The 144,179-nt window shown below is 39.3% G+C and overlaps 1 long non-coding RNA gene across 1 annotated transcript; it reads left to right on the top strand.

Annotated features, from left to right (window-relative positions):
- The first annotated feature begins 60,204 nt into the window (after window positions 1-60,204).
- Window positions 60,205-115,227, top strand: LOC148093503 (uncharacterized). Its single transcript, XR_015714220.1, has 3 exons — window positions 60,205-60,292; window positions 108,961-109,120; window positions 115,158-115,227. It is a non-coding gene; the product is annotated as an uncharacterized LOC148093503 (long non-coding RNA).
- The last annotated feature ends 28,952 nt before the right edge of the window (window positions 115,228-144,179 follow it).

Below are 144,179 nucleotides of genomic sequence, written 5' to 3'. Positions count from 1 at the left end.
TCATTTCATTTTGCCAGACAATATATATAAAACAACTCCAATATCCAAAGGATATTTCAAGATCAACAAGTAAAAAGTGCAAATGATATGCATAGATTGATTGATTATAAAAGAGAAAGAATATGTATGTAGGAGGACAGGTCATTGAATGGAGGAGGAGAGTACAAGCAATCAGCCAGGGCTAGCTCTGGGAAAAGTTGTAAAAATGACTTTCTCTGTCTGTATATTTCCCTACCCTCTCCAGGCTCACATCTTGCATTCCATTTCTACAAGTCTTGGCTCCCTCAGCCAATCTTATTTGAGTTGCCATTATTATAACCCATCTTTCTTCATCCACACTTTATCTTTATACATCAAAATAATTGAAAGATCTCAAGTTAACAACCTAAATAGGACCTAACTTTTTAGTTCTCAAGGAACTAGAGAAAGATGAACTAAGTCCAAAGTTAGTGAATAGAAGAAATAAGGTTTAGAGCAGAAATAAATGAAATAGAGAACAAGAAAACAATAGAAAAGATTAATAAAACTAAGAGTTGGTTCTTTGAAAAGATAAACAAAATTGACAAATCGTTAGCTTCTTATCCTGGGATTGAGTTGCCTACAGAGGCCTGAAAGGTAATGTAAATTAATGAAGCAGTGGAGAGCAAACTATGTTGCTTATTAGACTTGTAAAATATTTTTCACTTCCACAAAAAATGTACATTCTGTTTTAGTTCAGGCTGTCAAGACAGCTAACTGCTCTAACAAGCAACCCTTAAATCTCAGGAGCTTAAGATACTACATTTCTCTTATGTTACAGAACACAGTAGGAAGCTCTGCTCCATGCCGTCATTCAGGGATCCAGTCCACTGCAACTCTGTGGCCCCACCATTCCCTAGTCTTGCACTGGATCTTTTGCACTTGGCTAGAGGAAAAAGTATACATCCATTTTAGTCCTTTCAACCTATGTGACTGTGTCACTTGCTCATATTCTGTTGGTTTAGATCCAAAAGGGCTAGGAAATGTAGGGCCCAGGAAAAGCAGGAAAACACAGATGTTGGTGAACACTGGAAGTCTCTACCATACGGTTTATCCATATATATATATATTTAAATATATCTTTATTGATTTCAGAGAGAGGAAAGGAGAGGGAGAGAGAGAGAGAAACATCAATGATGAAAGAGTCATTGATCTAGACCACAACCCGGGCATGTGCCCTGACAGGGAATTGAACCCCGATCGCCTGGATCCTAGGTCGATGCTCAACCGCTGAGCCACACCCGGCCGTGCTATCCATATTTTGGAAATGCCCTACCTAGTCAGTATTTTCTTTCCCACTTTTAGATGCTGATATAATTATAAGGAATATTTCTTGATTATAGAAAAGCTCCAGTAAACACACAGTGATAAATAGTAACTGACATTCCTCATAGTGATAGGGACAACAATAGGTAGGATGCATACCCCATCTAATAGGAGGAGCCACTACTCAGTTCTGACTAATTATTATCATGAGAAAATGTAGACTCAGTGTTTCCATGTTATCTGATTTTTCAAATGAGTCTGGATTTTATGTGAAATATCTCATTTTCAATAGATAGTCTCATTTATAAAATAAAAATTGCCCATTTTGGTTTCCTATAATTTATGAAGTGATTCTTTAGGGAGGTGGCATATCAAAAATCTTTGTGTGTGTGTGTGTGTGTGTGTGTGTGTGTGTGTGTGTATTTAGAACCAACTGCACTGCAGGTTTTTATATAGTTTCTATTGCCTCTTTTTTTTTCTGTTTATTGCCCTTGACTCTTTTAAGGTATTAGCCAATACAAATATAAATGTAAGAGTTTGCTTATAGGTATTTGCATTATAACAAAAGACTCTTGAAAACGCAAAATCAAAACAATCTAAAGGAGTGAATTTCTATTTCAGATAGAATTGATAAGGATATTCTTTCAGTAGAAACATTATCCTATTACCTCTAATCACATCTTGTGGGTAGAATCCATTTTATCTGCTTATAAGGCTGTGTTGGTTGAAGAAAGTCTTTAGCTGTGTAAGCATTAAGGTGCTATATAGGATGCCTATCTGTATCATCATCTTCTGATGACATGACTGACTTTGTAGTTAGGGCTCTAAAATAACTCAGAACGTCCTCATCACTCTCCTCTGTCCAGTGTCCCCGCCAGTATTACTTGGCAAGTTTCAGTTCTGTGAGCAGTGATTGGCACTGTTATGGAGTAAACTGTTTCCCCAAAATGCACATGTTGAAGCCCTACACCTGATGCAATTGTATTTGAAGACAGGGTCTATAAGGAAGTAATAAAAGTTAAGTGAGTTCATAGGGTGCTAAACCTTATCTTATAGTGCTGCTACCCTTATAAGAAGAGGAAGAGACACCAGATCGCTCTCTCTCTCTCCTTCAATTCATGCACAGACAAAAGACAGAGAAGGTGGCTATCAATAAGCGAGGAAGAGAGGTTTCACCAGAGACCAACCATACTGGCTCCTTGATCTTGGACTTCCAACTTCCAGAACTGTGAGAAAATAAATTCCTATTGTTTCAATCACCCAGTCTGTGGAATTTTGTGTCAACCCAAGTAGAGTGCTGCAGGCACATATTACCTGTGACTTCAGAGTGCTAATGAGTGCCCATGAGAAAACCATGCAAAAATGTTAGAACTGAAGCACTGGCAATCATTCAGGTGTTGCAAAGTGAAAGTCTGCAGGATACGCTTGGCCTACAGGGGAGTTTTTCTCAGCCCAGTGCTTTTAAAATGTGAATTTGAGGTTTGTTTTTTTTTAACAGTCATGCATTCTCCCTTTTACCCCAATCCCCAGTGCTCCTTATTACTCATGTCCACCTCCACATATTTTATTTTGGCTTATTTACTAGAGATCTGGAATGAGTCCAGTGTTCCTATTTTACCAGTGATGAAGAGGCATTGGGGGGAAAAACCGAGTAGTGACTAAGGAGCCCTGAGGCAAGACAAGCAAGAGCCTGGGCCTGGAAGGAAAGAGTTTAAGTACGTAGGAAACTGGGCAGGAGTGTCATCTACAAGAAAAGGCGAGCAGATAGGTGGCAGAGCCTTCTATTTGCTGACTCAACAACCCTTGCCTTCTTTCTTGTTCGTTGATCCTAGAACTTAATATCCACAGCCAATACTATAAAGAAGTCAGATACTTGCTTTCCTAGCATCCCTTGCAGCTAGGGATGACCTTAAATCACACTTCCAATGAGACAAGAGGGTAAATAGGGCTGATTTCTTGCCTCATGTACAGAGAAAAGTGTACAAGAAGTGTTCCTGCCCCTTCTTCCTCACTTTGGGTGCCGTTGGGTGAGGGAGTACTGCACAATCATGGAGCAACAAGCTGGAGGATAAGAGCCAACATGCTGAGAAAGTAAGGCAGAAAGATGTAAAGAGGCTACATTTGTGATGATATTATTGAGCTACCAAATGAATACTAGGCCTGCCCAGCTTCATGCCTTCCTGTATGTGCAACAGAACAAAACCACCAAAAACCTTCATTTAGTCTACTTCCTGTTGGTTATTCTGCCAGTTGCATCTCAAGACATCCTAACTGGTACACTCACCAAGAACAGGGCCAGTCGTGTGGTGGGGACAGGAAGGGATGCTACTGTTGAGGTCTAATGAAACTGAATGTGAAGGACGGACACAATGGCTTGGCTCTGAAGAGAGTCTGAGAAAGAGGAGATTAAGCCTAGAACTCTCTTCTATAAGGCAGTATGTGTGGAGATTAAGGGTGTAAAGTCAGGATTCAGAAAGATATTGGCTCAGATCCCAAGTCTACCATTTGTCAGTTGTGAATGAGTTATTTAATCTCTCTAAACCTCTATTTTGTTATCTGTAAAATAGGGATTAAAATAGAGCATACTCAGGATTGTTGCAAGGCTTAAGTAAAGTCACGTAGGTGCAGCTCTTAGCACAGTGCCCAGCAAGTGTTTAATACATGTTAGCTATGATTTATACTCTTACTGATCTTTAAGCCTTTTATATTTGCTACTGCATACCTTCCTCTGGATTGCCCAAAGGTACCTCAAATTCCTGGTGCCTGCTCTCCCTCTCCCCCTCATCATATGCCCTTCATTTTTGCTAATTAGGAAAATGTCTTGGGTGTAGCAGAAAGACATGTGGTGTTCTGTGTAAAACTGGATGTTTGGGCACGAATAGATTTAATTCACAGAGTATGCTATGTGGTGTCTGGTTTTCCAAGGAACCCAATAAATTTGATCTCATCCTACTGATTGAATTTGCTGACACTCTTATCATTTCCTTTTACAATTTTTATGGTCCAGAATGACTCTGTTGGCAGCATCTTCTGATAGAAGGAATTACTTTTCCAGGCAGTGCAATCATGCTATTTATCAAAGGAAGCACTGGACAATCAGAATCGACTCCAGAGCTGTGTCCTAAGCATTGGCTGAGTCTCGGCAAGAAGCTTCTTTGTCCTTTAGCAATTGAGCTTTATCCCCAAGAGCTAATGTAATTGGAATGAAAGGGTTTGGAAGTTTTCAGCTTCTGTATGTGAAGAGCTGACTACTTATGCATAAGAAGGGTCATTTTTAAAGGAAGGAAGCACTTATAGGATGTTTAGTTCCTGCCTCACTGACCTCTCCAGGTTAACCTTACTCTTTACTTGGGGGATGTTTTTACTCTGTACTTATGAGTGCAAACACTTTATGTAATTCATTTATTTAGTATTTACTGAATGTCCACTATGATCCTGGGACTGTTTTAGGTGCTGGGATAAACGAGGTCCCTGCTTCTATCAAAGCTGAGCCCTGGTCTTGGGGTAGGTAGATGGTAGGACAAGTTTGGGCAGAAAGCACTTGGGTGAGGCGAAGAGGAATATTCCGGGAAACAAATGGCAAAATTGTTCTAAAGGGGACACTGGATGTACAATCTACATTTCTTAAAGTGTTAAGGAAGCCATAAAACAAATACCAATTTTCTACCTATATGCTTCTAACTATACCTTTTGCACTGTATGTGTGTTATGTGCTGTTGCGTAAACTCTGATTCCTGGTGACCCTCTGAATGAGTGATGTCCACAATGTCCTGTGTTCAACAGCCCTGCTTTGCTCCTGAAGACTTATACTGATGGCTTCCTTTATGAGTCAATCCATCTCATATTTGGTCTTCCGTTTTTCCTGCTGTCTTCTAATTTTTCCAGCATTATTGTCTTTTCCAAAGAACCCTACCTCTCATGATGTACCAGAAGTAGGACAAAGTTTCAGTTTTGTCATTTTTGCCTACAGTGGTGTTTCAGGCCTAATTTGCACTAAGATCCACTTGTTTGTCTTTCTGGCAGTCCAGAGTATCTCCAGAGTTCTCCTCTAACAGCATATTTCAAATGAATCATATATATTTTTTCTATCAGCCTCTTTACTGTCCAACTTTCACCTCTGTACATAATAATTAGAAATATAAGTGTGTGGATGATCTTAGCCTTGGTCTCTAGTGACACATCTTTGCTCTTGGTGATCTTTCCTAATTCTTCTATGGCTGCTCTCTGAGTCTCAGCCTTCTCTTGATTTCGTGGCTGCAGTCTCCGTTTGAATTGATGCCTGAACCAAGGTAAGCAAAATCTTTAACAATTTCAGTGTCTTCATTGTCTATGTTAAAGTTGTGTATTTCTCCTGCAGTCATGATTTTTGTCTACTTTTACTATGGAATTGAAATTGTCAGAGGTCCTATTTAAGTCAGGAGCTGTTATACAGTTTTTCTGAATGAAGGCAGTAATGATTTCTTATAATATGTAATCAGTAAAATCTTAGGCCTCAAAACATAATATACACCATAAAACACTGATACAATATAGTTAATTTATACTTTGAGGATTAGCTCAGTTCCCCTCAGTTATCATTATAAAAAGAAGTTATTCCAACTAGAAGAAAGAGCAGCTTAATTTGTAAAAGTCCTATGTTCTGCTACCTTTGTTAAACAAAGAGAAAAGCAGGGGGAAGGGATGTGGGTATGGTAACTGCTGGCATAGAATACAAAGCAGCAGGGAGTCCTTAAGATAAACGCATTTCATTCTAATAACTGCAGGTGAATTTAGCTATTTTGGGGAAAGAATAAGAGGAATGAACTCAATTCTATTTCAGGTTAGCATTTTGGTGTGAGGTTTTAACTATTTGTAATTCCAAGTTAAGAAGCGCAAAATGTGCCATTTTCATTTTTAGCATGAATTTCTATGCTTATGGATGTGGTTTCTATATGTAACACGTGTATATTTTCAGGATAACCATTTTCCTTCCAAACACTTTTTTTTTAGCACCACATCTCTTCCTAAACTACCCTGCATCCCTCGCCTTAATCCCTAGGTTTCCTGAAGGAGTCTCTACGTTAATCAACTGATCCTATACCCTAGCCAGTCAGTGTCTTTCTCGGGGATTTAGATATGGGAACGAAGACCATTGTCCTGTCTTGTTCTGAATAGCTGAGGCTGTAAGATGGAGGTGGGGGGGCATTAGTGTCCATGTTTCTCACCAAAGATGAAGCATAAGCCCAGAGGAGCAGAAAGACAGACAATAGTACTTGGTTCCAGTTGTTCCTGGGTTCAGTGCCAGATTCCTGTTCTTGGATTGTGCAAGACACTCTGCTATCCTGATTTCCCCTTTTGATTAAAGTAGTTCAAGTTGGGTTTCTATCACATGCAACCAAGCAATTCCTGACTAATGCAGGCATCCTCACTCTGCCCTGTGTGAGCCCTGCATTTTATTCAGGCCCTTCACTCTCACTCCTAAACCCCCTTGGTGTTCCTTCCTTCACACCTCTGCATTGGGACCTCCACCATTCTCTCCCTCATGGAAGTTTAATCCTTACTAGCATCCAGCCAAGTCCCACTTCCTTGCACACCTTTCCCCGACCACCTGGGCATTCTCTCTGTCCTCAAAACTCATGTAACCTTTGTTCTCCTTACACGCTCACCGGCACTTTCCTTTCCCCCAAACTAGGCTGTAAACTCCTTGAGCGCTGAGGCCGTACATCCTACCTTTGTGTCTCTCCTGTGCCTTAAACATTTTAGGTGCTTGCTATTGGTAAAGATGATGTTGCCAACTATTATCTTACAGATATATGATAATCTTGAAAATATAATTTAAATGGAAAATGAGCTTAAATGCAATGAACTCACGTTAGCTGAGTAATTATTTTAGGATTAGGTTAAATTAACTAGCAATAGTCCTTACAGTGATGAATTTTATATAGAGATGCTACTGTATAATATATATATATAGGGTGTGTTTGGGGAAATAAGACTGCTAACAATGTCACTCAAGGTTGTCAGGGCACAGCTGTCAAGATGACGCATTCTGCCCGGCCAGGCGTGGCTCAGCAGTTGAGCATCGACCTATGACCCAGGAGATGAGGTTCAGTTCCCGGTCAGGGCACATGCCTGGGTTGCGGGCTCCATCCCCAGGAGGGGGCGTGCAGGAGGCAGCCGATCAATGACTCTCTCATCATTGATGTTTCTCTCTCTCTCCCTCTCCCTTCCTCTCTCTGAAGTCAATAAAGGTATATTTAAAAAAAAGGACCACACATTCCTGACACTTCATATGGACAATTCTGCTTCCATTTTATTCAAAGCAGTAGAAGTCATTCTGGCTCGGTTTTCTTTTAGGTGTTTTTCAGACAATAGCAGGTCAATTATCCTAAGCTACTGAGATGTTTATGATGCCACTCTAATGTCACTTTTCCCCACCCATCCCTGAATTGTCTGCTTCACCCTGTGTTTCCACATCTATTTCTTTGAGGGCAACATCAGCTGCCTTACAACTTGTATGGATATAGCATCCTGCATGATATTTTCCTTGCTTTCTTTGAGGCAAGTCCAACTCTATTACTTTCAAATATTCTGTTATCTATTAAGAGCAAAAACTCTTGACCAGACCCAAAATAATTGGCAGAAATAAAGGCGGAGGGGGAAAGGCCTCCACACTGAGCGCGCTGGCTGTGGGAAAGCGGGGCAGCACACACGGAGAAGGCGAAGGCGCCTGCTGCGGCCCGGTCCCGGCGGCTGAGTGCCTGTAAGTGTGGGGCCCTCAGAGCCCGGGGGAGCGCTCAGTAATCGAGAGCGGAAAGGGAGGGTGTGCATACATCCATCTAGGGACATGTGATTTGGGAAAATATTTCAGAAACAAATCGCTTTATAACAAATTGAATGAACAGCGCTAAACCTGGTGACTTGGATAGAAAAAGGAGAAGATAACTGTAAACATACACTCAAAAACTTACGAATATACCTTTTACTACCAGACACAGGCACAGGGGTCAAAACTCAGGACTTGAGAAATAAAAGGAGAGAGGTCCTGAAAGACGGCAGACTGGATCACAAAAATAAGAGTCCGTGTCACAGTACCAAGGCAGTTACGGGACTGATCTGGAGTGACCGTTATTCAGGTTAATGAAGACACCAAGGTAGAGAGTGGCCTCCGGATGAGCAGCTTCAGGGAAAATATAAATGTTGTTTGGGACCCAGGGCTTGGCAGGCAGGTGAGAGACTTGTTAGAATTGCTGTCCCAGGGTACAAGTCACCGGCATGGATAAGGTGCTCTCCCGTGAACACCCTGACAAGCCTCCATCCTGGTCAAATGACTCTTGCCATATGTATTACTTAAAAACAGCTTTGGTTAACTCAGAAATGTGGAAGAACTATTTTTTTCTGCATAAAAGCTTATGCCTGCAATATTACATGTAGATAAGAGCTACTAGGCCATCACGGGTCCATCTGATTTCATCTTAATAAGAACAGAAGTTTCAACCATTAATTAAAAAACCGAGGTAGCACATTTGCCATGCAGGGAAAATTCTAACTTAAGGTTTCGGCTTCTGGCAGTGCAAGATCAGAAGAAGTGCTGAGAGCTGTATTTTTGGGAAACGAGTACAGTAAAATACAGAGGAAAGAAGTCTCTTTTGCTATCGTGCTACTGAGATGACAGCATAACATTGTCACATCCCATCTAATTTCTAGCAACTGCAAGGCTTCTTTCCCCAGCAGGGCCAGCCTCAGGGGTGTGCACCCTGTGCAGTGGCACAGGGCCCCGCTCCCCAAAGGGGGCCTTGAACTTGGTTTACTGCTCTGCTGTTGTCATTATAAAATTACTAATAATTTTATCTTTGAGCTTGTGTTTTGTAAGTGGAGTCCACTGCAACAAGGAACATGTGCGTGTGCAGAAGAGTTACTCCAGGGACGTTCACGGGTAGGCTCAGGCCCACAGACATCATGGGCAGTGGGTGGCCGTGTGCATCACCCTGCTGGCACACACATGCCGGGAGTGGTCCAGAATGCTGTGGGACCTCTGAGGGGCGGCTGTGGCCAAGACCTGAGTCTCTAGATTGTCACTAATACTGAGAGCTAAAACAGACCGAAACCGTCATTTTGACTTTGGTGTGCAAAGAGGACACTCATGTGTGCGGGCAGATAAATTTATTCTACTTGATGTCTGGGGAACACAAAATAAATTCAAATAAAAAAGTAAATTTAGAACACAAATTTTAGTTTTAAAGACCACAAAATTTATTTTACAATTTATGGTTAGGCTTTTACTTATTACACTTGAAAAATTACTCCTGGAAAATGCCTACCCAAACCTACATTTTACACTGGTTAGAAAAGAGATCTTGCAGAGCAGGTTTAGGGAGAGGAAACATTTTAAAGCTTTTATAAAACATAAATGGAAAGAGAATTTTCCCTGTCATCCTGTTATTAGGTTTAGTCCAGAATGAATACGGAAGGGCAAATCATCTCTATAAGGCTTTCTTCAGAGACGGCAAGAGTTTTGCTTCACAGTTCTTGAGGTTGGAGTAACTTTCACCAATCCTCATTTCTCGCAATCCACTACCCAATGACTCCAACTTTCTGGGTTATTCCAAATCATAGATACTCTAAGTTCAAAATACCTAACAGGAATTCATTCTGATCACCTCTTTGGGGCGTAAATCCAACCTACAGCCTGTGCAAAACTGGTTCAGTCTAGTAATGGAGGCCTTATTCTGTCCCATGACAATTTTCACTGTTAGGAAGAAAATCCTAATTTATCTATTCATATATTTTACTGAGGGCTGCTTCTACATGATATGTCTTTAAATATTTTAAGAGAACAATCAATCCACCTTCTTTCTTCAGGCTAACTATCCTCCGTTCCTTCACCATTTAGATTGTAGAGGACAGAGGAACATTTATCTCCTTTATTATAGCTACTGTATGTCTATTAATACATCCCAAGGTCATATTAGTTTCTTTTTTTGGAGAGAGAGTCACATGTTGACTCATATTAAGCTTGCAATTGGATAAAATATTTATGCCTTTTCCATAAATGGTTCTGCGGTATCACTCTCTCCCTGTCTTGTACTTGTATAGTCTGACTTGGGAATTGGTTGAATTTCGTCTTCTTTTGCTCCATCTGGTCTCCTAGCTTTTTGTCTCCTTTTGCTGCCATTCACTGTATTTGCTTTCATTCTCAGCATCTTGATCTGCAAATGTGATGAACATGAGTTCCATATTTTTAACCATGTGATTAGACAGGCAACATTCTGTGCTCCACCATAAAATATCTCTTTTTAGGCTGGCAATTCCCCATTAATCAGTATTCGATGGTCACTTATCTACTTATCAGTTTCCCCTAAATGGTTTCCATTTCTCTAACTTGACCACAAAGATCTTATGGGAGGCTGTTAAATTCCTTTATACAATCTGGCTGCATTGTATCTATAACATTTCCCTAAGTCAGTTCTTTAACAGAATTAAAAAAAGAAATAACAATAAATTTAAGAAATTTTACCTATTTTACATCAAATCTTTACTTATCCACGCAGGTTGGTGGTGAGCAGATTGTGAAGGGGTTATAACTTCGTTTTGCAGACATTAGGGGAGTCCTGCAATTGAAAAAAGAAGGAACATAATTGCATCTAAGTGTAATGTGTAGCTGGTGGCTGCCCAGATGCTGGGAGAAACTGCTCCAGAGGCTCTGAGAAACCGAAAATATGAGGTCATGGGACTGGCATGTGCAGTGTGCATAATTCATCAGGGAGGGAATTTTGAAGCCAAGGCCTACAGTTTTTAGTCAGGGAATATTTTCCTAACTGAAGTGATGGTTTTGAGACCTTGCTAAAGCTCCTTCAAAATCAGAGTGGTTGTAAGACTTTCTTATATTGAGCCAAACCTCACTACTTGCAATTGCCTTCTCCTTGCCCTCCTTTTCTCCTTGTAAGCAACTTTAGAAGTTTATTTATTCATCTTTCTGTATAACAACTTATTAAATATTTTAAAATAAGGCCCATATTTCTTTTATTTAGACCAAACATTTCCAATTTCTGTACTAGAAATGTTATTGAGTTAGCACTATCTGAAATAAGAGAGTAACTCTCTTATGCAATGGACTTTACTGGAAAAATGTAAATTTAATATTTCATTTTAATCTTATTTTTATGTCAATAGAGTTCAATATGTAACCTCCCCCTGAAGTATCTTTTTTAAGATTAAAATAAGCCTAGATTTTTTAAAAAGATGTGAACATCTCCCTAATTTTTCTTACTGCCAAACCAAGATTAATATGAAAGATAATCTCCATTAATTAGACCTTTTGGGAAACAGAAAAATTATGATTAGTTGAAATTTTTTGCTTGAAAATGTTTTTTGCTGAGGCCTTTAATGTTGAAAACAGTTTTCTGACATTGTGTATTAAAAGGAGAATAGTTAAATTCTTTTCAGTTCATGAATCTTGTGGTAGATTTTGTTATTGTCCCACTTATCCATGATGAAAGCATTTAAAAAGCAATCTGTTTTTTCAGGAATTATTCTTTACTAAAGCAGCAAGAGACAACCAGGAGGCAGGTTGAACCAGGTGAAGGAGTTGACAGGGAGAAAGATCTCTTGATGTCTTTGCTGGAGCAAAGGAGCTATGGGAATTTAAGGTGAGATTTAAACAAAAGTTTAGCCATTGATGGATGGTGAGCCTGGTGTTAGGATGAGGAGTTTAGCTTTGACATCACAGACAAAATAGAAACCACTGAAGTTCTTTAGGTGAGAGGGAGTGAATTACAATGTCAGCCTAATAATAATAATGATAATAATAATAATAACAATAATAATAAATCTGTGTGCTCATGAACTAAAGTGAGCCAGGAGATCTGTTGGGAGCTTGCAATAAACTAGGAGTGAGATGTTAAATATAGCATGTATTTTAATTTTGATGAAGGTAATGACAAGGAAAGAAAATCATAGAGAAAGAATTTAATGGACAAAGGAGAGAGAAGTCACTCCTTTTTTTTTTTTTTAAATATATCTTTATAGATTTCATAGAAAGGAAAGGAGAGGGATAGAGAGATAGAAACATCAATGATGAGAGAGTCATTGATCGGCTGCCTCCTGCAGGCGCCAGAGCCTGCAACCTGGGCATGTGCCCTGACCGGGAATCGAACCCCGATCGCCTAGGATCCTGGGTCGACACTCAACCACTGAGCCATGCCCAGCCGGGCGAGAGAAGTCACTCTTAATGGTGCATATTGGGCTAGTGCTTTGGAATAGCTCTGTGTCTTTATTCACTAGATCAGGGATTCTCACCCTGGCCCCATTGACATTTTTGGCTGGATAATTCTTTGTTGGGAGTGAGGAGTGGGGGCTTGTCCTGTGCATTGTAAGATATTTAGTAGCAGCTTGGCTTCTACCCACAAAAATGCCCCTAGACATTGCCATTTGCCCCCTGAGGGCAAAATTGCCCTAGTTGAGAACCATTGCCCTAGACCCTTCTCTGGGCGCGCCACCCTGCCATGTCCCTGGAGAACTGTGCTGGTAATCAACATTTTTTTTCCTGCTCATTGAACTACTACCTCTGACCTGTGACTGTTGGACAGAAAGAAGTAAGTTGGAAAAATGGAGAAAGAGGATAGAAACTTTAAAAAAGTGTTATTTTTAAAATAAAGTAAATGTGTTCTCTACACTAAAGTATGATTTACTTTATTGCAGTTATAAAGATTTTCTTGCCCCCATTTTCTGTTTGATTAGCTCCTTCCTTTAGCCCATGTTTCCTGCTTAATTATTCCCTTTCTTTCCTCCTCTCACTTTCTGAGTTTTGCCTTTTTACTCTACTTGGATGTTTTTCCACTTTTATCAAATCTATATGTTTTACTTTGTTACTGCCAATCATTTTTAGAAGCAGGAGAGGTATCGATAAACAACAGCAAAAAATTTTATTAGCACTATATCACTTCTGTTAGCATTTATCTTAACTCCACATTTAAAAAATCACGATTTCAAATTCAATGACAATCATTTCAAGTATTTACAACCTAATTTTAAAAAAGAAGTGCAGATTAAAAGCAAAATTGATCACAAAGAAGTGGTGAGTTGAAATTGTCTTTTGCACTTTTAAATTTTATTTTAATCAATAGGTATCATTCGCCAGGGAAACTATAACTTTCTGGTCTTTCACCATTTTTATTAAGCTCTTGCTAAAGGTTGATGTCTTAAAAACAAATTCCTCTGTAGTGGAATTAGCATTAATTCCCTGCTCTTCTTTACTCAGTTTTTAACAATCCTCTTTTCTTTGTGGTATGCTTTTGCTAAGAGACCTGAATCCTTAATATTTCTTGCCTGTTGAGGGCCAAAGATCGGCTAGATTGCAACCCAACTGCCCTGCTGCAGCATTTCCAGGTGTGGCCACAGAGCATCATCAGTGGGTCTTTTAGGAGGGTGGCCCACAGCCTGTTTGGGGCCTGTTAGCCTAGGGGCTCCAGGCTGTGGGAGGCATCTGCTCAACTGCCAGTCCTTCTCATTTACAGAACCCTGATTTTTTCTTAAACAATACCTGGTCCTACTTGGAAGACCAACTGCAATGTTTGAAACTGATTTTGATTTCCATTCAAGCAAACTCTTTAAACACACGCATATACATATTTATGAGATAACTGGAGATCTCTGAATACTAACAGGATATTTTTAGATATTAGGAAACTTATTTTTTTAAGATGTGATAACTGCATTGTGGTTTTGTTTTTCAAGAGTTTTTATCTTTTATAGATATATATACTGATATATTCACAGATGAAATGACATGACAGCTGTATTTACTTCAAAATAATCTGGAGTAGGGGGTAGGGAAGGGAAAGGGATATAGATGAGATGAGATGGGCCGTGAATTAATTGTGGAGCCAGAAGATGGGTACATGGTATGGGGTTCATCATTCAATTCATTATACTCTTCTCTCTACTTATGTACATATTTAAAATTTTAATTTACACATCACTATACTTAATGATGGCAAAAGTTAAGGGGAAAAGATGAAGGATACAGTTTCCTCCCCATGGCCAGGTACTTAGGGAAGGGGCCTCTCTCCAGCCTGTGAGGGTGTACAGTGAATATCTTGGTTGGCTTAGACAGGTTTTAGTTCCCTTTTCAGTGATTCATTTAGGCAGGACATGTTACGTAATTCTTACTCCTGAGGCGAGAGAAAGTTTGTTGGGGGCTTTAGCGAAAGGTTTTCTTATATCTCAGAGAAAAACATTGGAGAAGATGGCCTCATCTTCTTCTGGGTCTGGTTGTGATTGGGTAAGATATGATGTCTGGAACTGTTGCAGTTTTCTGGTGACTATGAGGGTCTAGCCTGAGAATGAAGTGAAAGGGACACTCAGGAGGACAGAGCAGAAAATGGAAATTTCCCAGATCCTTGATAACATTGTCGACATCACTGAATTTTCCTTATGTCTAGGTTTATTATCTAAAATAGTAAATGTTCTTATTGTTTAAGCCATTTTAAGTTAGAGTTACATTTTTCCTGCTAAAAGCAGTTAAGTAGGCTATGTTCACACTCTTCTACACAGAAGTTATACTCTGTCCACGTACATACCCTGAAGAAACTGTGGCACATGTAAGCCAGGAGACATGTTCAAGGATGTGTGTAACAGTATATTTGATAATCGCACCACACTGGATACATCCAGTTGTCTATCAACAGTCAAATGGATTAATGAAACATGATATATTCACACAGTGGACAATTACAAAGCAATAAAGTGAACAAACTACAGCTCTACACACCCATCTAGTGGAATCTCACAAATATGTGTGGAATGAAAAACGCCAGACATAAATGTTTACATATAATGATGTGATTCCACTAAATAAACAGAACTAAAAGTACATTTTTCAGGGATACATATCTAAGTAGTGAAATCTGAAGCAAAGTAGGTGAACAGTCATCACCTAAGTGGGAGTGGTTTCCTTTGGAGGGAGGAGGGGTGCAGTGAGGAGAGGGCAATGCAGAGGTGCCTGGGTGGGTTTCTAAGGAACCAGAAGTGTTCTAGATCTCTGCCTGGCCTGTAGTTTCATAAGTGCTTGCTTTAATATTTTAAAAAATATACATTTGTTTAATTTGCTTTTCTATATGTATCTATAATACTTCAATAGAATTTTTTTAAAAAAAGTCTTTATCAATGCAAGTAGTGTTATGTTGTAAAAAAAAGAACCAAATATGAAATTAAAAAAATTTAAAACCAAGATTGCTACTCACATTATTCTTGCTTTGAGTTTGTTGTTCTAAGAGCTCAGTTTCTGTTTCTGTAAAATGGGGGAGCTGAACCAATAGAGTCACTTCTTATTGTAATTTTCTGTTTTTCCACCAGATATCATCACTTCATTCTGCCTTTTCTTTCTTTTTCAAGCTTACTGGCTATTGACCTTGAGCACTACTATGTGAAACATGTGAATTTGAGCAGGGAGCCAGAAAAACTTCTGTAGTTAACACAACTATGAAAACAGCAGGGCTGTTAGCCCCGAAATACCTCTCTGGGCAGGGCCTCCTGAAAGAGGTTCAGTCTGGCTCATTGGCTGCCTTTAGTTCTCAATTGCTCTCTGTGTCTCTTCTCATTCTGAACTGGATTTTGATGGTCCATTTTAAAATCTCTTGTTCAGTACTTTCTTGGAATAATATTTTTACATAAGCTTATAGCTCATGCTTCAGAGTGTTTCTCTGAGACACTGTCACTTTCTGAGATGCTGTCACTCTGTGAGAAATTCATTGAGCATTAGAGAAACATCTATTCAAGGAGAAAGAACGTACTTGACAATGTCTTCTTTGATATTGATTTGTCTCCTCTTGCAATGGTGCATGTTCTTAAAAGATAAAATAACAGGATTTAGGATTGGAGAAGGTGAGGAATATTCTGAGTGCAGCAGCTTCATATATATATATATATATATTTAATCCTCACCAGAGGATATTTTTCCATTGATTTTAGATAGAGTGGAAGGGAGGGAGGGAGAGTGAAAGAGCGAGCGAGAGAGAAACATTGATTGATTGCCTCCCGAACCTTCCCTGACGGGGGCCGGGGATGGAACCTGCAACCCAGGTATGTGCCCTTGACTAGGAATTGAACCTGAGACCCTTTGGTGCATAGTCCAACACTCTAACCACTGAGCCACACCAGCCAGGGCCTGATAGCAGCAGTTTTCTTACATGAATTATTTTTCTTGGCTCATCTACCTCTATCAGTGATTTCTTTTTTTTAATGATGTAAGTTTAAGATAGGATTTTCTCGGGCAAAATAGAGTTAGGAAAAGAACTGTAGGTGGTTAAAAACAAAGTTTAGTCACCACTGGTCAAAGCCAGGACAAAAGAGTCATGGTGTTGGAATGAAAGGAGCACTGAGCTCTTGAGGGACCTGAGCTTTGTCCTTATGGAGCTGCTGTGGAGTGAATCATGCCACCTCCTCCGGGATTTGACGCCACACTTGAATGGAGCCCTAAGTTAAAGCAGACCTCTGTTTCTAAAGGGCCATCTCAGTTTCTCTTCCTTTCTTTTTTAGAACTTTAGCTAATTGCTCACTGATACTCTAACACTCCTGTTAGAATTCTACATGTGTTCAAAATCCACCTGGAACAAAACAAAGAAAGACGTGGACTCTCCTGTTCACCGAGTCCTCACCCCTCCAAACTGTCACTTCACATATTTATGTTATTGTTCAGTCCCTAAAAGCATTCAAATTTGGAACCTTTAGTTATAGAATTAGGGGAGATTAGGAATTAGCAGTATTTGATGATTCCTGATGTGCAGGATTTACAACCAGAAGAAATTGAATGAAGCAACAATAATAGGGCTACTTGAAAATCATTAATGTATAGTAAGTAAAAGCAAGCATTTTTCACTGTAGAAATATGATAGAGCTCATAATCCTAAAATACCACATAAAACCCTTTAAAGTGAAGTTAAATGAGCAGAAAATGTTATAGATGGAATTAGAATATTTTGAGCATGTTTTTACTATTTAAAGCAAGCCTCAGGGAGAATTGTCTCCCATCAAATGTTATTTTTCTACTGTCAGATGAAGAAAGCTCTTCTAGCACCACCACTTTCTTATGGACAAAAAGGCATTTAGCTCCTGGTTATTGACATTTTTTTCCTTTTTGAAGTTAAATCCAGTGTCTTTAGACCTTTACCCTCCTTTGATCCTTTACATCCTTGCCTATCCAGGGCACTTAGTCCTGCACTCATGTGCTGTCGTCTTCAAATAGAGAGGAGGTTTTTGACCCATCCCCTGGATTGCTTTTCGCAGTGAGGATGGATTTGCAATAATCCATCTCCCTCTAGTGTCATGCCCTTGTGAACAATGGCACACACTTTTAAAAGGCCTTACTGTGGAATTAAATCAAGCTAACTGATTTATATGCCTGAGTCCCCTCAACATTCATCCATTCAATATGTTCAAGAAAGAGTGAGTGATTAGTTCCGTAGTTACAGTATGAAAGCTTCAGTCTGCGACTTTCATGTGCTTGAAACAACTCAGGTAGGAAGCAGAATACTGATTCTCAGACTTTGGGATGTCAGAGATCAGTGAAATTTCAGAAAAATAGTAGGGATAAAAAAGTTGGGAATGCACACAGGCCGGTCAACCTTTGATTTTGGTAGGTGCAAATATTAAAAAAACCCACAGCCACCATTAACCTTAAGAGTCACCAACATTTATAATAGAATGAACCGTGGGTTTTTTGTTTTGCTTTTGTTTTTTGTCCTAAAAAGATTGTAAGAACAATCTAAGAATTTAAAATATTAAATGAACAGTTTTATAAAAACTTGACTCTTTTTGCTTCTGGATTTGGTCCAGAGAAGAGCATTTCTTAGACTAGTAGCTGTCCATGGATCATCATTTTGGTATTTTCCTAATCTAAACATTTTATTATTTTCTTTCATGAAAAAAAAAAAGGGGGGGTTATAATACATGAAGTTGATTTAAGAAACTTCTTGATTCACAACATCAATTTGGAAAACATTGCTCTATGGTATATATGCCAAAGTGCAATTGCTAAGTTGAAGGTATATGAACTTTCAGTTTTATAGAAATGATGTTAAATTGCTCTTCACGCATTTAAACTAGTTTATTTTTTTCACTGGTTTCATATGAGAATACAATTTTTCCTACTTCTTTACTAACTCTTAACATTTGAGGTTTTAAGAATTCTTGTCAATACTATAGGTAAAAAAAATGCTGTATTGTTTTAATTTGATTTTGTGAAGTTTTGCAAAAATATGTTTTTTGGATGCTAAGTTTTCTTTATATCTAATCCAATTACTCTCCAATGTTGTTTGCATTTTAATTATGTTTAAGTTATGTTTAGTTTACATTTATTTGATGTGCACATTGAAAAGTGCACATATATATATGTACAGCCTGATGATTTTCAAAAAGTGTATTCCTCACCCAGATCAGAAGAAAGAACTTCCCCAGCACTCACAGACCCCCTAACACCTTTCTCCAGTTACTACCCACCCAGCCCTTCCTCAAAGATAACCACTATTCTGAATTCAAACACCATAGACTAGTTTTGCCTGCTTTTAAAATTTACATAAAGGAACTTATAGAGTATATTTTGATATTCAACCTTTATATATTTTATTTGGTCAAATTTAGCTTTCCTTTATGCTTTTTTTTTTTTTTTTTTTTTTTGTAACTTGCTCAAGAAAACTTTTCCCATCTGAAACTCATATTATCTTTTAATAGATTTGTAGTTTTAATTTCCACATTTAGTTCCCTAGCTCATCTGATTTTTTTTTATTTGAAATAAGAATATAACTTTTTCTCTCTGAAAAGCAAAATGTAGCAAAAGTGCATTGAACAGTGTCTTCTAGAGATTTGTGACAAGCCATAGGACTGTCTGTTCTGTCTCATTACTTTATTTGTATATTCTTGTGAAAATAACATCATTTTAATTATTTTTAATGTTGATGTGTGTAGCAAAAACTTCTAACATTTTCCTTAAAAAAATTCTTGATATTCAAACAGCTTTCCAAAGAGAATTTTATAATCAGTTTGTCAAGTGCTTTGCCAATTCTTACAAGGATTTTTTATTGGAACTGTATTAAATTTATAAATTATTTAGAGAGGGAAATAATATTTTTTTAAATGTTGAATTTTATCCATGGACATGGTTTGTTTTTCTAATAACTTAATTCTTTTGTACTTTCAATAACAAGCTTAAAGATCTCTTTTATATTAGGCTTAATTCTATGTTTTTGAGGTTTGATACTATTATGAATGAGATTTTTTTTACCATAACATTTAATTGGTTATTAAGTATAAAAATAAATATGTTTGAATAAAAATTTTGAATCCAGATACTTTGCTGAAATACCTTAGTTTTAAAACATTGCATTTTGCTTTTCTTGAATTTTCTATGTACTACATTTTATCATCTATAAATAATGACAGTTTTGTTTCTTCTTTTCTAATCTTTATGTCTCATTTATTTTTCTTATTGCATTGGTTAAGATAGGTATCCAAAGTTTTATGGATAAAGAAAATTAGTTTTATGTAAATTAGAAATGTAGTATTAGAATTTGTCAAATGTTTTGATTCTGAAAAATTTGCAAGAGTATTTATATATAAAATGTAATAGAGTACATCACATTATTCTTGTTTGAGTAAAAATGTTTTTTCAATTCTGTACATAAATTTTACTACATAATGAAAAAATATCTCCTTATTTTTGCTTTCATGAGAATGCTTCTAAAGTTTGTCATGACAGAAGATGTTTGCTGTTAGTTTTTGAATGCTCTACTTAGTGAAATTCTCTTCTTTCACTACATTGCTGTTTTTTTTTCTTTGAATCAGGAATAAGTATTTTTGCATTTTTATCAGTTATGTTTTAATCATTAGCTGCTGGTTGAGTGAAGGAATGAAGAAGCTCTGAGAGAGAGTATGCCATTCACTATAACCCTTTACTTACTGTTCCCTTTCCCTCTGTGTGTCAGGAAGGCAGAGCATAAGTCTGATTGCAGAGGAGAATATCAGTGCATGTGGAGATGCATTCTCCTTTCTAGAACAAACAAACAAGCAAACAAACAAACAAAAAAATCCAGGCTTGCCGTCTAATTCATTGAGTCTTCTTCCGCATGTTTTTTCATTGCAAAATGGATTTCTTCGTTGTCATTTATTCAAAAAACCATTTTTTTAGAACATTATTACATACTCAAGCACTATTGTAGGCCTTGAGTACACAAATATGAACAAGACACAGTTCTTGTCTCAAGGATCTTCCAGTTTAGTGGGTGGAGGAACACATGCTGGCAGATATTTTAAACTACATTGAGAGTCTGGGTTGGCAGGTATGGCCTGCTCAGAAGCTCAAGAGTGGGCACAGATTGGTGACGCTGGGAGAGGAAGGCAGTCATACCCAACTCACTGCACAGGAGAGGGTCGAACCAGGGCAAGACCAAGACACTCTGCAAGGGGATGGAGTCTTCATGTGAGATACTGGTTGGCGCCAAGTCCTTGACTAGAGTTCAGAGTTCCAAAAGTAAGAGTTGAAAAGTTAAGTGATAAGAAGTAAATATAGTTATTTTAACAAGATTAAAAGGCAAAAGCAAGATGTCAGAGATCAGCCAGAAGTCACTGGGCATGCACGGTAGAGACTTTGGAATAGTAATGCAGGCACGGCTGTCTTTGATCTGGGCCTGCCCCTCTGTGTGTTCTATACTGTTAAGGACTGAATTGTGTCCCCACAAAATTCTTACATTGAAGCCTGACCCGTGATGTGACTGTACTGGGAGATGGGTCTTTAAGGAGGAAGTTAAGATGAACTGGATGGGACCCTAATCCAACAGGACTGGTGTCTTTAGGAGGAAGAGACACAGGGATGTGAGTGCAAACAGAGAAAAGGCCATGCGAAGACAGAGAAGGTGGCCGTCTGCAAGCCGAAGAGAAAGGCAAGAAACCAACCTTGCTGACACTTTGATCTTGGACTTCCAGCCTCCAGGACTGTGAGAAGATAAACTTCTATTGTTTAAGTCACCCAGTCTGTGGTATTTTGTTATGTCAGCCTCGGCAGACTAATACATATACTCTTTTCTTTTCTTCTTAAAAGAATTCTAATCTGCATCTGACTCTAGTCCTTATGTCATCTGGAACATTTGCACTTAGTCAAGCTTTCGTATGGTTACCAGTATTCATCAAAATGTATTTTTCAAAAAAGATATTGTACATTCTATTCTTGCCTTCTCTGCCCTCTCTGTGCTCCTTGCAGGAGGTAGGGACAGCATGGTCCGAGGTCAAGGCCCCAGGCAATCTGAGGGCCCAGCTTCTAGATTTGTGCAAACACTGGAAGGATTTAACTGCTTGTAGCTTTCCTGTAACATGAAGGGAACCTGCCACTTTCCATTTTACAAATTTATTTCTTGCTTTGCATTCCTGCTCTCTATCTTTCTTTATCCCTTAATTTTTTTCTTCCTTTGACCATCTCTCTCTGTCTCTGTCTCTGTCTCTCTGTCTCTTTATATATATGAGCTAAGGGGAAATGTCATTCTCCAATCTAGCAATGCATGCTTTGACGCATAGACAAGTTGTTGTAAGAGCATGTCACTAAAATTATACTAAACTGCATCCATTTGGGGTTTTAAAACAGTGCCATTCTTTGACAGTTTTGGGTGGTCAGAAAAATATTAAACTCAAACATATCACCACTAAAGCCTTGATAACATTGACAGCTTCTGCCAAACCAGGAACACATGCACAGTGAAACAGGTCCTCTCCCCATAGATATAGTTATTTCGCATTAATAGACTGTTAATAATGAATTAGGTAGGGCCTAGACATTTCTCCTTTTCTGACCCAGATCAGTAATCTGCATCCATGTAAGTTTCACGTATTAATTCTTGCTCTTCCTCTGGATCTGGGGAATGTGAAATCCTTCTTCCTCCTGACAGTTCTTCCAATATCTGCAGATGATCGCATGATATGTCAACTGTGCCTCTATGGAGCTCATATTTCCCCATCCCAGCCAAAAAATGTCATGAGAGACCTAATCATGTGCCCAGCTGAAAGTCAGATGTCAATTCACTTTAGTTAAATTCAAGTCAGCGAGATGTGCAGAGCCCTTGAGAATAATGTCACAATTCCTTAGTGGTGTATAGCTCACTCTCTGGCCCTAATCCATCCTAAATTTGCTGCTACTAATTCCAGCGGTGCTTGTGCTTAAGGACATGAGGCCGGACCTTCCCACCTCCTGGAGTGATTATTTCTGAATATTTCCCTTAAACGTGCCATGTGTTTCCGCATTGCTGCGCCTTTGCACATGTCGGTCCTTCTGCCTAGACCGTTCTCCCTTTTCATTGTTATTCTTCAGGACCCAGCTCAAATCTTCTGAAATATAGGGTGTCCTCCCAAAAATGTACACACATGCTATGAATAATTACAAAGGCAGTGTTTATTAAAATACATTTCATTTTCAAAATTGAGCCATCAGCTGTTAAAGTGCATACACTTTTTCGAGACACCGTTATATTCCTCAACTCCCTCTGCAGGACTTCATCGCTCTCTGCTCCCTGCTCAGGACCCTTGGTTCACCTCCTCCTTTCTACTCTGTGATGTGACATAAGTGTCTCTAAGGTTTTTGAGGGCAAGGACCATGTCTTTTTAAATGTTTATATTCCCAGTACTTAGACTCATTCATTGATTTGACCCTTAATAAATACTTTGGGACACATCACTTGGAGAGCGAAAGCACACTCAGCCAAAGCTCCAAAGCCCAAACACGTGGAAGACTACTGGTGTGAAAGAGAAAAGGCAATCATGGCGGAGGCTGTCAGTGATACAGGAGAAACTCTGGGAACAAAGCTACTGGCCTCAGGTGATTCTGTACCTGTGCACAGTGTTCAAAAGGAAACCGGCTGAATCTGTCCCGAAGAATATCATGGCCATGGTCATGTGTGCGCACAGAGGCCTCCAGCACACAAGCACCAGCATGTCCTCTGGGAAGTTGGTACCTGACAGGGTTTTGAGCTCTGCTGCCCTGAATCATTCACGCCTAGGCTGGAAAGTCAATGCCTCCTGTCCTGTGTCAGCACATGTACCTGTTTTATGATAGCCCAACTTGTACTTCACTATGGCTGAAATTAGGCTAGTTACTTATCTTTTATTAAATAGCCCTCTTCAACTTCTCTTCATGCTGGCTTTCTCTTTTTTCATCATGATTTCCTCTCTCCCTCCCCTTAAATGATTTTTCCCTCTTCTTTTTCATTCCCTTCTCCCCTCCTTAAATTCACTTAGGTCAACAGCCTTTGCTATAAAACCAAGGCACAATTTGGTGATTTCAGTGCTCTGGGTATATTCCAATAACTGCCACATATGACATTCTTCTTGACCATCTTTTGCTACCATCTTGCTTCATTTACCTACCCAAGTTATAGGATTATTCACAAGGAAGAGAATTTCCTTTACTATAGCCAACCAAATGAAATAACCAATACTAGTGTCCTAGAATAATATGTCAGGCCTTGAGAAGATAAAACAAATACAAAGGTGACTTTTTCCCATTAAAGAACATGATCAAAACCAGATAATCCCAGAGGTAGCCAGCCAGGAAGGATCGCCCTCAGAGCAGCCAGAGACACAGAGGAATCCTTCCTTCTTTCTCCATATCCTTGCTCCTGCCTCACTGGCAGGCCTTACGTGTAGGTGGTAAAGCTTCCTCTAGGTAATACAATGTGAAAACCAGGTGGTCCATACTGAAAACTAGGACTTCTCTTTTCTCTCCACTCAACAAAAGCTTCTGGGACTAGAATTAGTCTGTGAAGGGAAGGGGTGGGAAATGTGTTCAACAGGTAGCAAATTAAGAGCTACAGAAGAACTTGGTACACATGAGGGCCTTGGACCAACAGATCCTTACAGATAGTGTGCCTGGGGTAGAGGTATCGTGAAGAGAAGGGGACATAGAGTGTGGGGAGGAGAGCTCTGCATGGAACCAAATAGGGAGATGTCCTTTGGCACTTTTGTGCTTCATTCTGACCTTGGGATAAAGTTATACCTTTGCTCCACCATTTCATTTGTTACTCTGAAACATATGGTATACCTCACAAATAGAGATATGAATCATTATAGCAACTCTAGGATATTTGAACCGGAACCACAAAATAAATAGACACAATTTGAAAAATTTTGAGATTTCAGGGGCTGGTCAGGATGAGGGACAATGAGAATGAGGATATTTTTATATTTGAAGAGAGTCTAAATTAGTACATTACTTTAGAGAGCATTTGGCAACATTTGGTAAAATTAAATACTCATGTAGCCTTTGACCCAAACATGTCACTGCTAAATTTATACCCCAAAGTAGGGTTTGGCAAATTGAAAAGGTTTCAGAAAATGAACAAGGCCAAATAATAACTATTTTCAGCTTTACAAACCATACATTCTCTGTCACAACTATTGAACCCTGCCACCACAGTGAGAAAGCAACCGTGGACAATATCTAAATGAATGAGCATGGCTGTGTTTCAATAAAACTGTTTAACAGAAACAGATGGCAGCTCCAATTGGGCCAACAGGTACAGTTTGCTAACTCCTGCCCTAAAGAAACAATCTTATACACAAAGATAAATGTGCAAGAATGTTCATAATGGCATTGCTGCTAATAAAAGAATTAGAAACAGCCTAAAGTCCATCAGTAGAAGAATAAATTGTTATACATATGTGCAATAAAATGTGATCTTAGCATAAATAAATAAACAAGAATACTCTATATCATTGTGTCTAAATCTCACAAATGTGCTGTTGAAGCAAGAAGGGTGCATTCAATATAATACAATTTATTTAAAGTTTTAAAATATACACGACAATTATACATATTGCTTTGAGATATACACATATGTAGTAAAAGTATAAAGACATTTATGAGAAAGACAAACACCAGATTTAGGATTGTGATAACCCCTGGTGGAGAGTAAGGATAGTGGCCAAGGAGGGGTACATAGGGGACTTAAATTGTAATTTAATGTTTTATTTCTTAAGCTCATGGAGAATGAATAAAATAGTGGCTAAATGAGTGCTCATTGTAGTACTATATCCTAGTACAATGCCTCAAATATTTTAAGATTAAAAACATTGCTAGGGTTTTTAATTTTGAAAGTCTTTGTGTTGGGCTGCAGGTCTTGACCTCTTGTTGATACACAACTGCAATTACGTTGACTCTTACTGCGTCATTCAATGATGTGGCCCACATGGTTCGTAATGGGGCCTGTTTGATAGCACATTTTACATGGGAACACTTGTGCTGGATAATGAAAATGCTTTCAGTAGCCTTGGTCTTCCAGCAACACTCTGACTTGCGATAGGTGTGATAGGTTGCTCTGGAAAATCGCTTGTTGAGGGGAGAAAGGGTTATCAGGATTTTGTTTTGATCTGTTTTTCGCATTTATTTGTCTTTAGGTACTTTACCATTACTCTAGTTTCTTGTCCAGGTTCCATGGTTTCATTGTTGTTCTCTGTTTTATTTTAATCTCTTTGAACATCCTAGTAAGAGATTCAGCAATAATTGTTGTCTATTCCACATCTTAGCTGGATGAGTTTAGATCACCAAGTCTCCAAGCTAGGTGACTTTCTTGTTCTCCAGGGAGGATGAGGGAAATTGGAAATGCCTTCCACATGGGGAATTGATTAAGTTCACATTTTTCTCACACTGGAAAGATGCTGACTTGGATTCACAGTCATGATATGAGTCAGCCACAGCTGGGAACATATTGTTCACTTACAATGAGCTGTCCCATGCTTGGGAAAGGTGACAGACTGACAGGGTAGAAGAGAGAAGTGTTGGATCTGTTTTAGTGTTTAGGAAATTTGTCTGTGAAGACATGCATTGGACTACCACTCACTTTTGCGTGGCACTTAGGTACAGCTGTCTGGGAAGAACTCTTGTTTTTGTCTCCACTGGGCATATAAGACAAATGGTGTTGACCTTGACAGAACTGAACTATCCAGGATAGATCATAGCTGACTGATAGTTGACATACAAGCAAATAGCACCAGGACATCTCTCTCATTTGCAGACTGTGAGGGCAGAGCTGCTTGACAACAAAGACCGAAGGCATACAGTTTGCATTGGTTATTCTAAAATAGTGAGGATTCATTTCGCTGTGAATTGGCCAGCATTTGTCCTGCACATTGCATTCTATTTTCTCCACAGTTGTTCACTGTCATACATTTCTGATCCAAAATACAGAGTTGTCCAACAAATGTGGAACACATTGCTCTGATCTTCCCACTAGGGAAACAGCATTACAGGAAAGGTGAAATTATTAGATTAAGGCTTTGTGGGAAATCAAATATTTCTGGGTTTATAGGGAAGAGTAGTTTCCTACCTCTTTCAAAAGAAATTTATCTTCATTACTTAAAATTTGGGACTAACAAATGTATTTTTCCAACAAATGTAACTTTGATGTTCAAAGAATTTAATATGGTTCTATGATGACATTTTTATAATTTATATGTAAATGATAACTCTAAACACTCATTTTCAAAGTTGATAAATATCCCTATATAATGTAGTTCAATATCACCCATCATTTACCAAATCACATATTTTATTACTAATACTAAGGTAGACAATTTAGTTCTGCTCTTAAGTGAAAGAGCACAGAATCCGAAGTAAGGAGATCTGAACTAAAGAAGCTTTTCTCTAACAAGTTTGGCATTTAGGATCTCCAACAACAATGTTTTAATTATTTTAAGCAAGTATTTTTAGGTAGCTACTGTATGTAGACAACTATGAAATATTGTGGAAGAGGGAATACAGTAACAGGGACTTCCACAGCTATGTTTTTTTAAAATTTATCTTTTAAAATGTCAAAATTATTCTTCTAGAGGACATTTAAACTCTAAACTGTGCTTCTGAATCTTACAAATAGCTACTGCCTCCAGAAGAATTAAATTTTATTAGCTAAATTAGCTTGTAGAAAAAAACTTGGAGTAACAGTGAGGAGGCTAGCATTTTCTTACTTTTCTTTGTTATAAGAAATTTTATTTGTTTCTTGGTTGGTTGGTTTTGGTTTTGATTTCCCAACTGGTTGACCATAAAAGTCTAGAAGATGTGTGACTGCAAGGAGAAGCATAGATAATTTTGGAGGAAGTTGTGGCTGTTCTTGGGGTTGCAATGGGGTTAATGGGAATTTATTTTTTTAGCTGGGGTATGAAGTAAAGAGGCAAAACAGTGTCCTCTGGACAGCCCTTTAAAAAATGGGCCCTGGTAGAGGCAGTACGCCTTCTTCACAAGGGACATTACTGGAGAGAATGAGAGTAGGAGGAGAGAAAATGGCCAATTCTCTGTGACAACAGAACTTTTCAAGGGATTATCTTCTACTATGGCCTGAGAAACGAATGCATTATGTGTTAAATGAAAAACTGTATTTCACGATGCTGTTTTTCAGATCAAACAAGACAGCATGAAATTGCTTTAAAATCCAAAGCCCTGTACATGTATAAATTAACGTTGTGAAGCACTTCAGTAAGACCCATAGTTAACTCTACAAACATTTGCCATTTTTGATGTTGGCAGTACTTTGTCAGGGTTCACTTAAGGATCTTGTTCTTTGGGGGGAGCATCTGGTGGCATAAATTCTATGCCCATTTTCTTGTGAAAGAAACTAAAACATGAAATTGAATTAAATTTGACAAGATCTCACCAATGGATAATTAGCAGAATTGGCAATTCCAGATTGGTAGATTATTCTGGTCACAAGCTCTTACAAATTTAGTTTTATATAAATTTGTGTTATGTCGTATCAGAATCTCTTTGGAGAGTCTTCTCTCCTCCATTCTCCCTCCTGTTTGGTTCAGGTGGGGCTCACACTAGCTAGCTCTTTGGGTGGGGATGTATCTCAAATCTGCTTCATGAGTGTCCCACTTGGCCTTGGTCACAGTTATTGGTTGAGAGTCAGGCACAACGTGAATCAATCAGAGTTAATGATAGAAAAGCGTGGATACTATCCAAATGGGCTTGTTAAACTGGTTTAGATCTTACCATTTTTTTTACAGAGACCCTGACTGAGAATAAAGCAGATACTGAGGAAAACAGGGCTGTGAAATAAAGAGAGACAGTGTCCGAATGATATTATGTATGACCCTGGATCCAATTATTCTAAAGCCAGATTCAGTTCTTACATTTTTAATTATATGTGCCAACAATTTTATTTTTGTAGCTAATTTTTTTGAAATTTCCCCCTTTTTTTCATCTTCTTCCATTTCTTCTTCCACTTTGCATTTTCCTTTCCTTTTTTGCTTTTCTTTGTCTCCTTCCTTTAAAGGTCCTTCATAAGGAGCTATGACAAATAGACTCAGATCCTAAAGGGCCTTGAAAACTAGGATAAGAGCATTGAACTTTATCATTTATACCCTTAAGTTTTTTTAAACTCTGGAAATGAATGGCTTGATAAGAGATGTACATTAGGATGATTACTCCAGTAGAAATACATAATAAACGAAGAATGAAGAGAGAATATATATGAAGAGCAATGAGGGTGTTGTCCAAACTGACAAGGAAGAGATCTTGCCTTAGATTATTAATCTATTAGAATAGAGATGTAAGGATAGATGCAAATAATAAGTCTTTCGGAGAAACATGGGTGGAAATTGTTAACTAATCAAAGAAGAGGGACAAAGGAGAGTTGAATCTAAGGTTTTGCGGATGTATGACTGGGACTATGATGGAACACAGCATTATTATCAAGAAGTGGGGGAGGCCCTGGCTGGGTAGCTCAGTTGGTTAGAGTATTGTACCGATACACCAAGGTTGTGGGTTCGATCCCCAGTCAGGGCACATACAAGAATCAACCAATGAATGCATGAATGGGTGGGACAACAAATCAATGTTCTCTCTCTTTCTCTCTCAAAAATCAATAAATTAAAAAAATTAAAACATATTGCTGAACATATCAGGTTGGAAGTCATCCTAATGAAAGTGATCTTTAATGTTGTAGGCCAGAATTGAGTCAAGGAAAGCAGTCAAGATAAGAACAGATACTCAAGAATTCAGCTCTGAGAAACAAGTACAATTAGAAAGAGAAAAGAGAAAGAGGAATGAGAAGATAGGAGAGAGATGTCAGAGTTCAAAAGTATAGAAAGGAATCTAAAGATTGTACTGATAAACCAAGGACAATTCAAATTTCAAGGCAGAAAAACTGATGGTCTCAAATATTTCAGCAATAAAAGAGAATGCTGTCGTCAGGAATACCTCATCCAATCTATTAAGAACACTTCTGGAAATCTTCATGAATTAAAATTTACTGAAATCTCATTAAAATAAATTATAAGTGGAACAGAATTAAACATAAACAAATAGAAAAACTGAGAGACAAAATTGAATATTTATCAGAGCCTCTGATAGAGGAAACATTAGTAAGCTTAGAAGCGGTAGGGAAAAAATCATAAAGGAGAAGCTCATTAGATTTGATTACATAAAAGTAAATTTCTGAATGCAAAAAACACAAGTTACTGAATAGAAAAACATGGGCAGCCAAATATAACAGTTAATCAGTTTTAGAAAGAGCTACTGGAAAAATCCCAGGAAAAGAATACACAAGGGAGGAAATGAGGTGTGGCCTGTTTACTTATGCCCTGCAGTTAGAGTCTAAGCTCCACGAGGACAGAGCCTGTTTCTCTGTTGTTTACTTTGCACCCCAGCACTTAACGTATTCTGTCCTGGGAAGGGGTGAAAATGATGGTGCTGTTTTCTCAGATAGGAGCGGAAGGAGGGGAGGAAGAGGATTTGGTGTGAAGATGAGTTCAGATCGCCTGTGCAGGCACTGTGGTACTGGGGCACCCCCAAGTTGCGATGGTCAGTGAACATCTGTAATATAAGGTTCTAGAGCTCTGGGCAGTAGTTCAAGTGGGAGGTGTGGCTTTGAGAATAATAAACATGTAGTTGGTGATTGAAGAGGTGCATATCTTCACCATCCAGGCGAAAGTCTGTAGAGTGAGAAAAGACTGGGAAAGGAGGCCCAGGAAGCCCCGTGTTTAAGAGAAAGTCAGAGGACACAAGGAAAATCAGGACAATATGTTCCCATGAGAGCTGGGGAGGAGAGAGGTGTCTTTCACAAAAGGAAGCAGAACTGGCACATAGTATATGCTCAAATGTTAGCGATTATTATTCCTGAAGAGAGGTGAAGAGCAGGGAGCTTTATTAATGTGGTGTTGAATTTACCTGGGGACAGAATGGAGGTGCAAAAGGGGAACTAATTTTCAAAGCTCCATAAAAAGCTGAATGTGCATATTTGCTGTTATTTGATAGAACAAACTACTACACAATGAATACAAGGCACCTGCAATGCAATAAAATGCAGATGTAGTAACATGCAGCCAAGACACCGGGAAGAGCAACAGAGCCTATTTTAGAGACTGTTTTTCACCCGCACCAGGGACGTGAGCAATGACTCCATTACATGTGACCATGACTCTCACTTATTAGATAGGAATGCAAATCTCATGAGAGTTTATTAAGTGAGAAAATTTAGAAGACCCACAATTGAAGCAAATATGAATCATATTTTATTTACTGTTACTTAGTGTCATTCTCAAATAAAAAATTAGACGATAGTAAACATTTTATGGTAAGGATCAGAATTAAAATTTATTAAAATAGCTATTAAATACTGGCCAGCAGTTTTTCCTAAGATGATTACCATAAGAAAATAGAGAAAATGTCTTTTGTGAGGCTAAGTTAATATAATTATTTTTATGAGACTAAGATAATGCCTTATGAAATTGATCCCTGAGATAGTTGCTCTTATTACAAAAGCAAAAGAGTAAAAATTGGTTTTGCTCTTCTACAAAATGTTGGGCTAAAGGGTTAGAGATTCTGGCCCTGTTTCCTTTGGAATGATGGAGTAGGAAAAATTTAAGGAGCTCTCATTTCTTACAGAGACATGAACATTGTAACCAAAGTACCAATTACCTATTAAAGATATTTTAGAGTAATCAGCATTTTCCCCAGCTGATACAGTCGATCCTTATTTGTGGGTTCAGTTTTTGTGAATTTGCCTACTTGCTAAATTTTACTTGTAGTCCAAAATCAATACTCAGAGCACTTTTGCGGTTGTTAGTGGGCAAGCCCAGAGTGTAGAAAAGTTCCCAACTGAGGTCGAGCAAGGCAACGTTTGGCCTTCTTGTCTCAGCTCTCATACTGTAAACAAGAGTCCTTTTCATGATCTATTTAGTGCACATTTTCCACATTTTTATGCCTTTTGTTGGTGATTTCACTGTTTAAAATAGTTCCCAAGTGTAGGGCTGAAGGGCTATCTAGTGTCCTGTGTGCAAGAAGGTTGTGATGTGCCTTCAGGAGAAAATATGTGTGTTAGATAAGTTTCTCTCAGGGGTGAGCTGTAGAGCCTGGCTGCTTTGAATGCAAGGTAGGGGAGGGGCAGGTGGGGAATATTGGAGGGAAATGATCAGTTAGTTTTTAAAGATGCTGTACATCCACAGTTCCTTTTTGGAAAAATAATTACTTAAACTACACACACACAAAAATCCTACAGAGGTACTCTTTCTTTTCTAGGCTGCCCCCTCACTTTCATCCTACTGACCCACCTCCTGAAGGTTTGGGTCTCCGCCCAGAATGTGTTCCTGCAGGAGAGAAACTCCCACAGGCAGAACGTCATGTGACCATGTGGGGGCCACATTCTCCAGCCGCTCCAAAGTTGGGTAGGTAAGTCTGGCTGAGTTACTGCCCCCGTCACCTAGGGGTTGCTGCTTGTTCTCACAGGGGGTTCTCTGTCTCTGCAGGATGGTCTGATTGTCTCCAGGTTGCTCGGCCACCTGTGCTGGCAGAGCTTCCCACCTGGAATAAACCTCTATTGGGCCTCATAACTCATTACTTAAAGCAGTAGAGAGTGTGGGCTTCTGAGAGTCCAGAAGAAGTCTCTGAGCTGCTCATGTCAGGCTCAAGGAGGAGAACAGGCTGAGGCAGACTCGGTCTTTTCAGGTCCTGCATGGCTCCACTCAATGGACCCTCTCTGGTTTCTGAGACCATCTAAGTCCTCACTAGCTTCTACACTGGTAGCTTTATGTGTACTGACTACCACGTAATGTCCGTCTTTCTCTTATGCCAGGGGTGGGGAACCTTTTTTCTGCCAAGGGCCACTTGGATATTTATAACATCATTCAGGGGCCATACAAAATTATCAACTTAAAAATTAGCTATGAAAAAAAGTTCCTAGATTTACTGAATTTTGAGTCCTGCTTGCACTTGCCTTGGCACGGGCCAGACCAAATGACCATATATGGCCCATGGGCCGGACATTTCTCACCCCTGCTAAGCAAAACAAAAAGAATGGTCAAGTGCCCTTAATTTATTAGAAGTTCTGGGACTGAGCAATACCCTTTATGGGTTGGCTGGCCAGTTGGATATGAGATGTTAGAAAAGCTGCAGATGAGAATCACTCACATTAGAGAAAAAAAGGGAACTTGAACAATTTGGGGGTGATGGGTTTGGGTAAGAAAGAATGTAGTCATTCTATCCTTGGCCCAGGTGGTAATATTCTCTCTTAAGAAAGGATTACGGGCAATGGTTTAAGCAGTTAATGGGTTAACTAATAGGAGAAGCCAGGAAGGAGTCCAAACAGATTTACTGGCCATTAAGGCCAAGGTATTTTGTTGTAGCATCAGGATCCTGTCCTTTCGAAACCTGACCACTCCAAGATTGCTTCATAATTACTCCATTTCTTTTCTTTTGGGGTCTCCTTTTTCAGATACCAGATATTTTATCTCATTTGTACTAAGGGAACTAAGAAAGCACATTTGTGGCCTCACTTAAACCAGAGTTAAACACACACACACACACACACACACACACACACACACACACACACACACACACACCCAGGCTTCCTTCCCTCATGGTGAGCATGGTGATAGCAGTAGGAATGAATCAAAGAGAGAGGGGATGGGCTGGAGGGGAGATTGGGGTTCCTTATATACCCACTTCATATTTTTGTTTCTGACCCCATTGCTGCTGAAGACTTAAAGGGTTGGTAGTTTGACTTTAAGAGGCAAAGAAATTACTTCCAAGTTATAATACTAAGGAGAAGTCAGAGGTGTTCTGGGCATGTGAGAACTGGCCCAGCCCCAGGGCAGAAGCATTTACCTTAAGGGACCTTGTCTGGTTAGGGCAAGTCCTAATCAGCTGCTGCGAGGGATCTTTCTCCTCACTCAGGAGTGTGGGACTTAGCTCACTTGGCTTTGGGGCTTAACAGAAGGACAGAATCCGGGCCTGGCACTGCCAGTCAAGAAGGCTTGGCTTTCTTGGCAGAACTGGCTGCACGGTTGGTGAACTATTTGCCCTTTTAACTGGCATGGGCATGCTGGTCTGGGATTTCACATACCCGATATCAAGGTTTCAGAAATCTTCCCTATGCCAAATATTTGAGAGGAAACATTCTCCTGAAATATTAAAATAAAAATTTTAAAAAGGGGGGGATTTTATTTTTTGGTGGGAAAGAAGAAACTAATCTGAAAGTTTGGATTTTGGAGAAAAGTGCTAATCATTTTGAGTACACGTGCATGGATCCTATTTTGCTGCTAACTGGGCATGTCCAAGTGTATGCTCAGACACTTTGGATTACTCAGATAATGGATGTGACATATCTCCGTGGGATGGCTGTGTTATTTTCAGTATGGTGTTGGATTGTTTTGATCATCCAAGCTAGTGCATTCATTCAGTGTGTCGTAATGAGCTCTTTCTCATCCACACTCATGCTTCCCTGTGTTCTGAGTAATATTTATGTCCCAAGAAAGCCTCATAGATATCCTGTGTTTGGGGGAAAGAGCATGGAAGGGATAGACCATAGTCACCCTAAATTTGAGAAATTCTAGGTTAAACAAAAATAAAACAAATTTCTTTTCAGAAAGAGTTCTCCAAAGTCTTTAATATACTCTCTCTCCATTTTAATCACTTCTTCTCCCTAACCCTTTTTGGGTAAATATCTTTTAATATGATTTCGGATACCTTTCCTGTAAGAAAGTTTGGGAAACACCAGTTGATTCTAAGGAGACAATGAGCTGTAATTGATTTAATCATAACCAGAGGGATGTAAGCCTCTCACCGGATGGCTGTGAAAGTGAAGCTCTGGAACAACCGTTACCTCCTTCCTCAGAAGGTCTGTGAGGAAGACATTTATTTGCCTCAGATAACATTATATAACCTTTTAAAGAGGGAGGAAAGTGAACCAGGGGACCCTGGAATTCTCTGGTTTTAGGATGCAGTTTTTTTAGAACATTTCATCCATTGATATACCTTTGTCTGAAAAGGTTAGAGGACCAAATCTTAGGAATTGTCTTTGTTATCTACTGTTGAGTAACAATTTCACCAACATGTAGTCAGTTAAAACAATAAATATGTATTACCTCACAGTTTCCACGAGTCAGGAATTCAGGAGTGACATAGTTGAATTGTCCTGGCTCTTTCATGAAGTTGCAGTCAGGATCTAGGCTGCAGTATTCTTAAGGCCTGGCTGGGTAGAAGGCCTGCTTCCAGTATGGCTCACCTGCCTGTATGTTGGCAGGTGGTCTCAGGTCCTCACCACTTGGGCCTCTCCTTAGGCAGAGTGGGTGTCCTCATGACATGACATCTGGCTTTACCTACCATGAGTGGTCTGAGTGAGTAAGTGAAGAGGAAGCCATAGTACCTTTTGAGACCTAGTCTCTTAAGTTGTATACTGTCACTTCTGCTTTATTTTGTTTGATAGAAAGGAGTCACTAAGTCCAGCTTACACTCAAGGGAGCAGATTTGGCATCACCTCTTATAAGGAACAGAACCAAAGAACTGTTGACAAATTTTAAAGCCACCACAGGAAGTTTAAATATAAGGAGATGAAAAGAAGGGGCAAGATAGGGCAGTGGCCTGGATTATTTAGTTTAGTATCTTATTTCCATCATCAAGGATCTGAGTTCTTTCCATCTTCTATTCTGCCATGCTGGCTACCTTGGCTTTGTGCTCAGGTGAGCTCCCAACATAACTGTAAAATGACTGCACAAACACTACTATCCTGTCCAGTCACAATATCCAGCAAGACTTATGGATGTGTTTTCCTTGTGACATGATTTTTGAGTAAGGAAACCTTTCCTGGAGACGGTCAGTGGCTTCCTGTCTTGACCACTTTATCAGAACTGCATTACATATTCAAGACGAAACCAATCCCAAGCGAGAGGAGTGGGATTGCCATGAGTGACTTCCATTGATCGAGATGTATCCCTTAGCTAGGGATCAGGACACCTGTTCTGGGGTGGACACCAGAACAAATTAGAGTTCCCTTCACAAGGAAGAGAGAGAAATGGCTACTGGGTTGACAATAAACAGGTAGCTGGCTGTGTGGATCCTTGAACTCCTTCCATAATGGTTCTCCAGTCACCATGCCCTGTGTACAGGGCGATGTCACCTCTTGTACAACATGAAAGTTTACACTTCAGTCAGAAGATTAAGTCTAGAAAGAGCCCTTCAGTAGCTCTTGATAGAAAAGTCATTATAGTTAAAACATGAAAAAAACTTCAGAAAATGTAATCTCAAAAAATCACATCTTTAACAATATTCAGTTTTGGTGGAGGAGAGGGTTTAGAGATTCAACTGAATTCACTACTTATACAGGAATTATTGTAACACTTGGGGTGAGGTGAAAGGGACTGAGTTTCTTCTCATTTGGTGTTAATAACACATAGGCTGAAATTTGTCATTTGTCCTTAAAAGAGCCTAAGATTTAAAAAGAAGTCTTGAGCTGTGTACTAAATGGGCTAGGAATGAATTGGTTGTCTTATATTTTATTTCCCCTCGGTGTCCCACCCTCCATGCCCTCAGTGCTCTTGCTCCATCGGAGCCCTGCACAAGGCAGGTGGCTGAGGGCTACAGGCCTCATGGCTCTCCCTTCTCTATGCTCCTGAGACCTGCAGAGCTATGCAGGGTGAGTTCAGCATTGCTTGCCCAGAGTCTATCTCCACAGCAGTGTGTCACGTCTCAGCTTTACTCTGTTTTAGTCATTTCCTGGAGTTTTTACAATTGCCAGATAATTGCCTGAAGACAAATTCAGGGAAATACAAGAGAGAGGAAAAAGCAGAATTATCTGCCTATTTTAGGAGGAAAGCTAAACTTGCTTAGTCCAAAGAAATTTGGTTAGGTGCTTTGCACTTAATAGGTTTCATTCATTCATTCATTCATTCATTCATTCATTCATTCATTCATTCATTCATTCATTCATCACTTATTTAGCTTTGAATCTATCTGAGGGCTTCAGTTTCCCATCATTCAGGGGGCAAGTGAGTTATTGGGAGTGGAAAACACTGTTTGTCACACAGGAATTGCTTTGACAAATTGAGTAACATAGACATTCCAGTACACAGAATTCACTCCCTAAGGATCTTGCCTGCCCTGAAAATGTGTAAAGGTTACTGTGCAGATTGCTCATTTCCTATAGAATTCTGTGTCAGTCATGCACATGTTAAGAGAAAGAAAGGAAGATTTCTTTTGAAAATCAATTTGACAATAATGTGGAAATCTAGCTTAAAAGCATCTAAATATTTGTAGCCAGCACAAGCTCCATAGAGCATGTGGTAAGGAGAAGCACTTACCTGGAGCCAGACCTCTGCAGGTGGCTTGCAGGTGTTGGCTTCAGGGGCCCAGAGACTGACTGGGGGGGTAGGTGAAGGACTGACTCAGTGACTGCCCAACCTATTGGCTCTTCCATTTGAAATGCTTTGGCAAAATCCCTTAGTATCTTAATTCTGCCTCTTTTTGGATTATATATTTACTCGAAGTAGCATAGCACTTCAAAAGATATCCATATCATTTCACAATTAAATGCAATATTTTGCCAAGATTAATTTGGAACTAAAGTCATTATAGGGCCCCTTAAAACGTTAAGTAGAAATAAATGGGGGTGGGAAGAAGAATGTTACCCACTGTATCATATTGGTCCTGATTGGCTCGAATTCTAGATATACAACATATATAATTATATATATATGTCTGCTAATGGAAAATATACATACAATGATGCAAATAGTGCAAAGTTTAGATATGCTTTGGAATAGGGTGGTTGTTTTTTTTTTTGTTTTTTTTTTTAAACTGGGATATATCCCCCCCCCCCCCCCCCACATATGTACATGCACACACATCCTAGGGGGTACAGGAAGATTTTCCAGTGAGTATGTAAGCTGAGATCATTTTAAGGAATAAACTTTCATTGTTTAACTTATAAATGTATTTTGTTTCCTAAATTGGTCAACTAAGAATGTGTCTGTGGTCCATGGGTTCTCTCTTCCCATCTCCCCTTTTATAACTGCCTTCCTTCCACTTTACTCGTCCTAAATTTGACTCTGATGCATTGTTCAGGACTGAATCATCAAAGTACCAAAAGGGCAGTTTGAAACTTCATAGCTCATAAGGGTGTGATCTTTTAAACTATTTAAAATTATGATAAAAATTCTAGAAGTTAAAAATCTGTGGAATGTAAGTAGTTTCCAAATTCTTCTAGGAATATATGAGCAAAAATATTTGAAGACTACTGCTCTAGAACAACATTATCTCAGGGTGGGGAGGAACAGAACTAGTCCCTAGTAAAATTCTCATGTGAGGAAGCTTCTGGCACTCATGCCTCTCGTCTCTCCACTCTGCCTTCCCCTCTGGAGTTCTCATGGAGATTTCTGGCAGCCAGGCTTTCCCAGTCCAGGGTCCCCAAATCTCCAGTCCTTTTCTCAGTTCCTGCTGTCTATCCCTTTCATTCCCTTGGAGTCCTGACCTCCAAGAGTAGGAATCAAATCATTCAACTCATATTTTAAAGATTCCACTGCCTTTATGATGGACATTGATCTTTCTTTTTTGGCTGCCCATCATATGGTTTGGAGATGTGGGGTCTTGATTGGATGCTGAACCCATCTCCCATGATAAAATCCGAAAGCCCCAGATCTTCCCTTCACTAACTCCTCCTACTAATAGATTTCACTTCTAAGCACTTAACAGGTAGTCACTCATTTAATCCTCAAACAACCCTGGGAGGTAGATACTGTTATCAAACTGATGCAGTTGAGGAAACTGAAGCACACACAGAAAGAAAGTAACTTGCTTACTGTCACACAGCAAGTGATTGGAAGAGCCAAGATTTGAACCCAAGGAGCCTGACTCCAGAGTCTAAGCTGTAAGTCACCAAGCAAAGGCATATGGCTCATGTTCAAAGAGTCAGAAACAATCACTGCAGACATTTATTCAAGAGCTGGTACTTCAGGGAAGCTGTGGTGGGAGACTCCATCTAGGACTGGGAGGGCCACTGTGGATGCCACACAGACTTTCCCAGGGCAACAATGGCAGTGATGGCCAGTGATAGTGACTGGGGTTCAAGGCTGGCTTGGGGTGCAGGCCATATACAATACAGTTTGGAGTGCCAGCAGGGGCAGCTGCAGACCACTGCTGGGGTGTGACTATCATTGTGGCTCTGGACGTGCAGCTCTCTGCTTGATTCTCTCTCCCTCCTGGTATCCTGAGAAAGAATCTTATCTGTCTATCTATTATCTGCCTATCTATCTATCTATCTATCTATCTATCTATCTATCTATCTATCTATCTATCTATCTATCTATCATCTATCTATCTATCTATCTATCTATCTATCTATCTATCTATCTATCTATCTATCATCATTATCTATCTATCTATCTATCTATCTATCTATCTATCTATCTATCTATCTATCTATCATCTATCATCTATCTATCTATCATCTATCATCTATCTATCATCATCTATCTATCTATCTAATCTGTCTTTCATCTATCATCTATCTATCTATCTATCTATCTATCTATCTATCTATCTATCTATCTATCTATCTATCTATCTATCTCTATCATCTATCTATCATCTATCTATCTACCTATCATCTAATTGATATAACTACAAAAACTCTATATTATAACTATATACTATATATAATATATGGCTCCTATATATCATATCCGCCAAAACAGGCTCCTGTTGCTTGCAACTAAGGACCCTGAGGGTAAGCTTTTAAAGGTAAGGACGGGTGCTTCTTTATGTTTGTATCTTTCTTGGCTCCCAGCAAAAGAACCCTGCATGGAGCAGGTGATCAAAACACATTTGTTACATGAATAATGAGCTGATGCCCAACAAAGTGTTAGTGGGTGATAATGACTTAAGGGGCAATGTTTCTAGTAACATCAGCATTTAGATGCAAGCCCTTAATGTGCCAAGGCACTGGTTGTAACCCTTAATGGGCCCAGAAATCAATTTAGTTGCTTGCTGCTAGCATTAAAAAAAAGAAATAAAATCAATTATAATAGAAAACAATGGAAAATAGAATGCATCACAGGTAAAAAGAGCAAGTACTATTTCACAAAATATTTGTTTTGATTGTGTTTATGCATTTTGCACGTGTGTGCACGTGTGGGCACATACTGGGTTGTGGTGTTACTATGGGCCAAAAATGTTTGGAAACTATGGCCATAGGGTAGATGTGACTAATGGTCAGTGTGTCAAACCTCTTGGCAGAAAAGCAGAGGGAGGGGTTGGGAGACAGGGTTCTGAATTGTCTCAGTGACTGCCTCACCACAAAACATGAGGCAGGCCCCAAATTTGCACTGTTGTTAAATGGAAAGAAAGGCTGCAATTCACATTAACCCTCTCACTCACTTCACTCTGCACACATATCTTTTTTAGATTTTTTCTGAATCATCCATTCAAGAATATAAGGTAGCTACACCTGTGTGAAAAGTTAGTTAAAGTTATTAGTTCGTGTACCTAAGTGTTCTGTTTTAGGCAAATTTTCCATATTCAATACTTAGCAGTGTATTATTTTTAATGAAACAGGTTATTATTATTACTATTATTAGGTTTTTAAATCCTCACCTGAGGATATTTTTTTCATTGCTTTTCAGAGACAGTGGAAGGGAGAGAGAGAGAGAGAAACATTGATGTGAGAGAGATACATTGATTGGTTGCCTCCCACTCATGCGCTGACTGGGCCTGAGGATTCAGCCTGCAACCTAAGTATGTGTCTTTGGCTGGAATTGAACCCTTCAGTCTGCAGGCTGATGCTCTAACCACTGAGCCAAGCCAGCTAGGGCACTAGTGTATTTTTAAGTATAAAAGATTTACAGTAATACGCCAATGTATCTGTATTTCACAAACATGTCTTTCTTCTATTTTCCCTTATCTTCATTCACATGTGCACTTTACAACTTAAACATGTCGTGTGTGTGTGCACCTCTGATGAAAGGGAGCACTAGGTGACCAGTCTTACATATCCGACCTGAGCATCCTTGGACATGGCTGCCTGAAGTGTGAAAAGGCCACCTGCAGTGAGGGAAATGGGGTAGATGCCAAGAGAAACACACATACGCAAAACACTAAACCCCTACCTGTGAGCCACAGGAGGTGCTGTGGGGAGAGAAACAGCAGGACCCAAATGCTCTCAAACTCCAGGTCCCCAGACAGTGCTGTCCTCTCTTTCTCTGTCTGGGATTGCCTCTTCTAGCCTTACCTGAACCTCCGGCCATTTTTTATTTAGGCTAGTGACTTAGGTCAGGTTCCCTAGAGGCTGACTTTGAGATGGGTATCTCTGTGCAAGTAATTTATTAAGGAAGTACTCCCAGGAGAAGTTGGAGGAAGTGGAGAAAGCACTGTAAGAAAGTGATGTGGGATCTCAGGCAGTCTACAGATTCAGAGCTCTCTTGACCTGAGACCCAAAAGCTGGACTTTAATTGTTCTGCACCATCAGTTATTGGCTAAAGGCCACCCGGAGGGAATGCAATCTCCCAGGCAGGCCCAGTTTCCCGTGCATGCAGCCCAGTAGCCTGAGGGAGTCCTCAAAAGAAAAGTGGGTGATGAGACCCCAGGAAGCAATAACACTACAACACCAGCATAAGGGCACCTAGAAATGGTCAGAGGGATCTGAAGGCGTCGGGCTGGATTTATAGCATCTGCTATTGCTGGTTTGAGTGGCTATCTGTGCCTACAATGAAAAGGACTTTTATTGATGAGTTGACATAGCTCAAGAGAAGGAATGAAAGAGACAAGCAAGATTCTTACAAAAATGGACAGGCATCCCCCTGAGAGCGACTTTGGGGCCCATCCCTAAGTTCATGTCAGAGAGAGTTGCGCATTTAAGCTTCACAAACTTCTCTAACTGTCAATGTTGGAAATGTTGGATATATTCTGGATGCTTTCTTTAAGCAGAAGGAGAGGGGCTGAGAACCTCTTTTTGCAGTAAGTACTTCAGCTAAAGGCCTACTGGTCATCATGCTTGGATGGTTCTTTATGGCAATTCTTGGTTCTGAAGTGAGATATGTCCCTTAGCCTAGTATCCCTTAGCCTAGTACCTACTTTTGCACTTGTCATTTCCATTTCCTTTTTTTTTAATCAATGGACTAAAATCTAAGCGTACTAGTGACCACCAAACAAACTTGCTTTTGAACCCTAAGGATGGTTGCATTTTCTTTATTCCTTAATTCAGGCTGGGCATGCTTTAGTTCAAAGTACATTTGTGGCTTGACTTAAATTTAAGATGCCCTCATCCATCATTACGTGATTTTAAAAGCTGATGCTATTTCTGTGTGGAATCTCTTTTACTTGTCTTATCTTCTCCTACCCTGTTAGTCTTCTGGAGTAATAGCACCACCCCTATAATCAGAGCCAGAGGTAGGAAAAAAGGTAGAACTGGAAAACTGTCCCTTTTCCCTTGTGAGGTAAGTAAACCTATTTCAGGGCCCATCCCTTCTCCCACAGTCTATTCTTCTATTAGTTCCTCCTTTCGGCTACTGGTTTGATGTCTCTCTGGTTGTTTAGTGTCTTCATCTTAGTCTGTGGTCATATAAGGCCCTGAACTATAGATTTACCCCCCTGTTGACCTGAGAAGATGCCTATTTGGGCCTTCTTAAACTTCCTTTACTCCCATAAAAATGTATCACTTACCTATCTTGCACACTATTTTTACAAGGTCATTCTTTCTGCTGAGATAGCTTGATGCTATTGTTAACTAGTCTGTGATACTGGATTAAAGACAGTGTGCTAGTTTTCTATGTCCTGAAAACTTCTGCCAACTCTAAGAGAAATATTTTTACAAGACTCCCTCTATAATGAGGCAGTGCAGTGTAACAGAGCGAAGTCCTAGATTTGGAATTAGTGACATTGGACCAAATCCATCTCTCCTTCTTATTTCCTGAAAGATCATGCACAGTTACTTAACCTCTCTGAACCTGTCTAACCTGCCTTTACACAACTGTAAAAAGGGCATACTAGCACTTACCTTCCATATTTTGTGGGCTAATTAATTAAAAATTATAAAGAGTACATAGGTGAATGTCTTATATACAGTAGGTGTCTTATGTGTTGTAGCTAATACATGAACAATATTGTAAACCAAATCAGTGACTCAAAGTAATGCTGGCAATTTCAATGAACAAATATTTCTTAGACACTCTGGGCAGCAGGAAAGAAATACAAATGTCACCTTTTAAACTAGATTCGACTTCCCCTATGCCCTACACCAGGTCTTCCCTAGTCTCTCCACTCACTAGCCAGCTATCCATTCATTTATACACTGACTTATTTGTCTACTTATTAGGTATGAAAGGCTGGGCTGGGTACTCTGAAGGATACAAAGATATATGGTATACAGTCCCATGTTGGCTTATAATTGAGTATGATAAGTAAAGCCTTCACATATTTTGGATGCTAGAAAGGCAGAAAAGAGAAAATATCTCGATTCTCTATGAAGTTTGTCCATGAAAGTTCAGAGGCAAAGAAGAGAAACAAATCTGTATCTTTCGGAGAAGCTGAGGAAGGGATCATTTACAGATACATAGAAAGAATAGGTTATGAGTCAAGCTCAATGGTAGGGTCAATATGTGGACACAATAGATATGCAGCAGGCCCTAGTCACGGGCATCAGGAGAACAGGAGGAACGAGGTGCTGAATGGAGGAAGTGGGGAGGTTCAACAGGTAAACCCATGTCCATTGAAATGTGGCCAGGTAGGCACTAGCCCGTGTAGCCAGGGTGAGCTCAGCCACTCATGGGAACCACACCAGGCTGGACGGGGAAGTCGGCGAGAAGAGGATGAGGAACGAAGAGTAGAAGGAAGGGTCTGGAATGTGTTGCCATAACAACTTGTACCAATTCATAAACTGGGGAGAAACATTCAAGTGGCCAAAAAAAGAACAAGGAATACTGTAGTTTAAATATTAGATATTCTAGCATAAAATTTGTAATCTCAGAGAAGCTGAAGATCTTTACAAGGCAAATGGAGCAGTGCTTACCATCTGAACTCTAGAGGCAGAGAGACAGGAGATTACATTTTCTCCTTGGCGCGTATCAGCTGTGTACCTTTGAACAAATTATTTAGCCTCCCCACAATTTGGCTGTGCCATCCGTAAGATGGGGCCAAGGTAGTGTTTGCTCATGGGATGGTTCTGGACTGTGTGTACATGGCTCAGCACAGTGCTTGGCACATGGTGGGTAGGCAATGGGTATAAGTTATTTGGGGTTTAGATTCTACATGTCTGTCTAGAGGTTTCCTCAAGCTTATGCAATCTGTCATATGGTTGTGCCTATTTTTGTGCCTTTAGCTGGTCATAAAAATAACTTTTAGACCCTATGACCAAAGTGAAAAGAAGTCAAGTTGAGCCCAAAGAATAGTATCATACTTATGAGTCATTTAATCTATTTGGCATCTCCTTTTCTCTCCTATTTGTGAATTATTTGTGGGATCTGTGCTTTTGGGAAAAAGCCCAAACACATGTCTAGCTCTCTCAGGCTCCTGGAGCATCCCTGTAAGGACCCTAAGGATTTTGGCTACATAGTAGGCGTTTAGTCAGAGCTTGTCTTGATAAATGGCGTTAGAAATATGGCTGTTGCCAATGCAGATATTTGGTATTTGTTGGATTGAATTAGAAAATAGGTAGTGTTTCTGAGAAAATGTATAAGTAAAAAAATACAAAATAAACAAAGTAAAGAGGTCATTTATTAATCAATGTACTCAGAAAATTTACTGAACAACTATTATGTGGCGGACACTGCTCCGTGCACTGGAAGTATGCAGAACAGTGGATTCAGGGGTGATTTCCAGGATATTTAACAGGCAGTGTCATTTGAGTAATTATCAGAGCTGACACTGGTGGTGGTAAAGCAGTGTCCTGGAGGCAGCCTTCTCTGCTAGGTATTATGCCTCTGCCAGATGATCCCCCTCTGAAGCAGCCAGGACCAAGAAGGGGCTGGGGTGGTAGGAGACCATTTCAGGGATGCACAACATATATAGACTAGTCAAAAATAATAATTTAATATTTGGAAACCTGTGTTTTAAAAAGCTAGACATACTAGTGCATCTGGCAGGGAGCAAGACAGACCAGGCCCCTTCCTCGTGGGCCTTTCTTTTTTGGGAGTTACTCCAATGGCACCAGAAGGCTTATCTCCTGGGAGAGCTTGGAGTCTCTTTTAGTCACAGAGGCCAAGTTCCTTAGCTCCACAGCCTGGGGCCTTGATAGTGTCAAATAACATTGTGCCTAAAACCATACTTGGCAAGCATTTTTATCCTCAGCATTTTTCATATTCTTTCAAATCTTATCTTAGATTCAATTTGTCATTTACTATAAGTTTCTTCTCATGGAGAAAGCCAATTATGATAGGTATGTGGGTCCTTTGAGTTCATCTCTTAAATTCTTTTCGGTTGTGAAGATACGCTATCCACTGCCCATCACAAAGACAGCAGTCAATTGATTCCCACAGGATGACCTTCTATGATGATCCTAGTGAGAATTCTCATTATAGGGAAAAAAGGATGATTTAAATTACCCTTTAGGAGAAGTAAGTGGAAAATTCATTATTCAATCTATATTTATAAAAATTCGAAATGATTCCATTTCAGAAACTAAAATGAATGCTATCCTTCTTTGGCACCCACAGAGAAAATTCAGGGAGGTGTATGGACAATCAGAAGTGCAACTGGCTTAACCAGGGTATAATCAGGATAAATTTGGCTACGTGAGGATAATTGAATTTAAGGAAATGAAAAAGATAACATCACTCTAGTCTACACCAAATTCAGTAATTTATATTCTCTTGGAAATGAGCATTGTATGATAACAGAAAATTATATGGTGCCCGCCTGAGATGTACTAATCAAGTCAGTCTTATATGTGGGAAGAAAGATATCACAAAAATAAAACGTGGCCCAGGCATTTAATCAAAATTGCCTATTTAACCTACAAAGGAGGATTTTATGGTTATAATCGCAGGGATGATAACACAGTGATGGCAGAGTGACCTGTATCCATCTGTGCCTCCCATGTTCATCACAGAACTGTCAGATGGGTTGTTACCGCTAGATCTATTGTCTGGCATTGATAGGAAAGGCTAAGAGAACACAGCTTGTTGTGGAGGCTCTGGGTAGAATTGTATAGAAATGAAAACTTTGATGTAGATGGGATACATTTGATGTGCAAGCTTTTATGAAAGGATGAAATAGGGATTCACACAAAAATACTTTCCTGTTTAACCTCAAGCATCTCTGTTCTCTGTTTGGTAGTTTTAGACCATGAAGATGTAGAAGCCACTTGGGCTAGAATTAGGTTTGCTTCCAGGAGAGCAAATTCACCTCTCCAGTCCATTTCCCAATGGTATCCTAAGCTACTAAATGCGGGGATAGAGAAGCTGATTGTAACTCATTTTGTAAGTGCATAGAGTAGCTCTCCCTTTAATATACAGAACTTCCTCAACTAATGATGGGGTTATGTCCCAATAAATGCATCGTAAGGTGAAAATATCGTAAGTTGAAAATGCATTTAATACACCTCACCTACCAAATGTCATAGCTTAGCCCAGCCTAACTTACACATGCTCAGAACACTTACATTAGCCTAGGGTGGGCAAAGACCTTGTTTCATTTCAAGAGTAATTGCCTTCCTCTTACTAGAAGCAGAAGACACAGATGGGCATTTTGCAGACATGATGAGATGGGAAAACACAAACATAGTATCCAAAAAACGCTGGCAGCACAGTGCCCTGTAGAGTGTCTACCGTTTACCCTCCTGATCCGGTGGCTGGTTGAAGTCTGCAGCTGCGAGCTGCTACCCAGCCTCATGGAGAGAGTGTCCTACCCATGTATTAGTAGCCCAGGGAAAGAGCAAAATTCCAAATTCAAAGTACGGTTTCTACTGAATGCATATCGTTTTTGCATCATTTTAAAGTAAAGGAAAATCATAAATAGAACAATTATAAGTCAGGGACTGTATGTATTATACTAAATACTTTAATCATCAATATAAAAATTGATGTTGTTTAAAATGTTGATAACAAAACCAAGCCCAGATGTGCAAATTAGCACTTGATTTATGGGTTTGCTTTGGTTAAGGGAAGAAACTCAGCAGTATGTACATCTTCCTTTACCATCCTAGTTTTCACAGGAATTTCTCTTTCTCTGTGTATGTATGTGAGAGGGGTTGGGGGTTAGTAATAAAAAAATCCATATTACTGAGAAAGACAGGGCAAGAAAATACTTTACAGACAAGAGCAGACACTTATACGTTCACAACGTTTTTAAGAGCAGTCTTAAAAAATAAAAGATTTTTCAGTTTTTTGTTTTTAAAGTGAAGGCTCATCCTATTATATATTCTCTAAATATTAAGAGATTAAATAGTAGATGTATTAGCCTAATAATTTGCCCTAAACAGTATAAGTATTTCCTTATTTATAGATGTTGCTATACTAAATAATATATCTGTCCTCTCCCTCCCTCCTTTCCCTCCCTCCACCTTCGGTCTCTCCCTCCCTTCCTCTCTTTTCTTCTTCTTTTTAATCCACCAAGTATTTATTAAATAGTCATTATTTAAGATTCAGTATTCTAGATATTATAGAAATAAAACACTAGGATCAGATAAAAATATAATAACAAATATTTACTTGTTTATTCTACTTCTGTTATTGCAGTTATAAAGAATAAAACATGTTTCTGTTAAATCACAGGGATCATAACCTAGACAGAGAAGGCTCAATTGCATATTAATTTTCTTAGACATCTTTGTCCTTCTGTAGCATTTTAACTTTGCAATTTAATTGATCCTTTAAGTAAAATTATGTTACTACTCTGCCTAAAACTCTCCAGGGGTTCTCTATTTCACTCCAATAAAAACCAAAGTTTTCACAATGGCCCACATGTGAAAGGAACTGTCCTGTTGCCTGTCTGAATTCATGTTCTGTCACTCTCCCTCAAGGCTATGGAATGCGGCTAAAACTGTACTTTGAGTAAAATTCATAGACTTGAATTCCTTCGCTATTAACAAGAATTTTAAATTGTGAATTAAGCAGGCAATTTAAGAAACAGCAAAAGTAATCAAGTAACCTAATTTTACTGATATTCCATTAATGGAAATGTGGCTAGTTTATATTTTCTTCTTTGCACATTTGTATCATTTTCTACAATATCATATATGAGTTTTGAAATCAGTAAAAAAGTTGTCAGTGCAGAATGAAAATTTTAGGTTAGAAAAAAGGGGAACGATTAACAGTGGACAAAGTTAGAGTAAACCCACTATGCCTGGAAAAGGAGAATATAATTCAAGTTTTATTGTCAGTTCTACTGTTTTAGTCATAATAGGATTGAACTAATCAGGGGAAAGTTAGAATGCCAGCAAAGAAGTCTCAGGAAAATGTTTGCTAGAATAGAAACAAGCCAAGAAACAGAAGGAAAAACAGCATGTTTAACACAGAAGGTAGCCACGTGGATTGATCAAACATGGGAAATTAGATCACAGAGAAGGAACGTAGGAAAAGATGCCTGGGTCGAGAAGGATCTCAGATCCTTCTCATGAAGAAGTCGAACAAGAGTTCACTTTCGGTGTCATGTAGCCTGAGTCACACTGTAGGACGCACTGGTGCAGCACTTTCTGCTCTTTCAGTACTAAATTAGTTGTCAAAACACTTATGTTTCAATTATTTCCTAACATTTATCAACTGTAGGACCACGGGCAAATCACTTAATCTAGTTGAATAAAAATTTCCTTATTTTAAGATAAGTATATGAATATCTGCCTTTCTTATGTCACAAAATTGTGGTAAAAATGAAATATTGTGCTTTGAAAACCATAACATGTTATTTAAAGATTTTATTTATTATTAAAAGTAGTGTATGCTGAAGTCTGTTAGAACCCGGCTTGAATCTAATGGAATGACACCTGTCCTCCAAAACCAATAGGACAATCAGCAATTTAATAATACTAAATTAAACATCTGATGAGAAAATGTATCAAGTATTAGGATAAATGCTATTTAATTGTGGGTTTCTGGACTATCTGGGACTGAGAATAAGGACTCATATTGTGACCCAAACATCTTCTATGTTTCTCTCCCTGTCCTGCCCCACCCCTGTTCCTAATAGATTTGCATTTAATTTTGCATTATCAGGAAAACCTTGAAAAGTGCACAGTGGTATTTGCTTAAGATTTTTCAGTAGAAAACAAAGTACAAAGGTCAGACTACATGTTAACTGAAATTAAATGAGGCTGATCTTTGTCAAATGTAAGGAGGAAATCAGAGGTTACGGGAGGCAGGTCATGAAATATATTCCCCAGAAAATGAGAAGATATTCTGGTTTAAATGATTGGTGTCCTCTCTTGTATTGATTAGCTATGTAAATAGATTTCTGGATATTAGTTGTTTCTATATCGTATATGCTGGTGATTATCAAATTTGTACAAACCTCTAGACTCAAGTACCCAACTGGTACTGGTACCAGTTGAATAACTTCCTTTAGATATTTCATAGGCATCTGAAACTCAACATACTTAAAACAGAATTCTTGATTTTCCCTCTAAAGATCTGTTCTTCTCTAGCCTTCCCATCCTAGTAAATGACTACCATCCACTCAATTGTTAAGCCAAAACTTAGTTATAAACCTTGGTTCTTCAGTTGCCCTCCACCTATAGAATGTATTGTGACCTCCACTACTGTGACTCTAGTTCAGGTCACTACCATCTTGCACGTAGATCTCTTCAGTTGTCTTCTACTAGTCTCCCTGCTTTCTCTCATGGTGTCCTGCCCAAACATCTATTTTCTGCTTAGAAGCTAAGGTTGTCTTTTTGAAATCATAGAAGATATCAGTCACTCTCTTTCTTAAAACAGCACTATAGGTTTCTATCACAATCATAATAAAATCTAAACTACTTACCATGAGCTATATAAAGCAGGGCTGATATTTATCCAGGATGCACTGGTACAGCCTGATGGGCTATTCACAGGGAGAGCCCAGTCTGATTGGCTGGTGCTCATGCCACATGAGTTATGGGTTATAAATACTTAGCCCATTACTTCTGCTTCTAAGGCCCTTCATGAGCTAGTGGTTCTTAACTGGAGATTCTTAAATGTTCTAGGGGACATTTGGCCATATCTGGAGACATCTTTGGTTGCCACATGAGGGCCTGCTATGGCTGTCTATGGGGAAGAGGCCAGGAACAATGCAAAACAACCTACAGGACACAACAGCCCCTGAAACACAGAATTATCTGGCCCCAAATGACAATAATGCCCAAATTGAAACACCCCGAGATAACCACCTTTCCCCTGCCTGCCTTGCCTGCACCACTCTCTCCCTCACCCACTATGCTCCACTGCCTTCTCACTGTGCCTCACGGCTCTCCATCATATCATCTGTTTGATTTTTTCATAGCATTTACACTGTCTGATATTGCCTTGTTCAGTAACTTGTTTCTTTTCTGCCACTCTCACCTAGAATGTAAGCTTCATTGAGAGAAGAAAGCGTTTCTCCACCCTAGCAAGGAGGCAGTGCCTTAATATTTGCTGGGTGTTTGTTCATTTCCTCCCTACCTCTTTCCTCCCCCATCCCCAGCTTCACTTATTTTTCACTACAGGCCATTCCTGAGTCCCACTCTATCCTCAATCTCAAGAGAGTGTAGTGAGGTTTAAGGACCAAATGAGCATACCTGTTTCAGACATCAATGGGTAATAAAAAAAATATTAATTGGCTTTTAGTCCCCATCAGATTGTCTGTGGATTAAAATGACTGCTTCATCAACATCCCTAACATCAGCAGCAGAAAGCAGCATCTAAAGGCAGGATAGCTAAAGCCATTCCCTAGAGCAGGGGTAGGGAACATCCAGCCCGCGGGCCGTATCTGACCCACGAAATCATTTGGGTCCTGCCAAGGCGACCGCTGGTGGGACTCAAAATTCAATAAATCTAGAAGCTTTTTTCACAGCTAATTTTTAAGTTGATAGTTTTGTATGACGCATGAATGATGTTATAAATATCCAAATGGCCTTTGGCAGAAAAAATGTTCCCCACCCCTGCCTAGAGCCTTCCACTCTGATGGTATTCTAAGAGCTGTTCACACAGATTGTTTGCCTAGACATCCTCTGCTTAACTCGAGTTATGACTTTGCTGGTGACTAAACGTCTTACAATGTTGTTGCAGAAGATCTGATTTCAGTTTATTGTGATAACTATATAAATATTGTGGTAACTATTCTCTTCATGTGAACAGTCTTCCCATCCTGGCCTTGAGATGACAACACTCTGGCCATAATCTAAAGGCCCGCATCCACAGGGCTGCCTGCTGCTGGTTATCAACAATTACGGTCCCACTAAAAATAAGTCATTCAGGAAGCCTGGATCATCAGTACAGTAAAGAGCTGGGACAAGATCTGAGTTGCTTTGAATCAGTAATTTTACTAAGTTAGTGTGTCTTTGGAATTGGGGAATCGTGCTTCAACACAGAAGTGTCTGTGATTTTGGAAAGCTGCTGCCTTTCCATTTGGTTTGACTCTGAAAGATCAAATTTCAAGGAAAAAAATCCCACCTGAATCCATAAATCCCACCATATTCAATTTTGTTCTAGCAGCACCTCAAACCAAAAAATAAAAAAAGAAAAAAAGAAAAAAAAGAAAATCCTTCAAGGTTATGCTGACAGAAAACCTGATTAGAATGAATCCATTCTTTTGCTTTAATTACAGAAATGTCTGTTCAAAGAAACCAATTTTTCCCTCGAAACAAAGTGTTCATCATAAACACAGGTATTTAAATGGATTCTCTTTAATGTGCTACACTTGAACTAAGACAAACCAAGAGTTTTTATATGGAAAATATATTATTATATTGTTATTTACAAAAACTAAAGCAATTCATAGGTCGAAGTCATATTTTTTAGACCTCCCTGTAAAATTCTGCTCTCATCCCTTTCTACCTCATGACAGTTATAAGACTGCATAATAAATCGTGAATGCTAAGACCCTCGCCCCCCAATTAAGTCAGTTTAGGTTTAACCCTTAAGATCGCAATATTTGAATACATTGTTTTATTTGTCCTTAATTTTCTATTTTTTATGTTCTAAACTGAGTGTATAGTTCTCTTGTTGTAAATAGTCTTATTTTTTTTGGAAATATGGAATAAAGTTTTACTAGAAACTTTTAAAAATGATGCTTGAATGCCACCGTTTCTTACCACTCGGGGATAACCTAAAGAAAGAAAAGATTTAAGGATTTACCCATTTTATCTTTGATCAGTGAAACAACTGTAGTTTTCTTAAAAGTCATTTATTACTTTTCTTACTCAACTTACAGTGTACATAGAATCTACCAACTGTCTGAGAATTAGCCAAGTTGATGTTTTGGTTTTATTTCCCTAGTTAGTTCTGAACGTTGGTATAGTAATTGCAATTAAAGCAGAAAGTTGTCCTCATGACTGGACAGAAATTATTTGCAGCTACTGGGCTTTTTACCCTTTGTTTTGTTTTCCTGGGATTTGGATGGTATCTTCATCCAGACAGGAAGATCTGGCTGCAACTGTCATACAACAAAGCAAACCGTCTGGCTGAGCTGGGCTTCCTGTAATATCATGAGACCTGCTGCTGGTGTGTCACTGGCAAGCATGGGGAATCAATAGAGCTGTTTTTCCACTGGACATAGACTAAAATGAAAAACTGCATTTAATTAAAGGTGTTGGCAGTCATCATTGTTTTACAATTCAGAGGGCACCAGACTGCCTTTCAACCCAAAAGCATAACAGCATTTCTGGGACCAAAGACTGCCTTAGCTCACCCTCGCTCTAGGCCTCGGGCCATTGAATTCCCATTTCAAGGTTACTATTTCTCTTCAGTTTTACAACAAACTGTGCTATGTAAGTTTTGCGAAATACAACCATTTCAATAGTTCATTTGACAGGAGTTTCCCTTCGATTTCAGACTGTTCTGTGATTATTCTAACAGGACATCTCTGGGAATACAGTTATGAACTAATCAGAATTGTGTTTTCTGGGCCAGTCAACTTGGTGGCTGTGAGAGGGCTGAATCCAATTTGTATTTGGAAAAAGCTGGAGCAAGACTTTATAAAAAGGTGAATGTATTGCTCTCAGGTCTGCTTTACATCGCAAGCATTGCCCATGGTCATGCCAAGCACTTTTTAAAATTAGACTTTTCTGGATAAAACCTGTCAGGGATGTCCTTGGTTAGATTTGAACAGTCTCTGAGAAATAGGCCAGCAAACCCAGATAACAAGGCATTCAGCTACATTTCAAGGCACCTAATCTCCCTTTTTTCATTCTTTATACCCATTAAATTGTCCAAAGTACAGGTTACTGTTTTACGTTGTTCAAAGTGGCTGTCCCACTGCAGTTCTTTTTCTTGCCCAAATTGGACCTTGGCAGCTTATAATTGTATCTCATCGAGACCAGTGGAAATGACAGCTTTTAGAGGTATTGTGATCTTGGGGCTCAAATAGTTGATTTGCAGTCACCATCCTGCCTATTGTTACCCGCTGTTTTCTTATCTGTGTACTGAAGATAATGGTAATATATGTCCTGCTATATTAAAAGTTACTATGAAGACCAAATAAAATAACGTACCTAAGGGTTTAAAAGGTTTTCGTTCCTGGTGTTAATGGGCTGAATTGCGTCAACAGTATCACCCTCCCCCGATGCATATGCTAAAGTTCTAAATCCCAGGACCTCAGAATGTGACTGTAATAGGAAATAAGGATTTTAAAGAGTTGAGTGAAAATGAGGTCTTTAGGGTTGGGTCCTAATCCAATATGACCGGTATCCTTACATGGAGAGGAAATTGGGACACAGAAAGAGAGACACCAGAAACATGCTCAGACAGAGGGATGATCACGTGAGGACACGGCAAGAAAGTAGCCATCTGCAAGCCAAGGAGAGAGCCTGAGAAGAAATCAGATTTGTTGATCTTAGACTTCTAGTCGCCAGACTCCCGAGAAACTAAACTGTTGTTTACGCCATTCAATCTATGATATTTTGTTATGGTAGCCTAAGTAGATTAATACTAGTGCCCGCTAATGCATTGGGATTAGTCACTTTCAAGTTATTCTCTTTAACCTTCACAGCTCCAACAAAATTTATGTGGCATCTGCCACACTGCACTAGTCACGATGTGTAGTGGGAACAAACAGGTGTCATGCCTGACCTCAAAGTACTTTCAGTTTAAGAGGGAGGACACCCAGTAAGTATACAGACAAATATTTTCTAATAATGCCACCCATTCTACGCTTTGAATTTATTCTTTTTATTGATTACTTTTTAACATATTATAGCATATTTATTTTGTTCATTAACTATTTTCTGAATGTGAGCTCCATGGGGGCAGAGATGTTTGTTTTCTTCAATACTATATCCAAGGTACTAGAACAGTATCTGGCACACAGTGGGGGATCAAATATATATTGCTAATTAAGTAATTACAGCTTAAACTAAACAACATAGAATGCATTATTAGGGTGTTATTATAAAAAATAATGTATAGGCTATCTAAGGCTCAGAGACAGTCAGAAACTTCTATATGGTCGGAAGAGACCATGCATAATAGAGGTGCTCTGGGAAGACAGGCCTGTTGGATTCTAAACCTCTTACTGTTTTCTGTATCAGTTTGCTCTCTTCTGAAAGGTTTCTTTACTTAGACCTTTAAAAAGATGACACAAGGATTAGTTAAAAACTGAAACTGCTCTAAGAAACAAATTTACTATTGAGCATATTAATATTTAACTTTAGCAGACATAGCAGCAAATGATAAATAATATACAGATAGCCATGGACTTAGTGACCTCCTCACTGCTTGTAGTAGAGGCCTTCACTGGGGGGGATTTTGGCTCTGTCTCTGGCTGAGTGCTGGCCTGGGACTTCTTGTTCCATTGTCCCCATTCCATATCTCCAATGCAAGTTACCCGTAATTTAAACTATGCTCTTTGCTTCTGATATGTATGAAATTATTCTCTGTGGTGGACACCTAAGGAGTTGTCCACTCCACTTCTCTCTCCCTTCACACAGCTGTAGCCAGCGCACCATAGTCCTAGGAGGCTCTGCTGGTACCTCTGATCACACGGAATTGTTTGGGGGGACCTTGATCATTGACTCAACTGGGTCACTGGGCTGTTTTCCTAGAGTTCAGTCAGGCTGTTTTAAGGGTCTACAACTGTGAGATCCAAGACTAAGGAGACATATCAGTTATGCTTTCCATCAAGAGTGATGAATGGAATAAAGCTGAGGAGTGAAGAGATTCCCAAAAGTGTTTTTGAGTGTCTGGGTCAAATTGTTCCTCCTCTCCAGCTGCATTCTTAAGCCTGAGTTTTATAAAATACTCTGGTATTGTTACAAAGAATTTCCTTTTCCCATAGCTAGTTCAAGTTGGTTTCTGTCCTGTGTTTACAAAAGCGGCCTAATTCATGCAGCTTCTGGACTCCCTGCCTTCGGTGGCTCAGTGTTTCTAAAGAGCAGGCTTTCTATGCTGACTACACAGACTTAGATTTCAAATATTACTTCAATTTCTGTCTAAAATTTTTACTGCATGGAAAAAGAACCTGCGATAAACACAGCTTTGCCAAGAATGTTCGCCTTGACTGACCCCTGAGGGCGGCAGTGGGGAAGCTTCTATGGGCCTTTTTGGCTTTAGGCAGGAAAAGGACAACCTGAATGTGATCTGTGATATTGCTCCATTTTTTGACACAAATGGCCCTCTAAGGATACCCACTCCTGCTGCTCTGTCCTGGGGTGGAGTTGTTCATTTCATGGAACTTTGCAAACTTGAGGGCATTCTTTCAGCAAAGACTGGCCAGGCTCTGTAGTAGGAGTGTAGGTAAAATCTGAAAAAGGCAGGTTTTACCCCTATGGAGTTCACAGAGTAGCAGGAGAGGCAGACAGGTAAACAAATAGGTAGAGTGCCATCTGGAAGGCGTCATTGTGGGGTGGGGCGAAGGGAGAAAGGAGGAGATGATCCGTTGGCTTAGCATGGTGGATTCAAGGAAGGCCTCATGGAACAGGCTATACAGGAGATGAGCCTCAGAAGATGGCCAGAGCTCACAAGGCAGGGCAGACAGGAAGCCACATTGCAAAAGGAGTTTGAATGCCACAGCTGAGTGTTTCTGGAGAGCAGAATGACAGAGCCAGCAGAAGAAGAGCCTGGAGAATACTCAAGGACCGAATCCTGGGAGACCTGCGATAGAAGCTGGAGTTTATTCAGTAGATCTATGATTTTTCCATCTTTAGTGCATATAAAAATCTCCTGAAGAGTTTATTAAAATTCAGCTCCCCAGGCCCCATCTCCAGAAATTCTGATTCAATAGGGCCAGGATGGCAGCCACAAAACTTAATTTTTTAAAGATCCTTAGAATGACTAATATGTTGGCGGTTCATGGAGAAACACTTTGAGAGTCACTAGTATAAAAATGGGAAATCATGGGAGGCTCTTTATCAGTCAGAGTACCATAATTAAGCTGTATTTTAGAATAATTGAAGAAAGAATGAATAAGGGATGCGAAAGAGGTGGCAAAAATGATGGAGGAGGTTGTCACATGGGCCCAGGGAGGGCTGACGGGACTGCAGCAGAAGCAGTAGAGAAGAGAGGACAGGCCGAGAGATGCGTAGGAAATAGAATGAATAGATGACAGCGGCAGATTTGCTTTAGGCAATTAAGAAGGGGTACCTGGCTTAGGTTAGATGGGCTACGCCAGGAACTAGAACCAGCAGCGTCAGAGTACAAGCAGGTTTTGAGAAAAGATGGTGAGCTCAGTAATTTGCGTTATACAAAATACGCCACTATGTTGTTATTAGAGAATGAGAACAAACTTAGTATAATAGTTAAGAGCACAGACTACTTAGGTTTACATCCTGGTTCTATCGCTTACCAGCTTTGTCACTTTGAAAAAATTATTTAACTTTTCCATGTCTCAGTCGCTTCATCCGTAAAACGAATTTAATAATGTTTCCTCCTTCGTGGGGATTAACTGAGTTAACGTTTATAAAACACTTAGAACAGTGCCTGGCAGGTAGTAAGTACTCTATGATGAATACATAAACAATCAAGTCTGATTAATATTATAAATATGAACAGTCACACTGGACAGACTCAGCTGTGCTTCATGCCTTACTGGCGCAAGCCTTGTTAGGACCACAGTTTTGTAGCTGGAGGTATATTTTATTATTTTATTTATTTTTTCAAATATGTTTTTATTGATTTCAGAGAGAAGAAGGGAGAGGGAGAGAGAGATACAAACATCAATAATGAGAGAGAGTCATTGGTTGGCTGCCTCTTGCACGCCCCTCACTGGGGATCGTGCCCACACCCGGGCAGGTGCCCTGACCGGGAATCGAACCTTGATCTCCTGGTTCACAGGTCAGTGCCCAACCACTGAGCCATGCCTGCTGGGCTGGAGGTATATTTAAATAAAAGACTGATATTTCTCTTGATGTTGGTGCATTGTGTTTTCTTTATTTTGCTTTGGGAAATGGAGGGGTTTGGTACTCATGGTCTGAGAACACCAATCTCCCTCCTGGAACTGTATGTGGGAACTGAACTTCATTGGAGACCAATCCCTTTCCCCTATGGAGTACTTTGGGATTCATAGTCAAGGGAAGGAGAGTGACAGACTGTACCCAGGCTTCACTCTTCGCTCCATTGCAGCTGATGGCCAATGAAATCCAGGTATGGTTTCCACGCCTGAAAGAGGAAGAAAGGCATTCCTTCCACCAGTTAGCAATTACCTCTATCAGTAAAGAAGTATAATACAAGTTAAGCTGAATGTTCCAGAAGTGATAGGTTAATTTGATTATTTCTGGATGCTGTTTTTGAATTATAATATTGTTTTATCTATACTGTAAGGAGATATACTGAGGAAAAAAAAAGAAAGACTGAGAGTAAACTTCTGGTCTAAGAAAGAGCTTGGCATCCAAGAGCTATTATGTAAATTGCTGTGGAATATTCTGAGTGATAGAAATCACAATTAGCTTACCATGTTATCTACATTTTATTTTTTTCTGATACATTTATGAGAAGTTATTTTCTCAGCAAAATTGTAGTGAGGGCAGGCGTAGTCATTGGTCCACCACTCAAAAATCTTACACTTTCAAGATGCTAGATCCGTAGGAATAGCACCCATCATTCATTTTGAGTATGGAAAGCTCAAGATTGCAGTAAAAAAAAGTTGGATGGTGCTTCAAGTTTGTCTGCCATTTAGATGGCTTTGTGCTTGAAATATGGTTAGAAGAATGTGCCTCTGCAGTCTCTCTGCAGAGTCTGTTCTGTAACAAGAGAAGCAAATTCAAGTGCCATCGGGGGCCAGGCAGCTAACACAAGAGGGAAATGGAACAGATGGGGCTGTAGTGAACCTGGATCTGCATGATCCTTCCAGAAACAGCAGTTATCTCTTGTCTCCACCCTATAAGGGCCTGAAGTTGCCACTTAACCCAGTATTTTAATGTAAAGCTAGAAACCTATATATTCTGTGTAAAATTTACAGATATTATATTGTTGGTTTAGCTTCTTTGAAAAGTAAAATCCATCTGTGATTTCGGTCCATTTGTTGTAACAACCTACCAGGTTGCAACTGGTCGTCTACAGTGATAATTAAAACAAAACACAAGACCTCCCTGCTGGTGCTGTATTCATCCTCTTTGCTTAGCAAAGAGATCAGTTACAGTTTAACTCAGAATTTCCAAAGTGCATTTGAACAAAAAATCCATTTCTTTGTTGAGGGGGATGTTTGAGGACATGCTGTCTATAGTATTTTTAGCTGGCATTGCATATTTGGAGATATGCCGGAAACTGAGATCCTCTGTGTGATCTCTAATTCCATGTTTCTAAGAAGTGGTCCTTTCCATGATGAAATAACACAAAGACTCAATTCTCTATGCTAATCTCTGAGTTAGATTTTTAAACAGCACCATTTTTTTCTTCTTCTTCTCAGTGGACAGAACAAGTATACCTTCATAGATTTCTTTCCTAAGCTTTAAAAGACCAATGCTGGGGGCCGGGGATAGAGGGAATGGAGAGTGACTACTTAACAAGAATGGGGTTTCTTTTTGGAGTGATAAGAATGTTCTGGAATTAGATAGGGTTGATGGTTGCACAAAACTGTGAATGTACTGGAAGTCACTGAATTACACACTTTGAATTGGTTAAAATGGTGACTCTTACCTATGTGAATTTTGTGAAGAGATGGCTCCATTCTCAAGCACTTCTTATGTGATTATTAACTTTCCTAATATTCAAACTAAAATTTCCTTGATAATATTTAAATATGTCTTATTTATTTTTATAGTGCTATGGACTAAATTGTGACATCCTTCATTCCCCCAAATTCATATATTGAAGCCTTTTAACCCTTAATGTGACTGTATTTAGAGACAGGGCTTTTAGGAAGTAATTAAGGTTAAATGAGATCATAAGGGGGGGGAGTCCCAATCCAATAGCATTGGTGGACTTATAAGAGAAGATCTCTCTCCCTCCCCCTACCCCACCTCTCTGTGCATGCATTAAGAAAGTGCCAGGCCATGTGAGCACACAGTGAGAAGGCAGCCATGGGAAGCCAGGAGAGGGCTTTCACCGGAAGCCGGCCATGCTGGCACCCTGATCTCAGACTTCCAGCCCCCAGAACTGTGAGGAAATAAATTTCTGTTGTTTAAGCACCCAGTATGTGGCATTTTGTTATGGCAGCCTGAGCTGACTAAGACAATAGGTAGTGAGAATAAACCGCCTTTCTCTTTCTAACAACTCCTAGCTGAGTGCCCATAGAGAAACCCACAAGAGAGCTCTATATCTCAAGGCAATGGAGTGCATCAAAAGCTGGCAGGGAGTGGCTGTGTATCCCCATGGTGCTTTTTAGCATTAGCTTTTATGCATTGCTGAACAGAACTTACGGTTTAGGCTGTACCGCATGTATTCACAATCTTTCCAAAAGGGCAGCTGTGATCACAGTTGCACGTGATGTGACCTGGGAATAAATCTGGGAAATGATGGATTTAAAGTGGACTTTTAAAATTATTTTTAAAGTGCTTTGTATCCATGTAGTCTCTGTGGAATTTCTATGCAATTAAGTCGGCTGCATCAGTATCATTCGGGATCGTTGGAAGGAAATAGGAACTCTGATGACACAATAGCCACTGTTTGGCAAGGCCAGCAGTAGACTGAGCCATCACTGTTCACTGCTTTCGAGTCTTCCTTATCTTTTCAGGTTTTCCCGTATCAGTCATGGTGGCAATATGGTACCAGGTGGCCTGTGCCACTGGCTGCTGCTTGTAACAAGGGCAACACTGATTCCCTCTCTAGGATGTGATCTAGCTCCCAGGGTTACATGCTGTGGTTCTCATACCAGGGTCAAGTCTAATTCCCTGGTGACTTCAGTAGTCAAAGAACTACAGCCCTACTATGGATTGTCAATGTTAAGGAGCCAGGATTACAGCAAGGACATGTTTACTTTGTCAGTTTTCCATATGGGCGGGCCCAACTGCAAGAAGACTGCCAAGTGTTTACATGGCTACATTCTTCGGTAGTGTAGGTTGTGCCCTTGGTACATGTTAAGCTTTTTTTGCAAATCTAGATGTTGCTAAGGACTTTTACTATTCACGTTGCGCTCACTTCCCTAGATCTCAGAGCTGCTTGGCCTATCCCAGGGTGTGAAGGAGGGAACCCTTTAGCACCGAGAGAACTCCAGTGATCCTTCACGCCCTTGAAAGAGGAAGATGCTCTCTATGTCTTCAGAATAAAGCAGGTACCTTCACTAACGTGTCTTTCAAAACTGCTGCCCTTGAATATAGAATGAAAATTGACTCTTAACGTTTTGGATAAAATGTCACTTAACTAGCTTCCCTTTTGAATAGCCATGATAGCTGAGTGAAATTAATTTCTTGTGCAGACAAGACTTTTAGAAGTATAAGATTTATATATACTGTGGCATATGCTGAAAGAGCTCCTATTCAGTAATACCATATGACTAAATAAAATGGATAACTTTCTTTTAAAATTTTATTTTTTTAATTAAAATTTGATGGATATTATCCTCCCATGGTTCTAATATAAAAGAAAGAAAGCGTACACCAGGACCATTCCCATTCTCTCACTTCCCCTTCCCAGGAACCCATTTCTACTCTCTCAGGCAACCATGTGGACTCCTTTCTTTATCTCCTTCCAGAGCAGTGTTTCTCAACTGTTTTTTCATCATTACTTCACCAAGGAGCCTTTGAAGACATTTCTTTTCTTGAGTATTGCTCCCCCCTTGCATTTTAATATACATTTATACTGTATATCTGTTTTTGCACTATATGTATAACTGTGCTTTATACATAGAAAGGTTAAGATTCCCCCCTAATAATCCACTTTTACCCCTTTGGGGATGATATCATGCCATTGAAAATGCATGTTCTAGAGGGGTTTTATACACATATAAGTAAATACAAATGCATTTTGCTTCCCTCCTTCTACACAAATGGTAGCAAACTATACACACTGCTCCAATCTTTGCTTTTTTAACTCAATAATATCTTATGGTAATATTTCCATAATATTATATTAAAAGTATACCCATCAGTGTAGTCTGAAGATGACAGTGGCGTCATTTGTGGAGACAGAGAGCTTAAATGGAGGGTCTCTTACTCCTCATGTGCACACACACCGGTGCCTTGAAATAGTTGCTTTAAGCCTTGAATTCGGTGGACGGCGGTGATTTCATCTTGGACCCTATCCAGGAAAGTTTATTCCTGGAAGTCCTAGAAGGATTTTGTTACAACATCGTTTTTCACTTACAACATGATTATGCAACTTGTGTGTAATGGAAGGGTAAGACTCCAGGGTATTTGCCTAGCTTGTAAATTATCCCAAACACCTGAGATCTGAAATAAATTTTGTTGAGCCTATAAAGCCAAATTGATGAGAAGTAAGAATGCTAATAAAAAACATACAATGTGACAGGCATCTTGATCCCGAATTAGTTTAGGTTTATGTTCACTGCCCCCAGAAACATTACCAGGCACTGTTAGTAGTAGGTTGACCTGATTTAAAAAGACTGGGCAGATAAAGTTGCCTGTGGGATGGCAGATATTTTTGGACTTCTCAGCGAGATTCCTGGAACCATTCTGTTTTCATCATGACCTGGCTTGACCTCCTCTTTCAATCCTTGAAAAAATAAATACCAACAGGTAGGGTAGGGTAGGAGAGGGGTGAGCCAGCAGGGGCAAGGCAGTGCCTGGCTCCAGATCCACGGCAGCTATCCAAGCACATTAGCATCACCCTTTTAAGACCTGTCCTCCTAGCTTTATCCCATGGCCTCTAAGAAGCTTCAGTTTCCTAATTTACACTAAACAGCAAGAGGAGATGCTGTGGGACACAGCTGCCTAGCACACTCTCACCTCTGACTCAAATATTGCCTTTTCTCCTTGGCAAAAAATTTCATTCTGAAAGCAATTTCTCCTGTCTAAATTTATCATTTTTCTTTCTATGGATGTGTCTTTTGCTGCAACATTTCAATTGTGCCTGTGATTTTCTTTGGCTAGCTAGAGCTAGTGTTTGCCTAGTCCTATGGAGTCTCTTTCTGAGTGTCTAGCAGCCAAAGACAAAAATCTTCCCTCAGATCACTCCTTCTTAGATAAAGGCTCTTCAATGGATGAGAGATTAGGGAACGAGCGTGCTGTAAGCTGTAACTTGAAGTTGGGAGTGGCCTCTTTAACCACAGCTTTCAGCCCTAGAAATCCACAGCTCATGGTAGATCTTATCAGAGGCATGTGGGTAGCAGGATCTACCACAGAGCTTCAAAGTAGGAGGTAGAAAAACTTAATCTTTTTCTGATTTAGTCATTCTTTTTTTTGAGAATGGTCCTTTGGCTGGTTATCCATATGTGGCCTTTCATTTTGCTACAGCTTCCTTGGTGGCAAATGGGAATGAATATGGCTTTTGTGAGCATCACTGTGACATAAAAATGTTCCATGTGCTCTTGTTGGTGTTGGATGCTCTAGAAATATACATCTTAAGTGTAAGTGTGAGGTTATGTGGGGCATTTTGCAGTAATGGTGGGGAAGTCTGTCTATAAATGACCAGATTGAGTTTTAGTCTTTTAACTGTATTGTTTTTGGCTAAGTTAGTCTCTTTGAGACCCATTTTCCTCATATAAGAAATGAATGATTCAGATCTTAGATTTCCAAAGCTCCTACTAGCTCCCAAAGTCTTGTGAATCTTTGGTAAAGCTTTTTATCTAGAGTCCCTTAATGAGAGTTACCCTACTTTTCCAAGACAAAAGCAGGACTTACGAGAAATAAAATAAAAAGGAATCTTTCTAGGGGTATTGGAGGATGTGTATATAGGGCTGGGGTGCAGAAACAAGGACTGTGGACCTCCAGGTCAGTTGTTCTCAAAGTTTAGCATCGCCTGGATGGCCTGTTAAAAAACAGATGCTGGTCCCACTTCCAGAGGCTCTGGTTCAGTAGGTCTGGTGTAATGCCAGAAAATTTTGTTCCTACCAAGTTCCCAGTGATGCTGCTGCTTCTGGGGACCCCCTTTGAGAGCCATTGCTCTAAGTCGTTTTCTCACTTAGAGATGCTGTAGCCTGAAGGTGAGTGTTTTGGTTTGAAAGTGGATTCAAACAGTAGAGAATCAAATGGATAACCTTTACTTTGATTCCAGGCTTGCTGTTGGAGGGAACTGCCACTTGGGACAGGGGCTACTGTCACTTCCCGCTGCTTTTAGGTGCTATAGGAAGGTGGGCAGCTACTCATTTGTCTCTGCCATTCAGAAGACAATGAGGAAATGAAAAACAGCACATGCATTCATTTATTTTTCCATTCAACAAATATTTTACTGAGTTCTTACTATGTTCCACTTACTTTTCTAGAAGCTGGGGAACCTAGTGATGAACAGGACGAAGTCTGTCTATGCACGGGGTTGACCTAGAGTGTGGTGGAGAGAACTCAATTCAAGGAACCCCCTTTGTCCCAAGGGAGACAATTTAGGGATCAGATATTTTTTTATAGCTCACCGACTCTACATCCAGCACCCTAAGGCACAGCTGAAGATGAACTAGAATAATACACCATCCACACACTCGGGAGGGTCAAGGTTGGGTGGGATGGTAAAGCCAAAACATGTGAAGCCACTAGAATGCTCTGTTGTTCCTAAGCACTGTTATGTGGTACTAGTTTAAGGCCAGCAGTTCAGAGGGGAGAAGCACCATGCATGCTGAAGAACTGTTTGGCTTATAGGTTCTGCTCTCTCATCTGTGATGAGCGCCACTTAATGCCTATGATGAGGCCACAGGGCGCTACACCGCTCTGCACCCCGTGGTCTCAGAGCCTGGCCTAGTTCCTGCCCAGATGAACTTCTGGACGTAGTGACTTCTATATCTCAAAATGTGGGGGGTGACAAACACTTGGTCGTTTTCGCCTAAAGCTTCCCATGCTATTCTTGGCACTCTCAACCCTGCTTTCCAGGGACATGTTCAGGTCGCTTCCACTTGGAAGCCCTGCGCGTGCGCTTTGACTTCTGCGGAAATTTCCTGCGACAGCTGTGTTTTGTCGTAGTGCAGCGACATTTCACTAGCATGTTTCTATAAACAAACATTTGAGGTAAAATTACAAAGAGACTATTGAAATACAATACAAAAGCAACCTAAAGTTAACAAATACCAAAGTTGATATCAAACTTATAAAAACAATGGCGCACACAGTAGATAACTATATGTGGAAAGTATGAATAAAATCAATGAGCCAACCAATCCTTACACCATAGCATCTTTTTGTCAGAGGGAAGCTGAAAAGAAGATAGAGTTAAGTTTAAATGTTCTTTCACTGACTCTGGATTTGAATCCATTTTATTTTTGTCACTTTGATATCAGGAAGCGGGTCAATTTTAATGCCTTGACGATCAATAGGGTGGTTGCTTGGGTACCGGTAGGCACTGCCAGGGTGTTGAGCTAAGGGTGGACTTCGTTTTCCCAGTGAAGGCAGTGTGGACAGCAGTGAAGAGCCCGGCTCTGGAATTCAGACCGGGGTTGGTGACAGTCCCACCCTTTGTTCTTAATCAGCAACCATACTGCTTCAAACCCGGGCCTTTAAACAGAGGGCCAAAGTCCAAGGCAGCTGTCTGAGAAAGAATTCATGTCTTAGGGGCCTTAATATAAGGATGTGAGTTTGCTTGTTTAGTTGGCTTATTATGTATGGAAAGGGCAACGGGGTGCAAAACAAGGCACGCAGGGCCTATTGTAGCTCTGACACTATCTGTGTGACTCTCTGAGCATCAGTATCCTTTTCTGTAGATTTGGCAAAAAAACAACAAAAAACAACTGTGTTCATATTTTATATCTCCTTGTAAACAGGGAAGACACGGCTAGAATAAGTAGCCCTCTGGGGGGATCATCTGTTTGGGCAGACAGCATCCTAAGTGGAAACAAACACCCCAGGTTCTCCACCTCACTCCGCCTCCTTCCCCAGCACCGGGTGGGCTAACACACAGCTAGCGGGAGAGGGAGGGAGGAGACAGAGAGGCCTCTCCTGCTGGTGCTCGGTGAATCCACCAAAGCTGGCTCACCCATGGTCTGTTCCTGCTCAGGTCCTTGCCAGCAACACAGAACAAAACAGGACTTCTGTCTCTTTGGAAACATCCTTACAGCTGCAAATAGTTTTCTTCCACCTTTCGTTTCCCTTCCAAGCTGTCTTTGTTGTTCATTTAACCTGATTTCACCTGCATACAGGCGCCACTGGGGAGGAGTGGCGCCCTGGGATTTGCCCTTGTTCTGCAACCCCTAGGGATGTCCGTGCATGTGGGGTCAGGCCGGCCTGTGTCTGAGATGTTTTGCTTCTGAAATATTAATGAAATCAGCCTCCTCCAAGGATGTCCTCAATTCCCCCGAAGGCTCTTAGATGTTGCAGTTTGCATTTAGCTATTTACATTAGCAAAGGCCGTTGTACAAACAGGCACTGGCGGCCTGTCAGTCAGGGCCCTGCTGGCTTCACTTCAGAGGAGGACTCAGAAGTGTGAGTTAAATGAGCCCAGCCGGCGGTTAACCTCTGGGTCTGGAAAAATCCTGACTCACAGAGTGATTTGGGAGGTGGGACAGCAGACCCGTTTGGTTAGGTTAGGCAGCCTGAAGCTCCTCAAACCAAAGCTAGGAAAAATCACGGTGGTTAATGCTAATGTGCACATGGTTCCTATGTGCCTGTAAACCTCAGAGCAGCCTGTCATCGAGATGCATTTTATTCCTATCTTACACATGTGGAAACTGAGGCACAGAGAAAATATCTTGACCAGGGTCCCAGAGCTCTAAGTGGCACTGGGGTGAATGCATGAAGTCTGAGTCCAGATCCCATGCTTTCAACCATCATTCCATAGGGCCCTGTGAAAGTGCACTCCATATAGGTGTGCGATTTGCATAGACACTTCCTGGAACAATTTAGTAATGCCTATTAAATAAACTCTAATTAACTCATTCAGCAATTCCACTTATTAATTTCTACCTTTGAGAAATGTACTCACTCATTCACTGTGAGGCGTTGGTTGTACCATGGTTTGTATTAGTGAAAGAACGCAGCCACCTAAGTACCCATAAATAAACAGCAGTGCTTAGACTCTGGAATAATAACACATAGCTATTAAAAGAGAATGAGGCAGATGATGGAGAGACCTTTAAGATCTGTTATGGAGTGATAAAGCAAGTCGCAGAATGAAGCAAATGTATGGCACCATTTATGTAAAAAAACCAAAAGCAACGCTGCCTGTTTTCTCTGAATATCTGTATGAGTGTGAAAAGATCTGGGAGGATACCTGTGGAATATCAACAGTGGTTATTTCTGGGAAGGGGTAGGAAGGATTAATGGGGATGGTAATCAGAGGACTTTGGACCTTATTTGTAAAGTGTCTTTTTTCATTGTCTATTTGTTTTATTTTTTTAATTTTCCTATTTCACTTATACAATTAAGAATAAATAGAAGTGATAGGTGGATAGACATATAAATTAGTCAATGTACTAAAAGTATTTTTAATGTAGTATTTTAGCTCTGGAAAAAGCCCCAACAGGAATTAGAATCACAAGATGGTGGGGCTAGGAGGGACCCTAGAGATTTTCTAGGTCACCTGCAAGTCTCACCAATGAAGAAAGTGAAGCTCAGGGACATTATGTAGCATGTCTATGGTCCCCCCAGAGAGTCCTCATCACAGTGAGCCTAGGATACAAGCCTTCTGACCATAGGGAGTGCTCACACCTCTCACTATGAGCTCGTCAACCAGCATGCCATTGGCAGGTGACCCTGCAAGGTGCTGCCTGACATAGCCAAGGAATGTTGGTCCCATGATGGATCAACTTGGTGTCTGTGCCCTAATTTCCCTGAGCTCTGAGAGCTGCTGAGCCCCCCTGCGCTCCCTCGCCCTGTGAAACAGTCTTTGACCAGATTTTTCACAGACTTTATGACAGTTCTCCCACATGCATATTCATCACAAAGGAGAGTGCTTCTATATTTGAAACTAAATTTTTTGTTTGTTTTGGGTGGCTTTGTGGCTTAGATTTTTGTTTTTAATTCTTCTTTGAGAATAAAGAGAAGGAAAAATCCTGCATTGCTTTCAGCTTATGCAGCCTCCCCAGAGGTGTGAGATATAAACACAGTCTGTTTCCTGTATGGCTTTCCCAAGGGCACTGAAAATGTGATGATGTTTAATTGGCTGCTCCATGTCTTCAGTGCCGTGGTAAAACAGCAGACACGATCATGAAATGAGAAAGAGCATCTGTGGCTGAGTTCTGGAGAACCAGAGCAGATCGGGAGAAAAGAGCAGCTTCTATGTGCAGTTCAGGCCTCCGGGAGATGCTCAGAGAGGAGACATCTACGAGGTTATGTTAAACTTAAAAAAAAAAATCATTTTTTAGGGCAGTTTTAGATTTACAGAAAGTTAGAGTGGAAAGTACAGAGATTTCCCATAATCTGGTATTATTAACCTCTTGCATTCTAGTGGTACATTTGTTGCAATTGATGAGACCAATTGATACACTATTACACTATTATTAACTGAAGTCCATAGTTTACATTAGGGTTAATTTAAAAAAACATATCTTTATTGATTTTAGAGAGAGGAAGGGAGAGGGAGAGAGAGAAATAGAAACATCAATGATGAGAGAGTCATTGATCGGCTGCCTCCTGCAAGTCTCCTACTGGGGATCGAGCCTGCAACCCGGGCATGTACCCTGACTGGGAATTGAACTGGGCTCTCCTGGATCATATAGATCAATGCTCAACTGCTGAGCAACGCCGGCTGGGCTAGAGTTCACTCTTTGTGTCATATATTCTATGGGGTTTGACATTATAATGATATGGAGCACCACTTTAGTATCATAAAGAATAGTTTCACTACCCTAAAAATCCCCTGTGCTCCACCTACTCATCCCTGCCAACCAGTGGCCTCTTAATGTCTCTATAGTTTTGCCCTTCCCAGAATGTCATATCATTAGAATCATACCGTAGACCTTTATTTTTTAAATTAGGGTTTTTGAGGTAAATTCACCCTTTTTAGGTGTATAGTTCTATGAATTTTAACAAATGTATATAGTAATATAACCACTACCATAATCAAGATTAAAATACTTCCATCACCTCCAGCAGTTTCCTCATGTTGTATTAAGTTCTTTTTTTATTGTGTGTGTTATTAATAAATTTTATTTTTTAGAATAATTTTAGATTTACAGAAAATTAATAAATTAAATAGAGAGCTCCTATATACTCCACATTCAGCTTCCTCTATTATTAACGCCGTACATTAGAATGATACTTTTATTATAATTAATGAATCAATATTGATATGTTATTATTAATTGAAGTCCACACATTCAGATTTCCTCAGTTTCTACCTGATGTACTTCTGTTACAGGATCCTCTCCAGGGTAAATTACCATCATGTCTTCTTAGGCTCTTCTTGGATGTAATAGTTTCTCAGACTTGTTTTCTGTGTTGTTGTTTTTTAAAGTTCTTTATGTGCACTTTCAATCCTCACTACAAACCTCCTATGTCTACTTTACGAGGGATCTAAGCACAGAGAGGTTTAGCGATTTGCTCAGGGGCACACAGGGACTAAAGCCGCGGAGCCAATAGATGAACCTTAGTGATCTCAGTCCAGGGCCCATGTTCTTAACGCCTGGTTGTAAAGTCTTAATGTACTGCTTGTACACTCCAAAAACAATGGCACTGTGTTGCATCAAAGAACTTCGTACTATAAAGAAAATCTCCTGATGTATTAGAAAATAAATATGACCACCCAGACGGAAATGGCTTTCTCAAGGTCCCAAAGTGAATGGTAGGATGGAACTAAAGGACTCTCGACTTGAAACATGACCTTGAGAACACACTTTGCTCATAACGGGCACGTCACAAATGTGTCTTCATTTGAACTGAGGTGTATTCAGATTCTCGAGGGACGTGATGAGAAGCAGGGCGACTGTTGTCTGCAGGCTCCGCCAGCGTTCTCACTGCTCCCTGGTCAGGGTGCTGGGAAGAAGGCCTGGCGTACAGCTGAGGCTGCAGGGCAGCAGCAGAGCGTCCTGGCAAAGCCTCCTTTGGGCCCTGGCTTGGCAGCAAGAGAAACAGGTTACACATGTAAAGTGGGAGAGTTACACACACTTCCCCCTCCCTGCCGCCTTCCACCAACCACCTGGAGAAAGCCTTCGGTCGCAGCCCATCCCCCAGGTGGTCTCTAGCACTCCTGTTTCCTGAAGGAAAGCTCACTAGCAGACCCACCGGCTTCTCCAAAGAAGAAATCCTTAGGAAAGCATTCATGTCTTGCGGGATGTGAAGTCTTTATCACAAACGGTGCAGGCAGGCAGGCAGGCTCAAAAGGTGGTTCTAAAGCCTCCAACAATATTTACGTAAGGTGATAACGATGGCTTGTTGTATTACCCGTTAGTACAGCTGTAACTTTTGTTTCTTTTGAATTCAACTTTTCCTAAGCCAGATCTGAAGGAATCAAAGAGGTTGGTTTCCTTTTGAAGTGATAGATATTGGGGTTAAAATTAATTTATGAAGCAACAGTATTTGTCATCTGGGTACAGTCAGGGAAGTAATACCAAGCTGAAAATGGGAAGGGGTGTAATGAACAAATCCTCCAGCTCTGCACTGGTTTATGGACCGAAAAGAAAGTGGCTGGCAAGGAACTTGCAATAACCAGGTACTCTAGGGTTAGGACAATGGCAGTTCAAGAGAGAAGAACATCCTATTGGGCACACTAGAGTATCTACAGAAAGTGTCATGGAGCTTGACCACATCAGAAAGGATAAACAAGATTTAAGCAAGTGGCTGAAAGGTTGCCTGGTACATAGAATGCTCTCAATAAATATATGTTGAATAAGAATGTAAGTAAAATACATATTTTATGGGTGTTACAGTCTGGGCAGAGGCACAGATTGGGAACTGAGCACAGTCAGCCTGACAGGGGCAGGGGAAAGTGGAACTTTCCCGTGATGAGCAGAGTAGCACTAGGCTGTAGTGGCTCAGAAGGGAAACGACATTTACTGACACCTTCCATGTGTCAGACACCACAGTAAGGATAACTTATCCCACCTGTCTCACAACAGTCTCTAGGCAGGAGTTCTTACCATTTCTGTTTCGCACAGGTAACTCTCTAAGCTTCCTACAGTAAAGAAATTTGCTCGAGGTCACACACCTATTGGTCAACAGATTAACAGTAACTCACACCCTCTCCTCACACCCTGTTCTTTTACTGTGGCAGATGCTCTCTCAAGGGACAGGTTTGGGGCTTGTGTGATAAAAGCCTAAGCATCCTCTATCTTCAGTTCTTGAGGAGGAAAAGGGAAAAGTGGTGATTTAGGAAGTTGTTTATAGTGTTTCAAATTCAAGACAGGGTAGTAAAAGATGTGATTAAAGGGCCCCAACTAAAAAGGCTGAATTGAACAAAGGCAACAATTGAACAAAGTATAAAAGTTACTTGAGACAAACCAAAGCAACAAGGCCTAAGAATAGGTTAGACATAAGGGGTGAAGGATGGGGAGAACAGTTTAAGTTGATCATAAGACTTGGGGGCTGACAGAGTAGAAAAAAAGAGATACTGCCTTGGAAAGAAAAGACTGACTTGGGAAATAGAATCATGTGGGTGAGAGAAAGAAGACAAGTTCATATGGGACGTGTTGGTTTGGAAATGATAGCTGGAGACATAAAGGGAAATATGCTACAGGCATCTGGAAATGTGAGTCTAGCCAAAGATCAGGCCAAAATATAAAATTGGAAGCCTCCTGCACTGAATAAAGTCATGAGTCCATCAGTGGAGGAAGTGTAGAGCAGAGCCTTGAGTCATCTGCACAACAGGAGAGTTTATAAGAAAAATGACTGGCTCCCAACACTGTCAAATGATGTAAAGACAATGTATCAATTAAGATAGTGGCTGAGATTCTGTAAGAGAGAAATCGAAATGGTAGCTTAAAATGGTTCAGGGCTGGTACTGTGATTCCACCATGCTATCAGAGGCCCTGACTCTTTTCATCTTATAGCTCTGCCTCCTTAACACTGGGTACAGTGGACTGAATGTTTGTGTCCCCCCCAAATTTATATGGTTGAAATCCTAACCTTCCCTTCCCAATATGGTGGCATTAGGAGGTGGGGACTTTGGGAGATGATTAAGTAATAGGTAATTAGGGATTAACACCCTTATCAAAGGGACCCCAGCTAGCTTTCTCACCCTCTTTCCACCATGTGAGGATACAATGAGAAGACGGTAGTCTGTGACCCAGAAAGACAGCTGTCACCAGAACCTGACCATGCCTGCACCCTCATCTCAGACTTCCAGCCTCCAGGACTGTGAGAAATAAGTTTTTGTTGTTAAGTCACCCAGTCTATGGTTCTTTGCTATAGCAGCCTGAACTAAGACACTGTGCTTCCTCCTCACGGTCTGCATTAGTTCCTCCCTGCCCATTGTCACATTTGTATTCAATCCTGCAGGAAGGATGAACGGGAGATTGGGCCAGGCCTGCCTGAGAAATTGCAGCACCAGTCTTGATCCCACGGCCACGGCTGGTTACAAAGGAATCTGAGAAATATAAATGCTCCGCTGGGCAGCCCCAGTGAATTTCAACCTCTTACTATGTAATAAGCGAAACATAGATATTGGAGGGCCACTAGCCTAGTCTTTACCAGGAATTGAAAAGATAATAATTCAGAAAAGACCCTCGAATTTGATGAGCTGTTGGCTGCTACAAAAGCCTATTTAACTTTTCTTCCTGTCTCCAGCCTTGCCATTGTCCATGCTGCAATTAGAAGTAATTTTCTGAAGTGTCACTCTTGTGCTTGAACACATTGACTTCTCAGTATTTTCAGAACAAAGTCTAATACCTAAGCATGGCTAGCTCTCGTGATTAAAAACCTACCTACTTTTAAAGAATCCCCTCTCTCTGCTCTTCTCCCTCGCACAGCCTGTTACACCCTCCACCCCTCCTTCATTCAACTTCTCCCATAGACTGGAATGCAGCTGTTAGGGTGAGTCTCTCGCTGCCTCTTCGTAGTCTGCTTTCCCCCTCAGCTTGGATTCCTCCTGCCTCCCTTCAGGCGACAGGCCATGTCCACTAGGGCACTTTTGTTGATCTTCCTGGACAGAGTCCTATGCCACATCTAGGTGTTTCTGAAGTACCCTGCGTGCCATGTGTACCAGTTACCCAACCTGCCTCGTAACGCTTGGCTTCTCTGTGTCACCCGCAGAGATCCAAAAGTGTTAGTAGAATGACAGAAAGGCATAACTGTAATGAGAGAAACACTCAAAAGCTATTATATATCAAAGCAAGTGGGAACACTTGGATTTCCTGCCCATTTACTGTTGTTTTATAGGCTTAGGCCCTCCTGCTACATAATGAGGAACTTGACAAATGGCAAAGAAAATGAATTACTTTGACAAGGAACATTAGAGTGCGGCATTCATCTTACAACCTGCAACATTGCTGGATGTCACGATTCCTCGTCTCAGAGTTAGTCAGATTGTTTTTGGCAATCCCCATTTCAAGGGAGGGAAAATTGCCTATTGTAAAGGAAGCATCCACAACCCACTATTTAGCAGAGCTGTAAGAGCTTATTTGCTTATTACCATGGCAACCACCAGCCCAACACTGCACATTAGTATACTTGTCTAGACAGCACCAAATTCATCAGTACTTCCTCTCCTGGGTGCCCGATTTTAAACAGGCAGGTGTGGATCCAAGGTGCTACTGGGAGAGAAAAGATTCCTCCCTCCTAGTGGGGAAATGAATGGCACCCTGTGAGCATCTAAACGGCTGGCCTTGTAATCTGCCCTAATTTGAAAGCTCTAGCAGTAGTCTGTGTTTTTCTTTTTAAATAAAATCTTACTAGAAATAAAGAACCAGAAATACATCCATATGGCCTGCCAACTGTGCCTAAAAATAGTTTATGTGAAAGAAAGCTCACTAACTTTTTAATTTATGACAAACTAAGAATCAAAAATGTCTTTTAATTGTTTTTTTCCCTCCTTGTCAGCAGTTTTTGGACACAGATACCCAAAGCCATAAACCAGATCTTTATGGGCTTAGAGTATTCACAGTGTTCCCATCGAGGGAGGAATTTGGGCAGGACCAGACTCTCCAGCGCCAGTCCCCTGAGCCTTGCTAAATCCCAGGGTCAGGGTATGCCTCAGGCAGAGCCCTTCCTCTTCAGTCTCTGGCAGTGCCGGAATATCCACCAGCAAGTATCCCCCAGGAGTGGTTTAGAATGGAGGGCCTAAAAAAAGACACAAGCATATTTCCCCTCAAAATTGATGCAACCGGTGGTTTTGACTAGTTTATGAATTTAAAAGTTTGTGAATAGAAACTTGGAATTATGTTTGTACATAGTTAACTATGTGATTGGTGAATGTGTATGCAATTTGTTCTAAATAGCTGGGGTCAGGCAGGGACATCTGGCCCAGACCTCCCATTCACACAGGGCAGCAAATTTAGAAATCTGACCTTGTCCCCAAACAAGCATTTACAGAGAGTCAGAGACATGCTGACAGGATTGAGACCAGATTGCATTCATCATATGTATTTAAACTTGGGCCATACTGCCTAGCAGAGAACTATGAGAGACTATAATTTATAAATTCCTTCATTATTGCATGGAGAGCAAAATGATATCACAATGATTTGTATGCACAAAATCATTGGTTTGTTAAATGTAAATATTTACCATGGAATACAAAATATGTTTGTCGTGTCTTCATTTTTAAAAATACACCAGTAGTCTCATGAAACAGAAGGAGCCGTGTCTCTCCCACAGCTGAGAGGACTCCGGGGTCAGGCTTTATTAGCATTTGGTCCCCTAAGTCTTTTGCTTGACTCTATGACATTTGGTGGATGCTTAATAGAACATTAGTTTAATCAATGCATGAGTGAATGAACTGTGAATGTGAGTAAACACATTTCGGTTTCTAGTCAGATCTTCTTAAATTATATCCAGATAGCTGTTACATGTGCCTTAGGTATGGTTAGCTAACGGAAGAAATGTCAGACCCGGGCAACAAGCCCAGGCGATTTTGGTATCATCGCACTGAACTGTACAGCCAGGGAGTCACAGGAAAAAACACTAAAGACACCACGAGTGTGCGAAACCAGGAGAAAGGGGAAGGTGTCTTAGTGAAAAGTGAACTGCAGAATAGTTTTTCAAAGAAATAAAGTTTTATTCTTCTCAAGTCAATGCACCTCAAGAGAGACCGTGGCCTAACAAAGATTAAGCCAATTGTTTAATACACAACGACAGCGAGAAGCCCTCTGTATCAGTTTCCTGTGGCTGCTGCCACAAATCACAAGTGTAGTGGCTTAAAGCAATGCAGATTCATTCTCTTACAGCTCTCCAGGTCAGAAGTCCAAAATCAGTTCCACTGGGCTAAAATCAAGGGCTGGTTCCTTCCGGGGGCTTTGAGGGACAATCTGTTTGCTTGCTTGCTTGTTTGTTTGTTTGCTTTTGCCTTTTCTTGCTTCTGGAGGCCACCTGTGTTCCTTCACTCACATCACCTCCACCCTAGCTTTCATCACCACGTCTCCCTCTTCCTTCGACCTCACCTCCCTCTTCCGAGGACCCCTGTGATTGCATTTAGGGCCCATACGAACGATTTAGGATGATCTCCCTTGCTGAGGATCCTTATCTTGATAACATCTGCAAGTCTCCTCTGTTTCAACCACAGGTGTCCAGGGCTGGGATGTGGCTGTCTCTCGGGGCTGCTCTGCAGCTCACTACAGCGCTTTATCCCCTACGTGGGATATCGGGCACCTCGTTTTGTCTGGGATTCATTTTCCTTAGCTGCGCAGTCAGAAGGTTGTATTAAAGTAGTTGCTCCCTATCTTTTCAGTATTTCTATGGTAAAAAAAATGTGAGTCCTCCCCTTCCATTCTTCCCCCCCCCCCCCCGAGTCTGGTTAAGAGCACAGATTCTGTAGCCAGTCTGCCTGGCGTAGTACCTGCTCTCCACTTACTAGGTGTGTGACTGAAAGCAAGTTACCTGACCTTTTTGTGCCTCAGTTTTGCCATCTGTGGAATGAGGACAATAACAGGACCTCTCTTTTAGAGTGGATGTGGGACTTAAATGAGTTAAAACATGCCATGTGCTTTGGTTGTTTAATAACTGTTAGCTGCTAATTCTCTTATTTAACCTACAGAGTCACTCATACTTCCATTTAGCTCATGTAAATTCAAGTAGCTCAGCCAAAAAAGTGTCAACAACATAAATAAGGAGATTATTTACTCTTGCAGTTCTACTCAATTTGTGCCCAGAGGGAGGGGGGATGTGACTCACTGTCCCTCAACCAATTTCAGGTCCCCCCTTCTTGTGCTTCTGTCCTCCCCAGTATAAGCATCTTGCAGCCCTCAGTGTGATTCTACAGTTTCCGTGGTGTTTGAACAATTGTCCTCCTAATACAAGCTAATTTGCAGCTGGGAAAAAAATACTCTCAACTGAGGAAGAGAAAGCAGCTCTAATGAGGGTGGAGGCTGGGTTCTATTAACTGGAAGATACTTGAAGTCCTTCCACAGAGCTTCTTCTCAGGGGTTTTCAAGGTTAACTTTGGCTGTTCCCAACTTGACTTCTAAGCTCATTCCTGCATAACCTCATCTCTGCAAAAGATGTGACTTCTTAGTGCATCTGTAGAGTCTTGGACTCCTCATAATAATTCTTGACTGGGAAAGGCTGTGATGTCTCCACTAGCCAAACTTCTAGGGTCACAGTTTCAATCTAATTTGGGGCACAGACACATTTTCCCCTAGAAAAAGGAAAATATTAAGACATTTCAATAACAGAAGAGCATTCTGAGTTCAGTTAAGCAGAAACGAGTGTCAACATTATTACCTATGATAGAAATCATGTGAAGATGAAGTGAGATGATATAGAGAAGATACAGAAATGACCAGCACTCAACAGTGATGCTTAAGAGTAGCAATATAACTATACCAGAGTGTTCCATCCAGGGGCCCCTGGGTGTTTCCGGGCTAAATCACAGAGTGCTAACCAGAGAGGCTTCCATTCCAATCCTGTTAGCTTCAAAATGCATGAAACATCAACAATTCACAAAAGTTGAAATGTGAACTCCAACCCAATATTTTCTTACCTCTACTCTGATTATTGCCCAGAGTAGGAGTTTCTACCCATTTGGGCTCATCCTCTGAAACTCTAAGACCTCCCATGAATTAAAAATATGTCCCCATGCTCACATAAACAAATCTCTTCATACAATTCAGGAGTAAAACCAAAGAGAAGGGGAACTCCAGGGTCAAGAACCATAATTCAAGGCTATTTCTCACCAAGTCCCCATCTACCTTTCTAGTTTCATCTCTAAACCTTATCTCTTCCACCACAACCATCTCCCAGTGTGTCAGAACACCTTTTTGGGCCTGGCCTCAGATTCCTTTTTTTATTCCAGCTACTGCTGCAGAGACCAGCTTCCTGCAAGTGAGACTTAACAGCCCTGCACTTCAGCTGTACCTCCTGTCTCTTGCTTTCTGTTCTTGGACGTTGCTGGGAGGAAGGCAAGGATGATGTTGAGAACTTTCTTGACATTAGCATAGGTGCAAACCTGAAAGTACACAGTAATTAAAAATCCATGGGACAGCCTTTAACCAGTGGAGGACAGAAGCTGATGGCCATTTTCCAGTGTGTGGGTATACAATTCTGGGGTGTATTTCACACTGTTCCTTGGAGGGTCCCAGCAAGATTGCCCAAGGTACGGTCCCATGTGATAATGCACTCTTGTATTGGCTTTCCCCTGTCCTTGCTTCACTCTTTCCAAATTTCTACACCTATTCCTTGAAATCATATCCCAAAATAAATCACATACAGTGTGGGCAAAAATAGGTTAATAATAATAATAATAATTAATACTAAATAAATAAATAAATAAATAATACGAGAATAAACTCTGTGTTTTGCATACTCACAACTGTAAACTCCCTTTTGCACCCCCTGTACATGCAAGCCCTTCTCTCAGACTCTGCTTTTCAGGAGACACTCTCAATCACACAGAAACCACACAAACCACTTCTAGCTGAAACTTTTCTTCTGTTGCACCCGAAACCTGAAATCCCCTGTCTGTTTTTTATTTGGCAAATCTCTTTGTCTTTCAAACCCGTGCTCAATCATCATCTACATTAGAGGTCACAAACTGGATTTGGTCTGTAGACATGTTTTGGTTGGTACACAGTTTTTCCTATAAACATTTCTACTATATTTACTTGCTTACATGTTTGTCTCATTGGCTTATGTTCTGTGGTGTTAAATAGAAGTGTTGTATCGATTCATGTTTGTATTTCTATATAATGGCAATTTGTAAGCAGTAGATAAAATGTTGTTGGCCATTTAGTGGACAAGACAGCTTTGCCAAATACAGGTTGTCCCCAAAAATGTAAATATGCACTTTGAATAGTGATAAAGGTAGGGTTTATTAAAATACATTTCATTTTCAAAATTTAGCTATGAGCTGTTAAAGTATGTATACATTTTGGGGGGATACCTTTTATAAAGAATAATTGACATAAAGTGCTCCTTATAGGTTGTGTGACCTTAGGAATGTCATTTAAACATTCAGTCTCAACCTCAGTTGGGAATGCATTTGGCTGTAGGTAACAGAAAACTCAGCGAGAGTCTCTTAATCAAATGAAGGTCTACGTTCTCATTTAATAAAGTCCAGACATAAGCTGTTGAGCTGATATTTTTTTGGGGGGCGATTAAGATTTTAATTAATTAAATAATTCATTAATATTTTGACCTTTTCTTCCTGGTTGCGTAATGGCTATGGCAGCTTCCATCTTCACTTTTTCCTACAGGCAGGACAGAGAGTGAAGGACGGAGATAGCCAGGTCACTTTTTTAAAGCAATAACCAATATACATGCAAACAAATGTGTCCCACAACCCCCCACAGATTTCTTCGTTCTGAGTCACGAGCCTGACCTGCAGCACAGGCCCCCTAGCAGCAGGGCTGGGGGAAACCAACACCTAGACCGAAGCAGGGCAATTTCCCTCTAAAAACACAGTCAGGATTTTGTTAGCAATGAAGGTGGGGTGGCGGGATGAATGGGTGTTAGGTAGGAAATCAACAGTGTCTGCCGCATTCTCACTCTGCAGTGTGGAGTAAAGAGCACCTAACCTACCAACTGCTCAGGGTCGCGCGAGGCTCAGACAGGATCACGTGTGGGAACCAGCTCTGTGGAATGCCATGCAAGCCATGAAGCAGTTCATATGATGCTCCTAATAAGAGAATACTGTTCCATCCCACACTGGACTAAGTATATAGCAGATATACAAATATTTATTTAGAATTTATATTAATAAAATAAATGTATCTTCTACTTCTGACAGAGGGCTTTTTATAAAAAAATGTTATATACTGGGCCGATGTGGTTTTTCTTCTTTTCAAATATATAGATTATCACCATAGCGATAACAGTCACCATAACACCAAGGCCGTAAACACTTCATTACTATTTCATCTTGTTGTTTTAGTTGTACGGGAGAATTTTGGTAAGAACATACTGTAACTTGGCCAGGACATCTGCACTCTTAAGAAAACAATACAGAAAGCAAAAATATTGGTTTTATAGATGATTTGAAAGAGTTATAATTCTGAGGCATGGTGTCCTTGGATGCCATGTGGAAATATGGGCCAAGTGGAATAAACTCACATTTCAAATCATCCACATCACCTCCTCTGGTCTGATCATTGTCCTCAATGCTCTGGAGCAGAGTGCCTCTGGTCCCCCAGCTGGCAAGAGCTAACTGCAACACAACCTTAGACTCCCTCTTATTTAATTATTTAAAACTGATTAATCATGCAGTAAAACTGCAATATTAGGCTAATACCTTATTAATTAATTGTCACTTGTTATGCTAGAGATAATGTAGTTTATGTCAATGAAAATGAAGGCTAGGTATATTTCTTTCATTTTACTAAAGGTTATGGTTTCATGTAGATTTAGTGAATAGAGTGTCATCCAGACAGATCATGACATCTCATCTTCAAATACTTCAGAAGGCATTGCTAAAAACATGGATATTTTTTCTCCATTGACAAATTTACATTAAAATTGACAGTAGCTCCCTAATTATCTAAGTTCATATTTAAAAATTTCCAATTGTCTCCAATATGTCCTTTAGAGCTGATGTATATATGTAGATATAAATCTAGATGATATAGAAATAGATATACAATTTATGGATCTGTGTGTGTGTGTGTGTGTGTGTGTGTGTGTGTGTGTGTGTAATGTAAGTCATGGAATTGGTTTATGGGATTGCGTGGGCTGGCAAGTCTGAAATCTGAAGGGAAGCCTGGCAGGCTAGAAACTCTCTGGCAGGAGCTCCTTCCTCAAAAAAAACCTGTTTGCTCTTAAGGCCCTGCAACTGATTGGGTGAGGCCCAACCACATTATCAAGGATAATCTCCTTTCCTTAAAGTCAAGTGATTATAGGTGTTAACCACATCTACAAAACACCTCCACAGTAACATCTAGATTAGTGTTTGGTTGAAAACTAGGTGCTAGAGCCTAGACGAGTTGACATATAAAACTAACCATCACAACGTAGTTTTGCTTATTTCCCTCCCCCTGTGCTGGGCAATACGGCAGCCGCTAGCTACGGAACACCTGAAACGCAGACGGTCTGCACCGAGGTGAGCTGTAATGTAAAATCCACATCAAGGTTAGAAGACACAGCACAAATAAAAAGAATGTAAGTTTCTCATTAAGAATTTTTATTATTATCATTAATTATTTTTATTATTGATTACATGTTGAGATGATAGTATTTTACAAATGTTGGGTTAAATAAAATGTATTCATTACTAACATTAATTTTACTGTTTCATTTCACTTTTTAAAGTATGTTTACTAGAAAATTTCAAGTTACATATGTGGCAACATTTTGTTTCTTTTGGGTATCACTGCTCTAGCCTCTACATTTTCTGTAACCTAGAAATCAGACTCTAAAGATTTGATTAGGTTAAAGTTAAGCTTCCCCAGCAAGATTATATGTAATGTTACTTCATATGGCAGTAGACAGTAGTATCTTGTATACTACTAGTGAGTTAGAATTTGGCTACTGGATTAAAGGGATGACCCTCTGATTCTTCCATGCTAAAATTTCTCCCTGTCATCAGAAAGTAATCCTCACAGTGTTGCTTTGCTACCATAAGAACATTCACTTTCTCACCAACAATTCATCAAGTGGTTTCAATAGTAATTAATAGCGCTTGCTTGAATAAATTATTTCACCAGAGATCACAAGGTAGCTAATGCCTAATTTTGTCATTTCTTACACATAAGTAATTGTAATTATTCTATAGGCTAGAGGTCTCCTATTCAGCTTAGAGCATTTGGTTGCTATCAATGCTTATTGGAAAGGTGGGATAAACTGCATCTTTCTTTAATTGTGTTTTCAAAGCAGAAATTGATTTAATAACTGATATAAATGATGACAACTTACTTTTTATTTATTTTTTAAATATTATTGTGATTTTTTTTTCATATACAGAATGTCTTTCAACCCACTTAAATCGTTATTCTTTTTGTGCTTGAATTTTCACAACTTGGACTATGAGAGCTCCTTCAATATGGTTCTAGAGTCCTTTTGATAAAAGTCTTATCAATCCTGGAAAGTTTTCTTGCTTTCTGACACAGCAATATATCCTGAACACACCTGTACCTTCCTGCTCAGATCTTGAGTCATTTCTCCATGAAACTCTGGTTCCTTGTATTAGGAAATGTATTTAGAAACCAAGATCTTATGCAAGATCTTGTGCAAGATAATGGCTTTTTAAATTCACTTGTAATGGTATCTGAATTTCAATCATAAACTCAGTGGTAAAAAATGGTATTTTATTTCCCTATAAGCAAACTGAAATTTCCACTGATGTCAGAAAACTAAATCTTGCCAGTCAAAATAAACTTAGTCTCTTCTGGATTCTTCTTAGCCTTCGTTGTATTAAAAGTCAATCAAATGTAGGTCTCTCTCCTTCCTCTCCATCTGTCCCTTTTCCCAAAGATGGTACAGATGCGGGGGGTTAGGGTGGAAGGAGTGCTTTGTGTTGTCCCAGCACCAGTAAGAGGTGTCTTATTCATTCACAGGATGCCAGATTTTGCAAATAAAAACAGAGGATGCCCCCCTTTCAGTAGCATCCACAACTAAAATGTACATGTTTTCTCTGATTCTTGGTCACCAGGTATTTGCAAACCCCTGTGTTCTCTGTGTCCTCCTTGTCCCAGCTGCTGGGAATTTCTAGGTTTAATGATCCATTCACAACCACTGCCAGCCCCTCGTGGGACATAGAAAAATTTAGGATGGTTGCTTCCTCAACTCTGGGGCTCTGAAAGATTCAAGGGGCTGTCTTCCTAGTCCTTGCCACCTATTTCTACTTTAATGTTTGAAGTGTTTTTCTCCTACTCAAGGCAACAGATGCCACCAATTTTGATGTAGAGGAACAAAGGAAACTTAAGAAAGGAAACACTTGTGTTATTGTTTTCAAATTTTATTTTGCTGCTCATGCACCAGAAAAGATTTGCTGTTCTCTGCCTTAGCTCCTACCCTTTCCTACCTCCGTAATTTTGCTCATGTGCTCCTTTGCATAGAGCCACCCTCCTCACCCCCCTACCAGTGACCTCCCCTTGTGCCTCAGGGTGCTCCTCCTGCCCCTCCATCTTCACCTCCTGTTATTTGCAACCCTACAGCTGTACTCCAGCCACACTGAACCACCTGCCTTTCTACCTTAGGTCGCTCCTCTTGCTTTTACAGGCTCTTTCTTTGCTTGTATATCCTCTCATTCTTCATTCATTCTATGTCTCTAAGTCTCAGCTCAAGCATTCCCTCCTCTGGGAAGCCTTCTAAAGCTCCCACAGAGGAGCTGGTCATTCCATCCCTCTAATTTCACCTCGTGTCAGATATGTTGTGATTATCTCTTAGCAGACCTGCCTCCCCCAGTGATTGTGGGATCCTTGTGGGCAGGTCCATGATCCTGTTAATAATACGTGCATTTCCAGTGGCTGACTATGGCAGGTCCTAAAAGCTTGAATTGAATAGATGAAGGAAGGAATAAACAAATGAGACTATCTTATTACCTATACTTACTGCACTGTGCCCAGGAAAAACCCTATGAGAGTCGAAGCCAATGGGTGTGTTCCTCCTGTGGCCAGCCCTGGCAAGGACAGCATGACCTTGGCAAGGTGGTGTCATGTATTGAATAGGAAATCAACTAACTTTTCTGTTTGTGTAGTATGCTGGCCAGAGGAGAGATGGCTGTGTGTGGTGAAGGCACCAAATGAAAAGACCTTCTGTGCGAGGAATGTTCTTCTTTCGCATTTCATTTCACAGGCGGTACCTTCTTGGAACCTAAAGCCTAATTCAAGGAGGGTTAAAACAGACTGTACTCACAAGGGCAAAGACAAGTTGATGGCTGTGAAAATCTTTATTTCAGTGTCAGAAACTTCTGCTAAAGCAAACAGGAAACAGAAAATAACCTTATAATTACCCACGTTGGCTCCAAATTCTTTCTGTCAAGCATCGGAAATACGAACTGGGGTTTAAGTTTAAAATCATCTAGCAAGACCCATTAACTTTGCCAACCCCAATTCACATTTTAAAGACGAAGAATCTATGGTCCAGTAGTGGAAGGTAACTGGTCCAAGGTCCCATGGCTTGTAATTGGCAAAAATGGTACTTGAACTCAGGTTTCCTGATATTCCACCAAGTACCTTTTCAGCTTCATTATCTACCTAAGTATATGCATAAGTAGGAAAAAAAAGCACATATAGAGAAAAAAGGAAGACTGTAACAGCTGGATTGTATTAGGTACTGTAAAATAGTTTAACAGTTTGGATATGCTTCCAAATATTACAGCATTTGTCATTTTCTAACACTAATCTATGACTTGGTGTCAATCTTTCCTGGCACTTAAATATTTTGGTTTGAAATAACTATTTCATATCTTGAAGACAACCACAAAATCATGGTTCTACTTTTGAAGGATCATGGAGATAGGGAAATAGTAGAATTAATGACAGGCACAGTATTTGATAATGAACCTGTTAAATTGCCATCTTTAATATGTTAAGAACTGTGAAGGGTTTGAAATTTTGCCATACTTGTAATCTTACAAGTTAGTTTTGTGGATGCTGACAAAAGACAGGAAACTCCCAGGTTAGGGTCAAAGGACTTTATCACTCATGGCAAGAGGAGTAGCCAGAGTGTCAGCATTTGCACTGGTTTCCTAAATCCTGATTCCCACATGGCGGCACAAAGAAGGCCAGGTGACATTTTCTCCCAGTGTGATGGAGAGAACCTGAAGCCCATGGAATTCCAATCTTTTATATTTGGCATTAAGGCTGCCTGCCCTTCCTTTAGAGGGAGACACTATCTCTATTGTCTAAAGATGTCTGTTATACAAACATATACAAGTATCCTTCAAAAGACAATCCAAAACAAAGGTTGTCGATATCTCTACTCATGAGACATGCAGAAATTAAAGAGACCCACAGAATATTGTTTCCCATTAATACTTACGCTTTATTTTTATACCACTTTGGCTTCTGGTAAATTTTCTCATGAGTGTTCTACTTTGTCAGCTGCTCTGATTAATCTGACAGAGGCTGGGACCAAATCTGTGAAGTAGCCTTAACCAGCATTTAATTAAGAATATTATCATCAGGCCCGGCAGGGTGTGGCTCAGTGGTTGAGCATCGACTTAGGATCCAGGAGATCGAGGTTCGATTCCCAGTCAGGGCACATGCCCGGGTTACGGGCTCGATCCCCAGCTGGGGGCTGCAGGGGGCAGCCGATCAATGACTCGCTCATCATTGATGTTTTTCTCTCTCTCCCTCTCCCTTCCTCTCTCTGAAATGAATAAGGTATATTTTTAAAAAAAGAAAAAAAGAATACTATCATCAGGACTGCACGCAACAGGATGAGGCCATCTTGCAGTAACAGCTTCAGTTGTGCCTCCAGGGTCTCAGACCCACCTAGTTTTACATATCCCATAAATCATCAGTGTCTATTGTAAAAAGCCAGGTGGATTCTCTTTAAATTGCTTGGCCTGAGACATTAGTCCAAGTACAGCAGGATGCATTAGTGATTGGACAAGTTCTATCTTGGCCTGCAAGAAGTAAAAAAGTCTAGGACAATTCTGCCACCCAAACCAACTCTGGCCTATGAATTGAGACTGACCCAAATGCCTTGCAGCTCTAAAGTGGTGTCATTAATTGGTTCAGCCAATGTCAGGGACAATTTTTGTATGGTCTTTTGTAATTGAAGGATTCTCATGTAGGGAGAACTGTACTGAGGGTGCCCATAAATAACGAGTCAGTATTCCCTCTGATAATTTTCCCGGAGCAACTAAAGTAGCCTTATTTTGCAGAGGTCTTTGAACTTGTCCAAGAGCTACATGACCTGGAAGTGATGTTTCTTTCAACACTTTCAGGCCTCTTATGACCATCTCTAATGTGCAAAACACTGTGTTTTAAGGAGAAGGGCAAATTAATGTCTGGTTTCCACAAAGAAGTACAGTCCTGGGGAAGTAAGTGTTGTTTACAATCACTGGGGCCCACCCTGTCAGGGACACAGGTTGACAGTGCCTCTACCTGTGTCCTCATAGTCAGCTTAGGGCTCCAACTTTACTTACAGTAATTGAGTCTAATTCTTGTTTTAGAGGAACTGCCTGAGGGAGTCCAATTTGACCTACTTGTCCATGGCACCACCTAGGTAACATTTGTCCAACTCATGAAATGACTGAGTATTGGCTATGGCAATGGTAGTGTAAAGAAGATCTGAAAGAGCTGGCAGGTATTTTGCAAGGAAAAGTGCATAAGCTGGGGCCTTCCCCTGCGGTTTCTGAGATTTCTTCATAAGATTAAAGAAATGGCAAGTAAATCAAGGTCAGAATTGTTTGGTGGGGAATGTCAGACCCAGCAGTTAGTTAAATTTAAAATACATGCCTGGCTGGCGTGGTTCAGTGGTTGAGCGTCAACCTATGTACCAGGAGATCGCGGTTTGATCCCCGGTCAGGGCACATGGCCGGGTTTCGGGCTTGATCTCCAGTAGGGGGCGTGCAGGAGGCAGCCGATCAGTGACTCTTATCATTGATGCTTCTATCTCTCTTTCCCTCTCCCTTTCTCTCTCTGAAATCAATAAAAACATATTTAAATAAAATAAAATACAATGCTTGCAACTGTCAGGAAGAGCTGACTAGGCAGTTTTCTTTCTGAGGAAAGTTCCAAGGTAGTTATGAAAGACAAAGATCCCTTAATGTCCCTTCTTCTCCTGTACCTACCAAGGTCTAATGTGCTTCTTCCATTGGGGTCAGGGTTGCGGTTCTCCCTCCACTGCCACAAAATCAGTATGCCCTATTTCAGTAGCTGTAACTTTACCTTGTTTCAAACCATCCCCTCCTCACCCTTAGATCTCTCATCTAGAAGATTTCAATGCAAAAGGACAAAGAGTTATAAAACTTACAGAGATCCTTTATTTCCACCACTTTGTCCTGCATGGGCCTCCTGGCAAGCAGTGTGCTCAACCAAGTGCCATTATCCTTATGATCATGTTCTAGGGCCATGTCAAATCTATAAAAAAACACAAGAAGGTGGCACCAGAATTAAGTTTGAATTAACTTGGCCCCTTTTGTCTGGCTGCCACCTAGAGGGTATACCAATCAGGTTGGCCTGAGGTTGCCATTAGAAAAAAGAAAAAAGGTGTCATGTCTAGAAATGGTCATGGTGAAGTTTCAAGTGTTCAAGTAGATCTCCACAACCCCCTTCCCCTCCCCAGGAAGTGTCTGTGAGATGATTCCTTTCTGGGACAGCCACTTTTAGTGAACATACTCCCTTGCTAAAATGTGTGCACCAGGAGGTGAGACAAGTAGAGTCAGAAATCTTTTGGGTTCTTTTGTGAAGTCAGTCCAACACTCCACAATACAGGATGTCTATCAAATACCTTGACAACCAGTCCGTTGTTTAGTGGTTTTGTAATAAAAGTCATGTATTTTTAGAATCTAAAAAACAGAAAAAATGACACATTAGTTTCCAGGTCTGCAGTGGTGTGACCAACCTTGGCTGATGGGACTGGAACAGTAACACGGGAACTTGTGAAAGTGTCATCCTAGGAGAGAGACCACTAATAGCCCCGACAGGGAGTTAAAGGTCCAATGTAGTCAGTCTGCCAGGCTACAGTCCATGCATATATGGTGTGGCTTCCTTCACCTTGAGACCAATAATCCAACTTTTGGCAGGAGTCACAAATCTGACATTGAATGGTAGCCTTGGCATCAGAAAAAAATGTTCTTTGCTTTTTGCCCAGTCTATGATAGTGGATATGTTGCCGTATCTGGTAAGATCATGTATCTAGGCAGAAATAGTAGCAATCTGAGTGGTGCAGGTTCATCAGCAGCTTAATTCAAATTGCACTCAAAGGAGAACAAGCCCTTACTGGTACTTTCTACATGAGTGACCCAGATGGTTGAACCAGCAGGTGCTGATGTTCACTGTTCACAGCTCCAAAGAGGGGCGGACCAAATACCTAGGCCATTGGCAACAGCCTGGAGCCAGCGAAATAGAACAAGTTTCATCAAGGGGAATACTGGTCAAAGCTGTAAGAACAGCCTTGAGTCCTGCCCACTGAAGGTGGTGGCTGTGTCTGCTTTTTCTTCTGCATTGATGGCACTGAGGTTGAAGTAATGGCAGGACGGGGGAGACCCCTTGATTTTAACTTAGCTGAGCCGTCAGTGAACCAGGCCCAGTCTTTAGGGGACCTTCCGTGCATTGAATATGCCATTGATCTGGTGGCTTTGCTTTAGGCAGTGTAGTGGGGAATAAAGTTTTCCCCAGAAAGAGAGTTGCCATTTATTCATATAAAGCCTAGATCCTGCTTGGGCCAGGCTAGCTATATTCCTGAATATACCATTTTATTTGACAAGCAAAGCTTGATGTGCTCTTCACACCTTATTAGTTGTTGAGTCTGAGTTCACCGACCCCAAAATGGGATTATCAGTCTCAGGAATTATAAGGGGCCAGGTGTTCAGGGTCAACAACAGCGTGGTAACAAGCTAAGTAGCTGCTTTTCAAAAAGGATGTACCCAGTAGCCTTGTCAGGGAAGTGATCAGTACAGAAACACGGGGTATTTCCAGGTGAAGGCTTCCAGATGACGGCACCCTTTTCCAGAGGGTTCAATAGGCAAAATCATCATTCATAGAGACTTGTAGCTTATAGAGGCCACTAAATTAGTAGAGCCCTACTTGGGACAGGCTACAAAGATGATTGGAAAGCAATTTATGTGTTTCACTTGCACTTCTTTACATGCAGCTCTTCCTGAGCAGGAGAATGTCTTCTGGCTCTTATGCAACAAGGAAGTCCAAGCATATAATATATTAATTCTTATTGTAGTTTCAGATGTAGAAGTAGCAACAACAGTTAATTAAATTAGTCCAAATTGCCTCACCCATAAAGTCACATTAGCTTCCCTTCCCCACATTGGGCGCAGATAATTTTTATTAGCAGAATCCTGATGTCCCCATCCCTCATGGAACTGGTAGGATGGTGAATTGGGCACCTGTATTCAACAGATGTTCATGCAGTCCATGGCATAGTGTGTGGGTGAAGTAGCTGAGTTTAAAGAGCCAGGAGTAGGTTCAAATTCAATGGCTATCTAACACCCAGGTCCTCTGTTCTCTAACACAGAGGAATAGTAGGATGAATAGGGTATTAGTCCTCAGAGCAGGAGCAGAGTTCAGGTAAGGTCTGGATTCACAAAGTCAGACACCGGGTATTTACTAGGTATTTGCTTTCTGAAGTCATCTCTTGTGAGGCAAGAAATTTGATGGGGAACTGAGCTTAGAAGTCAAAAAGAGTGAATATAAAGAGGCAGAATCTTGAATTAAAGGTCAAGAACCCAAAGAGAACTTGATATATGTGGGTGCAGCTTGGGAAGAAGCCATAAGTATCAAGAAACATTATCTTTATGGGCTAGTGGGTGTCAAACTATCCTGGAGGGACAGGTTCAAAATAATTATCTCTCACTTAGTCTTCCAAAATAGAGCCTTAGCTAGTTTCCCTGACTCCAGATTCTTCCCCTGCCAACTCCTCCTCCCTGTGGTTGCCAGAGTTCCATTTATGAAATACAAATCTGATTATGTCAGTACACTGCTTGAAAACCGTTCTCTGGGCTCCCACTGCAAAAGAATAAAGTCTAAACTCTTTTGTATAACATTTAACATCCTTCACAAGTTGGATAGTCTGCTTTGCAACCTCATCTGTTGTGTCTCCCCAACATGTACTCAATGTTCCAGACACACAGAATTATATGTTTTCCCCAAATACACCATGCTCTTTAATGCCAGTTTGCCTTTATTTCCTTGCCTGGAATGACCTTGTTTTTCTCTACCTGGAAAACTACTAGGTTCAGTTCAGCTGTCTCCCCCTCTATACGGCTCTCTAACCAGCAGGCTTTGTTCCCATAGTATCCTATGCACATTGATTGTGATGCCATGTTAGTGCAGTGTCTGTCTGTGTTGTCTACCAGACTGTGACCTTCTTGAGGGCACTTGTCTTATTGATCATGGTAGCCCTACCATGTACTACAGTCCTTGGCATATAGTAGGCACTTATTCAATATTTGTTGAATGCATTAATTATGTTTATGATGTACCAAATTGTTTCCTTGAGGCAATAATTATTTCATTTTATCATGTTAAAAAATCAGATGAGGGCCCAAGAGTCTGAATTATTATGAATAATAACACCAATCTATCAAGTATAATATTAATGACTTTATATTAGATATCCATTTTTCATTTCCAAAGCAATCAGCAGTAACTGATGTAATTAAGCACTCTAATCTTTAAGATTATTAAGTGTGAAATTAAGCTGAAGTCATCCAAGGGACAGCAGGTGAACATTGTTTAGGGAATGAATGTTTGTGTGTGTGTGTTTTCAGAGACACATAGGTCATACTATATTAACTACATTTTTTCTATAATATTCTTACTTGTTCCCAAATGCAGCATTTCCCACCCACACCACCACACACACGCCAACCTTTTCATCACCTATTGCCTACAAAACAAATATCCAAAGGAAATAGAGATTTTGTGTCAAGTTACCTGTAAATACAAAAGATACTTGTGGAAGCACTATTTGAACTGTTTTTTGAAGGAACCTTTCCAAAACATACTTCTTGTGAGTTTGGTACTGTATGGAATCTCCAGAGGGTACACAGTATTTATTCTACCTGAAGGACAAGTGACATGGCCATTTTTTTAAAAAGCACAGTAAATGGAAGATCTTGTCAGCTTGGATGAGTAGCCTGGTTAGGCATTGAGTGACAATTTTATAATAAAAAGTCTTTGACTATGTTTTTGACTATTTTTTTTTTTTTTTTTTAATATGTCTTTATTGATTTCAGAGAGAGGAAGGGAGAGGGAGAGTCACTGATGGACTGCCTCCTGCATGCCTCCTACTGGGGATCAAGCCTGCAACCTGGGTATGTGCCCTGACCAGGAATTGAACCCCGATCTCCTGGATCCTAGGTCGATGCTCAACTGCTGAGCCACACCAACCAGGCTGTTAGTGACCTTTGTCTTCATTCTAAGTATTATTGAAGAGGAATTAAGAAAAATTGTAGCATCCCATAACAATCCTTCTGGTGTAACACATTGACCTTCAAGGCTCCCTGACACTAAACTACAAGTATATGTAGGAAGCAACCAAACAGTGTGCAGCCCTTACACTGATAAATATTGTGCAAGAGTGCCCATTCTTCCACTAACACAATTTATCAAACTTGTATGTTTAGAACAGTAATGATCCTTCAGGATATAAGGAAAATATCACCAGTCACAACATTTTCTACTGAGCATGGGAAAGCCAGGGACTAACAAGTAATCAGAAGTGGCTTTCAAGAAAAATACCCATTTTCTATTTTTACTTTAGTGCATAAGAATACATCTTCAAATAAGAAAATAATCCTAATTACAGTGAAGGACGTTCAACAAGTACTAATTGGGTATTGCAACATATTTTGTACAGGGACTTATTACTCATTTCAACCCTCTTCCAACTTGTCTTCTTCCATTAAAGAAACTGGAAAGCTAAAAATTATACTTCCACACTCCCTTGCAATTAGAGTACAGACATGTGACCCAGATGCCACCAATCAGATGGCCCTGAAAAAGACTGGAATACTAAAATGAGAAACTTGAGGCTGCGACTTTAGAGGGAGAATGGATCTCCTGACATGCACAGTGGAGTTGGAAGCTGGTTCTCCTATATTGGCTGTGGTGGAAGTTGTGGTGTTCATACTTGAGCATATTCAGTGCTAAGTTTTGGGCTGAAGCTACGGTGGTTTATTAGAACTTATGGTAGGACTTGGGCACTTTTCCTACCTTCATTTTTCCTGTCTAGATAGTGTCCAAGCCTGGTTCTCTAGCCCTCCTGGTGATTTGTTATCTATCCCAAATCCCTTCTTTTCAACAAACTAGAGTGTTCTCTATTGTTTGTAACCAAGAATTCTGCATGTTTTACTCTATGATCAAATCATACATTTCCTGTTCTTTGGCATATTCTAGGAAGGGAGACAGACATTAAACAGAATTAAATAGAATAAAAAACATGTACAGTTGATTCTTGAACAACATGGGGGCTAGGGGCACCAAAACTTTGCACAGTTAAAAATCTGTATATAAATTTTGACTCTTTCAAAACTTAACTACAGTTGGCCATTCTTACCTGCAGGTTTCACATCCATAGATTCAACCAGCTGTGGGTCAGAAACAGTATTTTTGATCTGCAGTTGGGAATCTGTGGGTGTAGAGGGTCAACTTTATTAATAGACTGCTGTTGACCAGAAGCTTTACCAATAACATAGACAATCGATTAACACATACTTTGCATGTTATTTGTATTATATACTGTATTCTTACACTAAAGTAAGCTAGAGAAGAGCAAATGTTATTAAGAAAATCATAAGAGAAAATGTATTTTCTGTATTTATTGAAAAAAATCCACTATAGTGACCCATGCAGTTCAAAGCTGGGTTGTTCTAGATCAACTGTAGTAATCAATCATAGAGTTGAAATGGAAAATGCATAGGGAGCTAAGGAAAATAATGGTGTTTAAGTGTATAGCTGTGAAGTGAAATAAGCCAGGCAGAGAAAGACAAATATTGCATAATTTCACTTTTATGTGGAATCTAATTAACAGAATACACTGATGAACAAAATAGACCCAGAGACATTGAAGCATGGAACAGACTGACCTATAACAGAGGGAAAGATGTGTGTGGGGGAAGAGATTAACCAAAGAACCTATATGCATATATGCATGACCCATGGGCATGGAGAGAAATGTGGTGAAAGCCTGGAGAAAGGGCATGAGGAAGGTGAAGGGGGGGTCAATGAGGGTGGGGACATCTGTAAAACTTTCAACAATAAAGATAAATTTAAAAAAATAAACAAAAAGAATCAGAAAGGAAGCAAGATAAAATAAAATAAAAGTGTGTAGCTGTGTCCCTGCCCTAATCTCCCTCCCTAAATACTTATCAATCCATTTGCAACTGAGAACTAGAGGGAGAAACAAATGAACACCTTACTTCAGTATAAGCATTGCTGCCTGGGTCTCTTCTGAAAATACAGAGAAGATTTGAGCCTCATTTTTTAGCCACTAAGTGTCAAAGAACCTAAGGTTACTATGCATGAGCATGTATAATAACAGAATATTAAAGCAGTTAATGCAAAGGGAAATTTGATTTTTGCATGATTGCCATGTAACACATACCTCTTAGCTGTAATACAACACCCCTGTCCTCCACTCTAAGATGGGAACGGTTAATGAGAAGTCTTATATCTCTTCTCTGATTAGGAATTAGCTTAAGTACAACACACATGTGAAACTAAATGATACATGCAATGCGTTTATCAAACTGTTCATAGCATTTTGCATTATTTCTGTCTCACTTTATGGACTGAATTTCCTTTAACTAATGTATACCATACGCACCCATGCACTCAAGGCTACGTAACTGGAATAGTGTGCTAAACTTACCTGGAGAGCGTTGTAAACAGTAGGTGCAAAAACTATTCAGAGAGTTCTATGCTGCTTTGAAATATGAGATGCAGCTTTAATGAACTTTCTGGCCACACTCAAATTTGGACTTTACATAGAAATCCTGTCAAACTTCTAACAGGATTATATGCTCACCAGTTTTAACATAAATCTGCCCCTCCAGCTATCTATTTCTATAGGTAAAAAGCACAGTGTACTTGAAAAACTGTAGGCTTTGAAATCAAATAGAACCGTGTTTGCATTCCGGTGCTGCCATTTGCTAGGTCTGTGGCCATGAGCATGGTACTTAATGTCTCTGATGACAATGATGATTGTATAATTGAAGAAATAATGCCTGCTTTACAGGGTTTTACAGCATAGTAAGTATTATTTCTTTTCCTTTTTCCCAGAATTGGTACTCTCACCTCTAACCCCGCAGAATTTCTGGAAAATAAGCATTCATTTCTTTAATCTGTTAACCAAATTTAAAAAGTTAATACTCATTTGTATGCATGTGTTTATTTATGTGCATAGATACATGTCACCCTAAAAATAAATTCATAAAATACTTAAAAATATATCTGTGACTAGGAAACATCTACTAAGAAACTTAATGATTGAGTTCTTGTTTGTCATCTGACTTGACAGAATAATGATTTTATTAGATTAAGTAAGAAACTGAGATTTTTTTTTAACTCAGAGAACATATTGAATTACTCTGGACTCCTTCTAGGAAATTTAAAATGATAAGAATTAAGTGATATTTTGAAATCCACAAACTTTATCTGTGACTGAAAGATTAAACTATAATCTTATAAAGATAGCTCAGCTCAAATAGACATTTAAAAATTAATAATGGAATAATAACCTTACTTAATGAATAATTTCATATATGTCTGATTATCAGTCAAATGCCATAACACATTTGGAATTATATGGTATATGCAATGCTTTGATGAAACTATTTATACTCTTTATAGCATTATACTTAACAACTAAAGATTCTCTTTAGGAAAAAAGTATATTAGATAAAACAAAAGATAAATATACAGGAGTGTTTCAATTGAAGTTCAGTTCAGAGTTTAGGTTCATTATAATGATCATGGAACAGAGCTAGGTTGGGTAGAAAATAGAAAGATAAAGATATATGTGAACATATATGGGTTTTGGTTTTATAATTTTTACTTGGTTTTTAAAAATAAATTTCAGTTTTCTGTTGGTGTTCTCCATCTTATCATCTATTTTTTGTGCATATTAATGGCAAGTATTTTGAAGCCTGTTTCATAACTACCATATATGGATGTCCTAAGGATATATTTCTATCATCAATTGCTTTTCTATTGATTTTGACTATTTGATCTTGTAGCCAGTATGCCTGGCCTTTTTAAAAAAATTATTATTATTGCATGGTGGACAATGTTTATGAAAGTTGTAGAGAAAATTTCAGGCTCTAAAATGATTTTGTGTTCCCAGTAAGAATATTTACTTTAGATCTGGCAGGCAATCAGCGTAAAGGCAGATCACTTTAATCCAGTCTGATACGAAACAGACATGGAGCTGTGGTTCAGTCTTTGTAAGGGCTGCTCTATTTCCATTCAGCCTTACTTCTGGCATGTAGCCTTTCGGGGGTCCCAACGGATGGATAGTCTGGGAATGCTCACCAGGCCCTTTCCTCTTTGCAGACACTAAACTCTACTTTTTGTCTCCCCAATTCTCTGAAATTCTCTAAAGCTCTACTCAGCTTCTCAGTCTCAGCTCTTCCCTTGGTCTTTGCCCCTTACTTCCAGCTTCCCAGTCTCTCAGATGTCTACTGTAAGTTGGTTTCATTATATTATTCTAATACTTCCCTTCTCTCCAGGATCTTGGACTCTCAAGTCTTTACTGCTTTGGTAACTCCGATGCCTTCAAAGAGCTAATTTCAACTTCTTTTGCAGGTTTTCTTGTTGTTTTTGATGGGAAACTTGGTCTGAAACAACCTAGTCCACCCTAACTGGAGCTTGCCTGTGCTTCTATATGTGTGCATTGACATATAGGTAACTCTTACTAATACAGAATTTGATTAATAAATTTGCAAATTAACTGTGGTTTAAAATAACAAAAAGTGCATTTAAAAATACGTATATAATATTTTAAGGGTTTGCATGGTAGAATAGGTTGTTGGAGTCATTTAGAAAGCAACATAACCTATGTATTATTACTGCAACATGGGATCATTCTTCACCCTCAAAAAAACAATTTAAATATACTTTCTCCTGTAAACAGACTCTTCTGAGTCTTAAGCCATAGTTGGACAACGAGTGAAGGCAGGAGAGAGCTTCCAATACTGGGGCTAGGACTAGGATGCTGAATGAATTAAATGAGGAGAGATAAGAAACATGAAACGAAAGTTATATTTCTGCCCTACTCACTTCCTGTTTAAATATGTTGAGAAAGAGAGACTCAGTTAAGAAAAACCAATAGCAGGCATTTAATAGAGTAACTTGGCATTTGTTTGGTGAACACACAATATAGTGTACATGATGTATTGTAGAATTGTGCATCTGAAACCTATATAATTTTGTTAACCAGTGTCACCCCAATGAACTCAATAAAAAAGAAATTTCTTTGATGTTTACTGTTTCTAAATACTATACTTTGATTTATTTCACATATTTCAATTCAGATTTAGAAGGATAAATGTGTTCCTAAATATGATGACATTAATGACTTTAGCAATACATTAAATCTATTATAGACCACATTTGTAAGTTTTTTTTTTTCCAGGTAAACATGCATGATTTAAGCAACTCATTTAAGCCAAAGAAAGGAGTTGACTTTTAAAAAATAGATATGACAAAATGGAAATAAAAGTTTATGTATCAGAAGCTACACTTAATATTTCACAGTCTTGAATGAGTCACTAGATCTCGTAGTTCTTCAGTATCCTAATCAGGAATATAAAAATAATATGACAGAGAAAGCACGTAAGTCTAACAGGACTGCCATGTTGTACAACTCTAGGAGGCACCAGCTACGGGCTGTGTGCATGAGTCTTCTGAAGCACTGTAGGGCAGAAGTCCTGTGTCTAAAACTAATCTAATCTGTTGGTCCTCAATCTTAACTATAGATCAAAATCACCTAGTGAGCTTTTCAAAAACACTGACTACTGGATTGGAATCTGAAAGGGTGGGACCCTAAAATCTGTCTATATTTTTGAAAGATACCCAGTTGTTTTTGCAGTACAGCCAAATTTAGAAACTTCTGGTCAAATTCATTCCCACCTCAGTTTCTAAATTACGCTAAGCAAAATAAGCCAGCCAGAGAAAGACAGGTATCACATGATCTCACTTATATGTGGGATCTAATAAACAAAATAAACTGATGAACAAAATAGATCAGAGACATGGAAGCTTGGAACAGACCAATGAATCTCAGAGAGAAGGGGGCGGGGGGGGGGGGGAGGACAGGGAGAGATTAACCAAAGAATTTATATGCATATATGCATAACAGTGGACACAGACAATAGCGTGGTGAAGGGGTTGGTTTAAAGGGAGTCAATGGGGGGAAAAGGGACATCTGTAATATTTGTAATAATAAAGATAAATTAAAAAAATGAAATGCTGTTAGAGATTTAGACTTTTCTAGTTCTCAGATATCACCTTTGATTGATGATTTTCTTTCTTCTCTCAATAATCAATTTTAATCCTTCACAACTTTTATCACAAAAAAATTCTTTATATTTTATCTAACAAAATTCAGCTGTAAATTAAGCTTTTAAAAAATCTTTAAATAAAACAATGAAGACAGATCACACTTCCACAGTTTATTTATTTATTATTTATGTATTTTTTAAAAATTTATCTTTATTGTTGAAAATATTACAGGTGTCCCATTTTCTCCCCCCAATGGACCCCCTCCACTTCACTCCCACCCTCTCCCCAGGCTTTCACCTTGTTATTGACTGTGCCCACGGGTTATACATATATGCATATAACTTCTTTGGTTAATCTCCCCCCACCCTCCACCCCCCTTCCCTCTTTCCTCTGAAATATGATTGTCTGTTGCCTGCTTCAATGTCTCTGGATCTATTTAATTTGTCAGATTCTTTTGTTCATTAGCTTCTTCTTGAAGACCCTTCAACATTTCCTGTATTGCTGGTCTGGTGGTTATAAACTCCTTTAGCTTTTTCTTATCTGTGAAGCTCTTTATCTGACCTTCAGTTCTAAATGATAGCTTTGCTGTATAGAGCAATCCTGGTTGTAGTTCCATGTTTTTTATCACTTTGAATATTTCTTGCCACTCCCTTCTGGCCTGCAAAGTTTCTGTTGAGAAATCAGCTCACAGTCATATGGGTGCTCCCTTGTAGGTAACTAATAGCTTTTCTCTTGTTGCTTTTAAGATTCTCTCTTGTCTTTAACCTTTGGCATTTTAATTATGATGTGTCTTGTTGTGGGCCTCTTTGGGGTCCTCTTGTTTGGGACCCTCTGTGCTTCCTGGACTTGTACGTCTATTTCTTTCCCCAGGTAGGGCAAGTTTTCTGTAATTATTTTTTCAAATAGGTTTTCAATTCCTTGCTCTCTTTCTTCCCCTTCTGGCATCTCAAAAATATGAATGTTGGGCCTTTTGAAGTTGTCCCAGAGGCTCCTTATACTATCTTCATATTTCTGGAATATTTTTTCTTTCTGCTCTTCTGGTTGGGTGTTTTTTGTTTCCTCATGTTCCAAATTGCTGATTTGATTCTCAGCGTCCTCTACTCTATTGTTGATTCCCTGTAAATTATTCTTCATTTCAGTTTGCGTAGCCTTCATTTCCAATTGGTACTTTATTATGTCATCGATTTTCTCAGTTGTTTTTGTAATAATATGCTTGAGCATCCTTATAACCATTATTCTGAACTCTGTATCTGTTAGCTTGCTTGGATCTTTTTCATTTAGTTCCTTTTCTAGAGATTTCTTCTGTTCTTTCCTTTGTGACATGTTTCTTTGCCTCCGCATTTTGGCTGCTTCCAGGTGTTTGTTTCTGTGTATTAGGTAGAGCTGCTATGTCTCCTGGAATTTGTCGAGTGGCTTTGTGTAGTAGGTGTCCTGTAGGGTCCAGTGGCTCAGCCTCCCCAGTCACCTGAGCTGGGCCTTCTAGGGGCTCCCCTGTGTGGGCTGTGTGCTCTGACCTGTTGTAGTTGAGCCTTGGTTGCTGTTGGCATCACTGGGAGGAACTGAGCCCCAGACCAATCAGCTGTGAGGACCAGCTGCAACTACAGCCAAAGGGTTGCTGTATTGGAGACACTCCTATGGAGCAGGATTTACTTCAGTGGAGCTTTGGTTTTCACCAAGTGCCCCCTTGAGTGTGTTACTCATGGATGTGGTAGGGTTGTAATCCAGCATGGTCGAGTCTGACCACCAGATGCACTGTCTCTGGGGCCTCCCGGGAGGTGCAAAGTCAGCCTGTGCCAGTGCCTTGCCCAGGGCCACCCAGCCTGAGCTACACAGCAAACCGTAGTTGGCTGCTACTTGTGCTGGGCTTGGAGGTGCCCAGGAGAGGCCAAGCTATGAGCCAATGCAGGCTGCCGCTAGTGCCAGGCTTGGGGCCACTTATCAAGCCGTACGGGGCCCGCTGCTGCTTGTTTGAGAGGTTTTAGGAAAGTCCTAAGCATGAGGCTCGAGAGTCCCCTTGCACAGAAAAGCCCCTGGAAATGGCCTGGATGAGCTGCAGGTGGGGAGGGGCGGGGCCTCCGGGAATCACGGGGCGGGGCCAAAGGTGTGAGTCAGGTGCTGGCGATTCAAACATGGCGCCTGCCTGCCGGCTGTGTGCGGGGAGGACTTGCCACAGGAGCAGTGGCCTCCGCCAGCCCTTCTGCCTGGGAGGAAGCCGCCCCTCCACCTCGCGCCTGGACTTCAGGCAGGTTAGTTCCTCCCCGAGTGTCCCGGGTCCTTTCAGGCTGCTGCCCGGCGCTGGGCTCAGAGGGAGCGTCCGAGTGAGTCTGTGCCGGGCCCTTTAGAGGAGCTGCTGGGGCTCCCGCAGCCTCCACGACCCTCAGGGACAGTCCCCACTGGTTTCATAGCCCAGAGTGTGGGGACGTCTCTTCCCAGCCCTGGAGCCCTGGGCTGGGGGCCTGCTGTGGGGCTGGGACCTCACTCCTCCGGGAAACCTCTCTCTCTAGTTCACTCCATTCTTTTCATTGTTTCCAGTACTCTCCCCACTCCCTGTACTGACCCGAAAGCCTCCCCATTACTCCTTTCAAACCCAATATCCCTTAGTTCCTAGCAGCTCCTTACCTGCACCCCAGTGCCCCTGGACCAACCCATTTCCTCCCATTAACCCCTAGAGTAATCTGCCCATCCACTCCTTTACACATAACCCCATTTCTTCGTCTTTCCAAGTCTCTTTGGCCATTTTTTTAAACCCAGTTTCTTCTAGCAGATAATGAGGGAGTTGTTTAGCATCAATACCCCAAAAGGCCTCCAAAGTAGTTAATACTGTGGTACATAGTAGTTGCTTGACAAATATCTGTTCTTTGGTCAAGTCAGTGACCCATGGCAGACAGTATAAATTTCTTGACCTGGAGAGTACTTTAATCCTAATATTTCTCAAAAGATGAGCAGAAATGAATAAAAAAGAAAGTTATGAGAGGCAGTGAAGAGAAAAATAGTTACTTTTTTGCCTTTCCTCTTTTTTAACATTAAGCTCTTGAAATGGTATATAATTACTTTTATTATATTCCATAATATATCCTAGTACAAGAATGAATAAGAAATCTTGTTTGAATATTTGCCTGTTCCTTGTGTCTTGATTAAACATTTGAAAATTTGTATAAACAAATAGATAAGTCAGAGACTTAACTCCCTGTGAATATTTTTTCTTTTCTTTTACTGATTATATCAGCAGGTGTTCAGTGTCACTAGTAAACATAGCAAACGGTGTAGGACATTATATTTGCATAACTGAAACTCATGCTTTTTGATTTGCACATGACTCTATCAACCTTCAGAATCCTAACCAGACCAATGCCTCTGCAACAAAGAAAAACTAGCTGAAAGTTTCAGGACCCTCCCTTCTTTCTCCAACATTTGCACAGCTTAGTCCTGTAACTGTTAATGTGTGTTCAGAACTCTTATTAAAATTAATTAAAGGCATGCACACAAAAGATAGCAAAGGCAGATTTTACAGCTATGGAATCTGGAACATTTCAGATACCAAGAGAATTAAGAAACAGCATTGCCCATGTTTATGTATATTAGTCCTCTGTTTCCTGAGAGGATGGTGAGATAAGTCAACCAGGAAATTGTTAATGAGATCACTCAAAACAAACCTCCACAGTACTTTGTTTCAAAGTGATCTCTCTCACTCTGTGGTAACCATAACAACCAGTTCTTTTCAGAGAGGTCAGTTACTAAAAAGAGTATGATCTATACTTTATATAATATGATTATATATAAAGTACACTTTAGACAATGTTCATTTTTTACAGAAATTGGTTTTATGACTGTGGAAATGTTCTAAAATTGGAGCTTAAAATAAATGAAGAAAAATATATACATGTCTCTAGAAAATCAAACGAAAATAACATAGAGCCTAAATGGGCAGTTCTACTTTTTCCATTATCACTAACCATCAGGGTTTGGTACATAATTTATTCTCAAACAAAACTATGAGGATTGCTAATTTTGAAAAAAATATTTTAAGTGTTATTAAGATTTTGTTGAAAGTGTAACAACAAAAGAGGGACTTATTTGTATTCTAATACCTCTATATATCCTTTACCTTGAAGTATATTTAATAGAAAAGTTTGTAGGTGGAATTGCCAGGAGGCCAGCCCAGCCATTTACCAGCAAAGTAACTTTGGGAAAGTCACTTAACCTCTCTGGGCCTCAAAATTTTAATTTGTAACACAAGGATGACAATACCTACTTCATATGTTGACTCTCAAAGTCAAATGATATACTTACTACATGTAAACACCAACAATAAAGTACCTATAAGATGAAATACAGTATAGTAACCAAAAGCTAGCATTTTGGGTTAGGCTACATTTGGTTAAAATCTGACTCAGCAATGTACTAGCTATTGATTTCTGCCAAGCTGCTTAACTGATCAAATCTTCAGTTTCTCACCTAGAAAATGAGAATATATCATACCGCAGTCTTAAGAAATTGTGACATATACAAGTTCTAGGTAAGATATCTTATTACTAATATTATACAAATGTGGTACTCATGCAGCATATAGTATACACAGGTATACTGTACATATACATATACATATGCTAATGATGACAATGCAGCGACCATTATTGCTATATTGGAGCTGTTACTTATATAGAAAAGATAACTTTGAGCTATGCAATCTGGAAAAAAGGCCTGGAGAAAATGAAGGATCCTAAGGCATGGGTATGACTTACTAGAAGAGGGAGGTAAAGATAAAATATTTGTTTTACAAAATTTAAAGTATCTGTCACTTGGCTTAAATTGAATATGCTGATTATAATGTAGAATTGGATCTTTTTTGTTTTAAAAGTAATACCAAAGCAATTTTCCTTCATTCTCCTTTTTTGAGCTATAGTAAATGAAGAAGTTAATGCAGACCTATCATTTTTAAATATTTTGATTTTCAAGGATAATATTTCATACTTTGCCTAGGTTGAAGTAAATATTAAAAATATGTAAGCCACAGTATCTTTCTTAAAAATTAGAGTGGGATTTTGCAGAAATTTTTCAGTAATCAAACTGAGATGAAACAAGTTGAGCACAATTTTGTCTCATTAAAAAAATTAGTCTCTATTTTTTTAAAAAAATTATATTTACCTTTTGTGAACTGATCATTGCTGCTCCAGGATCAGACTTCAGTGAGGATAAGACTGAAATAGGATCAGGTCATTGACTTTCACTCGAGTTATTCGTCACTGTATAGGAAACAAAACCCTCATGAAATCCCAATAATTTGGAACTAATAAAACTGCAACCAGGTCTGAGCTTTAGTTTAGCACTGGTATCTCAGAACAAAGGCTTCATTAATGTCAAGAGAAGAATCAGTATTCCAGGAGAATATTTGTCCTATTCCAGAAAACTCCTAAAAGTCTTCTGTCTGAATTCCTCCCCTCTGAAGTTGATGAGTTGACCGCTTAACACTTCCCAGCCTCTGAGCCTGGACAGATGGCCAAGACAGGTTCAGATGTGGGTAACTTGCGGGAGGAATGGCATGCTTAATGGTTTCTGTTTTGAGCATATGTATATGAAAGGGATAGCAAAGTCTTTGTTGAAGGAGATGGCTTTAGTTAGGGGACTCAAAAAGAACAATCCAATCTTGACTGCCGTGCTCTGGGAGTGGGAGTGACAGATGACCAAGCACATAAAAATGTTGACTAGGTTTAGTTTGTAGACAATACATGTGTAGTGGCATGTATCTTAACATTTGTTTTATTTTCTCAGTGGTGCTCAGAATCCCAGTAATAGGAGAGGCAAATTCAGGTGGATTATTATTCTGGGGCTGGGTCTTGTAGTATAGCAGGCTGAAGGACAGGGAACACAGTGATCAAGGCTGATGGCAAGAGAGAAGTTGAAGTGAGGCACTTTGAATGCAGACTGGAGATAGAGAGAAATCATGTTTAAAGGGATCTGAAGTTCAGGGAGAAAAGGGAAGGAAAGTTTGAGGGGCACAGGTCTAGTGTTCATTCCACACTACTGTATTTCTTTTCTCAAAAACGTGTGGTTTTCTGCTCTACAATTATTTCATGTGTGGCTACTCTGCTTGGTTTGTCTTTCCCCAGTGAACACCAGGAATCAATTCCCTCAATTAATTTACAGAGTATTGACTAGATAATCCAAATAATTTCGACAAGTATGCAGTACTTGCAATGCACTTGAAAGAATTACTTCAGATAACATTCAATCTAACCTGTCAACGTTGAAACATACTTACAGTGCTCATACAATTCAGTGACAATTTTGTACAAAAAATATAAAATGGTTTTCCTCATAACAAGTGTCATATACTCAATATGTGTGATTCTTGTTAAGAGGAAAACCATTTTTAGCAAAGCAAGATGCTCATTCATTCTCTGCAGTGATGGAACAGCTTAAAAATTTTCAGTACTAGAAACTGCACAACACAGAGGCTATACTGTGATCTATATGTTGAAAGTTATTTCTACTTTATGGAAATCCTCCAAAAGAAATTGAATTTCACTTTTATAAAGGCAAAATAAATTTATGTGAAGTTTTTCAGAGTGATAGTAACAGAGATCTCTCAGGATATCTTAAATCAGTATATGATTATTACAGTAGTACATGTGGAAATAAGGAAGATTTGGATGCTGGCCACACACCGGGCATTATGGAAATGGAATGCCTTGTACAGTATGATGTTGTGGAGACTGGCTTATGCTCCAGGAACTGAAAAGTGATTCAGAATCCTGCACAACACTTACGACCTGGGTATGTCATCGCTCCACACAAGCAGAGGTCACTAATTACTGATTGTTCCACCAACCACCTCACATGCAACTCTATATTTTCTGCTTTTCATTCACAGTTTCTGTTGCTATTTCTCTGTCTGGATGTTTATCTGGCTAACTACTCTCATTCAGATTTCCCTAAAAGATTAGTCTGATTGGTTCCTAGATCACTATTGTCCACATTAGTCAGAACTTGCGCCCCAGGTTACTTCATAGATTCTAGCCTATCTCTAGAGGGTGACAGTTATTTTATCAATCCCCACACCATGAACATGAGCACGCGCACACGCGCGCGCGCGCGCACACACACACACACACACAAAATATTGAGAGGGGGCTTGGTAAAAACTTCATGGAAGGGAACTATGGATGTAGCAGGCATTTTTAGGGTTGAACTAAAAGTAGATCATAAAATCACAAATGAACTTACAGTTGTGTCCAGAGTCATATAAATCTAGACTAAGGCAATTGACCTAACTCAAGTGGAAGATACAATGAGAAGTAGAGGGAACTAAGATGGGAACTAAGATGAGAGTAGTAACAAGAGGCCATATTACAAAGTGCCTTAACATCTAGACATAGAAGTTGAGATTTTGTTAGGTAGTGAATTAAGTGGCAATAATAGATTTTGAACAGTAAGTTGACAAGAGGAAGAATTTAAGAAAGGCAAGCCTGGCAGTGTTACAAAGGCTAGAGAGGACAATGCAACCCTAAAGAGAAGGAGGTCACTTGTAATTATAAAATCACTATAATAATATAATACTACTTACTCAGCAAATCTTTTTTAAATGCATACTACATGCCAGCACGTGCCACATGCAGAAAATGAACAGGTTAAAAGTGTGGTGTGGTCCTTGCCATCATGGGGCTAATGTTCTGGTGGAAGACACCGAAAAGCGAAATGGCAATTTCAGTATGAACAATAAAGACCATCACAGGAGATGTGTAGAGTGCAAAGGAGCACAGAGGAGCCAAACCCTGACCGGAAGTCCAAGGAAGTCTTTGTAAAAGGGAATATTATAGAATTTGAGACCTGGGGACTATGTAGAAATTATCCGAGTGAGGGTGAAATTGAGGGGGAAGGGATGGGTAGTTCACTTCCAGGATGATGAACGGTTGCTAAACCAAAACAGCAATGCTAACCAGCTCTGCCTGACTAACTGAGAAGGAAGTTTTTTGTTTTGTTTTATTTTTGGGGGGATATTAAGTTGTTTGTTGATTACACATGATAATGGATGATACACAAGCTTCCTTCTCATCTACAACTTTATTCAGTACCATGACTTAATTTAGATATATTGCATATGGTTTTGTTTTAAACATCAAGTGTCAGTCCTGTGCTGGGAGCTGGAGACATAATTCTGAATGAGACAGACATGTCCCCTACCTGGCAGAGAAGAACAATACAGTGGGGAAGGCAGAGGGGCAATTATAAGCGTGGGGAATATTCTGAATGGGGGATGGGCCTGATATGGTAGCCCATTAGAGGAGAAGCTGTCTAAGTCTTGGGTGTTATACAAGTAAAACTTAGGTGATGTTCATGCAGATAACTAAAGGTTAGCCAGGTAAAGAAATGAGACAACATTCTTGCTCCAGGCAGGAAGAAGACCATATGCATGTGTCCAGGGACAAGAGAGACTATGGAACTACATAGGGGTTGTAGAGCAGGAGAAAAAGTCATCTCCATGCTCCTCTAAAAGGGAAAACCACATTGATTCTTCATTTAATTGAACACTTGAGAATAAACTGTTCTGCTTTGTTATAAAGTGAGTCTTTCCTCTTTTAAGCACCATCTTGATGGGTTTGCTTTACTAGTGGAACGGTTATTTTCTACGGAAATTTTTCTAAACCTTATAAAATATGCATAGTAAGTAAGGCATGTTATAAACGTTTCCAAATTGTCATTGAAATCTTTTTGTCCTTTAGGTTCTTTAAGTTTCTTTAGGGTTTCGAAGCATCCAAATAACTTTTACTTGATTGTATCAATCATATCTAATAATATTAATTTTCACCTCCTACCAGTGTTATTCTAAAAGTTGTCTTTAAAACTTGCTACCTTAAAAGTGATGATTCCCTTGTTAAAAAAAAAAATCAGCAGAGAGATTTTTAAAATAAATATATTATGATGAAATTTAAATTCTTAAATATGATAAACTGGGTTGAATTGTTTTGATCAATATGCATTTACATAATATTTGGTAACTTCCAGGTGTGATTTCTTCATGTTTGTTACTTATTCTTAAGAGTTGTCTGAAAGAAAGGTTAGAATTGTTATTCCCCAGTGATTGGATAACCTGATGGGATGCAACAGAGTTAGTGATTTTTTTCCATCTTAGAAGAGAGTCTGCACTAAAATTGGGTCTGGAATAAAGAATCTCTGACTTTGCAGCTGCTCCACATTGAGTCAACAACTAAGAGGTGTAAGATTTTATTTAGAAATTATTTTTAAGCTGAAGTCTATAGTCAGATACATGAAGTTATTTTTTAAAGATAAATAGTTTTAATTATCTTACATGTAGCCTTGTAAAGACATCAAAATTTGCCAGCCCACATTTTTTAAAAATAGACTTTCCAAGTAGCAAATTCCCCAGCACAGTCTGTTCCCTCTTCTCTAGCCAAAAGCCACATCAAGTCTGGCTCTCGCTGGAGGTCCAGGCAGGACCAAAGCAGGTTTCAGGGCTCTGCTTCAGTAACAATCATCTCTGAGGGTCCTATTCCCACTCCAGAAACCTGTTGCTAAAACACATCCTCCTACCAACTCAGACACATCTGTTTTGATCAGGTTTATGACCCAATCCACAATCGGGTCCATTTCTGAGGGCAGGGTCAGAGGGACCCATTCAAACACATAATAGAGAAGAACTGGTTTCTCCCTTAAAAAATAAAATGGACAAACTTTTGGATTAGCACCAGAATCCAAACAGTCAGACCTCTAAGGCCTGAATTAGATGCTTAGTCTTCTTCCCATGTTGGATCAAGAATTCAAGGCTGAAAAAAAGAATTCAAGGCTAAGTTGAAATACAAGGCTAGTGGTTGTAACAAATATGCTGAGTAATTCACCCCCACCAATAACACTCGGTGGGAAATTACTTTCCTCTCCCTTTTTCTTCTCCATGACCCTTGCCAAGGCTGCTGACTTGCTATGACAATATGGACACAGGATTACAAACCTGTTACCCCTCAGAGGAGAGTGCTGGAGGCCCGACTTCTCCGCTGTGGGCCTGTCATTCTTCTGATGACAGGTAGCTCACATTTTTAAAACCACAAGAATCTCCTCGCTCCCTGTAGAGAGATGCTCTGGGACAGCTCGGGATATAGCGATCTTGTTGTCGTCAGAGGGAGCAGTACACCATCCATATTGGAAAAGTTTCAAAACTATAGCAGAGAGGCCATAATAATACGGTCACACTCACACCCTCTCTCCGACTCACACATTTTTAACCTCACAAATTTTTAACATTTTGTCACATGTGCTTAATCCCTTTCTTTCTCTTTCTTTGCTATCTCTCTGTAATAAACATACACATACTCATTTATGAATTCGATCATTAATTCATTTACTTGCTAAAGCATTTGAGAGCTAATCACAGGTCTTGTAACACTTCACCCCAAATACTTGAATGCGTATCTTTTTAAAAAAGAGTGAATCCTCTATAAACACAATATAATTATCACTCATGAAATTTAGTATTTATACAATACTATTATCTAATGCACAGTTTATATTCTGCTTCCATTTACTGTCCCAATAAGGAACTGTACAGTTGTTTTTTTCTTTTATAAAGTCTGAGATCCAGCTCAGAGCAGGTCTCTTTAGTCTCCTTTTTATCTAGAAGAGCTTCCCAGTCTTTTAAATTTTTTAATCTTTGTGTGCCTTTGACATTTTTAAAGAACCCAAGCCAGTCGTTTTGCTATTTGATCAATTTTGATTTACCTGATTGTTTCCTCTTGATGATTCGTAGGGGGCAGTGTCCTTCCAGTGCATCAGTCAGAGAGCTCATATTTCAAAAGTTATTTGTTTTTCTTTAAAAAAACTTTTCTGTGTAGCTATGCTACTTATTTAATATACAGCATGTATCTTGTTAAGTTTATTCCTATGTACTCTTTCTTTTGTGTCTATGCATGATTTTTTATCTTCTTCCTTCCAAATTTTAACACTAATCCTTGCGAGGGACACATCATAAAATGGCATTGAAAAAACCCTACCAGGAAATATAACTGAAAATACTTCCAGGGGATTTTTACTTGATAGGGTTATTAATTATGTTAATATTCTTGTTTTGTGACAATAATAAATATTAATAGGCATTTAAAATACGACCTTGTCTTTCCCACTTGCGTCGTCAACATAAGTGCTCTAAGGAATAGAAGATAAACTTAACATCTGTTACAAACATTAGAATATCATCAAAAGGAGCATGTAATGAAAAGGAAAGAGATAAAAGGATGAGAAAGGAAGATCATTGTAAAGATGGGTACAGAATTCAGACACAGCAATTTGCTATCGACAAAATTTTCAGTTAGTTCCTGTGATTCTAAATCAATCTACATTTTTAAAAATCTCTCTGAGTTAGTCTTCTCTACCTTTGATATGATCTCTTCTGTCAGTTTTTGCCAAGATCCTCCCTATTTAAAGCTTCTCATTTAGAGGGCTCACCCACTCTCATAATTTTATTTTTTATCCAGATAAAATAAATCCCTATTATTAGATTTTACCCAAGTAATAATTTCTTCCTCTGAACTCTGACTGCTTGGTTTGTATTAATGGCACTTACTAATTTCCACTGACTTGTTTCCCAGCTATATTAAAGTCTCCTTATCTAAAACCAGTTTTACTATCTTTTCTGAAATCCCAATTTTTGTCTTCGGCAACACTGTTATCCCAATTTTTTATTCCACTGTTCCTTAGCCATTTACAGTCGATCAGTCAACAAATTCTGTGATTCTTCCCCCATATTATTTCTTGCTTCTGTTATTTCAGCTTCATTCTTAGGTCTTGTATCATCTAGTATTGCTCAAAGGGCCACCCATCTATGGAGTCCATAGTCCCTTGCAATCTACTGAATATTCGGTAGGATGTTTTGCATGTTCAGAGACAAAAGCTATGAAATTATTTTTTCATATACATTTAGTAAAATTTAAATGTAAAATTCATTCTAATTTTTTAAAACTATACTATATTTTTAAATAATATTTGTCCTCTTACATGCACTTTGGCTAACATTCAGGTAGTGGGGTGTATTTTAGCTGACATTTTTATACCATTAGTTTGATATTTTTTACATTTGTTAAATTGCATTTTTAAAATATGCTGATCTCAGCCCTGGTCATCTCTTGCCTGGAGCTCTGTGGTATTATACTCACTCTCTTTCCAGGCTCCCATCTTTCATTTCAACTCTCTCCCCCCACATAAGGCACCAACTTTGTTTCTTAGAAACATTCTGTGCTCCCCAATGTTTTCAACACTGCATCACCCTAAAAGTCTTTAACAATTTGGGGGGACAACTGCTTAACCATTCACCTATTTCTTTTGCCTAAGACAAATCATCTCCCTACTGTTCTTTTCAACACTATTAGATACATCATTCATGTTTTGATTGTGTTCTTAGGTTTAATATCATCCCATTTAAATTTACTCTCAACTAAATCTTCCTTTTTCTTCAAAGCTTTGTTCAAATTATTCTTCATTGAATGGGGGTGAGGGAGTGGGGGAGTGATATTAATCAAAGAATTTATATGCATATATGCATAAGCTATGGACACAGGCAATGGTATGGGGGAGGCCTGGGGGTGGGGTAGATGTGGGGTGGAGGGATCAATGTGGGAAAAAAGGGGATATCTGTAATACTTTCAACAATAAAGATAAATTAAAAAAAAAAAAAAAGGTTTTCCTAACCACTCTGGGCAGTACGATCTCATCCTTACAGCTTGTAGTAGTGGTTTCTTAATCAGAGAGACTCGTCAGAATCCTTTATTTTACTCTTCAATTTTGACAAGTACAGATGCCCGGGCCCTCTGCCTAGAGATTGTGATTCCATAGATCTGAGGTATATAATCTGGGAACCTTGTTTTTTAAAGCTCTACCAGTGATCAGAACTGGTCACATAATTTGCAGGATCCCATGTAAAATAAAAATGCAAAAACCAGAAGGAACATGCCATTAAAAGTACTAAAATATAAAGCTTACCCAGTTTTTCCCCATCACCTCTCTACTTGTCATGGCATTTTTTACTTGCTATTTAATATCGTTATGTTAAAAAGTATAAAATTTTAAGTTGTTAGAATGAATTTTATTGTTCATCTTTGTAGAGTACAATGCCAGTTTTAAAGGCAAATATGAGTATTTAACATACCATGCAGATTCACTGAAATTACACAATTCATAGATCATACACAAACATGTATTTTTCTTTTTAGAACAGTGGGAAACTTCACCAACTAACTGAACTGTTTTTATTTCAGGATTTTGAAATGCACACATTCTACCAACACTTTCCACCTTCCACTTACTGAGAAGTAAAGAAAGACTGAAGGGAGAAGCACCCAGGAAAAGCTTTATCTATCTCTTTCTTTTTATGTTATTATTATCAGAAGTGGTTGGTGAATTCGCGGGAGTAACCAGGTAAGACAGGAAATTATATGGTTTCTTAGTCGCCTTGCCTTCTTTCTGCATTTAAAGCAAGTTTGGGGATAAACAGAAAGGCAGCTCCCCTCGCCTCCCCCCTCAGTCCTATTGTAAGGGAAATACAAATTAAAAATAGGAGGCTTAATTCTCTTTGTTGAAAATTAGGAAAGAAACTTCCCCTCTCTCTTAGAGAATTTACTTTAGAAAACTTGTAATGGTAAATTCTCTATGCCTCTTTGAAATGTGTGTATACCTTCTAGTATCTTCTAAAAGCTAAAATAAGATTTTTTATTTTTATTTTTTTGGCTTTATGACCCATGAATGCTCTTTTCAAAGACCTGAGAACTATCTTTTTGAAATGGAATAATCATCAATGAAGCAGAGCCCCCAACTTCCAGTTTCTGTGGCAGGATAGAAGCCTAATTACCAGCTCCTTGCTCCAAAACTACCTTCTATGATAAAGATAGGAGAAGCTTACTTTTCTTTGGATAAAGCCAATTAGCTAACACAGAGGTCATCCCAATTACCCGGTGAATTTAGAATGAACTGTATGATCAAACGGTACCGTCCAGACCTCTTACTCGGTGACTAGTTATTGCTTATCTTGAGAACATGTATGTAATGGGTTGTCTCTTCTTGGCCATAAAAAGAGGGTGGGATTTCTTTCTGTCCGCAGTCTCTTCAGTGGATTGCCTGTGATGTGCATTACACTCAGGTTGAAAGCTTAGTCAATAAAAAAATTATTATTTTTTCCCTTCTCTACTTTTGTGGAGATGTTTTCTGGGTTGGTAGGAGATTTTGTTTAAATATATCTTTCTAATAATGTTCACTTTGAGTCTCACTGAACTCCTATGAACTCCACCAGAATGCTGTGCTCGTGGGGGTCATGAACACTATGCAAAGGATGACAGTGGGCACGCATGACATGCAATGCTCCATCGTTCCATAGAACTTCACTTACAAAACACACCTTCAAAGACACAATTTTTAAGAAAGTCAAGTCAGCAATTGCAGAGCATTAAACCAAATTGTGGAGCCTTTCTAAGCTCAGGGCCCTGTGTGTTTGCAGAGGTTGTGTGTCCGCAAAGCATGTCCTATTAGTGATTCTATTATGGACTCCTGACTAACAATCACTGGCTTACAGCAAATACTGCTTCAACCACTGGTCCTTGGCTCTAATAAAATGCTTTGAACAATGAAAATGCCAACAGTTTTCTGCATGCTTATTACTTTTTAAATTATATTCCATTAAACATAAAATTCCATTACCAACAATTTCTAAGAAAATGACAAAATTCTTTTACTGAATTTCATTATATGTACCTTTACTCCAGATGTGGGGCTATTGGCTAAGTTTGGAAACATTTTATTTACAAATCATTTCCCAAGTAAATAACACCATCCATTTACTTGGTTCAGAGTTCACAGAACCAGAAGTAAATGAGTGTAGCTTCTGGATAACCTTAAATCAGAAATAACTGGTATTAGGCCCAAGAATTTTATTCCTTAGTGGGGATTTGGAGCCAGTCTCAGACTTTCATGCAAACGTTTGTATATGCAACGCAATAGAAGATTAGAAACATATAGGAAATGTAGGCATTAGAAAAAGCAAGACTACAACTGGGGAAGAAACAAAAGGGAAAACGTTTAAGGAAACCATATTATAGAATCAATTATCTTAGGGCAAAAAATCTTCAATATCTATCAGTCCCACATGGGATTTAACAAGGATAAAGCCACATCTCGCAGGAGATGTTAAAGTAGCTACAGTATTCCCTATTGACCAAGTTATGGAATTATATAATCCATTTCCAAAGAGTCTTGTATTTCATTTTTAGAAAGCTTGAAGCTTAAACAATTTAGTTTCCTATTTTTTATGGTCTTATGTAAATAGGAGTTTACTTGAGCCATATTTGCTAAAATTAAATTTTACCTGTCTTTCAAAATCCAGCTCCACCAAAAGAAATGACATCCTTTATCAAACAACCAATATAAATCTAATATTTAGGTCAAACTATCCAAGTTAGGTCATTGAATTTATGGGGGAAACTGTATAATTATCAAATTAATTCTTAATTAATAGTGTAAAGCCCCAAATAAAGCAAATGTGTGAGAGGTACAAATTGAATGATTTTTCTGTTCGTTGCAGACTTGGTTTTTCCTATCAGTTTTTACTTTCTGCACTTTCTACACATTTCTTTGTTCCCCTATTACCTAAACTCTACTTTCCTTCTTCCACAAACGTGTTCTATTGAATTGTCTAAAATCTGCCTCACATTACGACACTCAGTTTGTAAGAAACCCAATCTTTCTAAAGAGGGTAAAATCCCATGGTCATCAGGGCCTTTGCAATCCGAAGGCTATTTTGCCTATCAAGGCTGCTATCAGCTCTCTCGTTTCAATTATCTTATTTGGTAGGCTTGTTTCATTTGAAGATAAAACTGGCACAATTTCATATTCATTTGACATCTGAGACACTGCAACCCAGGGCCCTGCCCCGCTGGCCTTCCCAGTTTAGCTGCAGAGGCTCTAAGAGCTCCAGCAAGCTTATCAGCTTTATATTTAGTATCAGAAAGTGCATATTTAAGTGACGGACTCCATAATTCAAGGGAAGACAGCCCATGTAGAACACGATACCTTTCAGGTCTGGGCTCTTGCTCAGATCATCTTTTCCCCCCTCTAAATTCTAGTGGATATAGGACTGATTCTAAAAGTACTAACACTATTTCAAAATATAACAATTGGGCCAATATTTCTCCACTTAATTTTGTTATAAGCAAAAGATGCAATTGCAAGAAAGTAAAATGTCACAGTATGAATCCAAGCTATAAGCTTTTCAACAGTTTTTCTCTGGCACCTGCATGGTGCCTAGCACATAACAGGTGCTCAATAAATAGGTACTTGTGGAACAGATGAAATATTGCATCTCTGTTTACTTCTCTAATCTGTCCTACAGTCTATGTGTATTTGCCACAAGTGAGTTTTTTTAAACTTTAATTAATCAAGTTATTTATTTATTTTTGTGGACACTGCACTTGTGTTTTCTTGTCTCTTTGGTGAACAGTCATTTCTAAAACTCTGTTACTCATCTTATCAGTATGGACTCCACTGATCCTTCAAATTTTTCTTCTATTATTTAGTTTTACTGTAGGAACAGCAAACTCCTAAATACAATTTAGTTCTTATTTAACAGTTTGGTAGCTGTTCAATGGTTTAATGAAAGGTAAAATTGTCTCTGCAAGGTGATGTTAAGCTTCTCGAGAGCAGGGAAAAATGCCACAAACCCCTTTGCTGTACCTATAGGTTGTACCAAAATATTAGTCAGTTAGTAAGTGGTTATATCCAGAATGCTTGATAGACTAAGTCAAGAGAGTCATCAACTGGCAGTTCTTTATTCATTCACCAAGTATTTGCCATGCTAGACTGTGACACCAGTGTAGGCTTCGAGTAGGCATTTCTTTCAAAATACTTCTCTTTGCTATGACTGGCCTTGTACTTGCCACCTCACAGTGTTATGAAAAAGAAGAATTATGTGATGAAGCAGAAGATCCGAGTCCTAACTTGGCCCTTTCTTCTTGGCTCGGTGACTTTGGGGTGCCAATTTATATGGTAGTTGTGGTGAGCAGAGTGAGTGCCCCTCAAAGATGTTCACATCTTAGTCATCAGAATGTGTGAATGTGTTACCTCACATGGCCCAGGGACCTTAAGGTGTGATCACCTTAAGGTTTTAAGATGGGGAGGTTATCCTGGGTTAGCAGGAGGGGCCCAGTGTAATAACAGGATCCTTAAAAGATAGAAGAAGGAGCTACAAGAGTCAGAGAAGGAGGTGTGGGGAGAGAAGCTAGAGAAGCTAGAGAAATAAAGAAAGAGGGAGGCTGGATGGGGGAAGACAAGAGAGAGAGAGAGGATTGAAGATACTATAATGCTGCTTTGAATATGGAGGAAGGGGCCATGAGCCAAGGAATGTAGTTGACTTCTAAAAGCTGGGAAAGGTAAAGAAACAGATTCTCCCTTAGAGCCTCCAGAAGGAACACAGGCCTGCTGATATTTTGATTTTAGCCCAGTGAAAGCTGTCTTGGGCTTCTGACCTCCAGAACTGCGAGATAATACATTTGTATCGTTTTAAGTTTGTGGTCATTTGTTGCAGGAGCAACAGGAAATGAATATGGTGGTTAATTGAGACTTTCTTGTTCAAAGACCCGGCTTTGCCTCAGTTCTTCTAACTCTAACTAGCAATACTGAGAGCACATCCCTCCTCAGATGACTGCTTAGTTATGCTTCAGTTTTCATAAATACTCCTTTGCACCAAGCATTCTGTATGTTTTCAACTGATTTTAAAATACCAATTATAACTGTCATTTATAAATTTTTGACCCATTTAATTAGCTATTCCTGGAAAAATTAGCTAAATTTTACCAAAGCAATATACTCACAAAGTACTTGATATATTTTAATGCATAAATAGTTTCTTAAATAAAAATATAAATGACTGCATTTCAGAGTTAAAAGATATGAATACTTTTATTTAAATATTAATCACAATAGCAACAGAAAATTTACTTCTACAGAGTCTGGACAAATTAAAGTTTTTTAAAATATCATAGTCTATAAAGGAGACCTGAAGCCAAATCAAAATGATGATTTGAACAACTGTGAAAGAAACTCTGATGTCAAGGGAAATGGCTCAGAAAATTCAGATTGATTGTCTACACAGCTTGAATATGCCTAATGAAGGCCAAGTTTCCACCCCGCTCCGCTGTGCAGGGCTTCCGAGTGAAGCGGACTCAGCCAACACCTCGAAGCTTCCTCCAGGAATCGGCAGGCCCCGTAGGGCACATAGGCGGTCCCCACCGGCCGCTGGCAGCTTCATTTCACTTATTCGTGGATATTCACTCAGTAATTACCCATCTGCCCTTCCTCATCTAGTCACATGAAGTAGAGAGATTACAGAGAGCAAAACAGATACAATAGGGCAGAATATCAATGTCTCCTTATACAAGTCATGTAATGTTACAGGGGTTAAATTACTTCAGTATTTTAAGACAATTCATTACATTGGATTTTTATATTGAATTCTGAATAGAAACACTTATTAATTTAATTTCTTTTCTGTTTGTTAAAGGGGCTGTCAATTGCAATTTGACTTGAGAATTTTTTACAATAGATGCTCGCTCATCAACTTTCCTTATCATCCATTAGGACTAAAACATTATGCAAATAAGGAGGGCTCCTAAAACTTAACACTTCTCAAAATGAAGAAAAAAAAAGGGGCACTGCGTTTGGGAAATGCCCATATTTCATTTGAATTCATAGCACTCACTTGACTAAGTGGCTTGCGGAGACCTCTGTCATTTACATGCCTGGTTATAATTTGTAATCAGTACAATACATTCCCTTTCCCTTCCAAAGGCCCATTTGTATCCTTTGCATAGTGATGTTCAACTTTGAAGACCTAGAAAAACTAGAAATAATAAAGAGCCAACAAATAATAAGAAATGTCATCATAAAGAAATTTTCACATCCTGATGTGGTTTTAATATGTGACACATGAAACAAAGTTATGGTTGAATCCCCAGCAGAACTAAATTTTGTTTGTTCGTATCATTCAAACATTTTTTTCTTCTATTTTCTCCTCTCCTTTCTTTTGTCTTTTTCCTCTCTTCTTCCTCTTATTTTCAGCTGCTGAAAGATTACCAAATGTATTTTCCTACTGCTTCTGTCACATCTATCCATCTTCCTTTCCAGTGTATGATAGATAGTATTTATATAAGCAAAGTATCTAGGACAAATCTGTGCTTTAAAGAGTAAGAGTAGAATCCAATTGCTATCTGGCTTACTAAGATCATATCCTTTTTTGGCATATCAGGCCCATTTATTTTTTATTGTACACCCAAGTTTAATTTAAGCAATCTTTATAGTATACATTTTTAAATTTTAAGATGTTGGTAACAACATATATATTAAGTCTTTTCCAAAAGTATCATAAAATTGTATTAGTTGGTTATTTAATTGTGGCTTATCTCGTTCCATACAGGATATCTGGGGCAATGTATCAGACTCTCAACAAGACAACACAAATTAAATAATCCAGAATTTGAGTAGGGGAGTGAGACTGTCAGTGTCTGGTAAGTATGACTTCATGTAGGCTATAAGAGCTTATATGATTATAAAACCTGGGCCAGGGAATGGGTGCTAAACTATCAACTAAATATGAATATCTTATTGTCAATCCATTCAAAATTATATATTTGTTTGTCCAGAGAAACAAGTAATTTCTTCACACCTAGGTCTAAAGCAAATTATTTATGTGATAATAATAATTTCATTTCTCTCTCTCTTTCTCTCTCTCTCTCTCTCTCTCTCTCTCTCTCTCTCTCTCTCTCTCTCACACACACACACACACACACACACACACTCTGCAGGACATTGGAGCTGATGTGTATGTGGCTTCAGAACCTTTTTCTACTAAGACCATTGAAGAACACCAGTGTCAGATGAGAAGTGATTGTGGGGACCTTAAACAGAGAACACTACCTGTGGGGACTTGGAAGAGAGCACAGTGAGAGAGTATCCCACAGGGTTGAGAATATAAGACAGAGACATTTCGTAAGCCCACAGGTCTAATGGTGTTGCTGGCTCCATGTGATCCACTCCAATATACAAAATTCTGATAATTTATCCCCTTAGGGAAGATTAACGTTGCCAAGTCTCTAAACATACTAGTTCCCTGAAAGTGCTATCTTTAGATGCAACAACATTTGTTATGTATACTACATTTATATTTTCTTCATATTGAATTTTCAAGGAGAGCATTGAATACCTTATATGTATTTAGAGGAGACTGACAAGAATGGAGTTTTCACAAATCTTCATATCCGAGGAACATATGACACGCTTAGTGATATAAGGAGAAGAAAAAGAAAACAGGGAGTCCATCCCATCTGTAAATATTTAAGACAGTCATGTTGAAGACTTTTCTATATCATTTAGGAGGCCGGGGGGGAGCAGAACAAGAACCAATAAGTGGAAGTAAGCGCCAAGGGAGGATATTTAAACAAATATAAGATAGGGCCCTCTAGCAATTAGAGTTGCTTGAAAATCGAATGAGCTGCTTTGAGAACTGCATAAGCTCCCTGTCAGTGATCAGAAGCTGAATGAAGATTAATGAAAGATAGGGGCTTTTTTTTTTTTATTAGAATAAATTGGACAAGGTGACCTTGAAGGCCTTTTCTGACTCCTCAACAACTTAATGAAAAAAATAGTGATTCATCCTTATTTTTCTCTCTAGCTCATGCTCTCGCCCCATCCTCCCTCTGCATCTCCTTCCCTCTATCCATCCATCTCCTTTGTACAGATTCCACAGGTAAGCTGTGGGGACTCAGGAAGACAGGCAAGTGCTTCGCCTCGCTCCTGCCCCTCTGCTGCCTCTCTCACACCCCTCGGTTCCTATTCACTGCTATGGATAATTCACATTTCCCCCCCTTGGTTCCTATTCACTGCTATGGATAATTCACATTTCCCCCCCTTGGTTCCTATTCATTGCTATGGGTAATTCACATTTCCCCCCCTTGGTTCCTATTCATTGCTATGGGTAATTGACATTTTCCCTAATCTAATCAAATGTGCTAGGCAAACACAACTTCAAAGCCTCTTTCTTCTCCCTTCCACCAGCTCACCACCCCAAGACACTTTTTATATGTGAATTCTGGAGTCACCACAGCATACACGCATTTTTATCAACACCAGCTTCCAAAACTTGGAGGAATGATTGGTCACTTTAAGATAGAAATGAATCATGCCTGAGTACAGCATCTCTATGTTTAACAAAGCCATGCTTCTTGTTAATGAAGAAAATCATGATAGATACTTCGTGGTCCAAAGAATATTAAGGAAGAAATTAAATAGGGATCCCAGTGATAGATTACTGTTGGGAACACTTCCTCTTCTTTCTCTCTGGGAAGATGGAATACAGATTCTAGCCTACAGTTTGTACACATAGCTGATGTTTCCTCTAGGAGAGACAGTCATGACTCTGTAACTACAAACCTGATGATGGCACCACAGGAGCACTGGGAATACAGCCGTTCTCTTGGCTGGAGTTATTTCTCCATTTCCCAGGCACACCAAGCCTCACTTCGTGAAAAGTAACTTCATTCCCAGATAGTATTATTATATTTGCTTTGCAAATATAAATGGAATGAGTAATGATTAAATAACTTGAAGAATATAACTTTTTATTTAATTGCTGCCATTGAATATCCATTGCCCCAGAATTTCTCAAATCCAGCCTTATACCCTTCACACATAATTTGCAACCAAATAAGGTTTGGAAATGCTTTACATTCAATGTATCCTTGGAGAGTCAAAATATTCATTAATATATTAAGGGCTCTGAGAAATCCTGCAGAAAAGAAACTTGTTTAAATATGTTTAAACAAATAGTTCCTCATCTTATTTTGGCCATAAAAAAACTTTTTGTGTTTTCAAAGACTATCAGTGGTGCGGGCCTTCACCACTCTGCTGGACATAGTTTGAGAAATGCTGCATTGTAACAAACCAAAGGTAATATAGCATACCTATAGCCCAGTACCTGACCTTGAATGAGTGCTTCATAAATACAACTTTCTTTTCCTTTTCAAGGCAAAGATAATTAGATGTTTACTAAAAATTCATGCTCATCTTCTTTACTGTAGGTTTGCAGGGAAACAGCTACAGGAATACAGACTATATTCCCGGCCTCCCCTGCATCTATGTGGGAGTATGTACAGGGTTTTGGCCAGTGAAATATGGACAAAAACTAAGGCCTAATCTGTAAAGAACAGTCTATGACATCTTTTACTACCCCCCCCCCCCATTAGCTGGTTATATTTTCTTGTGTGGGGTAATATTGAAAGCCACATGTTGAGGATAGCAACTTCCATCAGCTTGAGTTCCTGAATTATTTGTGGAGCAGAGCCCTCCCTTCTATCATCTACCCTACACAGCACATAAATATCAATTGGACTTTATATGAGAAATAAAAATAGTGCCTTATCCCAAATTTATGTTTGTCATGTAGGCTACTGAATTATCACTACTTATGTAGAAAGAGTTTATTCTTATCAAGCAGAAATATAAGGCCACACATACTTGATTTGTCTAGAGTCATTAATTCATTTATTCAATCATTCAACAAATATTTGTTGGTCATGCACAAACTGTCAGATTTAGGGATACAAATATGAATAAGATAGAGTCTCCATTAAAAGTAGACAGATATTTATGCAAATGAAGTCACAAAATTTGGAAACTTCTCACAAGGTTATATTAATAGAATACAAAAGAAAAACCATATGATCGTTTTAGTGGATGTTTGTATACTTGACAAATTCCAGCGCCATTCAAGATAAAAATATTCAGCAAACTAGGAATAGTAGGGACTTTCCTCAAATGGATAAGAGCCATCTATATAAAAACAAACAAACTACAGCTAATGTCATACTTAAATGTTAAAAGACTAATTGTTTCCCTCTTGAGATCAGAAAAAATGCAAGGATGCCTACTTTCATTATTTCTATAAGGCATAGTTTTAAATATCCTATCCAGTGAATTAAGGCGAGAAAGTTACATAAAATACATAAAGGTCAGAATGAAAGATTTAAAGCTATCCCTATCTGCAGATATGATTGCTATAGAAAATCCTAGAGAATCTAAAAACTGGCTAAAATTAGAACTAATAAATTAATTTATTAAGGTCTTAAGATAGAGAGTTAATATACAAAAAAATCAATTGTCTTCTATGCACTATCTACAAACCACTGTAAAACCAAACTTTAGAAAAAATTATTTATAGCAGGAATTTATTCCTAGGAATAAACTTACCAAAAGAGTCTAATATCTAAACACTGAAAACTAGAAAGCACCACTGAGAGAAAACAAAGAAGACCTAAGTAAATGGGACTATGTTCATGTACTGGGAGACTCAATGCTACCAAAATTGATGTATAGATTTAATATAATCTAGCAACTTATTTTTGTAGAAATAGACAAACTGATTATAAAATTCATATGTAAATGCAAAGGACCAGAATAAATGTAATTTTTATTTTATTTTTTGGAATAAAGCAACTTTTAAAAAGATAAACAAAGTTGGAAGACTTACCCTACCAGATATAAGAATTGATTATTAAGCTACAATAATAAAGACATTTTTATAGTGGTGAAAATATTGATACATAGATCAGTAAAAAGGGTACAGAAATAGACCTACCTATGTGGTCACTGATATTTGACAAAGATAACTGGGCAGTTGGATGGAGAAACAAATGTCCATTCAACAAACTGTGTATGTTATCTTTATGGGGATAAAAGAAGCATTAATCTTTACCTTATTCTATGTGCAAAATTAGATTAAAATATATCATAGACCTAAATATAAAACCTGAAACTATAAAACTTCTAGAAGAAAACAGGAGAAAATCTTTGTGACCTTAGAATAAGCAAAGTTTTCTTAGATTTAATCCAAAAATTATAAACCATAATTGAAAAAGAATAAATTATCTTCACCAAAATAAAAACATTTTGGTTTTTTATAAGACAAAAGAAAAAAACTGAAAGAAAATATTTGCAATATGTGTTTCAGTAAAAGACTTGCTCTAAATATCTAAGGAACATTAACAACCCCAAAATAAGAAAACAACCTAGTAAGAAAATGAGATAAAATAGAACAAAATAGAGAGCCCAGAAATAAACCCATGCCTATGTGGTCAATTAATAATTGACAAAGGAGGCAAGAACATACAATGGGGTAAAGACAATCTATACAATAAATGGTGCTTGGAAAATTGGACAGATAAATGCAAAAAAATGAAACTAGACCACCTTACACCATATATAAGAATAAAGTCAAAGTGGATTAAAGACTTAAATGTAGGACTCAAAACCATAAAACTCCTAGAAGAACACATAGGCAGTAATATCTCAGTCATTTCTCTGTGGGCAAGAGAAACAAAAGAAAAAATAAGCAAATGAGACTACATCAAACTAAAAGGTTTTTGCATAACAAAAGAAACAATCAACAAAATGAAATGACACCCCACTGAATGGGAGAACGTATTTGCCAATGATACATCTGATAAGAGGTTAATATCCAGAATTTATAAAGAAGTCATACAACTCAAAACCAAAAAAACAATCCAATTTAAAAAATAGGCAAAGGACCTGAATAAACACTCCTCTGAAGAGGACATACAGATGGTCAATAGACATATGAAAAGATGCTCAACATCACTAATCACCAGAGAAATGCACATTAAAACCACAACGAGATATCACCTCACACCTGTCAGAATGGCTGCCATCAATAAATCAACATACAATAAGTGTTGGTGAGGATGTGGAGAAAAGGGAACTCTTGGACACTGTTGGTGGGATTGTAAATTGGTGTAGCCACTATGGAAAACAGTGTGAAGGTTCCTCAAAAAATTAGAAATGGTACTGCCTTATGATCCAGTATTCCACTTCTGGGTATATATCAGAAGAAACCCAAAACACTAATTCAAAAGAATATATGCACCCCTATGTTCATTGAAGCATTGTTTATAATAGCCAAGCTATGGAAGCAACCCAAGTGCCCATCAATAGACAAGTGGATTAAAAAGGGGTGATACGTATGTATACACCATGGAATACAAGAATGAAATCTTGCATTTGTAATAGCATGGATGAACCTAGAGGGTATTATGCTAAGTGAAACAAGTCAGTCAGAGAAAGACAAATACTGTATTATTTCACTTATATGTGGACTCTACAGAACAATATAAATGAACAAATAAAATAAAAACAGACTCACAGATACAGAGAACAGAGGGCAGAGGGGTTGGGGCAACTGGGTGACAAAGGTGAAGGAATTGAGAAATACAGATTAGTAGTTACAAAATATTCATGAGAATGTAAAGTACAGCATTGGGAATATACTCAATATCATTGTAACAACTATGTATGCCAGGCAGTTCTGGAAATATTGGGGTAAACATTTTGTAAAGTATATGATTGCCTTACCACTATGCTGTACACCTGAAACTAACACAAAATAATATTAAATGTAAATTATAATTTAAAAACTTAAAAAAAAATTAATGTAAAAAGGCAAGCAAGAAAAAGATGATCAATAAGCATATGAAAAGATGCTTAACATTATTAGTCATTAATGCCATGCAAATACAATGAGATGCCACTACATAGTCATTAGAATGGCTAAACGATTGTTAAAAATCTGATATTACTAAGCGTTGACAAGGATGTAGAGCAACTGGTACTCTCCAACACTGCTAGTGGCAGTTTTTTAGAGTTAAACTTACATCTACCATATGACCCTTGGTATTTACCGAAGAGAAACAAAAGCATATGTCCACACAAAGACTTGTACATGAATATTCATAGCAGCTCTATTTGTAATTGCCCCAAACTAGAACCAACTCCAATGTCTATCAGCAGGTAAATGAATAAACTTTTTCTGTTTTATCTACATAATGGAATATTACTCAGTAATGAAAAAGAAAGGACTATTGATATAGTTAACAATATAGATGAAGCAAAAAATCATACTGAGTGAAAAAAGGCAGGCAGAAAAGCATACATACTCTAGGATTCCATTTAACTACAATTCTAAAAAAAAGTAAACTAATCCGTAGTGACAGAAAGAAGACCTGTGGTTGTCTATGGATGGGATAAAGTGGGGGAAACCGTAGAAAAGGTGACAAGTAAACTTTCAGGGGTTATGGAAATGTTTGCTATCTTGATTCTGATGATTATTTCATGGGTATATACATATGTCAAAGTTGGTCAAATTGCATACTTTAAATATGTGTCATTTAATGTTCTTTAATTATGCCATGAAAAAGTTGAAAAAAAGTTAAATTTGAAAAAATTAGGCTTGGCTATTTTCTACCTTATTTTACCTTATGGCTTTCAAAATCAGTTTGTCAGGGTATGTGAAAAATCTGCTGGAATTTGGACAGCTTGAGACATGTTTTGGGCAAAATTGAGTTCACCTCCAACAGACATCCAACTAATTCTCTTATTTTGTTATATACACCTGGCTGGTAACATGAGAGATAATAATAAAAAACTGAGTTGAATATTTTATCCAAGTAATCTCCTGTTGCATATTTTCCCCAATATTAGAATATAAGAGCTAATCTTAGGAAGATTTTTAATGTGTTAGTGAAATTAAAATTTCAAATTATAAAACAATAAAGAGTAATTCACACAGGACAGCAGAGCTGCCTCAGAGAGCCAGTGCATCTCCCCTGCTCCATCTCTCATAGGAGCAGTCGGCATAGAGACTTTAACTGAAGGTATTGTGACCAATTTGATAGTTGCTAAGTCTATTGAAAATGTCACCTATAGTTTAGGGGTTATTTCCTGATGATTTTGAAGTACAATTAGGCCTTTCTACCATGAGTTCACCCAAAGCCTTAAAAAAAAAAAAAAAAAAGTCTATTTAAAAAAATACCATGTGGTTCCTTGTTTTTCTACACCCACTTACTTAAATTTTCCACTTATTGTGATATTATGGGAAATTTCTGGTTTTTCTCTGCTTTACTCATTTAGAACCATCAGATGCCCAGAGAATCTATTTTCAGCTCTATTTTACAGAGGAGTCAAAAGTTTCATATAGTCAAGCATAAATGAAACTAAGCACTCAAAATGTAAGAGCCTAATTTGAAACACAGATTCTCTCCAAGTTATAAATATGTTCCAAGGTTGGCAGAATATAAGATTGCATCTCTAAGGATTGCCATTTATATTCCAACTCATGCAGAGATGAATTAATGCCTTTTTAGGCTGGTAGCTAACAAATTGCATTAGGTTAGGGCATTTTGAATGAGTTCAATTTCATGGCGAGCTTACGAGTAGCACCAATAAACTGGTAATTCCATATACTACAGAACTTTCTATCCTTTCCATATGGAAATTCCAGGGGCATAGCCATAGAAATAGGAATGCAGAATTTAGTGATATGAATTAGCATGTTGGAATAAATATTTGGAGCACTCTGATAATTGCAGCTATCATTTATTAAGCCGTTACCTAACATTATGCACTGCGCTAAGCATATTATTAATAACAATAGCTAACATTTATGAAGTGTTTATTCTGTACAAGACACTATCCTAAATACTCCATGTGCATTTTCTTTATTAATCCTCACAATTATAAACATGGATTAGCATCATTTATAGGAGAAGAAACTGAGGCCAAAAAAAAAAAAATGTAATTTTCCAGTCACATGGTCAGTAAATAGCTGAATCTGGAGGAATTAATTCTTTAGTGCGTCAAGCCACTTGCTTTCTTCTTGGCTCTGCCTTTCTATTCTTGAAAGATGAACTACCTCCCCTACCTCCACCCCCTTCTGTCTTAGTCTGTTCAGTCTGTTATAACAAAATGCCACAGATTGGGTAGCTTATCAACAACTGGAATTTATTTCTCACAGTCCTGGAGGCTGGAAGTGTGACATCATGATGCCAGCGTGGGATCTTCTGGATCACAGACTTCTCATTGTCATATGGTGGGGTGGGGAGTAAGGGCTAGGGATCTCTCCAGAGCTCTTCCATAAGGCTCTAATCCCATCCCTGAGGGATCCACTCTCATGACTTAAGCACTTCCTAAAGGCCCCACCTACTAATACCATCACCCTTAGAGGTTAGAGGATTTCAAAATAGGAATTTTGTGGGGACTCACACATTCAGATCATAGCACCTCTCATCCTTTCTTGCCCCAATAGCTTTTGTCTTTCAGGCTACAGAACTCTTGAATCGTACTTGGGATCTATCAAGTGCCATGAACACAGATAGGATCCAATTCTTTAAGCTTCAAATAGAATTGGTCTGAATTTCACAATGTTCTTAAATTTTTCTGGAGATACTGGGAGTGAGGATATATTGTTTATCTATTGCAGCATAACAAATTTTCCCAAAACTTAGTGGTTGGAACAATAATAATTATTATTTTTTCATGGTTTCTTTGAGTCAGTGGGGATGGCCTGCCTGTACTGTACAATGTATGGGCTCCCAGCTGGACAACTTGAAGCCTGACACCAGGAATCCTCGAAGGCTTGTTTGCTCACAGTTTTAGGAGTTGATGCTGGCTGGGGGCTTAGCTGGGGCTGTTGACCAGAATATACACACATGGCCTTTTCATGACAGATGGGTTTCCTCACTTGATGATGGTGCGGTTCCAATGACAGGCATCCTGAGAGAGCACAGGAGCCAGGTGCCTTTTTTGACTTAGACTCAGAAGTTATACATCATTACCTGCCCCTCATTCTATTGACTGAGGCACTTACAAAGATCCACCAGGTTCCAGGAGAAGGGACACAGGCTCCATTTCTTCACAGAGATGCGTCAATGTCACATCATACAAAGAGCACGAACGACAGGGGTATATGTTGGTGTGGACTTCCTTGCAAGGTAAATGTTGCTACAAGAAGCAATAGTGAGAAATTTAAAAATTTTCCACGTCACTAATGACCCTTAGTTCCTTCTTTTGCTGAGTTAGTTCCATTAATAAGTTGCCTCGCTCTTTTGTAGGCTCTCTTCCCATTCTGTTCTCTATCGCACGTAACAGGACTTGAAATCCAGCCTCCTTCCATGATTTGCACACAAATACACCCCTACCAAACACCACTCATTAAAGTCTTTTCTTTGCAGCAGACTTGACTGAAGCTTATAGCAATGTATGGGATTTACATTGTAGCCAAACAAACAACTAAAAATAGAATATTGGAAAACCCCTGATTTGAAAAATTCGAAGGGCTTTTCTCTTTCCGTTTCACTTCGTTTCCTTATTTGCCTCTTCTCTCTCAGGAGTAAAAACTTGAAATACCTTCCATTTTCTTATAAAAATCATTTTGCTTTAGCTCCCCTGAACCTCCATACCCCATACTCATCACATAGACTCTCTTGTGTGTACAAGAACCATTAATGCATTCTGCTAAACCGCAGGCCAACTAAATCTAAGCCTCCCCTTTTCTTCCCCCTTCACCTCTTTTTGCAAGGGCAAGAACAGTAAGAGATTTAGTCCTTCAGATGTGGAAATTGTTCCCTATTCCCACCCCATCTTCTCTATGGAAAAGGCAGAAGTTGCTGCATTCAGTTGTGATTTTAAATAGCATTCCCCCATCTGCACTGCGCTGCACTGGCCTGCCTGCTGCACTGAATTCAGGCAGCACCATCCACTTAAGCTTCCCATCTCTGATTTCCAAGACGTTCCGGAGAGCTTCAGCCTCAGACATCATGAATACGCCTAAGAACAGAACTTCTGAGGCAAAAATCACCATTCAATCAAGAGCGAGCCTCCAAATCCTCGTTTATATCTAAACCGAACAGGTAGCCCTACCGGGCGTGGCTCAGCGGTTGAGCATCGACCTAGGATCCAGGCGATCGGGGTTCGATTCCCGGTCAGGGCACATGCCCAGGTTGAGGGTTCGATCCCCAGTCGGGGGCGTGCAGGAGGCAGCTGATCAATGGCTCTCACATCATTGATGTTTCTATCTCTCTCCCTCTTTCCCTTCCTCTCTCTGAAGTCAATAAAGATATATTTTTAAAAACCCCCCAAAAAACAAACAGGTAAACCCCGCTTTTGTCCTCTCTCCCCTAGCACAATTCAGGGTCTGTTTGGTTCCCTTTCAAAGCCTATTCTTAAATCCTATGAACTCTTAGTAATAGACTGACTCAGGGTAGGCCTTTATGGAAACATCTAAATATAGTAGAGATGCTCTCTGAGGAGTCTCTAAATAAACAGGTTCTGGAAGAACATTGCTTCCCACATGGCAGCTATAGTACAAATTCCAACTGTTTTCCCCACAGGCATGTCCTCACTACTCCCCTGCCCTCTTCTTAGCAGGCCTGCCCAGACCCTCTGCTCTCCGTTCCCGCCCTGCTGAGAGGGGTGCACCGTGGGATCCCGCACACCTGCTTACAGCTGGGTGGGTTGTGGTGGACAATTGGTTCAAACTAATCCAATCAGATAGTTTTCCTAGGACAAACGGATAGGACTAAAAGACAGTAGCTACAGTAGTCTGAGCAAAGTGGAGCAAACCTCTCAGCAGAGGCAGAAGCACAAAGTAGATGCTAAGAGATCTGACATGGGCACAAACCATTTGGCTTCCAGAACTGGAGAAACAAATCTAGTCCCCAAACGCCATCTAGTTCCTGCTTCCAGGCCCTTGAAAGGTCTGACTACTCCTCTTGCCCTGGGCATGGCTGAGAGATCCCATCATCCAAACAAAAGGCTGACCTGATTGCTTCAGCTACGTTGCAACCAAGTGAACAGAGATTATTCTACACAGAATATGAGAAAGCAAATGGAAAGATATTTTTATTTTCATTAATTTACTTACCTCCTATTTTCTGGGTATATATGTTGTAAGAAGTGAAGAATTATAAATCAAGGAGTTTCAATAAAGTATGATTAATGTTCTCTCATACTCTAGGACTATTAAAATGATAAAACACATCTTAATACTGAATGAAATGTTGTCATTGTGAATTTATCTTAGGTAATCAAAGAATGTTCTCACCGGGCCAGAATGGCTCAGCATTGACCTATGATCCAGGAGATCGAGGTTCGATTCCCAGTCAGGACACATCCCTGAGTTGTGGGCTCGATCCCCAGCAGGGAGCGCGCAGGAGGCAGCCGGTCAGTGACTCTCATCATTGATGTTTCTATCTCTCTCTCCCTCTCTCCCCCTCTCTCTCTCTGAAATATATATATATAATTTTTTTTTTTTTTTAAAAAGAATGTTCTCAAGAAATGGCATGCTATTGAGGTATCTCTGAAGGTATTTTCCAGGTATTAACCCTTGAATAGTGACTTCATTTGCAGGACCTCCAGAGCAGGGCTTTGTAAGATGCTAAAGAATATGCTACTTGTCAATTTTTTTCTTCAAGAAATCTCTATCTGTTCCTATCTGAATGTCACAGCAAAACAAACAAAAACAAACTTGTAGAGCATTTCTGAGAAATGTGTGCCTGTCTCAAGAAATGGTGTAAAATTCATTATTAAATTAAGAAAAGTAATGAATTGTGGGAAAAGCCTAAATCACAATTAAATAAGTAGGAAGTTGGACTGTATAAAGCTGCGTGTGTAATTCTTTATATAAGGAATTCACACCACTGCCTGACAATGGGCCACATAATGTGCGAACAGGACATGGCTCAGAGGAAAGGAAATAGGCTCCACACTCGTTCACTGTTAAGCAAGGTGCTTAACCTCATTGAGCCTGTTTCCTCATTTGTAACATGAGGTTAACAGCATTATTGACTACGATGGGATGTTGTGGGGGTTAACAATGATGTGCTCAATAACTCTCATAATACTTGTTATACAGCAGTTGTGGTTATCTTCATCATTACAAATGTATCTGGAAATTCTGGGGCAATTTTTCTGGTATCTGAAGAGCCTGATGTGCAGGCTGGAAACTGACACACAAGCTGCCTCTGCTCACCAAGACCATTCCTATTTCTCTGAGTGTGAGTGTGTGTGTGTGTGTGTGTGTGTGTGTGTGTTAAATTGCTCTGTACTAAATCCTATGGTTTTGGCCACCAGGTTTCAATTTCTTTGGCTTTTTTAAAATCTTCACTCACCAGCAAAACAGATAAACTATTTTGATATTTTGCTGCCGAACCTTTAAAATTGCCAGCAAAACAATCAGATTCCTGGACCTTCCCTACCCTATCTATCTCAATCATCAACCTATTTCACGTGAGCCACCACACAGGCGACTGGATGACAATCAGACAAGACAGGAAAAAGTGACCCAACCTGCTAGCAGAATGTTATTGGAACCTCGCCATATTTTATGCCCTTGACAAATTTCTTTTTTTCTCTACACCTACAATTTGTGGAACTTTGCCAGACTTAAATCATATATCTTGCCCACAGAAATTTTGCTTTTTCTTTCTTAGATTACTTGAAGTCAATATAAACAGCATTTTGGACTTAAAAATTAAGCTTTTGGACTCAAAAATTTGGACTTAAAAACAAAGCATTTTTTGTTCTAAACACTACTAGCATACATACCTTAGTTAAGGTGCAGCCCCACCGAGGCACCACTGCCTTCGCCCCCGAGCGTCCCTCTCTCACTCCCACTGTGCCATTTAGAAAGCGGTGTGGTTACAGCAACACGGCACACAATTCAAATTGTACAGTTGGTTGGAGAGTTAGACCTGCGCTATCCAGTTTCCTCTCCAGAGACCATCACTATTAGTTTCTTGTGATAAGTATATATTTATACACATATATTATATATTTTAAGTATACATATTTATAGACTTAAAAGACAACACAAAATGTACACACATAAATATTCTCAGCTAGGATTTCTTGAGAGAACTAAGCTCTCATACGCTAAGGGGTCCATGGTATGTAATAAATTGGCTTTTGCCCTTGGCCTCAGGGATGGTATTACGTGCCATCCTTGGGAGAATTGAGGAAATCGTTATAAATAATTTCCTGTGTGCCGTGCTTCAGATGAGGTCCTCTAGCTGGGAAATGTTTCCCGCTGAACATACGTGGGCAGATGACATACGTGGGCACCTGTGGGCTGCCCCCAGTCACCCCCATTCCTGTCCTGGCTCTTCCTCTGTTACTGCTGATGGAGGCCTGACCCAGGGCGTCACTCTCACGTGTCCAGCACAGAGACTCTTATATGTGTTTACACCTGTGTCACCACCATTCGGACTGTGATACAGAACATTGCCATCACTTCAGAATATTTCCCCCCACCCCCCAAAGGCAACGCCTAATTTAACATCTGTCATTACAATTAGTTTTGCCTGTTTTGAAACTTTCTATAAATGAAACTATGACTGTATCTCCCTTCTTTCCCTCACCATGTCAGAGATTTTCCATGTCATTGTATGGATCAGTTTATTTTTATTGCTGAGTATTATTCCATTATATGAGTAGATCACTATCTATTCATTCTTCTGTTGGTGGATATCTGAATTGTTTCCATTTTAGGGCTATTTTGAATAAAGCTACTATGGGCGGACTTGTAAGTGTCTTTTAGTGGAGATAGGCACTCACTTCTCTCGGGTGTGTACCTAGGAGCAGACCAGGTCGTGAGGTGGGCATATGTTTAGCTTTAGTAAACACTGCCAGTTTCCAAAATGATTATTCCGGTTTTGTTCATTCTTTGTAACAGCTGTGTAGTATTATATGAATTTTCCACAGTTTATTTAAACTTGTCCACTATTAATAGAAACCTAAGTTGTTTCCAAACATTTGCTATTACAAAATATGTTCCAAATATTATCCTTTTTAACATAAATCATCTCTTACATATACAAGTTTACTATAGGAAAAATTATTAAAAGTGAATTTGCTGGACCCAAGGATATGTGCATTTTTAACTTCAGTAGATTTGAAAAACTTGTCTCTATTGTGTTTCAACTAGTGCACAGACACACAAATATTGCTCCTGTCAATATCTGACACTGTTTCACCTCATACTCGTGGACCAGGTAAGTCATCAAATGTTTTGAAATTATCTGTCCTGTAGGTGTAAGTCATGTTTCTTTGTCGTTTCAATTCAGTCTCTTCTTATAAGTGATATTGAGTAGCTTTTTATAAGTTTAAAAGCATTAGTATTTCCTCTTCTGTGATTTCTCTTTTATTATACGTTGTCCATTATTCTATGATTGCTGGTCTTTTATTTATTGACTCAGAGGAGTTTCTTTTTTTTTGTAGCAAAAACAATTAGTGCTTTCTCTGTGATATGAATTACAAATCTTTCCCCAAGATTGTTGCTTGTCTTTTGTATCTGTTGATAATTGAGGAACAGCATAGAGTATTTCCTTTACATCAGGTTTCTAAAGCATATTTTCCAAAGCCCTAGTCTTCCCTTTCTTTGCCCCCCACAAGTTGCGTCTGGATCATTATTCATGAATAAAAATAAATTATACTTTAAATGCACCCTCCAGGTTATTAAAAATAATCTTGCCCTAATGCACACTCCTGAGAATCAAAAGGAAGCCTGCATATCAAAAAAAGGCCGGCAGATACACAGAACATGAGTATGGCTGCTGTCTTAACAATTTTTTCAAGAAAGCAAAAGGCAAGCTACATTCTTAGCAAGGTTCTGTGTTAGGGTCACTTGTTCAGCTTTGAAACATGTTTGTATGTGGTAATCACACTACCCTAGGGCAGCCCACAAGTCACAGAGAGATTGGTAGGCACTATGCACTGCTCCCAAATACTTGGTCAACATAGAGTACCTTGTAAAATGAGAGGTAGCCCTCAAACTGAGGATTGGTGTGGAGAGGGACTTAAGGCATTATTCTAAATGGTATTAATGGTATTAATGAGATGCTTGAAACTAGAAGTATCAATCTGCCTGGAAGATATTGCCTCACCCGCTGACCTCTCCCATTCAAATCATAGTGTTACAACCTGACATTCACTCACTGTCTCTTCCATTAGATTATTTGCAGCCAGGGACCATTTATTATTTGCATCCATTTTCTATTGCTGCCATAACAAATTACCACCAACTTAGCAGTTAAAGCAGCACCCACTTTTTATCTTACAGTTCTGCAAGTTAGAAGTCCAGGTCACCATGGCTCAGCTGGATCCTCTGCTTAGATTCTCTTAAGACAGAAACCAGGGTGTCCAGTGGGCTGCTTTCTGGAGGCTCTGTGGGTGAATCCATCTCCAAGCTCATTCAGGTTATTGGCAGAATTCAGTTCCTTAAGGTTGTCCGCGCAGGCTTCTCTCAGCTCCTTAAGGCCTACCTCATTCCTGTCTCATTGCCCCCTCTGTTTTCAAGCCCACAACAGCGCACTGATTCCTTCTCACACTTTGAATCTCTGAATTCCCCCTTCTGTGGCATCTCTCCCTGTCTGTGTTGCAGCTGGAAGAGGTTCTCTGCTTTCAGAGGCCCATGGGATTCGATGGGCACAACTAAATAATCCAGGATAATCTTACTCTCTTAATGTCTATAACTTTAATTACATCTGCAAAGTTCCTTCTACCATGTACAGTGACGTATTCAGAGGCTGTGGAGATAGGACATAGATATCTTGGGGGTCATTAATCTACCTACATTATTATTCTTTTCCTTCCTCTGTTCCCCTCCTCCCTCCCTCCTCCCTTCTTTCCCTCCCTTTTTTCCTCCCTCCCTTCTCCTTCTTTCTCCGTCTCCCCCCCCCCCTTCCTCTCACCACACCGTCTAGCACAATGCTGAACATATAATGTAAGGAGAGCTAAATGAATATTGGTTAGTTGAATGATGTGTTCTTCATCTTGAGACTTCAGTCTAAATTCTGGGAATATATATTGAATCAAGAATTTGTCAGGTGGTTTATACACTTGCAGAAAATCAGAGTAGAAGCAACATAAGGAGCTTCTCATTCCCTTTCCTCTGCAGCCTGGAGTGAGGGGCCTGCCTGGTCCAGGAGTGTGGTTCTGTGTCCCTGTGATGACACATGCAAAATTTGGACTCACCAGGGTTTTTAGAAAAACAAAAAAGAATATTAAGCATTCTAGAGAAGGCAATATATTTTTGAACAAAGAAATATCCCATGTAATAGAAAAAGAGCTTTAGATTATTTGAGATCTTATCTTTGGTTCTGGTGTCTTTTTGGTAGAGAGCAAAGAGACATCTTGCAAGAGAAGTTTAATCACAATCTACCCAGAGAAAAATTCTTACTGATCTTTGTTGGTCAATTGACAAAGACAGATTCTTACCCTTCCCCAACAAGTTTCACTGAAGATAAATCCTCATCGTTAAATATCCTCAGTGGAACAAATAATCATCTCCAAATTTCTTAAGCAAAGAAATTTGCTCCCACTTTTTGGTTTGAGTAAATTAAAAGCACTATATTATTTTTTTTTGCAATGGTCAAAGATTAATTAATAACCTACAAAAATTATTTATTATATTTGTTTTAGAGAACTACATATTTACTAGGGTCTTTATATATGCTTATAATTCTGTCTCTCCCCTAGATTGTACCTTCCTTAAGGAAAGGATTAATCTGTAATCTAAGAACATAGTATACACTGTGCTGGGTGTATGGTAGTTTCTTTAAAATATTTTGTTAAATAAATGAAGGCTCAGAAAACTGAATGAAAGTTAGATGTACTATAACTTGCACACTTTACTGTCATATAGATGATGTATGAATATACTTAATAGTTGAAGAAAGTGTGTTTATATATAATAAACTTCTGGAACTATCAATACCCTGTTGACTTTAGTTGAATACAGATAAACATGGGACCTAAAATAGATCATCTGAATATCATTATCTGGTATTTAAGAAAAACCAAGCAACAGTAACCATTAGTAACAAGATAACATTACTTAATCCAGAGCTGTTATTTGATGAAACTCTTCAGCATTTCTATTAAACCTCATGATTAATAATCTGTAATAAGGAAGATTCATGAAAAGGAAAATTTCAAGAAAATAACATCTTTCAGGTGTTATTTCAAAAGCAATTCCATTTATGATCTTCTTGGGAAATCTGCCCCTCCCCCCAAAGGATGTGATTATAGTTCCCATAAAGAGCCAGAAGCACCCATGTCAATCTGTTTGGTGATGAGCTGGAAGAGAGGACTCAGTTGTGCAGCTCTGAGGCCTTACACCTTTTTCTCTTCGTGGGGTCAGACTAAGTATGTTCACCAAACGCATAAGAAGTTCCCTAAATCAAACAATGATTTGCTTATTGCAGCTGAACCTCCAGACATTCAGAAACTGGAATGTTTCTTAGGTAGAAACGTAACTGCCCTTTTAAAAAAGCTTTGCATATTAAAGATGAAAATCTCACAATCATTTCTGAGATTTAGTGACTCTCAGAATCACTAACAAAAATAGCAAAGGAATTATATTTCAAAACTACCGAAGAACTAAAAAAAAACACCTTCCATTGTATCACTGAGTGTTTATCAGGCGTGCAAAGTGAGACCCTTGACCAAATACATGTGATTGAGATAATTTTACAAGTCATCACAGTTCGACAGCAACTAAAGAGATGCATTTAAGCAGAAGACTTCGCTTGTAAATTTTCATACAGTGTTCCATTTCAAGCTTTAAAGTCATAGGATTTTAGAATGTTATAACTAGAGAGATTTAGAGAAATTTCTAGTTCAATCCCCTTGTCTTATAGATCATGGAATTCCTAATAATTACACTTCCCTCTAAAACTTTTCCTAATGCCAGTATTTTACAGTGACATTTATAACAACCTAAATAATTTTAACAGCATATATATATATATATACACACACACACACACACACACACACATATATAAATTGTTCTGTCATCCTAGTTCCTGTGCTTCAGTTTTTTAGCTGAAACTGAAGTCATGCAGAATGTTTTAGGGACTTTGGTATAATTTTTGGTTTATATTAGAAGGATAGGGAAATAGTAAATTTTGATGGCACAATAAAATCCTTCTTCTACATCTTCTATTGGAATAAATGTATATGTGATATGCTAAACTATATATGTTCAAGTGTCTTATATATATATATATTTATTATTATTATTTTTTAAACATATATATGTAAAAGAGTATGAGGCCTCTGGTCATACAGTCCTGCTTTCAAATCCTATCTCTGTCATTTAGTAACTATGTTCGATATAAGGCAAATTATTTACTTAGGAATTCCAGATCTGCTAAACTGAGTTAAAGAATACCTAACTCAAAGTATTTTATGAATTTTAAGGGAGATCACACAGATGAATGTCCTTTACACGGTACCTCTCCAAGCATGTCAGCGCCTTGCTGCTCCTTTGGTTTCTCCCTCCCACCACTCCTGTTTCCTTACCTGCTGCTTCGGCACATTCTGCATCATTTCATCACAGGTATTTCTAAATGATGTATCAGTGCAATTCTCCTAAAAGCTATGGGGGGAAAAAATTAAAGACATTAACATGGATGAAAAAAATAAGTTTGGCTTTAGCCTGGTGGCTCAGCTGGCTAGAGCGTCATCTGTACACCAAAAAGTTGAGGGTTCAGTTACCTGCCAGGGCACATAGTTAGGTTGTGGGTTTGATCCCCAGTCAGGGCACTTAGGGGAGGCAATTGATCAGTGTTTCTCTGTCACACTGATGTTTCTTTCTCTCTCTCTTCCCCTTCCTCTCGCTCTAAAATCAATATATATTTTGGAAAAAACAAGCATATCTTTGGGTGATGATTAAAAAAATATTAAGTTTGAACACTTTTGTTCTTTAGGTGAAATCAAAATTTTCTATTTTGAATTTTTTTTTTCTGGGATAAAGAAAGGTTCCATGAATGAACATTAGAATTTGAAAACACACACACACACACAAAAACCCCACACAAAAAAACCTCACTCAAACCAAGCTATAGTACTTTTCTCTCTTGCTTGCCCAGGGAGAGGGGTTAAATATAATTCATTGTTTTTTCTTCCTGAAGTCTAGTCAAATTAGCATCAACTTCATTTCAACTTTGGTACTAAGTCAGACTTGACCTTGGTGTGGTTAAGGGTGGAGAAATATAATTCTAACACCCCCAGTGCATTCTGATGGAAGAGTTGCCTTTACAGCCCAAAGAGAGAGACTGTCGTTTGCTTTGTAATTCTCCACAGGTTCCGTGCATCTTTAAAATGGAATATTAGTAATTTATTAAACCTTTAGTGAAACTTCATTATCCTGAGTCACTTTAGCCACATCAAGTTTTATTTTTTGAAGAAAAACATGCATTCTTTCATATTTATATGTTGAACAGAAATTTTACCTACTTAGTGCGAGGTTCTGTGTCAAACACCAGGCATCTAAAAATCAAAAGTAATGATCCCCAAAGTCTGGTGATAAGAAGAAAGTCTTAGAGGATGACATTACTAAACTAGACGAATGCCTACCTTTCTGACCTCATCTTTATTACTGTTTTCTCTCGCTCACTATCCTCCAGCCACATTATTTCAATCCCACTCTTCCTATCCCTTGAACACCCCCATTGATTTATGCCTCAGTACCTTTGCACTTGCTTTCTCCCTTCTGATAGGAATTTCTACCCCCCATATCTTCCAGTTGCTGGCTCCATCTCATTATTCAGGTCTTTACTCAAGTATCAACTCAAAGTGGCCTTCACTGAATACCCCTGCCCTCACCCTGCCCCCAGCCATTCTTTGCCATATCACTTTTAAATAACATTTGTATTTATCTGAAAATGCCTTACTTACTAATTTGTTTATTTGCATCTTGAATTTGTTATTGTAAGCGTAGAATTAAGTTTCATTAGGACAGTACCTAGGTCTATCTTATTGATCGCTCTATCTCTAGCACTTAGCACTTTGCCTTGAACATAGTAAGCAGGTGCTCAATAAATATTTATTGAATCAAATGAATAGTGTCATGAGGAGTAACTAGGGCCACCAGGGGAGCTTCCACAGGAGGTCATGCTTGACTTGAAGCTTGAAGGACCCTGTTTAGGATACAGGATTAACACCATCTGGGTACAGATTGGAAGACCAAGTTAAGGAAAGTTTCCACCTTGTGTGAGTACTGGAAGTGTGACCATGTGCATAAACAGAGAACAAAAGATATTCCCAGACTTCCAAGGGAGGTGATAACTACATTGTAGAATAAGACGAGCTTATAATGCCTGTGGGCCATTCAGGTAGGGATGTGACACAGGCACTTAGATGAAGGACAAAGTGTTGGAGGCAGGGATTTCTGCTACCTTTGACTTTGTAAAGCCACCAATAGAGTTGCCAGCGAACTACTTCTGAACATAGGTGTTTCAGGGACCACTTTAACACATACATTCCTTTTTCTAATCTGTAGCACATTTTGTGAAAATTGCTGAAAATATGCTGAAGCTAGACTTTAAAACGTAAAGCTAGATTTTGAAAAGCTTAAATCTTATTTATCTCATTAATTTGTCTTATAAAATCTTCCTTCGCATATGTTTCAAAAATACAGCTCCATCTACCCTGAGGTTAGGCAGCCTCAAGCAGAAGTAACGTTCTGGACAGCTTGGATTCCTGAGGATGAGGGTGTGTTTATATGTCACCAACTGAGGCTTTGTTATATGTCCTTAAATCCCTGGGGGAGGGGAGGTGTGGGGGGGAGATGTTAAAGTAAGTTGCAACTTATGAAAAGTAGACAGAATAATTCAGGACATTTAAAACTGCAAAACTGGAAAAACTAAATTTGTTGACAGAAGAAGTTTCTGAACTTAGCAACCAATGAAGAATTAGCACCCATATAATTTATGACAAAGAACATTTTCTCCCTTGTCAAGCTCTTCTAGGGAGAAAGCATTTACCCACCCATTTCCTGGGCCTTTGGCCCTTCTCTCCTCCAGAATTGGAAGTGTGCCAACCTCCATGGCGAATAAATCAATGGACTGCTAATTTGAACATGAGGTTTTGAGAAGGAAGCAGCCCAACTCCAGGGAGATGAGAGGAGGAAGAGAGGAAGAGGCAGCTGGGGGGGGGGGAGCTTAGAAGAGAGGTTTCAGATGTCCACCCCCAGTGGGCTCAGTATGTGGGAGGCAACTGGAGATGGATAATAGAGAACCACCTTGCATCACCCTTTACCCTTGTGTTCTTGATTGCCAAACCCTAAGATTTTTCTCTCTAATGAGTAGCTGAGCCTTACACTTTCAACTCTTCAGGGCATAGTTAAGGGATTACAGCTGGATGCTTTAAGGCACTGACTGACCTTCTGGTGCAAAATGAGGCAAATCCATGCAAATGAAAACCTGGCAACTTTTCTTGAAACTGTCATGATTTCAGTATTGTAAAGTGCTCATTCCAGAATTTTCAGGGAAATCTCATGGGTCTTCCCAGTCACAGAGTCAAATTCTCACTGTTGGATCATGATGCCTTTGAGGATCAACAAAAATAAAACTTAACACTGTTTTAAAAAAATGATTAAGACACATGTTTTAAGTTCTGCAAGGTGTTTCATTTAGAATGTCAGGGCTTCACATAACACCAACCAAAACCAAGATAAACCTGAAGTTATGATATCTGTACACTGTTAAAGGGAACTGTAATGATAGATATGTAAACAAATATGTGTGTGTGGAGTGGGAAGAGAACCTTGGTTTTTCAGTTCTGTTTCCTGACAATATGTCATTACCAGTATTTAGTAGAATAATTGGCACATGGTATCATTCAGAACCATAAATTAATCATCTCAAAGAATCACAAGCTGTTTTAGGGATAGTTTAGTTGTCATTTTTACAAATTGTTTTGCCTGCAGAGCCTTCTCATTCCTATAAATTTCCAGAATTTATAGAGTAGAAGAGGGAAGATGAGTCTGTGAAAAAGTGAAAGAAGCAGCCAGAGAGTAAGGCCAAGAATGAAAAGAAGTCAGGGAGTGAGGGACCAACCAATGTCCATTGGCTTAGGATATTTCTAGGCCTCAAGGCCGAGCAGGGGAGGTAGAGCATGGTGGGTAAGAGCCTGGATTCGGAAGTCAGACTTCCTAGGTTCAAGTCCCAGCTCCACTATTTACATTGTGTTGGGTAATTGGATGGCTTAACCTCACTCCACCTCAGTTTTTCATCTGTGAGGTGAAGATACTGATGTCACAGAACTGATACAAGGACTATATAGTCTAACTGCCTGCACATAGGGAATGCTTGTTTCAAATGCTATTTTCTGAGAAATTGAGGGCTTTGGGTAGAAGGGAATGCAGTCTAGTGATGGTTTAGATAGTCCAATCAGTGTGATCCTAACCGACTCCATTTTCTCATCTGATTCTTGTGACTAAATATATATATATTACAAGTTAAAAAAGAAAGTATAACAAACAGGTATGAAATTATAACCATTATTAAACCCAACATCCTCATTATTTGTTCATGTGTATTTCCACGAATTCCAGGAGACCACACCATCTATGTCTGAAGTTTCTGCCAAAGGTTTACCTTCTTGAGTATCTTCACAAGGAGAGGACAAAAACTGCCCTCAACTTCTGAAAGGAAGAAACTCATTCTAAAGGCAAAGAGTCTTCTGTCTTCCACCTAGCTGTTTCTCTCTTTAGCCAGCCTCTTCCATCTCCACTGTCCACTGAGTGGTCAGGTGAGGAAGGCGCCTAAGTGAAGGTGCCCCAAACTATAACCCGGGATATCTCAGCATCTACTGAGTCCTAGAGTCTGGGGAAGACAAATTCCACTGTAATGGGGCAGAACTTTGCTCAGCTGCCAAAATTCTTGAATTAATTTCAAAATTAGATTGAGTATGTATAGAATTTTGTTTTAACCATGACACAGTATCATGGGATATTTAAATCCAGAGACCTATTTTGTTACTCCACCTCTTGAGCGATAAGACAAGTACTACCTTCCTTCAAACAGCAGAATGGTATATTTTGTCAGCTTCTTAGAACAAATTTTTGCATTTCCCCAGTGTTATGGAGAATATCCATTGATTAATCAATTAAAAATTCTGAATTTCCAATGGAAAAAATTCTTTTTTTAAAGCTAATTAGCTCACACACACAGATGCGCACACACTGGGATTTTAAAATAATTTCCTTTTCCTTTTTGGAACAGCATTAACTACCAGTATTATTTTTAAAGTTTTGCATCACCATTCAGATACATTTTAAGGCGATCAGAAGGCTAATTTTTAAATGTGTCTCATATGGTCTGTTTTGCGTGGTAGGCTAATCAGGATAAATCTTCCTTTGAGACATTCCTTCCATTTATTTCTTTGTTTCTACAACAGCCAGTTTGTTCTTCACCTCCAAGAGAGCTAACTTGACTTTTCCAGGGATTTTCAATTATTTCCAGATGTTGGACAAAACACAACATTGAGAGCACCATGATTTTCAAAGGTTTCTCATCTCTTACATTTGTTCCTTTATTATCTTTTAAATTTAATGTTCATCATTATGTTTTATAGGGTGTCATAGGTTATAAGTCATCCTATATTCACTTTTACATTCAGATTTCACACTTTACTAAATTTACAGTAATTTTTCCTCCTTTCATTGCCAATGTCCCCAAAGTCAAAGGCTCAGTTCTTGGTGTTTTATGTTCCTTCCTGAGACTTACTGAATTCCCAAATATCAAGGCACTTTTCTGAACCTGTTCTCAAGTGTGGGTTTCTCAGTGTTGAGGTGGAGAATCCATCTCATCCGTGCTGCCTTTAGCAGCTGTGTAAATACAGCTGGAAACTTGCAAGTGGACGGGGTCGATTGTAAATACATTTCCTTATGTGTTTTGGAATGTTGTTCTGAGAACCACGAACCATGAATTTCAGATGTGCCCCCATGACTGCAACTCTCATATTAAATGTGACTTTCTGGGTTTAGACAAAGCCTTACCTTTGGTGGACATATTACTTCTTTAGCTTCAAGCTCTTTCTTGGACTTTCCATTTTACAATATCCTAAAACTCATTGCCAACGGAAATATTACAAATTCTGTAGTCTTCTGAATGTTTGGTGTAAGGGAGGTGTATTAGTTTGCTAGGGCTGCCATAATAAAGTACCAAAGACTGGGAGGTTGAGGCAACAGAAATTTATTTTCTTATAGTTCTGGAGCTCAGAACTGGTGTCTTTTGAGGCCTTTCACTTTGACTGATAGATGCCCATCTTCTACCTGTGTCTTCAATTGGCCTTCCCTCTGTGTGTCCCTGTGTCCTAATTGCCTCTTTTTATTGGGACATATTAGATTAAGGTACACCTTCATGACCTTATTTGACTTTAATTACCTCTTTAAAGATCCTGTATCCAAATACAGTCACATTCTGAGGCACTGGGGGTTAGGATTTCAACATATGAATTTTGGAGGAGACACAATCCAGCCTATTCTAGGAAGAAAGCAAGAGGAAAAGGGAGGTGGTGATAAGAAAATTACTCAAGCCTGCTGTTGAACTATTGAATATGTGTGTTCTACACTCAACAGATATGAAACTAAACTCACTATTATCCCCTTCTCCCAAATCCACTGTTTTTCCTGTATTTTTCTGTTTTAAGAAAGACCAACATCATTCAAGCACTCACAAAGCCCAGAGCCTGGGATCATCTGGGACTCTTTTCTCCAGCTAATCTCCACTAGTCTATGGTGATCCTAGTGAGTCCTGCAATTCTATCTTCATGATGTAATTTGACTCTTTCCCTCTTCTCCTGTACCATGGTCTCTGCCTTAATTTGGGTCATTTTTAATTACCTGGATTACTATAAAAGTCTCTTAATGATCTCACTTTTTCAATTCTGCCCCTTCTCTCTTCCCAAATCCATCCTCTGAATTACTCTAAGAATTAATCTTTCTAGGGGAAAAAAAAATCACTTTCAGATTAAATTTCTTCAAAAAGGTCTATATTGTTTTAAACATAGAATTCAATTTCTTAGCTCAAGCATGCAATAAATTATTTCCCTTCAGTCTGATTTATTGGACTTAGGTCACATGCTCATCTCCAGACCATTATCAGATCCAAACAATCCAATGCACTGATTGGCTAAAGCAACTAGGATCTACTTCTTGGGGTCACCTTCCCTGGAACTTGTGGGCTATATGGGGGAAGGATGGAGACCAGGAAAAAAAAATCAGGGTTTAATTAAGAAAGAGTCGGAGGAAAGAGACAATGCGTGTTTGGCAGGTAACCAATAAAGTCTATTATAATCTGTTCCTTCATGGAATTTACAATCTAGTGATGAAGGGAGAAAAATAAAGCCAAAGTTATAATGCAGCGCGGTAAGGAGGACTGTAGAGCTCTGCACAGTGCCCAGTGTAAGCACGACTCCTCAAAGATTAGACCAGGGGCTCAAAGAAGTTTCCTAAAGGAGGTGATGCATAACCTAAATTTATGAAGTATGAGCAAGAGTTAACACATTGAAGTCAGGGAACAGAACATTCTGGCAGCAGGGATAGCAAGCGAAAAGGCCCACGAGTAATGCAGCAGAGTGACTCAGTGGAAAGCCGCACATCATTCAGGCTGACCAGAGAGGGACTGGAGCTGAGGCGGGAGTGAGAGGCGGGGGCAGATCATGACACGCCACGAGTCTGATTGTATCACGTACCTGTCAAACCTACTGCTACCACGCATGTAACGCTGACTAAAATGCCAAATACTGTACACAGTTTTACATAACATAGCACTCTGGTACTATGGTATAAAGTCCACTTAAAAAAATGAAGAAACTGAGACTAAAGGGTTAAATAACTTCTCCACAGACCTGTTTCTAACCACTTTTATACACATGCTTTCACCTGGAACTCAAACTCATGGAACCTGTTATTCCAAGCAATGACATGGACTGAAAATAAACAAAATTGGGGGAATATGTATTCGAGCTGCAGTTGGATATATGAAGATACATTTGAGAATGAAATACCTAAGGAAGCTTGAAGGGGAAGCCTGTATCTAACATACATCCTGTCCTTTTGACCAAATCCTCTGGTGGACTACGGTACACGTGTCAGGGACAGAAGACAGGGGTCAGGTTCTGGCTCAGGGTTCTTTGATAGAATTTCTTAGCTCATGATTGGTCCCTGCCTCTACGCATAATATCTTTTTCTCCTTTCTTCAACTTTCTGACTTTTGTTCATTCTCCACAAATTTAGTTTAAGCATCGCCTCTTTTAGGAAACTTTCTTTGGACCCCTGGTCCAATTTAGAAAGGAGCCTTGGTGCTCGCCATGTACCCTGTGCAGAGCAATACGACCGTCTTCATCACACGGCACTGTAACTTTGGCTTTCATTGTTCCTCCACCTCCTCACCCCAGACTCTACGTTTCATGAAGATTGATATTGCCTACTTTGTTTTTCTCTTTCCTAAGAAAACTTTGCTTTTGTCCAGGTCTCTGTCCCTCCTGCATTCAGTCCACATGGCTCATGGGAGGTCACCACTTTCCCATCTGAAGGAATGGATCTATTGTTTAAGCCAGTGGTTCTCAACCAAGGGTGAGTTTGCCCTCCAGGGAATATTGGACAATGTCTGGACACATTTTTGATTGTCACAATTGGGATTTACTACTGGCATGCAATTAGTAGAGGCTGGAGATGCTGCTAAAACATCCTACAAAGAATAGGACAGTCTCCTTCCCCCTCCACATCCCCCCCACCCTACCCTTTGACCCTATCCAAGAAATAGCCTTCCAGCCCCAAACGTCAATAGTGCTGAGGTTGAGGCTGGTTTAAGTCAGTGTTTCCGTGACTTTGCTTCCTGACCGTTAATGGTCTAGGGCTGAATGTATGCCCTAAGTTATCAGTCAGACTGAAGCGAAGGATGCTATTTCATGATTGGGGGAAAGATGAAAGAGATGGACGATAAAGCTGAAGGGTTAAATTGTGGTTATGCTGTGGCGAGTTCTGAGTGGAAAGCTAAGTATGGTCTTCATCCTGTGATGGAGCAGCGGTACCGTGATTATTAAGGTATTTCAGGAGAGTGGGTATCCCATCCAACCTTCAGGATAGATAGGAGGGGACAGAGCATGATAGCCTGGAGCCTGTGGGGTAGCTACTGCTACGGTTCCTCGGTGATGGGACATGGTGTGAGTTCCTTTATGTCTCGAGCAATTAGCACAGTCTCCTACACGCAAAAAGACTCAAGTATGTTTCTTGGATAGTCAGATAGTAACTGTTTTTTTGGAACACAGTAGTAAATAGACTGATTCTGACCAAGTATTCTTATTTCTTAAAAATTTTATGTCACCTGTATGTCTGTGGTTACAATAAAGAAATATTAACATATAATAAATCCCCAATTTCCCTGTTTTGAAAGGACATCTCAGGTTAGGTAAGTTTTACATAAACACTGAAGTTAGTGTGTATATATGCGTGTGTATGTTTTATTGTAGAAGCAACTTTTGAATATATCTTCCTGGGATAGATTTTTGGTTGATGTGACAGTGCCTTCTTGGGTTTCTTTTCAAGCCCGACTGAGGCAAATGGCGAAGATCTCAGTGTTGACATGCCCTTGACCTCTTGCTGGGGCTTCAGACTTGCAGAAACAGCCGCCAGCCTTCTGCCCTCTCCCACTACCCTACTTACTACCCAGGCCTGCCTTCATCATTTCCCTGGCAGGTGAACTCTGGCTCTGAAGGAATCGGGGAAGTTTAAGTTTTATTTCTTCCCTTTGTTCCCAGCAATGGCTCTAAGGTGAGTTTTTTTCTTTTTTTTCTTGCAGGAAAATGACTGTTATATTTTAGATTAATTCAGGGAAGCTCCTAGTGGGCCCCTTAAATATAACACCCACTGGCAGACATAAGCATTTGCTGCTGCAGTGGCTTTCGTAGTGTGGAAGGAGATCTATGTAGTCCCAGCAACAAGCTTATAAAGAATTTACTCTTTAGAATTAAGAGTGTAAAATATTGTTTTATAAGGTGTGCTATTTCTGTGCTCCCAAAATACTAAAATCTAAAAAATAAGATATTCTATAAACATGTTTTTGTAAATTGTCCCCCCATCCTTCTCAGTGTTATAATAGAAAACACTGCTCTTAGTGATTAGAAGTAAAATGTGGATGGCAAATTCAGAAGACATTATGATCCTTTATATGCTTTTTCTTGGCAAAGCAATTTAATTAGAAAATAATCTTCCTTTTTAACATCTGATACTATAAAATATCCTGTCTTCTTGGCAATAAAACCAGTTTATTTGAGTTCATAGCAAAATTTCGAGCTATTACATTAGTATGAAAATATGTTTTCAATAAGAAAGATGATTTTTTTAAAAATCGGAAATGCAAAGCACTTTAAAAAAAAGCAATCTTTAATTTTAAGAAGTTCTGTTTCAGTGGGGCAGGGAGTGGGGAACATGCTAACTGTTTTAGGGACGAAGGGCTTGCCAGGGAAGCGTCTTGGGCTGTTCACGCGTCTCAGCTCCTGCTGTCTGTGCACGAGCGTGTCGGGTGTGTAAGCGTGCACACGGGCGTGCGCCCGAGTGTGCGCGCGCAGCCACAAGGCCTCGGGCCCGGCCTCCCGGCAGCTTCGCCCGAGGCTTCCCCGGGGGCGGGAGGGGGCGCCCGGACCCCGCGGGACCCACCTGGGGGCCGTGCGCAAAGGAGCGGCGCGGGCTCTCGGCGTGTGTGTCGCTGCCGCCACCGGCACCATTTTCTGCTTCGCCCGGGAC

The sequence above is a fragment of the Miniopterus natalensis genome, chromosome 3 (genome assembly GCF_054644295.1).
Source record: "Miniopterus natalensis isolate mMinNat1 chromosome 3, mMinNat1.hap1, whole genome shotgun sequence".
Classification (NCBI taxonomy): Eukaryota; Metazoa; Chordata; class Mammalia; order Chiroptera; family Miniopteridae; genus Miniopterus; species Miniopterus natalensis.
Note: the sequence above shows the minus strand (reverse complement) of the source record. Positions and strands in the feature narration are given on the sequence as shown.